General features: G+C 32.8%; 12 protein-coding genes across 16 annotated transcripts in view; 5 read left to right on the plus strand and 7 right to left on the minus strand.

Annotated features, from left to right (window-relative positions):
- The first annotated feature begins 5,858 nt into the window (after positions 1-5,858).
- Positions 5,859-7,431, plus strand: LOC130797229 (heavy metal-associated isoprenylated plant protein 39-like). Its single transcript, XM_057659745.1, has 3 exons — positions 5,859-5,943; positions 6,299-6,377; positions 7,085-7,431. Exons 1-3 carry the CDS (start codon positions 5,938-5,940, stop codon positions 7,315-7,317), a joined length of 318 nt encoding a protein of 105 aa, XP_057515728.1. The 5' UTR covers positions 5,859-5,937; the 3' UTR covers positions 7,318-7,431.
- Positions 7,432-20,330: 12,899 nt separating this feature from the next.
- Positions 20,331-25,676, plus strand: LOC130797232 (protein TRANSPORT INHIBITOR RESPONSE 1-like). The gene is made up of 3 exons (XM_057659747.1): positions 20,331-21,080; positions 23,983-24,472; positions 24,567-25,676. Exons 1-3 carry the CDS (start codon positions 20,554-20,556, stop codon positions 25,374-25,376), a joined length of 1,827 nt encoding a protein of 608 aa, XP_057515730.1. The 5' UTR covers positions 20,331-20,553; the 3' UTR covers positions 25,377-25,676.
- A 1,713-nt stretch (positions 25,677-27,389) lies between these two features.
- Positions 27,390-46,216, minus strand: LOC130797230 (protein HASTY 1). Its single transcript, XM_057659746.1, has 22 exons — positions 45,870-46,216; positions 39,641-39,742; positions 38,833-38,976; positions 38,665-38,745; positions 38,489-38,558; positions 38,199-38,269; positions 37,947-38,110; positions 37,786-37,857; positions 37,421-37,655; positions 35,926-35,988; positions 35,566-35,841; positions 35,104-35,217; positions 34,891-35,017; positions 34,633-34,802; positions 34,435-34,536; positions 33,476-33,579; positions 33,108-33,390; positions 32,126-32,370; positions 30,316-30,819; positions 29,526-29,820; positions 29,232-29,415; positions 27,390-28,057 (listed from the first exon to the last, which is right to left on the minus strand). The coding sequence occupies exons 1-22, from the start codon at positions 45,978-45,980 to the stop codon at positions 27,981-27,983; spliced, it is 3,594 nt and encodes a 1,197-aa protein (XP_057515729.1). The 5' UTR covers positions 45,981-46,216; the 3' UTR covers positions 27,390-27,980.
- A 1,934-nt stretch (positions 46,217-48,150) lies between these two features.
- On the minus strand, positions 48,151-55,761 carry LOC130797233 (probable serine/threonine-protein kinase At1g54610). Its single transcript, XM_057659748.1, has 8 exons — positions 55,266-55,761; positions 54,620-55,170; positions 54,199-54,483; positions 53,779-54,096; positions 52,495-52,722; positions 51,110-51,210; positions 49,914-50,025; positions 48,151-48,846 (listed from the first exon to the last, which is right to left on the minus strand). The coding sequence occupies exons 2-8, from the start codon at positions 55,052-55,054 to the stop codon at positions 48,532-48,534; spliced, it is 1,794 nt and encodes a 597-aa protein (XP_057515731.1). The 5' UTR covers positions 55,055-55,170; positions 55,266-55,761; the 3' UTR covers positions 48,151-48,531.
- A 930-nt stretch (positions 55,762-56,691) lies between these two features.
- On the minus strand, positions 56,692-61,048 carry LOC130797234 (probable nucleolar protein 5-2). The gene is made up of 8 exons (XM_057659749.1): positions 60,860-61,048; positions 60,728-60,769; positions 59,656-59,835; positions 59,411-59,575; positions 59,063-59,263; positions 58,086-58,583; positions 57,838-57,972; positions 56,692-57,378 (listed from the first exon to the last, which is right to left on the minus strand). Exons 1-8 carry the CDS (start codon positions 60,935-60,937, stop codon positions 56,986-56,988), a joined length of 1,692 nt encoding a protein of 563 aa, XP_057515732.1. The 5' UTR covers positions 60,938-61,048; the 3' UTR covers positions 56,692-56,985.
- A 1,799-nt stretch (positions 61,049-62,847) lies between these two features.
- Positions 62,848-71,376, minus strand: LOC130797235 (purple acid phosphatase 3-like). Its single transcript, XM_057659751.1, has 7 exons — positions 70,998-71,376; positions 66,192-66,348; positions 65,435-65,542; positions 64,853-64,977; positions 64,460-64,588; positions 64,134-64,201; positions 62,848-63,346 (listed from the first exon to the last, which is right to left on the minus strand). Exons 1-7 carry the CDS (start codon positions 71,193-71,195, stop codon positions 63,133-63,135), a joined length of 999 nt encoding a protein of 332 aa, XP_057515734.1. The 5' UTR covers positions 71,196-71,376; the 3' UTR covers positions 62,848-63,132.
- A 9,843-nt stretch (positions 71,377-81,219) lies between these two features.
- Positions 81,220-90,632, minus strand: LOC130797236 (phytyl ester synthase 1, chloroplastic). 2 transcript variants are annotated; one of them, XM_057659753.1, is made up of 14 exons: positions 90,247-90,632; positions 89,752-90,142; positions 89,541-89,592; positions 88,990-89,045; positions 88,309-88,467; positions 88,095-88,199; positions 86,114-86,220; positions 85,207-85,328; positions 84,807-84,915; positions 84,388-84,521; positions 83,726-84,089; positions 83,282-83,395; positions 82,306-82,391; positions 81,220-81,668 (listed from the first exon to the last, which is right to left on the minus strand). In XM_057659753.1, exons 2-14 carry the CDS (start codon positions 90,059-90,061, stop codon positions 81,368-81,370), a joined length of 2,019 nt encoding a protein of 672 aa, XP_057515736.1. In that variant the 5' UTR covers positions 90,062-90,142; positions 90,247-90,632; the 3' UTR covers positions 81,220-81,367. The 2 variants fall into 2 exon arrangements, with proteins under 2 accessions (XP_057515736.1, XP_057515735.1); XM_057659752.1 differs by having other exon boundaries at positions 89,752-90,632.
- Positions 90,633-93,145: 2,513 nt separating this feature from the next.
- On the minus strand, positions 93,146-111,139 carry LOC130797237 (uncharacterized). The gene is made up of 19 exons (XM_057659754.1): positions 110,875-111,139; positions 109,579-109,688; positions 106,253-106,411; positions 105,899-105,964; positions 105,705-105,794; positions 105,234-105,539; positions 104,408-104,505; positions 103,043-103,078; positions 100,442-100,562; positions 100,122-100,358; positions 99,490-99,585; positions 99,296-99,361; positions 99,043-99,081; positions 98,826-98,960; positions 97,952-98,313; positions 97,299-97,392; positions 94,834-95,010; positions 94,304-94,421; positions 93,146-93,622 (listed from the first exon to the last, which is right to left on the minus strand). The coding sequence occupies exons 2-18, from the start codon at positions 109,675-109,677 to the stop codon at positions 94,323-94,325; spliced, it is 2,280 nt and encodes a 759-aa protein (XP_057515737.1). The 5' UTR covers positions 109,678-109,688; positions 110,875-111,139; the 3' UTR covers positions 93,146-93,622; positions 94,304-94,322.
- A 2,422-nt stretch (positions 111,140-113,561) lies between these two features.
- Positions 113,562-117,894, plus strand: LOC130797238 (uncharacterized). Of its 2 annotated transcripts, none has more exons than XM_057659756.1 (5): positions 113,562-113,760; positions 115,910-116,340; positions 116,427-116,476; positions 116,563-116,719; positions 117,587-117,894. In XM_057659756.1, exons 2-5 carry the CDS (start codon positions 115,917-115,919, stop codon positions 117,601-117,603), a joined length of 648 nt encoding a protein of 215 aa, XP_057515739.1. In that variant the 5' UTR covers positions 113,562-113,760; positions 115,910-115,916; the 3' UTR covers positions 117,604-117,894. The 2 variants fall into 2 exon arrangements, with proteins under 2 accessions (XP_057515739.1, XP_057515738.1); XM_057659755.1 differs by having other exon boundaries at positions 113,563-113,760; positions 115,870-116,340.
- A 3,429-nt stretch (positions 117,895-121,323) lies between these two features.
- Positions 121,324-124,581, plus strand: LOC130797239 (cytoplasmic 60S subunit biogenesis factor REI1 homolog 1). The gene is made up of 6 exons (XM_057659757.1): positions 121,324-121,474; positions 121,642-121,783; positions 122,913-123,497; positions 123,595-123,764; positions 123,946-124,164; positions 124,238-124,581. Exons 2-6 carry the CDS (start codon positions 121,679-121,681, stop codon positions 124,395-124,397), a joined length of 1,239 nt encoding a protein of 412 aa, XP_057515740.1. The 5' UTR covers positions 121,324-121,474; positions 121,642-121,678; the 3' UTR covers positions 124,398-124,581.
- A 3,361-nt stretch (positions 124,582-127,942) lies between these two features.
- LOC130797240 (uroporphyrinogen-III synthase, chloroplastic) lies at positions 127,943-139,890 on the minus strand. Its single transcript, XM_057659758.1, has 10 exons — positions 139,559-139,890; positions 137,901-137,988; positions 136,773-136,839; positions 135,037-135,149; positions 133,793-133,888; positions 133,091-133,146; positions 132,539-132,624; positions 132,182-132,316; positions 130,228-131,478; positions 127,943-128,316 (listed from the first exon to the last, which is right to left on the minus strand). The coding sequence occupies exons 1-9, from the start codon at positions 139,763-139,765 to the stop codon at positions 131,412-131,414; spliced, it is 915 nt and encodes a 304-aa protein (XP_057515741.1). The 5' UTR covers positions 139,766-139,890; the 3' UTR covers positions 127,943-128,316; positions 130,228-131,411.
- Positions 139,891-141,770: 1,880 nt separating this feature from the next.
- The window catches only part of LOC130797242 (protein DETOXIFICATION 16-like), a 5,198-nt gene continuing 2,789 nt past the window's right edge, over positions 141,771-144,179 (plus strand). Inside the window, exons 1-2 of one of the 3 annotated variants that reach the window (XR_009038825.1) lie at positions 141,771-142,172; positions 143,172-143,716. Coding sequence is in view for 2 of the 3 variants with exons in the window: in XM_057659759.1 (XP_057515742.1) it covers positions 141,924-142,172; positions 143,172-143,716 (794 nt within the window). In the remaining variant the exon portion in view is untranslated. The remainder of the gene's footprint in view (positions 142,173-143,171; positions 143,717-144,179) is intronic. The other 2 variants (XM_057659759.1, XM_057659760.1) reach the window with 2 other exon arrangements.

Genomic DNA, 144,179 nt, shown 5'->3' on the forward strand with positions numbered 1-144,179 from the left:
AAAAATATACTAATTATATAAACTCGTTTCATGGTCATACGGTCTCATTGAAGACTAGTTAAAACCCAATTGTTTATCCTTTCCATCTTCAAATGCTTGTTAAGTGAGTAAATGTAAAACTGTCATTTTTCTTCACTCAATTTCATAAGGATTCTACTTCCATCTTTCCATCTTTGTATTAAATTCAACTCGTTTTCCTCATACTTTGTACATCTTTCCAAGTTTCCTAAACAAACGTTACATTGAAATTTTAAAACTCAATAGAAAATACTTTTTATTTTTTAGTATTTTTTTTATCATGTAAGCGCTTTGACTACCCTCTTCTCTTGACCATTCATTCCACGACGAGCATATATAATTGAGTGAAACCTTACATAAAAATAATTTCAATTTCAGTTATTTGAAGTTCCAGCTAAATCCTTCACATACCGAAACTTTTCACATCAATTATCCAAGTGATTTAAGATTCAGAAATGTTATTTAATTCGAAGTCGTATTCCATTATGAATCACCGTTCAAGAAACAAGGTGGTTATGATGATATTCGTTTTAATGATCGTTATTATCGTTAATTTATGTGGTTCTAAAAGTGAATCCAGATGTTATTTTATTCAAAAACTTGGAAATAAAATGGCAATAAACAATGAAAAAGATGTGGGTAAGGGTCATAAGCATCAAATATCTATATTTGGTTGGATACCTCCATCTTCTTCACCATCGATGCGACACAATTGTGTTCGTACCACCCATCGTAAAATCTTACCATGAGTTCGATCTGTAGGTGGTAAGTGAAAGAATAATAGATTAGGTTGTGTTTGGCTCCGAATAATTATAAACTAAGCATTTTGAAGTGAATTTGTTTTTGCTTTGATTTTGTCTTAGCTATTATATTCCCAATCAAACATAACCTTAATTCATGCACTCTTTTGTTTCAGTTTGTTGGTTTTACTTTTGATCAAAATTGTGAGAACTTTTTGATTAAAGTATAACTAATAAATTAAAACGGAGATTTTATTATGAATTTGAATCTACTATTAGGGTTAAAGAAAAAGTTGAATATATGTGACATTTGAACTTTATCTCTTCTATTTTCAATATATTTTGATGGATTTCCATAGAAAAATTTATTTATTTGTGAGCCTAAGTTTACGTTAAGATATAATTATTCATGAAAATTTTAAATTGGTCTGATGTTTGAAAATTTTTCCTTTTATCTCTGTTATAGGAATTCAATTCTCACCACTTACCGTCTATTGATGATTGTATGCCGAGGCTTATCTTAACCTCAAAGATTTTTGGATATATATTTGGTGTATAGGCCATAGAGACACAAAAATAAGGTGTAGATGATATTCAATTGAAAATCTTTTTAATACCATCTCAATCAGATTTGTTCATTTGGATTTAGGTTGATTTCAAGTATAATCATTTTGGTTATGCATTAAATGTAGTTTAGAATACGCTAAATCTTAATTGACTTTAAATCTGGTGATAGTGATGTTAGCTTCATGTCAAGTTCATGTCGAGTTCAAATATCAATAGGATTTATCTGATTAAATTAACACGATCAATTACTTTAAAAAGTTTAATGGTTATTGTGAATTAAAAATAAAAATATTACGGAGAAACTTCAAATTTGAAGAAAGATTATAAGTAGAAGAATTAAACAAATTGTTTGCTAAGAGAAGAAAAATAATATTAAATTAAAAATCCTATATTAATTCCATAAATAATTGCATGGAGCCAATAAACACTTTGCTCGATCATTTAGGATTGTGTAATAATTATGTTATATCAACTAAATAGGACAAGATCAATGAAAAGCTTTTAGCAAGGCATCACTATTGCATAAATTGACTAGGGAGGTGGAAACCCAAATGGGCTTGGTCCTGGGCCTGGAGGCCCAAAGGGTCCAGGAGGTCCACCAAAACAGTCCTGTATCAACCAACAGCAACACAAACAGCTCAAGCTGACAAAAACAATAAAATGAGTCAAATTTCAAATACTATTTCTATTAAAAATTCCTAATTAATAATAGTAATTTGTAAATCAATATAAAAATAAAAAATAAATATCAATAAAGTAAATAAAACAAAAGAAGATAAATTAAAATTCTAAAAACCCCACCCTATTAAATTCTTCCACATGAGGATAATTTACCAATATTTCAAATCACTGTTATTTACTAAGACTACCTTCTATTTTTATTCAATTTTAATCATTGTTCATAGGTTTGATTTGACACCATTTTCTAAAAAAAGGTAGAGACCACATAAGAGGAGTGATCAAGAAAAAAGGTAAAAGAAAAAAAAATAATATAATAAAAATTACATAAATACTTGGATCCCATGAACATATAAGTAAGAGAAAAAAATTACCAAATAAAAAACAAGATTTTTAATTTAATTATGTCAAAAGAGAAATGAGAATTTGATTAATAGGAGAGAGTACTACTTAATTAGCCAATTACATAAGTAAGTCAATAACAAAGTCTAATTTTTATGGAATTATATGGAATTTACATGAAATAGTTATCTCTTTTTGTAAAAAAAAAAAAAACAAAAATAATTTTGGAATTTATGTTATGTACGTATAATCTAAACTTTCAGTGAAAATTTCTCAAGAAAATCCAAGTTTCAGAATTTGTTTTAGTCAAAGTTTATCTTATTCAATGAAAATAAAAAATTTATTTAGATGTATTTTTCATTTGTAAAATAAAATAAATAACAATTTCATATATTATATAATTCAATAGCTTTGGGATATAGGATAAACCTAACACAAATTGTTGTATAAGACGGTTTTACTGTGAGATGCACCTCATACATGATTCAAATTATCTAACTATTAAATTATGTGAATATAAACACTTTATTTTGAGGTCATCTCAACATAAAATGTTTTCATACAATAATATCTATAAATTTAATATTTTTGTATATAATTTGAACTTGTGAATGTAAAGGGAACTAATATAGCTAGATTACAATTTTGTTTTTTTTAAAATTATTATCGTTCATTTCTTTTTAATAGCTACGTAAAAGATTTTTGAGAGTATTGTAGTATTGTGTTTTCTATGACGAACTTTAAACTTAGTTTTCATTCCATACACTTATACTAGTTGGTGACCTGAACATTAGATTAATTACTAACGTGGTGCCGGAAGTGCTCTTAAGTGTGCTACTACCTGTACAGACACGTCAGTAAAGGATGCAAAATGTGAAACCACGTCAAATAGGGTTCATATGTACAACAACGTCAACAAGTGATCTAATGTTCGTCACCAACAAGTAAAATTAAAGCTCATTGGGTGAAAACTAAATTTAAAGTTAGACATACGAAAGACAATATTTAAAGTTTGACTTGATAAATTATTTTTGATCAAAGTACAACCTATTAGAAGCAATTTTTCCCAAATAAAATTTCAGCAACATACGAAATAATATAAAAAATATGTATTTACCAAGAAGCCAATAGATTACAAAGACCACCAAACAAAGGAATCGGGCCAGGTCCTGGTATAGGAGGTCCCCATGGGCTTAGGCCCGGTGGTCCTCTTGGTTCCATATGATGAAACCGTTGATTTGTGAGTTAGTGATTTGATTCACTCAAATGCTTGAACTTGGAAGCTTAGATTTTGTACTTATAATTTGTATTTTGTATAAATTATGAAATTGGTATTATGCTACATTTATACCTCAATATATAATGTTGTAAGTAACGTTTTTAACCAAATAGTCTCCTCTATCCAACGTTCAAATCTATCTACTCTTCAAACATTTGCTTATGCACTTTAAAATGCATACCACGGTCTCACCAAGACATCTAAAAATTTAGAAAATTGACGTTAATAATTCAACTTTTGATTTATTTGTTGTGAATAATTTTACTTTTGGATTATTTTCTAATAATTTAACCTTTGTAATAAATTTGCCTACAACATACCATAATTCTAATAATAGGTAACAATAGGGTATGCTGTCAGCAAATTAAAACAAAAGGTTGAATTATTCATAACGAAAAAAAGATTAAATGTTAGATTATTAGAAAATAATCCAAAAGTGAGATTGTTAATAGCGGATGAACACTAGATTGAATTATTAATGTCAATTTTATTAAGGTGTAATATATAATGTAATATTCGTTTTGTTTTGTATCGTTGATATTTTAGCTATTTTATAAAAAAAAACCATAATAACTCATATCACATAGCAAAAATTATAAATTATACCTAAGTTTAATTCAAATTGATATCAATCTTATATATTAAAAAATATTTTTTAGCCGTAAAAAATTAGAGTGATGGGCAACAATCCGCTTTATCCTTTCTAATGTACGGCTTGCCTAGCTAATGGATAGTGATGTACACAAAGAATATTAGTTGTATATACTTTCAAACTTGGTGAAACAAAGCTATAACGACTTTGGAAAATTTTTAGTCCCAATTGTCTAACTTTCAACTTGTAGAGAGTTCAAAGGAAATTTAGCTTACTCTAATTTAAGATCAAATTCTAAATTTGGGATTAATTAAGAGTCTAAATTTCAAGCTAGATGAAAGCTTAGACGAAACTTCAACTTAAACAAAACTCGGCTTCAATTTTATTTGGTGGCTATTTGAGGGTTCGAATTTTAAGCAAGGTGAAATCTTAGATGAGTTTTTAACTTATTTTAGCCCAATTTTCAATTTTGAGGGTAATCAAAAGTTCGACTTTCAAGTTAAGTGAAAGCTCATATGACTTTTAACTTAACCTAATTGAAGCCCTAATTTCGAACTTTAAGGCTATTTTAGATTCGGTTCAGAAAATTCATAATTTTTTATTTAATTAATATATGAGGAATATAAATTCTTAATGCAAATTTGATTAATATCAATCTATATGTTAAAACATAGGCAAGTGAAATATTGATTGATTCGTCTTAATGCAAATTTAATTAATATCTACTTTTTATAATTTTTATTCAAGTACAATTTAAAATGTTTTAATTGAAATAATGCATTAGTAAGTGGGCAAATTAAAATAAGACATTGGATAGAATAGGAGGAATTATATATACCTAGTGAGGATAAGTATGTTGATACCCCTAACTTAAGGTTAACATCTCACTTTCAGTCAACCTCATTTTGTCTTGTGAAGATAAGTGTGTTAGATTGTTGATATACTTATTTTCTACACTATGTCTAGAACTAGAAAAAGAACTAGAATAACAATGTAATAATTATTGGTTTTTATTTTAAGTTTCACAATTAATCAAATTTAAATCAATTGTTACTAAATATATCTCACTAAAAGTATATTATGTTATAGTAGGTGAATATAATTTGATTTTTTTTCATCATTAATCATTATCGTGTGCAAATAAGCAATGATATTTTTAATTTATAGCATTGTCTAAGTTAATTATTAGAGTTCCAATCATCACATTGCACTGAATTTTGACCATCTTCTTCGGGACTCAATCGATCATAAGATCTTGCTTTGAACAATCAAATCATACAGAAATTTTATTTAATCAGCTAAACAAAGCCAATAAAATAATTCATAATATTTTTTTCCTCAATATATAGCATATGCCCTAATGTAAAGTCATGTACTAATTTTACCAATTCTTTCATTTTCTATATTACCCAACAACTCAAAAAATTGAATTTTTTAAAATAATTTTTTTTTTGGGTTTTAATACAATTCCATAAATGTGTGATTTGTGAATATGATAAAAGTGGAAACCTAATTACCTACCTAGCTCTTACATAGTCAAGAAAATAGAGGTGGAAAAGGTCATGAGTCATGACTTAAGATGAGGTTCGTTGACTTGAGTCAACGTGGTCGTCAATCGAAAGTCATGTTCCAAGTTTATTCGCTTATAAATCATCTCTATAATCCTCAATCTTTTCTAATTTCCACATACTACTCTTTTCGTCCCCATTCTACCACCTAAAATGCAGGTATTTCTCTTCTCTTTTCACTTCAAGCTAGAAATTTTAGGCACATGCAAAATTTACAATACACTTAATTTTATTGTACTTCTATTATATAATACATACAAACATTTGCTTACGTTATAAATGTTATAGAAACTAAAAACTTAAGTTGATGGTTGAGAACCTATAATATATTATATAGTCTAATACACCCCTCGCACTAAAGCCCTTTGGGCTAGAAATATAGATGCGACACAGACCCTCCTCATACATGGCGCTTTATCAGATTTTCTATAGCATGCTTAATATGGACTTTTACTATTTCATACAAAAATTCTTCATATGGTAAAAAAATTTCCCAATTTGTGTTTAATTACAGAAGATGGTGTTGGCAATGGATCTCCATGACGATAATAAATGCAAGAAAAAGGTCTTGAAGATAGCTAGTTCTGTTCCTGGTAATTCATCTTAATTACTTATACCTTATTTTTTAAGAAAAAGAATGCCTATTACTTGCAACTAGATTTGTGCAAGGAATTGGGTGTCCGGATCCAACCTTTAAATTAATATGCAGGCTTTAAACAAGTCGGCTTTAAACAAGTCCTTTTATTTACAAAATTAAACTGGGCTAAAAATGATTTTATACGGGCCTTAAACAAGCTTTGTAATTAATTTTTTTCTTGAATTATGATAAATTACTATAGATTTATAAATCTTAATAGTCTAATTATAATTGACAAATGTAAGTAATGAATTAAGTTATAAGGCATTTTACTCAATCTAACATGTTTATGCCTTATTTCAAAGAAAAGTTGGAAGAATAAAATTACAAAGGGATAGATGAGCCCGTTTTATCTTTATTTGAGTATGATTTGATCCTTATCCATCTCATTGGACAGGTCTACTTACAACTAGATATAATATGAGTTAGGATCCTCTCTATTCAAAAGAAACGACGAGTCTAACCCCTAACTTAATTACTCTAGTGGTTGAAATTGCATGATGAAGAAATATAAGGGAAAATTTGAGATTTTATTTTTTATTTCAAAATAATTGTCAATATCAACTCCACTATCATTTCTGACTTACATATTACATTAACACATTAAATATTAATTAATAGTTTTTAAAGCAAGTAATATCATTTGTGAATGTAATGTTGTAGGGATTGATTCAATGTCATTGGACATGAAAGAGAAGAAATTAACCCTAGTAGGGACGATGGACTTAATGCAAGTGGTGAAAAAATTAAGGAAGACGTTTCACGCAGTTATAGTTACGGTTGGACCGGCAAAAGAGGAGAAGCCCAAGCCCAAGGCTAAGGACCCTGAAATCCCTTATTATTATAATCCTTTTCCTTATCAGTTCTTACCAACACAATATCCCATCTATCTATAAATGTTACCCGGCTTAGTCTTAACTTTTTAGATTAGTTTTTGTATGACACAGCCTTATCGTAAGATATATTTTATACTTGGATTAAACAGCTCAACAATAAAAATTTTTAGCTTATGGGTTTTTTGCTTTAAGGTCGTCTCACCATAAGACGGTCTCATACAAGATGAATTGATATTAATTTTCGATTAATCATTAATGATACCAACTTAGGGTTGTTTTCTTAGAATAATATCAACTTTTATTAAATTATTATTTTATGTTTTTTTGTCTAGCTTAAAGAAAAGTTGGTATTATTCTTAAAAACATGCCCTAAATTAGTGTTATTCATTGTTAATATATCAAAAATTATAGTATTAAAAGGAAATCAGTAAAAATTTATATTATTTACTCAATTTTTCCTTAGACTTTTACCAATTATTAAGATATCAGAATTCATTTTGGTGATATAATTTGGAGATATGTGTTTGTAGTTTACTACTTTGGTACAAAATATATTGTATGCTTTAGTTTGTTGGTAATATTTGAAATATTTCATAAATGTAGAGAAATATTTTAAATATGATTTTTTATGAATAAAAAGAAGTTATAATATTTTTATAAGTGAACTTGTTAATTCATCTTATAAAAATTTTGATATATATTTATATAAAATTTTTATAAATTTTATTTGTAGATATACTGTTCGAACTATACTTAAATAATGTAAATAAATTAAATATAATCCATATTATTATTAAACAGGTCGAATAGCTAGCGTATAGGTAATGCCTTCATAGTGCTTCAATGCTTCTATAATATTTTTATTTCTATTTCAACTAGTATACTAGTTTAACTAGCACTTGTTTATTTATCTATCTAATATATTACGCAGGTTATTTTTATATGACACGTTTATATAATTAGTCTTTTTTTCTAAATAATAACTTATAAAATTGTAAGTAATCACTTTAATACATTAAATATGTGTTTTATTTAAAATTTTTTGTAAATTACGGGCTTGAATCTTGATTAGATTCAAGATTAATCTTCGATTATTCTTGGAGCTAGGTTTGCACATGACGTCCTAATGCTGATTAATCTGCTATTCTTATCGTCTATTGATGAGACGACGTCAAAACAAGAAGTCTATATACTAATAATTTGTGAATGAAGTATGAGGAGGTTTGCTCATTTTCCTTTTCTATTTTTTTATAGTCTTAAAGTAAGATTACTCGGAATCTTAAATTGATTAATTTTATCCTTAAAATGATCACTTACGACCCATTTGGTTAGTGGTATTAAATGGTGATAATGGAAATGATTTATAGTGTAAAATTTCATCAAAAATTCCATATCATTCCCATGGTAATGAAACTTTGATCACGAAAATAATTTTTTAGTTACAAATTTCCATTACCACCTAATAACACATTTTCCAATGATAATGCATTGGAATGAATTTTATGAAGAAAATAAGATAATTAGAGTTGAACAAGCATGGCCATCAAGATAGCAAAGAGATTTTTCAACTAAAATTACACTAGTTTTTTATTCTCATTACCACCGTTTATTAATACCTAACAAACAGGCCATTAAAGTTTTAAAGTGATTACTTTCAATCTTAAAATGATCATATACAATTTTAATATGACTAATTTTAACCTTAAATAAAATAATCACTTATATTTTTAAAGTGCTAACTTTTTATAGTCTTAAAGTGATCACCTATAACTTTAATTTGATCAATTTTATTTTAAAGTGATTATTTTGATGAATGAGGTGCTTGTATGTGTCGGTGTCTGAGCAAGTCTCATTATATCGGTCTCATATAAAACTTGTTAGAAAAACGGACCAGAATTGAAAAAAATGAGAAAGAAACAAAGCCCAAACATTCCATTAAAAATCGCTCCGTTGAGCCCATTCAGCAGCAGATCCCCCATAAGGCCATCCTCACTATGAAGCCCATGCTCTTGTTGTCTAGAAACACCGTTCAGCAAAGCGTAAAATAACAAATTGAGCTTTTTAAAAAAAGTTATATCAAAATAACTTAGGGCTGTTTGAATACAAATTCTTGTATGAGATAATTTTACCGTCTTACATCAAGTAACTCTAGACATATAAGGCAACTCCTCTAAGGTCAGTGAGTCTTGACCCCCTACCGTTATCGCCATTACCACCTATCTTTTTGACGATGTTTCCTAGTATGAAGTGTTGCCTTCACTTCTTCTAATTTCGGTGAGTCTTTAACAACAACAAAAGACTCCACGAAATTCTCAAAGCTAGACAATAGAGACATAAGTAATATCAACGCAACATCCTCATTATCAATTTTAACATTTAAATTACTCAAATTAAGTATAATAGAGTTGAGTTTTTCTAGATGTTCCCATAAGGGTGTACTCGACTGCATTCAGAGACTAAACAATCGCTGCTTCAGTATTAAGTTGTTGATAGGTTAAGGCTTGTTCGTTGTTACTAACATCGAATAAGAGGAGAACATGTTAAAGCTCCAAAAAAATTAACCATGAATTTGTTCAACGTTACCAATAACGAACAAAAGGAAGACAATGTCATAACGTTTGAAAGGACAAAATAAACAACAAATGTTTTTTTTTCGTTGTTATCAACAACGAACCAACAAGTGATTTATTTTTTGTCTTTTTTAATGTTATGATATGTATTTCTTTACAACAAACAAATTCTCAGTAAATTTCTTTTGACTTTTAATATATTCTCCTTTTATTCGCTATTACAACAGCAATCAAGCATTGATTTTAGATTCAGACACAAAAACACATAATTTGAGAATTAAACTTTCTCAAAGGTTATTTTGGAATTTTTTAATAAAAAAGTCATTTTTTTTTTCAAATTTTCTTAACAAAGCCATCTCAATAAAGTCCAAGTTCTCACACCTGACTCATTTGATAGGTCTACTCACAAAAAGATGTATTAATGACTTAGCCAACAAACCATTTTACAAATCATCTATTTATTTTTTTGTACCAATTATGAGGAAGTTAGTTTTTTTTTCCTTTGCATTTTTATGAATATGAAGTGGATACGATTTTTTATACTATTTGCCATTTATCGAGTGGTTAGGTCCATGGGGTACATAGTTCAGATTCGTTATTTTAGATTTTTTAAAAGAAAAAATAGTTCTCAAATGTTCTTTCTATTTGGAATATTTCATTTTAAGGAGAGAAAAATTTAATCAATGTTTTTGACACATATTTACAAGATAAAATATATCCATGTGAAATCTTGTTAGATTCGTCTTAATGTATACCTTTTAATTATATACTTTTTATAATTTTTTATTATAAGTATTTAGATATATTAAGATTTAAAATTTGCATTGAAAACTGTAAAAAAGTAAATAGAAAAAATAAAAAGAAACAGGAAGAAAGTAGTTGAATACGAGACTTTTAGAGTTGGATGATCCAAGTATGAAGTTTTATATTCTATTTTTCTTTGCTTGTTATCTTGCATTGTCAAATTTTGTGAATTTTGCCTACAAATAGTTTAGTGTATTACAGATTATGACAAAAGCAGTATTGATAAATTTATTGCAAAATATATTTGTTTAAAATAAATTTTGTAAAACAAATGTCATTTACATGTATAATATAAACAATGATATTAATGTTGAAAGATTTTAAATGTTATCGTAAAATTGAAAATAGTAAATAATATAAAAACAATTGAAATATCATGAACTCGTAAAAGTTATGTTTATATTTTAGTAAAAATAATAGGAAAAATTGATATTAATAATCTATACTTTCAATAATTTGCAAAGAATAATTCAAATTTTAGATTATTTTTAAGAAATTAACATTTGTTTTTAGTTTGCTGTCAGTATACTAATAGGGCATGTTGCTATCAAACTAAGGGCAAATGTTGAATTATTATAAAATAAAAGGGTTATGCTGATAGGCTGATAGCAAATTAATGGCAAATGTTGGATTATTAAAAAATAATCTAAATATGAGATTATTCACAATAAATAGATGAAAAATTAGATTATTAATATCAATTTTTTCTAAATAGTACTCTTAGTAATTTTAAAAAACTATGAATAAAACTTTTATATATATATATATATATATATATATATATATATATATATATATATATATATATATATATATATATATATATAATAAATAGTCTAGATTCAAAATAGTACTATACTATGGAGTATTTTCTTTAAAAAGGAAAGTAGTATACGGTAAACACAAATTATAGTATGAAACACACCGAAAAGATGCGCCTCATACATGAATAAATCGCTAATTTCATCTCATATATATTATGAGAATATAGACTTCTTATTTGAGGTCATATCATCGAAAAACAGTCTTTAACGAATTAAAATAGCTTTGATAGGCCGTGACAATTTGTCACATAATCACCCTGTGAGCCCACTTGTGTGGACACACCCACGGGGCACCCATGGGTTCAGGCCCGCAAACCCACAGGTCATAAATGTTAATTTGCATACAACACACGATGAGTTTCACTCTTTTCCAAAACCATAAAATATTAGTAGGATTACTGATCAAGGCATTAAATACTACATACAGGTCTATAACTACTTTTTTAGCGATGTTCACATGTAAAATAATTCTAATAAGCTCGAAGTAAAAAATACTCCACAAAATAGTGAATGCTCATCCATGGATCTGAAGTCACAAAATGACAGATAAATTTCAACTATTTCGGCCAAAAAAATAGAATTTACAAGAATACTAAAAAAAAAAAAAGAAAAAAAAACAGAAACAGCCAAAGTTAAAGAGGGCATGATGAAAAAGTGTTTGAAAATAGTAAGGAGACTTATCAACCTCGATGAATAATCGTTTTTCCCATGCCTCACCAAATACAATTCCATAAAAAAAAAAAGTTATATTTATAAGAAAAAAAGGAGAAATGTCAAATGTTTGAGTCACATTAAACGAGAAGTTTATTTTATGAGTAAGAATTAAATAAAAAACTCTATATTATGACTAAAAAAAGGGTGTTGCTAAACTTCGCCACCCTTTTTATTTTTTCGCCACCCCCTCCAAATGAAATTACGAATTTGCCCCTAATTTTTTAAAAATTACAATTTTGCCACTCATTTCAAATTTTTTATTTATAATAATAATAATAATAATAATAATAATAACAACAATAATAAAATTAAATAATAATAATTATTATTAAAAAAAAAAAATAATAATAATAATAATATTAATACTAATAATAATAATTTATAAATTAATGTGGTCTATTAGCTCAGTTGGTTAGAGCATTGTACTATTAACGTGAAGGTCACATGTTCGAGACCTGCACAAGCCATTATTTAATAATTATTAATTTTTTATCATATTTATAATATAAAATTAATAATTATTAATGGCTTGATCAGGTCTTGAACCTGTGACCTTCACGTTATTAGTACAACGCTCTAACCAACTGAGCTAATAGACCACATTAATCTATAAATTATTATTATTAGTATTAATATTATTATTATTATTATTATTATTATTATCCAAAAAGAAAAAAAAAAAAAAATTGAGTCGCCCAAAATTGGGCGACTGGACCATGGTTCAGTAGCCCAATTTTGGGCGACTCGACCATGGTTCAGTCGCCCAATTTTGGGCGACTCGACCATGGTTCAGTCGCCTAATTTTGGGCGACTCAACTTTTTTTTTTTTTTTTTTGAATAATAATTATTATTATTTAATTTTATTATTGTTGTTTTTATTATTATTATTATTATTATTATTATTATTACTACTGTTATTATTATTATTAATTTTATTTATTATTATTATTTAATTTTATTATTGTTGTTATTATTATTATTATTATAAATAAGAAATTTGTAAGGAGTGGCATTTTTGTAATTTTTTAAACTACAGGGGCAAATACGTAATTTTAGGGGGTGGCGAAAAAATAAAAAGGGGTGGCGAACTTTAAAGATTGGGTAAAAAAAAGTAAAGCAAAATTTATATCATGTATAAAAAATAAAACGATGACAAAGAATGATAGTATTAGTACTGTTTATGTGGATGAATTGGAATTTATGGAGGGCAAAATAAATGTGTAGATTAGATAAAATTTTAAGTAATATGAGCGGATAAAAATTAAAAAGAAATGTTAATAACAAAAAATAAAAATAAACTAAATTTAATAAGACTGACTAAAAAATGAATCTTATTCTATGTGATGAATACTTCATTCATTCTGAATTACTTATTAGTTGCTATATAACGATTATTAATACTATTATTCGTTCAGGCTTATATTTGATATTGCGGTTAATGTGTAAAAACATAGTCAAGTGAGATCTTGTTTAAATTGTATTATTACATACTTTTATGGTATTATTTTTTATAAATTTTAGTTATGCATAATTAAATATATAAATGATCAAAATATCATATTGTATAATACTCCCTCCTATTCTTCCTATTAGTCCCATTTACTTTTGAGTTATTATTCATTTATCACTCTTAATAGTATTTTATTCTCAATTTATAAGTTAAAACATAGTCAAGTGGGATCTTATTTGATTCATCTCAAAGTAAGGATTATTATTATCAAATTTTTATATTTTTTAATTAAGTATAATTAGAAATATTAAGTATTAAAATGTCGCTTTGGCAAATGTGAAAAAAGTAAATGAGATAATAGGTTGAATAAGAGAGAGTATTGCGTAAAAAAATCAAATATAATCTTTCCTCCGTTTCCTAATTTTCTTCTCGTTTAGAATATTCTACTTTGGAGAGTTTGATCAAGTCTTTTACGACATATATAGATGATAAAATATATCGATGTGAGATCTCGTTAGTTTCTTTTTAATGTATAATTTTTTATCATATATTATTTAAAATTATTTATAATATGTATTTAAAGATATTAAAGCTCAAAAATTACTTTAAAAACTAAAAAAAAAAAAAATGAAAAAAAAAAAAAACATAAGTATAATAAAATTGATGATGTATATCAAGTGATGTGTGATAGGAGTAGATGGAACATGGTAAAACAGTTCCCTTAAACGAAAGCACAACAGGAATAGGAAAACTGCTTAGTCTAAAGCAAATTCATAAGCTATGAAGGCTAGAAGTAGAGTTATTATGATTATCCATGATTATTGTAACATGATAAGAGTAGTGTATAAACCTCTGCTTTTTTCTTGGTCTCATCTCATGGAGTTAGTGCTAACATCATCAATGGATAGATAGATGGATGGATGAATGGGATTTTACTTTAATATTTACAATATTAATCTACATCTCAAATATTTTATCTTTTTTATAATATTTGTCGCACTTTTATTTTTCTATCTGTTTCATAATACATACTATATTTTTATATATATCATAAATAAGTTATAAATTGTTCTATTAATGCCTGCTCTATTCTCACTCAATACTTCACTAAGTCATACAATTTTGTTATTATTTAAGGATAACGGTTTTTTTAACATGCACCGAAAATAAAATTGATAATTATTTGAAATTTTAAAACATTCTCTAAAATATTATTACATTTACTTATTTTAGAAGATATCTTTTGTTAAATTTAAAACAATTACCAATTTTATTGTTTAAACTAATGCCTCTTGTACATAGGTTAGAAAAACCATAATCATAATAATGAAATATTACCATCATTCAATCATTTCCTTAATACTTGAGTCAAACTAAAATGATGCAAGTATTGTAAAACGTAGATAGTATTAAGGGTGTTCAAAACCAGGTACCAGGTCGACCCGGATCCGGAAATCCGGATACCCCTTTTTCGAGTACCTAAAAATATGACTCGGTTCCGACCTGGTTTAAACCGGGTATCTGTCGAAAACCGAATACTCGTTTTTGTGTATTTCCTAAATTTGTGTTTTTTTTTCTTATTTCTTTTAACATTTTTTTTTATATAAACTTCAAATTCTAACCATCAATTACTAACCAATCTAGAATTCTATATCTAAAATTGACATACAACAAATGAAAAAAACAGCTTGGTGTTTGGTGATCGAAACTTATAGACATATAATTGAATGAAAAAGTGATATATTTGATAAATAATTTTATAAATTTAATATTTAATTTTTTCTTAAAAAAAATCATGTATTCGATAAATTTAATCACGATAATATTAATATATACTTACATATTTTATGAAGTAATATTTTTATATATTTTATAATAATAAATTCGTGCATTGTATGTGTTTTTATACTAGTATAAGATAAAACTAAGTAACGTAATATCTTTACTAACTAGTTATTACTTTGGTGATCCTAATTAAATTCTAATTATCAAGGATAATTTTAGTAATTTACAATCTAATTGCCAATACCACATTAAGAATAAGTCAAATTCTTAAGCTGATCATCAAATGAGATATTTTATAAAACATGCTATCAATCTAATAATTACTGAAAACATTTATTTTAAAATACGCCGTTTGAAATATTATTTAAGGATAATAATAGAATATAATTTAACACATTACTTTGAATTTTAACACATTTAAATTTTTTAGGGTAAAATGATTATACTATATTAATTATATCAAATATATTAAGAATAAGCATTTAAAATTATTTAAAAAAAAAAAAATTCAGGTACCCGGTTTTACTAAAATTGATATCCGGATCCGACACGAATACCTGGTTTATAAACCGGGTACCCGGTCCGAAATACCCGATTTTGACAAATCGGGTTAATTATCTGGTTTTTTAAACCGGATACCTGATAATTCGGGTCGGGTTTTGCAAACCGGATTTTTTAAACACCCCTACATAATATGTGTAATTAAGTACTATTTAGTCTCTTTATTCTATGAATTTGTTACTTTTTTTATTATTTTTATCGTCTTTATTAATTTGCAATATTTATATTTGAAAATGATATTTACTTAATTCTTTAATTCTTATATCCACATATAACTTCAAACAAGAGTTTTAAAATTATAATTGTAGGGTAAATTCGGAGCCACAAAGAAAATATGTAATTTTTTTTTGGTGAAATTACTAAGATACTCTAGTATGTAATGTTTTATGTACTAAGCGTTCACCAAAACAATTGGATTCTCTTATTGAGTGGGTTTTATCATAGTCTCTATTTGATTTGCTTCAAAGATTCAATGAATGAGCATTTCTATTGTTGATTATTATTGTATAAGGATCCCATAATATATATCCATTGATTACACCCAAGTAGAAGATACAATCATAACTCAAGGCTCCAACCTATCTTTCATACAAGCATAGACCAAAAAATCAAATTAAACCCTTGCCCTAAGTAATCTATAAGCAATTGTGTTAGCTGTATTTTATTTATATTTTATCCCCATTATTTGGCTTTATTATATTGGAATTTTGCATAACTATTCTTGCTTTATTTGAGATTTTAGAATTGGTTGGATATTTTGGTGTTTTTGTGCATTTTAGATAATATTCGTCAAAACCGATCACAAACTAAGTACATTTGGCGCATACAATACTCACTGAACTCTGAAAGCTCAAGTAATCAAAGCCTTGATGACCCAAGTCAAGGAAATAAGGCCAAAAGGAGCTAAAGTAGACCATTTTAACCCCACTCGGCCAAAATTGGGTCCAGCCAAGCTTGCTCGAGCATAAAAAAAACTTGTTATAGAGATAGAAGTTGAGCAGGACCATCCTGAAGGCCACTCGACCCGGTCGAGCGATATTGGCTCTGGTTGAGCGAAAGTACTATTCACTTCCAGTAGCTTCAAAATGTCAACAGAAGCATTTTCAATGGGTCGAGCGGAACCTTTTTTGATCACTGCTCTGTTTTTAAAGATTTTAACCTACATACCTGATGCTCGCTCGACCAGGTCGAGCGGATTGGCTCGGATTGAGCGATTTGGGAGGTCAGAAATAATTACGCTTTTAAAAGCTGCTGATGGGATGCCCTACCTATTTCTTCTGCTTCTCATACTCTACTGCTCCACCACCCCTATTTGCCACCCATCTATGGCTTACCTATCTCCCACATAGGGTGGTGGAGAAATCATGAAGCCACCACCCACCACTTGTCATCCCTCCTATAAATAGAGAAGAAGAAGACTCAAGCAAATCATCCAATCCTTCTACTACTCATTTTTCTATACTTCAAGCTTTCTTTGGTATTTGTTACTTTTAAACTTCCTTATATACTTTCCATGATTCTAGTCTTGTATTCTTAATTGCATTTTTCTACTCAAACACTTATTAGATAGTTCAAGCTTTTGATTTATCATTGAAGATCATTTGATACATTAATGTAATTGAGATTAAGTTAATTCTATTGAAACATTTCATCAAGCATTTGAATTGCAATTGAAGCTTTATGGAGTTTATCATTGGTATTCATTAATTCTTCATTTGGTTGTGTTCCTTGGATTGAATTCCAAGCTATTAATTCATATTCTCTACACTTTATTGCTTTTGATTTTGTTGTTATTTATCATGAATTCAATGTCTTTAATTATGTTTAAGTTCAATATGAGTGAATAGTTCAATTTGGCTTAGGCTAGGTATTATCACCATGTATGTAGTCTAAATTGCTTTCTTTACCTTTGGCTTGGTTGTGTTGTTTATGGTTTTAGATGGATTTTGCTATTATTGTAGTGTCGTTGGATTGAGGGCGAGAGTTGATTTCTAATGATAGTCTATGATTGAAAATTTAATTATCTCCATGAGAATAGGTAGATGTTTTGATTGGAAATGATAAATGTGTGCTCCATGTCTTAAAATATGCTTAGCTCCATGAGAATAGGTAGTTGAGTATGTTTTAAAAAGCTTTTGTTGCTCGAGAGAGAACATTAGTATCCAAGATGCGTTCTTCTCCATAACCCATATCCATGACCTTAGGTTGAAGATTAGTAAACACTACTTTGGTGAGAAAGCCCAGCCTTTGCCTCTTCATCATCATATTACCTTTTAATGTGTTTGTATTGCCTTTGATCTTATGTTCTTGGTTAATTAGCATTTTTACTTGTTTTATACTTTGTTTTAGCTTTAGTCTTTATTTGCTTGTTTTAGTTAATTACACCAACAAACATCTATATATACGTTGTTGAACCAACTAATTGATTGAGAATCCCTTTATATACACCCCACTCCCTGTGGATTCGACCCGTACTTGCCGACGTACTACGCTACGCCGTGCACTTGCAGTATTACTATTGAAGGACGTAAAGTCCCGATCAAATTGTGACCACATTTCCTCCACTGTCTTCAATTCAAGAGTCTTGTTCATCTTATCAACTAATCCGTTTCCTCTAGTTATAATTATAATTATAAAAATGCGAAATCAAATGACTCTATGCTTCTTATAAAACTCGGTCAGTTCATTCTCTTTGAAATTTAATCTCTTTTTTCATTCACATACATTTGAAATTTGCTTTTGGTTGCTTTATGAGCCATTATCTTTTAACTCTGTGAATATATCAAAGATCTCATACTATAATTCGAATGAATTGCATCTATTGTTGAATATGACATTCAGGTGTTTATATGCCGAGTAAAAACACTGATTCATTTAACATAAAAAGTGGATAGAGGGAATTGTGTTTGTCCAAGAAAATAGAAAACTTGCCTAAGCACTTAGAAACGAGACACATTGAACCTTGTTGAACATATATGCTTGTGCAAGATGAAATATGCTTGATTGAGCAAGTTTTTGCTCGCCCAAGAATTCATATTGCTTTTTCGAGCGGACAAATCATAAGATTAGATGCCTTTAGTCACATTTACTTGTCCGATCCATTTTGCTGCTCACAGAGCAACAAATCCATTTTACTTTAATAATATATGTTAATTGCTTTAATATCTCTTCATCTTATAACCTTACAAATCAAAACTTAAGCTATATTAATTAAGCCTTCTATTTCTTGATTTAATACATTTCTTCCAATCCAAATTAAATGAATTTAGTAGGAACGGGGAAGTATGCATAATTCTCTTCCTTCAAGAAATCATCAATAGAATTTAACTAAATACACTCAAGAGCAACTTGACCTACAAAAAGTTACTAACATATCCAATTTACCACCAAACTCTTAATCATTAATTGATCCCTCCAAACCCCACAAAATCAAAGCTTACACTCCAAAGATTATTAACAACCACAATAACAACAAAATATTATACTCCATACACTAATAAAAGCAATATACCAAACCAAAGAAAAAGCTTAGTCATATTTCAACTAATAGGTAATCAGCTAGTCTCTCTCTTTTAGAAACGTACATTAAACCCAATTTATTAAAGATTAATGCCTATTTATCTTATTTTTAATGGCTACTTACATTATCTTTAATACTTACCTATCGTATCCTTAATGTCTACTTTCAATATCTTAAATGTCTACTTAGATCATTTTTAATGCCTACTTATAATATTTAGAAAAATATATAATGGGCCGATCCAATTAGAAATGATCTCTCATAAGAATTTGTGATAGGTAATTGCTTTGTTCTATTATACTTGTTTGAATTGATTTTTTCCGTAGTTTAATATGTTTTTTTAATAATAAAAAATTATAAAAGTTAATATAATGAATGTATGCTATTTGATAATTTAAACAAGATTTAATATGACTGTATTTTTTCTTATACGTTAACCGAAATATATAAAACACACTTCAATGATGAATAAATCCAATAAGGCAACAACCATAATATAACAAGCACTTAAAAACCGAACAAGTATATAAAAGTAATAACCAACATGAATAGAGGTGTTCAAAACAAATTCAATGACCCAACATTTTCCCAACCTTGTAATCAAATTCGATTTAACTGACTTTAAAAATGTATTTCCAATCATTTAAAAATCAAAACGAACAAGGCTTAATTTTGAACCGAAATAAAATCTCTAATCTAAAATCGATCTGATAATCCGAATGAACCCCAATACCTTAAATATAAGTCTATAATAAATTAATAATGTACTAGTAGTACGATATGTAAAATAACACACATTTATTACTACAATAAAACCATAACAATATCAAATTATTTTAGGCCATGTTTACCCTCTCTTCCAATAAATAGTGAAAAAAATACAATTGACCCACTTACTCTATCTTTCTCACTCCCTCGCCCTATCATCTTTCTCTCCTTATCTCTTTGCCTTCTTCTTCATCTCTCATCTCCTTTTGACTCATATTTTCTTTCTCTTTTAGATCCAATCTTTCTCTCTCTACCCGTTACTCAGATCTTAAACTCTTTTCTTCCTTAGATCAACTAACAATGGAGCAAGAATCTCCAGCACCCAAATCTCAGTTTAAAAAACCCACCTCAAATAACCAATCCTTTTCTTCTATCTCTACAAATTTCCCTGAAGAAGTACTTGAGCATGTACTATCCTTCATTGAGTCACATTCAGACCTTAACTCGGTCTCACTCGTTTGCAAATCATGGTATGAGATTGAAAGGTGGTGTCGTCGTGGGATCTTTATTGGGAATTGCTATGCTGTTAGCCCTCCGATTGTAATCAGACGCTTTAAAGATCTCCGATCTGTTACTATTAAAGGAAAACCTCATTTTGCTGATTTTAATCTTGTTCCTGAAGGTTGGGGGGCATATGCTTACCCATGGATTGAGGCATTTTGTGAAGCTTTTCCTGCCTTGGAAGAGCTTAGAATGAAAAGAATGGTGGTTACTGATGAAGGGCTTGAGTTGATTGGGAATAAATTGAGAAATTTTAAGGTTTTAGTTTTGTGTTCTTGTGAAGGTTTTACTACTGATGGGTTAGCTTTTATTGCTGCTAATTGCAGGTGATTTTTCATTTTAGATCTTTCTATTTTAGTCCACATTATGGGTTTTTTTATGGGGTTTTTTTTATGGGTTTGACTAATTTTTGTGAAGTAATTTGGAGTAAAAATTTGATTTTAACATCTGGGTTTTGGTTGATTTTATCTGGGTGCCTTGAATTTGGTAACTTTTGGATGCTGTAATCTTTTTTTAGGTGTCCTTGGAATGATATTTGGGTTATTATTAAAATTTTGGTTAAATGATTTGGAATATTGATTTTAACTTTTGGGTTTTGGTTAATTATTGTTTCTGGGTGTTCGAAAAATTTTGTGGTTTTTATGCTTTAATTAGGAATAATTTCACTTGAAGTGTTTAAAATTAATATAGTAGCTTTTTTCCCCTGTTTACCTTTTCCACTGAGAATTTGTTTTAAAAATTTGACTTTCTGCAGGATTGAAAATTCAAGATTTGACTTTGAGTTTTTGTAAAATTAGTTCCTGAATTTGTAAATTCCTTGAATATTATGGTTGATGAGTATTTCTAAGTTGAAATTAAGTTGTATTGATTGGAATTTTGATATTATGCTTGATTTTGTTGTGAAGAATGTCACTTCGTGAGAATATCTGCTTTCGATGTTGTTGGGTAGCTTAAGTTTTTGACTTGACTTTATTGAAATGGTGGTGTCCATAATTAAGTATGAACCAATAGATTATTTTTGGATCAAGACAATCATCATCATATCCCGTGTATATATGGCTTCTAGGAGCTATGATCGAGGTTTCGAGTGGGATAGAAGAGGATAGAGTTGTTTATTCGGGTCATCGGGTTAGGTGTTTTGGGTCGGTTTGAAATCGGGTTTTGTGTCCATATTGTATTTTAGATAATTGTAAATTGTTTTTGAAGTCGGGTCAAATCGGATTCTGTTATAAGGTCGGGAAAATTTTGGATAATCGAGTCTGTTTTGGGATAAAAGGTGATAGACCATGCCTTTGAGTCAAAAATGTTGCGACCAGTTATAAGAACTATGACCCAGATCTGAAGAGGGATAGAAGTGGATAGGAGATGATAGACCGTTGTAACATAATTGCTATTTAATTCGCTTTTTGAATTTGCGATTCGCTCAAAATGACCCTACCCTAAATTAGCCCAAAATTGACCATAATTTGCTTATTTCGATTCGGAATTCGCAAAAAGATGTGAATCATGTGACAGTGTGATAGACTATGCCCTTGATTCAAAAACGTTGCGACCAATCGATATTTTAGGATCAAGAGATTATGTAAAAAAAAGCTCAATTTTAGTCCATGGTTTTATCTGAAGATCTAATTTTGGGTAATCATATAAATTTACCTTCTGGGTTATGTTAAATATACCTTATTAAGTATTGACATACATAATTAGAGTATATACTTGGAATTTCACTGCTTTATCTCCTTTGGTGGGGTTTTCATACCTTCTATGATTAATTCTTGAAAAGGATCATGTGGTTCTGTTCTTCTACCACTGATATAAGGCTGATAAAAGAAAAAGGCACCTCATCTACTGGTATCATTGTCCATTGTGGTACCGTCGATAATGGCGTGAAGAAAGGTTTCAAATTTGGATGTCTTTGAGGTTTGGACCACTGTCTTCCTAAGAATAGTTGCTTTCTAATTTGGCCGAGGTGATTGCAATGTTTATGAGTGTGCTTTCACCGGCGTGTTCATTGGACCTGTCAAAACGGGTGGGTAGGGTGAGTTTCGTGTTAGGTCGATTCGAAGTCGAGTTGTCTCCGGTCCAAGTCGACCCTACGGGTCAATGATTATTAATTTTTTCCCAAAAATGTTTTTTTTGTAACCGAGGACTGATAAAGTGATTTTAAGGCTATAACAAAGAAATGTTGACTCAAAATACAAAAAATAAATATAAATATAGCGGATCCCGACCAAAAATGACGTTCAACTGAAAAGTTGACAAAAAGAAGAAAACAATTCAAAATGATCTGATTTTGGCTACGGTGTTTGGATCCTTTCGGTATTTTGGGTTGGGTCATTTTTCAGCTACAGATAAAAATTACTAGGTTATGACCCACTAATTTTCGTTCGAGATTCGGGTCAATTTTGATTTAGGTCAATGTCTAGTAGTGATTCCTTAATAATCCTTGTTAAGGAGAAGTCAGCTCCCAATTTGTTAATCTAACTTTTATCTATTCTTTTTGATAATTCCTCCATTTTTATGGGATCTTCCTATTGTTGATATGATAATTTGGTTGGTTCTTATGTCTAAATCAAATAAGAAATTTCATACTTGTATTAGAATATCTATTCATGAGTGGCCATGAAGATTTTGAATTAATATTTTAAAGCTTTGGATTTTTAAGTTGAGTCTACTTGGGAAGTCACTATCTGATATTGCCTTTACTTTGGCTTTTTTTCCCTTTGTTTTATGGACCACTGATTTATGGTTTGTTTTCAGTTTTGGATGGTTGCATATTGGACACTGCAGGTCCCTATGAGATACTACCTTATTTATTTATTTATTTATTTTTAAATATTTTGTGGATGTGCTTTTCTTGCTGATGCTTGCACAACATCTGCCATGAAATCGACACGATTCCTAGACTATGAATCTATCCTTTCTTCATACCTTATGACTAAATATCCTGTAATTTCGAACGGTTTCTTTTAATGATCTGATTAGAGGTGTCAAAAAGACCTGTTGATTCGAAATTTACCTGACCTTGTAACCAAACCCGATTTGACCAGACTCCAAAAATGATTTACAATTATGTAAAAAAACAATATGGACACAAAATCTGATTTCAAACCGACCCAAAAGAATGAACACCTCTTGATCTGATGTTTAAGCTAAAAGATGTTCACCTTTTTACATGATTGATGAATGAGATTCTCGAAAATATTTTTATGATTTGTCTAATTTTTATAGGAATTTGAGAACTCTCGACTTGTGTGAGAGCGAAGTTGAAGGCAGTGGGGAATGGATACGCTTTTTTCCCGATTCTTACACATCACTAGAATCTCTTAATGTTGCCTGTCTTACCACAGAGCCATGGTTTAATCATCTTGAGGGTTTAGTCAGCAGATGCACTAACCTTAAATCACTCCGGCTCAACCGTACAGTGTCTTTAGAGAGGTTTACGACTCTTCTCGAAAAGGCACCGCAGTTGGTTGATATCGGCACAGGCTCATTTTCGACTGAGACCAGCGCCGAAGCGTATGAGAAGCTCACAAAGGCGTTTGTGGGATGCAAAGGGCTCAAGGGTCTTTCTGGTCTCTATGACGTCGTCCCTAATTATCTTCCTGCCTTGTATCCTGTCTGCTCGGGGCTGACGTCTTTGAACCTGAGTTATGCTGCCATTCACTCCCCCGATCTCATCAAACTTCTTGGTCTCTGTCAGAATCTGCAGCGTCTTTGGGTATGTGTTAACCGCACTCGCATAATCGTATTGTTCGGTTATACCAACCATTATTTGAAAGATATTAAAATCTCGATTGTTATCTTCAATGCAGGTCCTTGATTACATAGAAGACAGTGGGCTTGAAGTGCTTGCGGAATCATGCAAGGATCTCAAGGAGCTACGGGTTTTCCCTTCCGAGCCTTATGCCGAGGAACCAAATGTTTGCTTAACTGAACAAGGTCTGGTATCCGTCGCTATGGGGTGTCCTAAATTGCAGTCCGTCCTCTACTTTTGCCGTCAAATGACCAACGAAGCATTATTCACCATAGCGAAAAATCGCCCCAATCTAACCCGCTTCCGTCTATGCATCATTGAGCCTCAGTGTCCCGATTACCTAACAAGAAAACCTCTTGACGAGGGTTTCGGGGCGATTGCCGAACATTGTAAGAACCTCTGTCGCCTTTCGTTATCAGGTCTCCTCACCGACTATGTTTTCAAGCTCATAGGGACCCATGCCAAAAAACTCGAGATGCTTTCCTTGGCATTTGCCGGAGATAGTGATTCAGGTTTGGACCATCTTTTATCAGGGTGCAAGAACCTGAGGAAGCTCGAGATAAGGGATTGCCCGTTTGGTGGTAAGGCACTCGTGGTAAACGCAGCCAAGTTGATGACAATGCGATCCCTTTGGATGTCTTCGTGTCAAGTGAGCTATGGCGAGTGTAAATTACTTGGCAAGAAGATGCCGAGGTTGAACGTAGAGGTCATGAATGAACGGGAGAACCCTGATTCAAGGTCCGATGACTGTTCGGTTGAGAAGCTTTACATCTACCGATCAGTTGTTGGACCAAGGTCAGATTCTCCCGACTTCGTTTGGACTATGAACGAAGAAAATCTGGCTTCGGACGTAAGTTTATCACATTAAGCAGTCCTTGATTGTCAATAAAAGGCGATCAAGGATTCGGAAGGCTAGGATGACCGGCTGTTTTAGTGCCGGTTGGACAGTGAAGGATTATTTAACGATGTATGTCTATTTTTTATGTATCATTATGATAATGTAGCCAGGATTGGTAGTTAGTAAAAGAAAGGACACCTTTTAAACATGTATGGACACTGTATTAGGGTTCCTGATGTTCACATTAATTTATTTCCTATGATAATAATTCAAATCTTCAATAACTAGTGCAAAATGCAAATTAATCCAATTCTTTTTGTATTTTTCTAATAACTGAGGAAAGTATTCTTTTTTTTATGTTGTTTCAAGAGTAATTTTTGAAGTACTTCACCAATGTTTATAAAGAATGGTTTCGTTTCATTGAATTTGCTATATTTTTTATTTTTGATGGTCTACTAAGTTTGCTGCTTCATCTTTGATGGTAATATTTAATACTTTTTTAATTCTCATGATAACATTTGTTCTTTTAAAACTAGGAAAATTTGTCTAGACTAATCCCACTTATTGTTCATCTGTTATGAATAATTCCTACTATTGATTATTTCTAAATAATCCAACTTTTGTATATTATTTGCTGACAGCACTCATTTTCACATTTTAACCGACTATTTTAGACACTTACCACCTAAAAGGAGTAAAGTTAGAACAACGAGAAAACAAAAGGGGGGAAGAAGTGAGTGTAACGGCTATTATATACCTACATTAGTCGGTTAAAATATAGAAATGGGTGCTGTCAGTAAATAATATACATAGGTTAGGTTATTTAGAAATAATCAATAGTAGAGATTATTCACAACAAATAGGCAAATAGGTTGAATTATTCTGGACAATTTTTCCTTAAAACTATTCACGTATAATTTAACTTTTTATCTTATTCACCTAAGACCTAACAATAAATTATTGAATTTTATATTCTTATTATAGTAAAATTAATTAAATGTATATAAAAAAGCCATGAATATACTTTTTTTTACCCACAAAAAATTTGCTCGCTTTTCTTTTTAATTAGTCTAACTATATTTATTTAATTTTTATTTTAGGTACGACCTACACTATTTCTTAAATTTTAATAAACTTATTTAACTTAACATTTTGTATTATTGTTAAATAATTTTTTAAAATTTATCGATCAAATACGTAGGAGGTAAATTTGGTGGGGGCAGAGAGAGTAATGAGTAGTACAAATGATATAGAGGAGGGGAGGATAGTAATCCTAAAATGGTGATAGAGTTAAAAAAAAAAAATTAAAAAAAAAATGATGGTTGACTGACACATGCAGGTTGTAAGTTGTAAGGTAGAGACTACGAGTGGCGAGTGGGTCTGTGTATTTGTATTAGAATCTTTTAAGGGAAACACTACGGACTTAGTGACAGCGACCTATGCATCTCCATTCTCGATGACTTCATCTCATTATTGTTACTATCAATTACAATTTCACTTTTTTTATTTTTTATTTTTTATTTTTTATTTTAGGATAATAAGAATTTCTTCCGCTAATGAGAGGAAGGAATTAATTTTTTACCTCTCTCACTTAAATTTAATTGACTTGAATTCAATTTATTTCATTAGATATTAATTATTACAATAAAATTCGATTTAATGTATTAGTCCCTTTATCCTCTTAATATACACCACTTTTCATTTTGGATTATGATAAATGTAATTATTTGCACTTTTTCACATGACTTGTACTCTTTTTATAATAGTTATTAATAATTTTGTGCTTATTTTAAAAAATTTATTATATTTTACTCATTTTGGTGCTAAATATGAGTGATTTATCATATAATTATATAAAAATCACCCTTGAAAACATGTATATCATATTAAATTATAGATTTTAATTATAAAATTTAAATTGTAGATTTTCAAATTCACAACTTCAACAATTACATTCTATTTGTGATACAATATCATATAATGAAGATTATATATTTATACAATTTGGGTAAATTATTGTAAAGTATAGACAATATATCAAAATGTAAAGTATATTTTCCTTCAATTCTCTTCCTTTCATTCCCTATTCAAATTAAGCAAATTTTATCGTCTATTTTCCTCTCGGTTGTTTCTCTCTATTTTCTCTCATCCAAACATTCTCATCCAAACACAGTATTGGCCTGTAAATATCCGATTTTGTGACCAATAAAAACTTTAATAGACGAAAAACAATTGATTTATACTATAATTAACCAAAATGATGTACCTTAACAACATCAACCAAAAATTTACTTATCCTGCACAAAACATGAAAAGCTCTGGACTCAAACTCAGAAATTTATATATGTGACGAGCATCGAGCGCCAACCGCCCAAGTTACAAAATACAACAATTTTATGGTGCGAGGAGAGTTAAAATGACCATTTCTGGTCAATAAGACGACCATATACGAAAAACGCGAGCAGCGTTACACATCACAAGAATTCACAATTGATCTGATCCTACAACGGTATTTTCCATTAGATTTCAACTTCGCTTAACGGAACCAATTTGTCTTCTCTATACTGTATCTGTAATTCCTAATTGAACTGGTGAAAGTCCTCTGTACAGGGATAACAAAACTATATCTACCTGTTAGATGATTGCTGCAAGTCCTATCGACTCCCCTTCATTTCTGGTATCTAAACCGGTACTGGGATTCCGAGACCTTGCTGAAAAGTATGTAACAAAAAATCCCGTCAGCAGAGAATGCATGATAATGTCACTAATAGCATTCGAGCACACAAAAAACGATGTACGTTCAACACATATCTTGTTGGCATGTTTTTCGAATCATTTTCCACAAAATTCGGCGAGTGCATGTTTGTTTATTGCCACCGTAAGCGACCCATGAACGCCGACCGGTGGATAGTCAGATAAATGGAAGATTGGTAATGGATGGACTAGTGCAACATAATTCGACAGCTAACTTACTTTTCGAATTCACGATTCGCTCAAAATTGTAGAAGAGTAACCCATAATTCGCTTTTTATGATAACGATTCGCAAGGAGATTAGTGAAAGCACGTGACACTGAGATGAACATAAGAACAAAAGGTGGGCCAGGGTGAAGCATTCCCCTATCAGGTTCGTTTACATCCCTATCTAGGTCAAGTTATTGAAATCGTCATGGGATCCTATTGGTAGTGGAGAAAGAAGAATGAATCCATACACCTTTCTTTATTACTTGCAAAAAACCATCATCTTGATTTGTAATTTTCCAATCTTTCAAAGTTTCTAAATATTCGATTCATTGTATCAACGACAAATAACTCCTCTCACGTTTGAATAGGTTTCAAAAATAATGTGGAGCAACTCAATGATCCTAACGTCATGTTTGCGTTCAAATTTCAATGCACATGACTAAGGGATGTTTCGTGAATTTTCACCTAGGGCAAGTATAACATTACGCCCCTTCCCTTCAATTCCTTACCTCTCCTTTTTCTATCCACGTGAAGGATATGTCATCCCTCCGCTCCCCTCCCCTTTTTCCCTTCCGTTTCCTTGCATCCAAACATCATAAATACAAATTAAAGAGAGGATCAGTTAAACATAATTCACTAATTAATTCGCCTTTTGAATACGCAATTCGCTCAAAATGGTTCAAAAATAGCTTAAAATTGACCATAATTCGCTTTTTCCGATTCACGATTTGCGAGGCGAGTAACAAATCATGTGACAATGGAGGGGATGAAAGCACAAAATTTGATCTAATCTTAAATTTTTCCGTAAGCAAAAATACAAGGTAAAGGAGGGCATAAGAAACATGAGAAATTAGATCGTTTTAAATTTTCTTTCCCTTGGGAGGGTGCAAGGTAAATGGACGGAATGGAAGGCACATAATTACCTGAGACATTTGTTATTATATTGACGCTCTTTTGAGCGATAAGTGCTTTCAATTTGTTTCCAGTTCCCGATAAAAGAAAACTTCTCATAAGCTGTTTTTGTTCCTTGGGACTTGCGGTCTTAGCCAAAGACTCCTCAAAAGCCGCTAAATGCTGTGCGGTAATGCAAGGAAGCTTTGACAAAATCTGAAGCATGAAAATAAATCCATTAAACGTAGAAGTATGTTGGTTGGAAAAAAGCATGTGTACGCAAATTAATTTCATGAATAAAGCATATGTATCAAGGCTCAACTCACCTGCCTAGGTGCAGGGTCTCTATCCGCAAGATAAATAAATATTTCACGACATAGATTAACCAAATCTGAGCCCACAAAAGCATTTGATTCGAGGGCCAAACCTTGGATAGCTGCATAGAACAAGTCTTTGGAGACAAATTCTCGAAGTTCGACATTATTTGTCAAAATAGCTAAAAGAACAATAACGCCGCAAAAGGAACAAACTTTTGTCATAGCCTCACTATCTATCCATTGAAAAGCCCCGAGACAAATCTGCAGCGCCGGAACAGCTAGGTGTTTATGCTTCAATAGAAAACTGCAGATTTAAACAGGTAAAGAAAAATGAAACAATGTCTGAAGCTGAAAGATTTGGACTGCGGAAATGGAAGAGAAAATTGTTTTTAGCTTTCCAATTTATAAATGCCCAAAAGTTCTTCCAAGAAGTATTTGTCAGGGAATCAATTCAACCAAAAGTTTAAGCTGATGATTGAGGGCCTTGAAGCCCCAGGATACGTTATATACTCTAACACGCCCCCTCACACTAGAGCCCTTTGGACTACATGTGTGGATGCAACACAAACCCTCCTCATACCTGGCGCTAAAATATTCCACTATGAATGAGGGATGGTTGAGATTCGAACTCGTGACCTCTTGTCATGCTGGCTACTGATACCATGTCAAGGAACCGACGCAACCAAAAGCTTATGCTGATGGTTGGGATATGTTATATACTCTAACAGTATTGATCCGAAAACAAGCTCAAAATAATTTCAAAATATTTTATATTTATTTGTAAAGAAAAGAAACATACCCAACGGCAGAAGTGGAGGCAAATACATCCAAGTCCTTCAAAGAAGAAGCATCGATGCGAGTAACGTGACCTGAGTGCTCCAAAATGGGCAAGCCAGTATTGAGCCCAGGGGAAGCCAATGCTGACAATAAACCACATACTTCACGAGTCAAATCACGAAGTAGCTTCTCCTCCATGACTTCTACTTTCAAATCTGATCCTCCAGCTATGTTGCAAACATCGGGAATCTTTGCGCTGCCTTCATTTAAAAGACTTGACCATGAGGAGTTCAGTGCTTGATAAGTACGAAGAAGCAATGGATGCAAAAGCTTCTCCAGCCATGTTCCCCATAAATTTGGAGGGCAAGACTTGACCAATGGGATTATCACCAAATGAATTAGCTGCCTCAAATGCCGGTATTCCATTGACAGCAGATTCTCCATCAGAGCCAGAGCCACTGAATCAATATCCAAGCATTGGAAAAAAGCATCCCCTATAGTTGTTGACAATCCCAGCACATCATACCTAAAACAACGGGGTTAAATGTTAGGATTAGTATAAAAGAAGATAAAGGTATGCAAGTGAAAAATGACAACTATAAACAAAATATAGAGTGGGTATATGGGTACGGTGTAGGGTGTACCCATCATGCTTGTGACATTTCGAAGACATAATATAGTTCATTGTCAAGAGATGCTTATACGGACTTCCTTTAAAAAAGAGATGGTGCATAGTAGCCCTACAATTATGATTAATGCCTAACAAGTTTCTACAGGGATATAAGGTTTTTGGGAAACAAAGCTATCCTATTTTTGGAGATAAAGCTAAAAACGCTATACAACAGTTGTATAGGTTATGGTTGCATACAAATAACGTTTTCCCAAGCACAACACTCACCTATCCCTATCCCTTCCCCGCCAACCCCACCCAATAAAGAAAAACAAAATACAACAATTTATTACCCTAATCTTATCAAGTGGCTTCCATCTGGGCTTCTTTACCACACCCATAAAAATACAATTGCTTATTACCCCAATGTCAATAAGTAGCTCCCACCGAGGCTCCCACTTAGGTGGGATTTCGAGGTTGGATGTACGCAAATTTATCCTTGTGAAAACTAAGTTGTATGCAACTTCACATAAATAAAAAATGCACATAATTTGATGGCCTGTTTCACTATAATCCATTGTAATCCAAAACCAAATAATTATAAATCTTTGACCCCATCATAAATCATAAATAAATAAATAAAAAGAAGCTCTTGGTCAAAGTCTAGCTTGATGATATTGGGTATAGCTATTGTGTGGTATCATGGGCGGTTCTTGGGGCATCCCAGGTAGCCGACTGCCTAGGGCCCCCCGAAATAAGAGGCCTCAAAAATTAAATGGTGCTATTCATGCCCGGTTTTGAGTAGCACTTTTAAGTGATTTGTTTGAAAATTTTTTCTATACTTGAAGTAATATAATTTTACAATATATTGTCTTAAATTATTTTTCTTGAAGTGGAATTTTTTTTATCTTTTAATATAAATGAAGGGCCCCATTTAAAAAAAAATCGCAAAAATAAATAGGGCCTCCAAAATCTTTGCTCCGCCCTTGTGTGGTATGGTCAACATTAAGTGGAATTAACTCATCCATTTCAGGAAGTGTGAAAATTTCCTCAAATACGGAAGAATGATCAGCTTTTCCAAAAAAACACGTAATGTAATGATAAAAAAAATAAAAGGAAATATTTGGACGACACTGAATTAACTGTTGAGGTAGTCAAAAACACAATTCTTGAAAGACGTAATGATAAAATAGAAGGAAATATTATATCAAGGCATACATACCCACTGTCTCTGATACCTCTTAACCAATTTCGTATGTCTTTTTCGTTTGGCTCTCCATAGGCTTCCCTGCTCATATCAGTCAACGATCCATCAGCAAAGCCCAGTGGACCTTTTGGCGCTTTTGTGTTCACTTCTCCAAGAAGACTTGTTCGCTCTACATCACTGATTATAAGTGCAGCTTTTACTTCCCCAGGCAAAGATTGGATCACGGTGGGAGACCAAAGTGAATGGATAGAACGGAGAAGCTGCAGCAAGACAACAAGTGAAAGTATTATCAAAAGACCAAATCTTTATAATCTTGAAAAAAAGATGTAAATGGGTCCCTGGGTTGGATCTAGGTCGGATTTGAGTCTCAAACGTGTGGGCCTAAACCCGGTTCCAGATGGACCCCAAATCTGACCCGAACCCATAGGATCAAAATTTAGATGGATCTAGACCCTTAAATTAGGGTCGGGTCGGGTCTGGACCTTTAGGGTCCAACACCCATGCCCATCCCTAATTGAGATTGACAAAATCTTTATAATCAAAATGCATATATAATACTCCTACTCAGAAGATAAGTATTATTTTCCTAAATAGAACACTAATCCAATTATGTCAATTTCCGCTTTTTACAATAATTGACAACTACTCGACTAGGCGGCTAATATATTCAAAAACGCAACAATCAATGCAGGAAACACCAAAATAGCATATTAGGGTGTTTGGTAAGTGCAAAAAAGCAGTAAGTGCATATGAGCTTTCAGTTAAGTTTTAGAAAACACTTTTATGTACTATGAAAAGAGTTAGTTAAATTTTTTAATGTGATAACTAGGTCAAATCAACTACTAAAATGACCTACCAATACAGCCTATCGGTCATTTACCAAACATCGCAATGATTTTATTAACGAGAAAGTAATCTTTAAAAGACGCCACCACTAAACCTGTAAAAATTTAGGTAACAGAGAGCTACTTAAACTCAATAAAGACGGGAATCATACTTTTAGAAGGGGTGGCAACATCCAAGATAAATGAGGAGCCATTGGTTGCACTGGTGCTTCATTTGTGATAGTCGGCAAATTATTCTTCCGGATTCTAGATCTCTTCAGTGCCCTCTCAAAGAAAGTCACGGTATGAAAAATGGACCACATTAGTGGTGTATTAGCACACAGGTTAACAAGACCTAATGGTTCAGACAGATACGAATTTTGCCAGTCCTGCTGGATCCACTGTCTACTCAGAGGTTCAAGCAACCAGGCTAAAACTTCTTGCTGCTGTTGAACACTGCAGCATAAAATAGTTTTCTCATCAATACATATAATCACACCGCAAAAGCAAAAAGTGAATGTGAATGAAGATGAGAAATCACCCGGCAGCAGAAGCCATAATAAGGAATGCTTCTCCAATGAGATTATGCTCTCCACGAAGTAAATGACCCTCGTTTTGTAGCTTTGCCATCATATCTGCTATCCCCTGTAAGGCAGCAATTCCTTAGTGACAGAAATCTTATATAAGCACATCTACGGGGCTATGGCCTATGTTACTTGGACTCGGCTACTAATGTCGGATACTTGTACGTGTTTAAGTGTCGAATACGTCTAAATATTCAATTTTCCGCCTAAAATGAAGTGTCTAAGTGCCATGCCAATTTCCGAGCATCAAGGATTGGACACGGGTACGTGAAGCAAAATGAGGAGTTTGATTAATAGCTACAGGGTAATTCATAATACTTATTAGGCTTCTATTGAAGAGAATCCCTAGGTCTATAGATGAAAACATTTAGCAGTTTTTGTGACACATTAAACCCCAACACACTCGAGAAAAGACTGGAAAGGAAATGGTTTAAGAAGCAAGTCACATTACAACGTAAACATCAATATGAAGAAAGAAACTACAAAATCCGATGAATTTCGAAGTTGCAAATGATGCAAGTACATGAGTATAACATTTATTTAAGGCAGAAAACTCATTCCCAAGCTAAAAAAACCCGAAATAAATCAAGTATTAGGGTCTTTTAAGAGATCCACTCATCAAAACCCAGCATGTTCAAGATGTAAGTTGAAACAGAATCAATTTTTATTGTAGACTAGCACAATTTGTCAAAGTTGTGGGTCCCCTAAAATCAAATAGTGCAGTAGGTTCTCTGGATTCTGGAGCTACTAAAACTGCTAGACAAGGGGATGGAGTGGAGGCGAAGGATCAGAATTCAGAATTTATAGTAAGTAAACTAACAATTTGTGGGAAAAACTTGCATATCCAGCACAGTTATCCTTTTCTTTCTCCTTTCACTAGTTCGTAAAAAGAGAAACAGGGTTCATTGGAAATCACCTTCATGTGAGGCAGTAGGCTTTTATCAGCAACTTTGGCAATCCTAATGAAAGAAGTGCAAATCTGCAGCCTGGCGTGTCGGGCACTGTTCGTTGAAGGATCCTGTCAGGTGAGCAATATTTAAAAATACACCCAATAAAATTTTACACATGTAATGATTCAAAGAAAATAGTCGGCAACGGAAGCTTAAGAAAATACCTTAACAATGACGGGAAGGGAGGTCAACAGCTCAAAAAGCTTATTGACAACCATGCCAACTGCATCCGGGAAGAATTTCAGGAAAGGACCAAATGAATATAGATAGTGGCCAAGGACTTCCACAAGCACGGGTTCGCTCCATTGTAAGGTAAGTAACTGCTGCAGGAGACCTTCCATTTAAAAGAATTGAGCGTATTAGAAAAATATGCAAGGTAAAAGCACACGAAATGTAAAAGATTTCAGAAGACGAAGTACAACCTTCAAAAATCCTACACAATGCAAGCTGAGTTTCTGAGCTACCCGTGAAAATTTCTTCTGAACCATCAAAAACTGCAACAACAATATTTTCAAGGGCAAGTTGCATGCTCTCTAGTATAGTTAAATCCTGAAATAAAAATGTCAGTTAAGGACACAATCTACAAGTGAAACAAAAAAAAGGTTTGAAGCTCCACATATAACACATAACGCTACCTGTGTTGGCACTGAAGATGATTCTAGGCTCTTAATGATCATAATTGTTCTTTCACACACCCGTGTAGCAGCAATAATAGGTTTGTGGTTTGAAATAAATCGAACAAGCTCCATCTATTTAAAGAAAAGATGTTAGAACAACCAAAATGCCAAAGCTTTACTCCCAGCAAAAAGTAACGTGTCATAGTCATAGTCATAATCAGCAACCCAGTATCCCGCACAAAAGGTAACGTGTCAACAGGGAAAATTCTTTGTACTGTCAATTTTCTAGCATACATACCATAAAGTAACAACGAAATGCAATTCAAAATTTCTTTGTACTGTCATCACATACTTCTATACCATTGACACATTTAATAGAAAAACCATATACTAGTAAACACTTGTACTTAACATGGTAATAGAACAGGAGTGTATCTCCGAAAAAACATAATTTTTAAACATGAAGCTACATATACACACCAGCTTAGAACGATATTGACTGAATTCTCCTTTGCCCTCAAAATCATCACTCCACAATTCCAAAGGCCCAAAAGAAAGTGCTGTCTCAGGAAGAATTTTTTCTTTTTTAAGGAGACGCGGAAAAGACGTTTCTAGAAATGCACCACAATAGTCATCATTTATCAGATTTAAAATCATCTTCTCATTATCAGTCTGTCCAGAGCCAGCAGAATTTTTCACAGCACCATCTCCAGTTGCATGAGCTTTTGGCTTTGATAGTAAATCTCTCATTAAAGCCTAGCATATCACATCCATGAGTTAGTGGTTATTGGTGAATGATAATCTAAATTGGAACTTAAATGAAGCCAAGTTCGAGCTCACCAGCCAGAAAGACAGTGACTGACAATGAAGAGCCAACTTAAAATGTTGGAAGTACCCCAGCATCTGCAAAGAATTAAAAAGGTCAAAATAGCTTATACTATTGACGACTGATGAGCCAAAATGACATAGAATTAAATCAAAATTTCCAGGGATTAGCCAGGAGAGTATTAAGTGATAAAACCCAACTTGTTTTCTGAAGAACCTTTTTAGTTGATTTGAATAAAATCATAAGAAAAACAGTGAAATTCCAAAGCACAGTTGAAAATCTACCCAAAACCTCGTTTCTTAAGATCATATGCTAGCTCTATTCTCCAAAGTCCAGATACATATATAATACAAAAAACCAAATAACCGAATGATATATCGAATCCAACCAGCTAGCTCCTACTGAATATCAAGCGACAGAAAAGGAACAAGATGCTAGCAAAAATCAGAATATTATTCGGAGAGGGGGGCTATACGCATCAAAATATCAAGCAAGATTCTTAAATCTTTAAAAGCAGGGTCAAAACTCCAAATAAAGAGCCCTACAGTCACTCCAAACAAATAGCAATACAAGGATTCAAAAATTAAGGAACTAGTTAAATAAAATTGAGCCCATCAAGATTAAGCTCACTGCCACTTTTCAACAAATTGATCCATAGATCTAAAAACTTTCAAAATATAGCAGTAATGAGTTTATGGCACTATAGATAGATAAGATGGTCTATTGCCACTCATGTCCTCCAAACCATCTTTGGTCTTACTCACCCTCCTTTTAAGCATGCCAACCTATCTTAAACAATTTTCTGTCATCTTTTCCTCAATATTAGCAACTCCTAAATCCTTTCTTATATTTTTGTTTCGAATTCTATCCCTCAAGGTATGTCCACTCATCCACGGTGGCATTTGCATTTCCGTTACTCCCATCTTTCTACTATGATCATTTTTAAAAGTCTAACATTCTGATCCGTATAGTAGCGTCGGTTGGTCGTTCGATAAAACTTGCCTTTAACTACTGAAAGAAAGCACTTCACAGAAAAAAAATTCAAAAGTGCAGTTCGAGGACATTTTTAGTATCATAAAACATACTTTCTCATATTTCACTGTTGGCTGAGAAAGTACATTTGCATCCCAAAGGATAACCATACTATACTCAGTAAAAAGCCAGTATATCTAAGATACTAGGTCAAGGAGTCAGAAAATATCTACAACACTGCAGTACTACAGGATCGGGCTAATCACAAGCGGCACCAAAAGTTGAAGGGGCCTAGGAAGATGAGCTTGGATCCATAGGATCCAAAAAAGCTTGGAACCAAATGCTTAAGATAGGGTCGAATATGGGTGCAGAAAAATGAGTCCAAAACCCATGTCAACCTCTAAATTTTCATGCATGACCTCAAACCACATTGAATTTTTCCTTCAATTAACATTTTAATAGCATACTAATTTTACTATATTATTTACATGCTTCAACAGCATCAGAAGGATAATATTCAAGGACAAAAAAATTCACCTGTTGAAGGTAATAAGAAAGGTTGCTCGTATTACTAGTGATGCACATCAGATTTGTGGAACCCAGAGAAACCATGCACTCGCATATCAACTCTGCAAACTCGAATTCACGGTCATCAGTGGAGCCACTATTCACACTTGATTTGTGAAGGAAGTCTCTAGAAGAATTCATCATGATCTCAAATATGTTGCCCATTGCAGAATCGAAATCCGGTGTTGCATCAGCAGGTCTTTTCCTGTGATTCAACAAGCTTATTAACACAGAACTGTTTGTACAACACCCCCATGGTAACATAGTCTGCGGTCTATGAGTCTATCCCTAAAATAAACTAGAAAAAATCCCAATACTCGCTAGTCACGGCATACCTTGCACAGACAAGTTTGAAGAACTCGCAAGCATGAAGACGAAAATCTGGAGAAGTAAGCAAGCAGCCACATCTGCAGTACACAGTTTGGGTGGAGAATGAGAATACGCCTCAATCTCGGCCCACATAACATCAGGAAGAACTATATATCAATCAATTTACCCATATATTATGCCATATTTGGCAAGATCAGGCAAAGGAGCCCACTCAGCATAAGCATTTATTGCATTCAAGGTTGCAGTTACAGTGGCTGCATGAAGTTTTGCAATGTCTAGATGCTGCTGGTTAGCCTCGTTTACTGCAGCCCCGAAGTGCCTCTCCAACAACTGCACAGGTCTTAAAAGATGAGGCAGGCATAACAATAGCGCAAACAATAAACTTTTAACCTAACATATCTGTTTTTAGTGAACTTACAGAGTACAACAAAGGCAAAATTTCGGGCAGAGATTCAGTCAGTCCACGTAACAGTTGCCTGCGCCTTTCGCCTGTTTTTCCCCGCAGAACAAACGAAAAAAGGTAAGGCACAAGCTAAATTTCATTGTGTAGATACTCCAATATGTGAGAAGACAAAGTGCCCCAAAAATGTTTCAGATTAAGCTACAATTATGTTCTTCCAGTAACATTCAAAAAGTAAAAATTTTCAACACGAGGAAGATGAAATGCAAGCAATTGAATGGGACACAACTGAGTTTCTTCATTATTACCTTCTAAATCTTCATTATGAACAGTAATATCTTCAGGAAGCCACCTCAACATCATTGAGACCAATTCTGCCTAAAATATACATTTAGAAACTAATTATTCAAGCGCACATTATAATCATTGTAAACAAATAAACCCAGAAAAAAATGGCAACAGAATTGCAAAACAGGACAATTACTTGAGAAGGGCCATTGTTAGAGAGGGCTACAACCGAAGGGAGCAGCTCCTGCCAAAGATTTGGGCCTTCTCTCCTTACTATCTGTAAACAGAAATTAGAAATAGGTTAGTTAATTTGAAAAAGGGGCAGACTTCACTGAACAGAAACAAAAAGAAGCCCGCGTAAAACCTCTGCGACAAGACAAGCTGTTTGACTTTTCAAAGCCCACTGCTCCCCTGGATCCGCAGCCTGAGACATCAAGTCAATAGCTATGCTCGCAAAATTTTGCCGTTCTATTGAATTTAATTCTTCCCAGCGCAGCCTCACCAGATGCTACAGATAAAGTGGGAGGAAAATCTTTTCAAGTTGGCATACATATTGAAAGTTGGAACCTTCTTCAAAAAAAAAAATTATATATCTAATGAAAGGTGAAAAATCCCTCACTGAATAAACAAATGTGGAAGCTGCTTAGCTACAGAATGAGTACCAAAATACATGTTTAGTTTTAAGCCATTAGATCAGTGTTACATATCTTTGTATCAACAGAATCAATGGATGCCACAACCTCTAATAGCTTTACTGAGAAGGTATGGAAAAAATCACATTATTCTCAGACATTTAGTATATATTTCTGATTATCAGCATGGTCAGGATGAAGGCTATGATATGAACAAAATGTAATCTGAGAAAAATGTTTGAAGTTCGAAGCTATATATCATCTTAGACTTGATTAGATAGAATAAGGTTGGATAAACAGTTGATCAATACAAATAATTATAACAAATGAATTCAAAATGAACAAACAAGTTTGAATTGAATGACAAACTTTTTGTTGTGTATTGATTGACGATCAATGTCATTATATTACTCATTTGAGGATTGTAAGAAATGTTTTAATGGATTCCAAACTATGTCAGCATTGTTGAAAAAACCGCAGTCCGCCAGATATAGTTGGAAAAAAGTAAATAACAAATAAGGGGGAAAATCAAATAATAACCTGAAGCATTTTGAATGCTTGAAGTCGTATTTCTGAAGCCCACTCCTTCTTAACCAACATGAAGGACGTACTAGCCAAAACACGCACATCCCCTGCTTTAAACTGCAAAAGTTGAACCATTTCATTACGAGTACAAAAACCAAGAAAAAGATCAAGGGAAAATAGCAAAAAGCACACACTAAAAGTGCTACAAAAAGAAAATCAGATTTATCCATGTGAAATGAGTAAAATGAGTATATGAAGAATGAAGATCCCAAACTAGAAGAAATTTAATCCAAGGAAACGAGGAAATGAGAAATAAAGTGGTTTAGAAATTTAATGAGAAGCATAGTGCAAAAAGAAGGCCACATTGTAAAGGTTTTCCGAAACCAATATTTCTCATATCGGAAAGGTGTAAAAAACCACATTTTGGGCCGTTTTTGTAGGAAAGTAAATATTTAGGAAATAATATTATTATGTGATTATTTTCTTTTATTTAGTTTCCTAGATTAGTTTTGTCATTCTTGTATAAATAGGGGCTATTGTCTTTTTCATTATTCAATACAAACCAAGTATTCAAAATCTAAAACCCTAATCTCTACTTTATCAATTTCTTCATGGTATTAGAGCCGATGGTGTTTTACAGCGACCTTTAACCAGACCCTCATTGGAGAATCAGAATTTTTTAAAAAAATTACTTCAAGAACCGAAACAAACATAAACCATGAGTTCCGCGGCAGAAAAGTTCGATCTCGAATTAGTTTTTCAGGCACACAGCCCCGTCACCAGCGTTGGGCAATTCACCCAGCTTCACAAATATTCCAACACCAAACCCAGATCTCAACATAAAAAGAGGCAAGAACCATCTTTTTTCTTCTTGCTCCGGTCCAGTTCATTAACTTTCCCACGAAAAGATAACAGTCCTCACCCTTACCCAAAAATATGGTCAGCTATGGGAGGGGTAATTGGGATTAAAAAATCAGAAAAACAATGGCCAAATTCAACCGGAAAAACATTTGGCTATGGAGGCAAATTGCTCTCAAAGGATTAGAAAACCACTGGTCAAATTTTATTTGATAATGAAGAAAGAATGAAGTTTGAAAGCGAGAGAAGAAATCATGGTAATAATGTTGGTATGTCAGCCGAAAAAGAAGGAAAAGTGGAAGGGGGTTGTGAGGTGTCATCCAAAAGAAAAAAAGGAGAAAGAAAAAAGGGTAAAATTGAAAAAGAAAAGTGAGAGGGTAGTTGTTGTGTGGTGTCCACCGTAGGAGAAAAAGAAAGGAAAAAGAGAAAAAAGGGAGGCAATCTCATTTTTTTCTCAATCAAATGAAAAAGTGAGACAAACTCATTTTCCTTGGATTTTCGATTGCGGGGCAACAGATACCATGACCTATGATCTTTCCGATATTATTTCTCCCACTCCTACAAACCAGACTCATATTCAAACGGCCAATGGAGAATATGTTGGTGTTACTCAGGCCGGGACTGTTGATATTTCTCCCTTGATTCACTTAAAAAACTGTCTTTTAATTCCCAGTCTATCCCATAAGTTGTTATCTGTTAGTCAATTGACTAAACAACTTAATTGTACTGTTTTATTGACTTCTGATAGTTGTATTGTGCAGGATGCTCAAACTGGGAAAATCATTAGACGTGGTACTGAACGAGGAGGTTTGTACTATATGGATGAGACGGCTCTACAAAGTCAAGCTATGCTTACTCGTGAGTCCCCTGCTCATCAACTCTAGACGTGGCATTATCGCTTAGGTCATCCTTCTCTACCTTACTTAAAATAATTATTCCCTTCCCTTAAAAACACTGTTATGTCCTTAGATTATGAATCTTGTGTCTTGGCGAAAAGCCATAAACACTCATCTTTGCCTAGTCTTTCTCGTTCACCTAATCTATTTTCTTCGATACATTCTGATGTGTGGGGACTTGCTCCTAATTCTGCAACTCATAATTTCTCTTATTATGTTTTATTTGTGGATGATTATACTCGTATGAGTTTGGTATATTTTTTGAAACACAAATTTGAAGTTTTTTCAGTTTTGTCGCCTTTTATAATATGCTTCATACTCAATTTCATGCTAAACCACAAATAATACGTTCTGATAATGGGGGTGAATACATTAACTCGGCCATAAAACAATTTCTTTGAGACCATGGAATGCTTCACCAAACTTCTTGCCCTGACACACCACAACAAAACGGGGTTGCTGAATGCAAAAAACAGACCTTACTTCAAATCACCCGAGCTCTTTTGATAGAGTCTCATGTCCCAATTCTTTTTGGCTTGAAGCAATTGCTACAGCTACTTATCTCACCAACCGTCTTCCTTCAAAACCACTACAATAAAAAACTCCCCTTGAAACCTTGGGATCTTTTGTCTCTCTTTCCTCTTCTCGTTCCTTACCACCTCGTATCTTTGGGTGTGTTTTTTATGTTCATCTTCCTAAACAAACTAGAACCAAACTTGAACTTCGGGCAATTAAGTGTGTTTTTCTTGGCTATGGGATAAATTAAAAGGGATATAGATGTTTTGACCCTCTACAAAATCGAATGTATACCACAATGGATTGTGATTTCTTTGAACAATCCTACTATTATACCCAGCCTAGTCCTCAGGGGGAGACAGTTAATGATGACCTAAGCTGGCTAATATACCCGGTGATGATTGATCAGGACCCAAAAGAGCAGGTAGGTGAGACTACCGATATTGTTTCTGAAGCCATAGTATCTCCTCTTCAGTTCATTCCAGTCCCTTCTGATGAGCATCCAACTGAACAAGAGGTAACACCCGAACCAATAATTGATACATCTAATGATGATGCACCTAGTGTTGATATTCCCAGCAGATATGAGTTACCTCCCAGAAGCACAAGAGGAGTCCCTCCTAAGAGATATGATCCGGAATTTGAGTCTCAACACTCTCGGTATCCCACTAACCGAGGAAATGATGGCAATTTATCTCAGACAACAATAGCCTTCAACATCTCCCTATATTATAATGTTCTTCCAAAAACGACTGAAGAAGCTCTCCGGGATCCGAAGTGGAAAAGGGCAATGGAAGAAGAAAGTTTTTCTCTTAACAAAAATGAAACATAGGAAAAGTGTGAGTTGCCAAGAGGAAAGAAGACAGTCGGATGCAGATGGGTATACAAAATCAAATATTTGATTGATGGTACTATTGAACAGTATAAAGCAAGACTGGTAGCACAAGGGTATACTCAGACCTATGGGGTGGAATATTCTGAAACTTTATCACCGGTGGCTAAAATCGACACAATCCCAGTCCTATTCTCAATAGCTGCAAACAAAGATTGGGCACTACACTAGTTTGATGTGAAAAACACTTTTCTACATAGAAAGAAGAGGTGTATATGAAAGCTCCCCCAGGTTTTTCTAGTGACTTTACTCCAGGAGAAGGGTATAAACTGAACAAAGCTTTGTATGGACTAAAACAATCTCCAAGGGCATGCTTTGGGAGATTCACTGCAGCTATGGCAAAGTTTGGTTATGAACAATGCAACTCTGACCATACTTTATTCCTTAAGAGACAGAATGATCGTATCACGTGCCTAATTATCTATGTGGATGATATGATCATTACCGATGATGATGAAGAGGAAATATGTGCCCTCAAGGAGCAGCTATCTCGAGAATTTGAAATGAAACACTTAGGACAACTGAAATATTTTCTTGGTATTGAAGTATTGAGATCAAGAGGAGGTATCTTCATTAGCCAACGGAAGTATATACCTGACTTGCTAGCTGAAACAAGAATGCTTGATTGTAAACCTGCAGAGACACCTATTATCGCCAATCATGGCCTTCAGATGATCAAAGGAGAAAAGTTGGCAGACAGAGGGTAGTATCAAAGAATGGTAGGGAAACACATCTATCTCTCTCACACATGACCAGATATTGCATATGCAGTTGGAGTAGTGAGCAGGTTTATGCATCAACCACAGATACAACATATGGCAGCAATCATGAGGATCCTACGGTACCTAAAGGGTACAAGTAGCAGAGGCATTTTATTCAGGAACAATGATCACTTAGACCTTCTAGCCTATACTGGTGCAGATTGGCCTGGTGATCGAGATGATAGGAGATTCACTTTTGGGTACTTTACATTGGTTGGGGGAAATCTTGTTACATGGAAAATTAAGAAACAAAAAGTCATTGCTTTGTCAAGTGCAGAAGCTGAGTTTCGTGGTATTGCAAAAGGAGTAACTGAAGTCATATGGTTAAAGAAGCTCCTAAGTGAACTAGGTTTCCCACAGAAGAAAGCGTGCAAATTGTTTTGTGATAATAAAGCAGCAATCAGTATCTCTGAAAACCCAGTTCAACATGATCGCAACAAGCATGTTGAGATTGACAGACATTTCATGAAGGAGAAACTTGAGAAGAAAATTATAAGCCTTCCCTTTGTAAGATCAAAAGATCAGCTGGCAGATATTCTTACGAAGGCTATTATTTCAGAAGCCTTTGACCAAACATTGTGCAAGTTAGGTATTGGTGACCCGAAGACCTAACTTGAGGGGGAGTGTAGGAAAGTAAATATTTAGGAAATAATATTATTATGTGATTATTTTCTTTTATTTAGTTTCCTGGACCAGTTTTGTCATTCTTGTATAAATAGGGGCTATTGTCTTTTTCATTATTCAAATACAAACAAAGTATTCAAAACCCAAAACCCTAATCTCTACTTTATTATTCCGCATTATTAATTTCTTCAGTTTTGAGTGATATCTCGTGTTTTTGGCTGATATTTAGTTATGATAATCGCATCACTCCTGTTACTACATCACCGTCGCATTTTTCACACTATGCTATGAAATGCCTGATGAAATTATATTACTCTGGACAACAAGTGCAGCTTGAAGTTTTATTAAACTTCAAAAGTTTTAAATCTGAAAAATTTACGTCTACTTCACAAGATCTTTATTGATTTCGTTCTTTAATATCAAAATCCTGCAATTTCACACAGCCATGAACAGATGCACATAGCTCTTCGTATTTTAAAGTCCAAACATTCGGGAAAGCTAACAAACACAAGTAATTGATACGTCCAATTGATCAAATTGATAGTCTAAATCACAGGTGCAAGATACACCTAATATCTCTTAGCTGTACATGCAATAAAACATTATATAAGTTTCAAATGTATACCTCCACACACCTTCTCATGCAAAATAAGTAAAAAACATAAACCTCTACACGGGGACAATGCGGGTAGTCAAGTAGACAATGTGGGTCCCACTAATATCTAATCTCAAGGGCAAGCTGGAGAAGGGAAATCTGCTAAGGTGATCAATTGATCATCAATACCGGGACAAAGTCCAGAATTCGGGACGTGGTCCACTTGAGCCACGGCTCTTCCTCAGAACACATCACTGATATCTTTGTCATACGATCAAAATACAAAAAATCCGAAAATCTAAATTGTATATTCTTTGTCATGAAAACTAGGAGCTAAGACAATAATTTGATTATGATGAAAATTTAAACAGGGTAATGACATATATAGCCCTAACAATATATTTAAGCATCAATTATATTGACTAAAATATCATTGTTGGAACTTTATCACCAAATCACGCATCGAACGGAGTGATTAATGTTAACATAATTCTTTTTTCACTCCTTAAAGTATTTCTTAGGGCTATGTTTATCATTTCCAAATTCCAATGTACTACTTTGTTGATGGTAAAGTTTCCAAAATTTGGACTTTGGGTTTCTCTATACTGTATTTTAGAAATACACAAATATAGAAATTAATACACATAACACATTTTTAACATAGTGAATCCATATTAACTCCAACTAAGCAAACAATCGAGTAAAAATGACTATAACCTCAGATTTCTCCAAACAGAATTTTCTTAACATTCATCCCAAAAAACAAACTCAAGAACAATAAAACAAATCAATTAATTACAAAAATTTCCAATTTCATTGCAAACCCATAAAATGCACAAGGGGGTTTCAATTAATTCAATCAAATAACCCCTTTTCATCATTTTCAGGCCCAAAAAATTACAACTTTCCCTATTAAATATCAAGAATAACAGTTAATGCACTAAATAATCATCTTTTAAACCATGATCAATTGTTCTAATTAAAAAACAAAACAAAAAATCAAGTAGAATCAACAACCACAAAGAAAAAGTGAAATTAATGCATAAAGAATCAAACTTGATTACACAAAAAGCAAAGAATAGAGGAAAAGATAGAAAAATACAGATTCTAAGAAGGAAAAAGCAGCCTGACGAGAATCAGGGGAAGAACTCCAATCAAGGGCAGCAGTTATGGCTCTAGCTACATTGTTTGCTATGTTACCACCTTCCTCCATTTTTGTTTATTGTTGGGTTTTTTTCTGATGGGTAATTTTTTTCACACCAAATAAAAAGAGGGTTGTAAGATTAATTCGATTAGGGTTTATATGGTGAATAATTAAAAAGGTTTATTGAAGAAGAATTTGCTTTCATCCAGAGTTCCTGCAAATATTGTTTAAATAAACTGTAGCAAAATAATGAAAAAGCAGAAATATGGAGAATTTGCTTTGGTATTTATAACATAACTTTATGAAGTATTAACGCAGAGAAAATGCTTGCTGACCAAGTGTCTTTAAAGTATAGTATACAAGTACTATTTTTATTTTTAAAATTTTTTATTTATAATTATTTTTAAGTGATCACTCAATTATGCCCCCCAAAATTTAGGGTTTTACTTTTAAAAGCAAAAATTTAATGTTTAACTACTAAGTATTAACAATGTTTCCCAAAAAGGTATTGAGTACAAATTTGGGTTCGCATTGCACAAGCTAATTTTATTAAAAATTTGAAGGGTAGAGAAAGACAGCTGATATATCCGTAAGATTGGCGAAAAGCTTTATAGTAGAGGATAAGAGAAGTTTGGATAAACCTATGAGAATATAGGAGGAACAAAAAATCGATCTGTGTGAGCTGCACCTCTCGGAGGACATGACGAGTGATAAAAGTAGTTAGAGACGTCGTATTCGTGTCTCAGACTTTTGATAGCCCCTTTCACTTACCTCTTTCTGTCCTACGTGCTTATTTACCTTTTTTTTTTCCTAACAGCCCTATCCTAATTTATCTTGTTGTGTGTGTTTTGCAAGTTATTTCTCCTACGATATCTTGATGCTACATACCCATCTCTCTTTTTATAGGGCTCTCAGTACCTGGGGATTTTCTTAATTGCGCGCATTTCACCTGCACTCTCGAGAGAGAGAGTACGGAGAATAATTTGTCTGTTATCTCTCCCCCATAACCTGACTTTGTGCAAGACATTAGGATGATGACCATGACAACTAAAGAAATAAGAGAAATAACCATTTTTATAGGTGATAATAATCGAACTCATATTACAAGAATAAGAATGAAAGCCCACAACCTCTATAGTAACCGAAAATCTCAGTAAATATAAACCATAGAAATACATAATTTAGATGTGCTCAATCCTAAAACTAATGGGTAGTAAATTTAGAGTATGTCTTAAAAATTAGACCTATTTTTCAAGCTTTTAAACTCGGTTAAAAACAATTCTACTTGAGACAAACAATATTCTGAAATCAATTAGTAGTACGTAGTAATCCACCAGATTATGCATTAATCATTTTCCCTTATTATGTAGGACCCCATTTTAATATGTCTTTAATACAATATTTTAAGTTTCTAAAATTGTGAAGTATTAGTTGGTACTTGCAATTCTGAATTTTTTTTCCATGAATCAAAATATTGTACTTACTATATTTATTGTAATTATATTTTTACTTTTAATTTATTAAATATTATCATTAACAGGTGTAAACATCTAGCGATATGTTGACTTTTTTAATTGCAAGCTTATAAAATTTCTTTTTATTTTGCAAACTGAGATATATTTTTGGGCATTGTAATCAATTTCATGATCTTCAAAAATATGGGAAAAACTAAGTGCATATTTCATACTTAGGTGAAATATTATTTTCTATTATAATATTTTATTAAGTTTAATAATCATAAAGTTATTTTAAATGAAAAATAATGAAATTCTCAATTTAAAGTGTCTAAAGATTAGATTTCGTTGTAAACTCGTAAATCTTAGAATAACGAGGAACCACTAAAAATGATTGATTATCAGATGTATCCAAAGAAACAGCAATTCCATCTTACAACATACATCATATCCAAGATCATGAACCTCTATAGTATGCATGATCCTCTCCAAAGGGTTTGAGAAAGAAGGTATATCAGGGTTTTTAATAATACATTCTATTGTATATCCATTGAATACAATATCACCTTTCGATTATTCTTAAGACTTATGATTTAACTTATTACATGTGTCTGCTGAAAATATATCAAACCTAAATACGAATCGACGTTTAATGGTTGAGAAGCTTTATTTAGAGAAGGGTGAAGTTTTACGATATTTTAATGGCTGAAATGACGTTAAATGGATGATATAGGAAATACTTAGGTCGGGTACGTTTTTCAATACTTGGAGATTAGCATATTAGTTCCTTGCAATATTATATGAGAATGTAAGTTCATTACAATTGGTAATAGGAGCCACACAAAGGATTCATTACTCGAAGAATAAAGATCTCTTATCATAAAAGAAGGTCAAAAATATACATGAGGGAACTTTCCCCATATTCCAACTACTAGTACACATAAATTTTCTTTTTTAGAACATTCATGAAAATTAAAAAAAGGTTCAAAAAAGAAATAAAAATTCAATTATAACTCTAAATACACTTCTTCACCAGCCCATGCTGATCATACATGTTTGCATCTAATATAAGCCAGGACATTGAAAACCGCAGAATGAGAGGAATCCGATCAGCGCGAGCTGCTTTAGTAACTACTACGGGCTGAATCGTTCTCACTATCCTATTTTTATTTTCCTCGAGCTCGAGAACTACTGATCTCTCTTCGGCCCGTTGATTTGGGTTCGTTGCCTTCAGCAACATATTTCTTCTTTCGCCTAGGACCGCCAGCAGAAGCGGGGTCTATCAATGGACCGGACCAATGCTGGCCTCCCCCTTTTGAGTAGATAAGTGACGTGGAACTGTAAGGAACATCAAACGGGATGTTTGCAGGATCAATGTGCTGCGAAGCACCCAAGGGGTAGCCAAGGCCTCCGTCCTGGTGCGGTGGAGGGAACTTCTCGCTCTTGCTTTTCGCATTTGCATGGGTAATAATACGCCGCCGCTATAGCAAGGCACAAACCCGAAAGAATAATCAAGAAAAACAGTAAGCCATTCAGTCCCAGGAAAACCAACAGACCACATGTATTATTGCATCAAAAACAATAATGATCTTTGGCAACAAACCTAAATAATTGCCCAGCCAGTACACTTTCAACAGGCAATAAGCATTAAAATGGAGAAAATAAAGTCAAACAATAAAATCTAAGTATTTAGATGTCGGAACTGGAAGTAAGGGATTAAGGGTGTTGTAAAGGAGAAAAAACAGTGTCAAGGGCGGGTAAATATTGCCATCTAGAATGAAGGATATGTCAATCATTTCTTCTCCTTTGCAACATCCTAACACCCATATTTCCACCTCCAAGTACTTTGGTCTTAGTTTGTTTTTATTTCCCCTTAAAAATGTAATCTTAATACAAGCATGCCCTATAAAGCGATAGATGAGCAGACAAATGTGACTATCTAAGTCAAGCTAAGGGCTTGTTTGGCAATTAAGCTTTTTCATTGGCTTTTGACTTTTGACCAGCTTTTTCTCTTACAAACAACCATCAACAAATAATTTTTACCAAACATTTCCTTAACAGCTTGCTTAAAGAGCAGGCTTATCAGCCAAATACTACTTTCAGATGGTAATTCAAATTTGGATCTGGTGCTCTTATAGGCCTACTGTCATGTAATGAACTTTCGGACAGAAAAATAGAACTTCACACATCCTTCTTTAAAGTTACTAATAAAAATGAATTAAATTTTCAAATTTACTTTCCTCTTCTCTCTTCTTCGAAATCCATGCTATCCTTTTCTTCTCTATATCTAATTTCATATTTTATCTATTCCAGCGTAGGGGGAATCCCTTACAGGCAAGAGGGAGAGGAGGAATTGTCTTCACGTACGTGGTGAGAATTGAACCCATCACAAGGATGGAAGGAAAACTTTCTATCACCAGACCAACACATGATTTTCCAGTTTTAATTCATAATACTCTTTAAAGAATTATTAAACTGTGGCAAAACAGAATTTGTTTACTACGGGATGGAGATAGTATGATACATATAGAGAAGTAACACAACATACATCGAGATTAGCCTGGAGTTCTGCATTAGCTTCGGGTGCAGGCATTGCCCGAGGACGGTCACGACGATGTTTCTTTGCTGCATCACCTTGTGCTTTGTTTCCAGCTCTTAGTCTGCATTTAGAAAGAACAGGATATGCAACACCAATTTATTTGCTTCTTCAAATAAAAAACAAAATCTTATTACGAAGAAATCTAGTCAGCACAGAATGTGAATGGAATTCGCTGGAGCAAAAGATTTAGAACCGACTACTGAATCATAGATTCATAACAGATGAGTTAATGGGTATATCCATAAACTGTAGGTGATAACAAAAATGGCAAGGAACATACTGTGCTTAGTACAGAAACAAAAGGATTTATCAAGAAGAAGTGCACAGGGCACAGGACACAGGACACAGGACACAGGACACAAAACAATTTGAAGGTCTGACTTGGTCCGATTTTACTGAAAAAAGTGGAATTAATTACTCATGTCGGAAGCACTTTGCAAGTAATAAGTGAAGTATTACTAATCACATCCATCACATAACAGGTGGAAATCCCAATTGCAATAATAAAAGTCAACTTAATATAAGAATGTATCAGAGTATCAGTAGTTATTTCCACTAACGGCCCGTTTGATAGGTGGTAATAAGCGGTGGTAATGGAAATGAAAACTAGTGTAATTTTAGTTGAAAAATCTCTTGGCTACCTTGATGACCATGTTTAACCAACTTCAATCATCTCATTTTCCTCATGAAGTTCATTCCAATGCATTACCATTGGGAGATGTGGTATCAGGTGGTAATGAAAATTTGTAAACAAAACATTTTTTTATCAAAGTTTCATCACCATGGGAACGACATGGAACTTCTGACAAAATTTTACACTATAAATCATTCCCATTACCACTATTTAGTACTACTAACCAAACGGGTCGTAAAAGGCTTCCACTAAGGGTGGGGTTTGGGGTTCGAATGTACGCAACCTTACCCTCGTTAGATAACAAAGAGGTTGTTTCCAATTGAACTTGCTATCAAACCTCATCTACAACTTCACATAAATAAAAATTGCAAAATAAATAAATAAATTTAGTCCATGCTTTCCAATTAGCAGGTGACAAGCAAAGATAAAATTGATTTCCAGGATACATATTCTCTAAAATCGCTAGGGCCAATCATGAGACAAAACATATAGAAGTACAATGAATACTGACCTTCGTGCCTCATCATCACGTCGTTTAGCATCCATCTCCTTGCTTGGTGGATATTTTGGAAGAGTTGAGGGATCACATGAAAGAGGTTCAGTATTGAAGAACTGTACAGATCAAGATAGGAGAAAATCTTCATCAATCCAAACAAAAAAATAAGATCATAGTCAGCAACGTCATTCCTTCCAGCAAGGGCTGTGCGTTTTCTTATTTAAAAAATGGTAATTCACTGTTTTAGTTCGCATCATCCGCGTGGCATGGAAAATTTCAATTGATTGAATGATAAAAAAAACTCATGTCAGCCATTAAGGAGTAAGGACACATGCAAATCAAATATCACACTAGGAGAGGGAATTTCGAGTATATTATGCTCTTTTTCACTTTAAGCCAGCTAGTGCAAGTGAAATGACAATGGAGGCCTGAAACAAAAAACTTTAAAAAATGGACTCTTATTATGTTGAAGTTTGAACTAAATTCCTCAACAAACAATTAAAGAGATAAGTTTACAAGAAAGAAAGAAAACCTAAAAGCGTAAAAAAAATCAGTACTAAAAGTAGCACCTAGAGAAGAAATATCCTTGAGGATGCTTAGATAACATTGATCAAGAGATGGGCATATATCCAAGACCCTACCCAAACCAACCAACCTACTTTAAGGGTATACGTTCGATAATTTGAGATCCTGAGGGTTTGGTTCCGATTTGAGTCCAAGGTAGTAAAAAAGGGTCCAGACTCAATGTATAAATTTTTCGAACCCTGATTCAATACCTAAAACTCAGTAAACTTTTACCGTCACTTGCTATATGATCTATCTTATAACTATTATTTATATTTATTCGTTCGTTTTAATAATATAGTACGTGTTAAGATGTTCAAAAGTCATACAAAATATTCCATTACCCCATTGTCATTAAGTAGTTTCCAGTTCCCACTTAAGGTAAGGTGGGGTTGGGGGGTGATGTACGCAACCTTACCCTTGTTAGGGATAACACTAACAAAGAAAGCTTGTTAGGGATAACACTAACAAAGATATTGTTTTTGATCGACTTTCGGTAACAAAGATGGGTACAAAAAAAGTCTATGTCCAAAGTTCATTAACAGAGTAAGAAACCAGTTATTTTCCATTACAAGGAAAACAAAAACAAACAGAAACAGCTTCTTAGAGACTCTAGTTTTGATGATAACAGCTAAATCAAAAATAAATAGCAAAATATGATAGTTGATTTCAAAAAGGCAGACAACAAAGGAAACAATACTCATTGTGAAATGGGAACAATATGATCACTCTACAGAAGGCATAAAATGATTCAACCAAAAAAGAATATATACAATAGTTCCAACATACAACTTCTGTCCAATTCAAGAAAAAAACTTAAGAGTCAACGAACTTACAGCGCTATTCAAAGCATCTGTGGCAGTTTTCCTTTCAGCTGGATCAATTGCAAGGAGGGTATCAATCAAAGACAAAGCAGAGGACGGGAAGTCTCTAAAGGTCTCTCTTATACATCTTTTGTATGGATCACGCGGCTTAAACATTGTTGCGTTTGGTAGCTTTGATTTCTTCCAGTATTCATCCGAAGGGGAACCACATAACTTATATATCTTATGTAATTGCTCAACCTATAAAAACGAAGATGATTATCTGATATGTCTAAGAGTAACAGTTGAGACTAGCCATTCTTACAACAGTTGGCGAAGGAAAAGGAACGATATGAGAATAAATGATATCAATGAAACAAATACTCTTAAGGTAGCTTTCTTTTTATAAAAGTTGAGACCTTTTCTACCCTCTCCTCTAATATAAATAATTTGCGAGCACAAAGCTATTAAATCTCGTGAAAAATAATTTTTTAACCAAAGCAACACTATAACAAGATTTGCTCAAGTCAAAATATAGGATTCCAAAATGAAAGGGATTATAATTAATAGATACATCACAACAAGGCTTTGCTTTGATCCCAATATATGGTTGTATGAATCAAAGTAAATCAACGTAAGAGACTATCAATAAAAAAGATTATATTTTGTTCGTTCCTATCTAATACTAATCTAGAAATAAGTTCATCGATTTCAATGATCGTCCACTTATTTCTCTTCCTCCAGTTATTCCTAGCTATTGACAATTTGACATAAGCTTTTGTAAAATCATCTTGTTACCAAGATCATTTTCGACCTGATTTTCGTCCAGATTGAATATGCCATAGGTGCGCCTTCTAAATTATAAAAATATAGATATATTACCAAAAAAGAGCATCATAGTACAAAAATTCCCCTCCCTAGAGCCCAACCCAAAAAAAATACTTAGGCAAAACAAACCAACACACATCCTTAGAACATCAAAGAGAATGAACTGACAATCAATCTTTCTCAACATGACAAGATGTATTAGCCACCCTAAGATACACGAGACTAAAAAGACAGAAATTACATCAACCTTAGCCTTAGTAACAAGAGAATTACACGTGCACAAAAAGCGGATTGGGAATGTAGTACAACTATAAAATATATATAAATGTAAACAAAGTAGGTTAGGAATTTAGCTTATGACATATGATAAAGTCCACAAAAATATTCAAACAAGGACATTAAATGATTCCCACAATCTTTTAAGTGCAAGTACTCACAAGAAAAGTAAGTTGAAGTTTCTTGTACGCAAATTAGGAAATCAAATTTTACCTCAGTGCGGCCTGGCATGATAGGCCTTCCTTTTAATAACTCAGCCAAAATGCAGCCAGCACTCCAAAGATCAATGCCGACACCATAATCAGTAGCCCCAAGAAGGAGCTCTGGGGCTCGATACCAGAGAGTGACAACACGACTGGTCATTGGATGCTTCTTGTTGGGATCAAAAAAAGTTGCCAATCCAAAATCAGCTATCTTAAGTATCCCTCCATTATCAAGAAGAAGATTTGATCCCTTAATATCACGGTGAAGGACACCGCGATTATGACAGTGCTCTAATCCAGATATCAGTTGGTGCATGTAACACTTCACCTGCAATATGATTACTGCATATTACTATACTACAAACTGTCATGAACAATCAAACTCGAGCAGTTTAACTACACGAATTTAACACATTGAATCATCACCAACCTGTGGCTCGGTAAACTTAATCTCTGTATTGGCAGCAAGTCCAGCTAAATCATGCTCCATGTACTCAAACACTAAATACAAACTACAAGACATCCTTGAAGTAACCAACCCCTCAAGTTTCACAACATTCGGATGGTCTAATCGCCGCAGAATCAAAATCTCTCTAGCCATGAACTTAACACTCTCAGGCTCCAAGTTATCAAACCGAACCTTCTTAAGTGCAACAATCTTCCCTGACAACGAATCTCTAGCTTTATATACATTACTATAAGTTCCTTGCCCAATCTATCAATTACCAAAAGAAATACGATGAGTACTACAAACACAGGAAACGTACAAAACAAAAAATCGAGCCATACTCTAAACGATATTTCACAATTACCATAGAACAAAAACAACAAAGTGAATAATAATTCCTCACCTTATCAATCTTTTCAAAAGTATCAGCTCGTCTTGGAACCCAGCCATTGATGGCTTCTCCGGCAACAGCAGAAAGCCAAGAAGGCCATCCAGCAGCCACCTGCTCACCATGTACATTCTTTGGAGGATTACTCAGCCTTGGGTTCGGCTTCGATCGCCTTCTCTCGCCCCTCGGTTTTTGACTCCTACCTTTCCCATCCCTCTCCTTCTTTTCTTCCTCAGTTTCTCCCCCTTTTTTTTCTTCCTCCTTTCCACCATTAGTCACCTCAACAGCACCATTTTCCCCATCTTTCCCATCATCCCAACCAGTAACAACATCTGAAACAGGCAAATCAACCTTCCTACCAGATTCTGTACCTAAATTATTTTTCTCTCTCCTCCCACCACTTCTCTCTCTACTTTCAGGAGCTAACTCTTTCCCAAAAACACAACCCATGTTTTATCTAACCTAAATACCCTCATATCTCACCATAATCCAAGGATCTAACACAATTAACCCCAAATTAATCACTACCCACAAACCCTAATCCCCAAAAATCTTCAAATTAACAACTGAAAACCACAACAATGTTGAATCATTAACTATGGAAACAAAAAATATCTAAATTTGGATTTATACACTAATCAAAAAGAATAAAAATACTTACTTTAGCAAAGATTGAGCAGTAAACAGACAGAAATTGACCATATTTGATGGGGATTTTGTTTGATTGATAAAAAAATGGGCCCCAAGTAGCAGTTGTCAAAGACTAATAAGGAACTGTTTGTTTATGGGTGTTCTTTTCCCTCAAAAATCCACCTTTCTCCAAACTGGGAAATCATAGAAATGGCCGGTGGATGATGTGGGAGTTGTTGTAGGATGAAATTCAGAATTCCTAATTCTTTTTTCTTAGCTTTTTTGGTGGTTCCAAGAGATGAACAAACAAGTCAAAATGTGAATTTTTGAAGTTTATCTCTCTTGAGACTAAAGAGTAATTGTTCTGGTGTGTTGTAAACACTAAAGAGTGTGTAGTAGTCCACAATTGAATGATCTGAGTCTCAGATTGTGGGGGCAGTGGGACTCCTTTTCTTTGCCTTTGCCTTTACCTTTGGATTGTTTGGTTTGGTTGGTTGGTCCTTTTTTACCAATCCCAAAATAGGAGTATTCTTCTTCTCCTTTGTGGACATTATTTGTACTAATTAATGATGAATTGGTGGGGGTTAGTATTAATACTAATTAAGAATGATGGGAAATTATGATTTGGTTTAGTAGTTGATGAAGGTATATTTTTATTTTATTCTCTAATTATAAATTAATAAATTAATAAAAAAACGTTCATTATTAGTAGTGACATGTGCAGGTTATGTGATATAGAAGTTGCTTTTAAAAACACATTAGAACATCTTAAAAATACGAGTTTTGAATCAAACACACTCAATAATTTTCCCTTTTCGATTTTTGATTAAAAGAACTTAACTAGAGATTTCTTCTATAATTCACAAAATTCATCTTCCGGTTCAAGTTATTCCTCTATTAAATCATTCCTTTCTCTTTCTAAAACCTTCAGTTTTTTAAATTTAACAAAATGAATGCATCATATACGAAATAAACCTTACGACAAATCTTACGAAGAAATAATAATGGGACATAAAATTTAGAAGTATAAGATATTCAATCAATCGATCTACAGAATATATACTTACGTTGTCAATTTCAATGACAAGTGTAAAACATACTTATTTTATTACCGCAAATAACTTAAGGTTAGAAAAACATATTCAACTAATCGACAAACATGACGCTAATGAAGGTGAAAATACAAATGATTCTTTATTAATATACATAAATAAATAAATAAAAACTATTGTTCAAATGTGACGTACAGAGCAAATTTTTCCTATTGTTAAAAGTAATACAATCATATCCAAAATTAAAATCAGAGAGAATTATCAAGACGAGCTAAAATAAAAATAGAACAAAAGTATTAGATCGGAAGAGTACTAGTTTAGTGTTGTTTTCCCAAGTGAGAACAAGATATCAATAAAAGATGAAAAACTATAACAGATTAGATGCTACTGATGTATGCCTGTATCTGATAACTGAATAGCAAGCTTCATTATGAACAATCCAATAACAGAAAACTATATGAATAAACTCAAAACATACTAATCTCCACCTTACAAATGCAAATTCTACGCGATTCCTGGTATTGTTCTTAAACAAACCATACTGGCGCATACACGAACAAGAATATAGCTAGACTAACACGAAAAACTAACTAACGAAACCTCAGCAACAAACCAATTGTACAAAAGGAAGAATATCATCCCATCGTTGAAGATGATCGCCAAAATTGTTAGATTTGCCCAAATTCATCGCAAAATATCTTATTCGTTGCTGCTCTTCTTCTTCTTTTTCTTCTTCTCGCTCACGGGTTCAGGTGAATCGTCAGCATGTTTTCTCTTCTTTTTCTTTTCATTCTCTCCTGCTTCGACATCGTCTTCATTCTCGGCCTGCTTCTTCTTCTTCTTCTTCTTTTCCTTTTTAGTCATCTCCTCACCGTTTTCGTCAACACCATTCTCGGCCTTTTGCTTCTTTTTCTTTTTCTCTTTCTTAGCCGACTTTTCATCTTCATTGCCGTTGGCAACATCATCCTCTACAGCAGAATCCTTCTTTTTGTCTTTCTTTGTCTTCTTTGTTTCCTCAGCCTCGTTTTCAATTGACATCATCAAATTACCATTCTTTTTACCAAGGATAGAATCCGCCGCAGGATTGTAAGTCTGAAAAAAACAAAATATGATCTTAAGTTTCACAAAAAGATCACGACAAACATAAGCAAACTACTATATCAAAGCCTAAATCCCAAAAGATTGGGTTGCCTCCATCACAAATATTCTAGTTACAAATCAATGGTTGTTCATAAAAAGAGCACGACAAATAGAAGCAAGGGTCATTTTTAGAGGTGTTCAAAACAAGCCCGAGAACCCGACTTTTTAACCAAACTCGAATTGACCCAACTTCAGAAAAAATTTAAAATTGTATAAAAACCAATGTAAACACAAAATCCGATTTTAAACCGATCCAAAACACTTGACCCGAAAGTGACCCGATGACTAGAATGAACACCTCTACGCATATTTTTAATATCTTACTGATTATATCAGGGAAGGGGAGGGGTTAGGCAGTGAGATTTGCCTCAGGAAAAGAGTTATAAAAAAAGTAACGACAATTCCAAATACCTTTGCAGGGGTAATAAGTGCTCCTGCACCCTTTTTATGATCTTTGTCATAGACTTCAATTTGTGGTTTTCCTTTGGTGGATCCTGCAGACCGTCCCAACTCTTTACCTTCAAGGTTTCTTAGACGCGCCTCAAGCTGGTATTAACATGGAAACAAGGATATGAGAAGATTAAATCTCGAGAGGAATAAGGTAATTAAATATGATGAACGAAAAGTGCGTGAGAGCATCTTGCTCAACAAGTGTTTACCTTGGCCCGATTTTCAAGACCCATAGTGTTATCGGGGGTATCTCCAAGAGCATCACAACGAATTGCTAGTGCAGTTTTAGCAGCAAGGGAACGAGATATTTTGCCCTTGTGTTTAGGGGCAGCCTGTCCAATCAAGGAAGCGTGATAAATAAGCCCGTACTTCGGGGTTGCGTGCTTTGTTTTCAAAGCTCTAAAAAGCGCCTTCTCGGCTCCAAGAATCTGAACTGTGCTCCCGGGCTGCTTTGCAAGGTTTATCAAGCTTCCACCATGGGCAATTAGACGGGCTCCAACAAGCTCGCCAACGAGAGCAGTCAAATTTGGAGCAATTGTGTTCATTCTGCTTTTCAGATAATCGTACAACTGAGCTCTGTATTCCGATAGAGACAAAACTTGGTCACAGAGTTCCTTGATATTAATTAAATCGAGATCGCTGACTTCAGTACCCATTGAAATAACCGAAGCTTCTTTAACCTCTGCCTCGACCTCTTCGGGCAAAATCTGCAACAAAAGGAACACCAGTTCGCTTATATGCTCCCATACCATCAAAACTAGAATCCAAGACATTTTGTTGGCACTGATTCGATGTACGGATTCTGGTTCACGATTCGTTGATTGATTTGTTGTTCCTTCAGTTGGGTTGTTTAATTCGATTTTCAGGTTTGTGATTTGTTTTTATTGGTTCGTAAGGATTGTTCTCTTAAACAATCAAATTAGTAGTTATAAAACAAGGAATAAGTATAATTTATAAAATATAAAAGTACTTCAACAAGATATATAATTCAATATTTAAATCTTAATATTAAATCCCTTGTATAAATCACATTGAAGAAACCTAAATTGTTCTATGAGGCGGTCTTAGTGTGAAATCAAAGATGTAAGATATAATAATATTGACACTAAAAGTCTAGGCAAAGGAACACAAACCAAAGATCATCAACATGATTAGGAAAAGTCTTAATGAGAGGGGGGTATCATACCTCAGAGAAATCCAAGGTAGCCGCATTGACACGGTTTCCCATCAACTTCACAGACTTAGCATAAAGTATATTGTCTTGTATAATCTTTGCAAGTTCAGGAAAATGCCAACCATACCATTCTCTGACCCTCATTGCATATGTATTAAGCTCTTTGTCAAGATCATCCAACAAGCCAATGGCTTGAACAATCATGGTATCTACCTGCATATACAATCGGCGAAAATTCACTTTTAGAATCATGAACTAGAAAACGAAAAACGGAGATTTAACGGTCCGTCAGAAAGCAAGTGAAAGGATGTGATACAAACGTGAATAAAATTAATGGTCCAAAGATGAAATTCAACCAACCTTATCAGCACTGAACTTTAACTTGTATCTCGACAAGCTGTGAGATAAACCCAAGCTCATTGGAGCCAGATCTTGAGCTCCAAGGCCAGAAATGAGTTCAGTCAGCTGACTTCTGACCCCTCTTAATAGCTCCATTACGGCATTATTATGAATGCAATCAATTTTCTGCAATGAACGACCAAAACCCAATTCATATATATAGCTGAAAGCATACCCACATAGAGCTAACAAAAATGAGCACCAACCAATTTCTCCTTTATTGCATTTCCAAGTTTAGAATCAGCAACAGCTAACGTATCACCCTGGCAGTGGGCTTTCAGGAACTTCCGTAGTCCTTTGCTCGGTTTGCTCTCTATCAATAAAGTAGTTGCTGAGAGAGCATCTGATGTATTCTCAAACTTGTTGAAAGCTTTCAGCGATACAATCTAAAACATTTCTAAAGGTTATGTCCACTGAATAATGAAATCAAATATATAAATTCTCTAAGAGACACAGAAAAAAACACAGCTATTAAATAGATTCATGGATATTATCATCCATATATAGACAAAGACAACACAATAAGCATATATTACATCTTTCCCGCATCATGACAACTATGATCCCGAAACAAAAGTGAGCTAAGAACAAAGAAACAGCTCTTGCATATTGCAAATGACATGAAAATCCAACCAAATATATTAAAAGCATACTAAGATAAAAATAGCAAAGGATATGTACATTTCCTGTTAAACTATATGATTTCTACATCCTATTTACATATCACATCTCTTGAGCGCAAGTCACACATGGGAAAACTAAAAAGGAGTTCATAAGCATGAAAGTGATCAAACTACAAATTAATATTACGCATTTTAGAAAGGTGGGCAAAAACCAATCCGTGCACGCACTCGACAAAAACAGACAATATCATATTAATGTGGATCATTCACAGTTGGGTTATTTTTCATCTCTTACATTCTTGTTTGCATATTTCCTGTATCACTTTCCTCATTTTAACCCAAGAATAACTTCAATTAGCAAAAAAAACATGAAAGTTTATCATAAAGAACCAAGTCTACTACTTGAACTCATATACCATTTTCCTATTATTAAAAACTTATCAAAAACTTCCAATAAGTTCTCATTCTTCATAGAAGTTCAATTTAACTCAAACATTACTATATTCTTCAACTGGGTTATCCATTATAAATCAGAAAAAGCTTTTTCTTCACAGTTCTAGCATCTTTACTTTCAAATCTACTTATTTATCTGGTTTCTTCATAAAGGAAAAAAACTTAATAAAATCACATAAAGGAAAAGAGTACAAGTAATAACCTTTCTAGCAGAATCAGCGGTAGCAAACTCCTTCCCTAAATCCTGAGAAACAAATTCATCTTAGAATTGCATTTAAATAGAAAATCATAGAAAAACGAAATACCCAGAATTAAAAAACATAAGAAAAAGCACCTCAATTTGAGAAAGCTTGGATTCATCTATGACTTTAAAAAGGGCAAAGCCTGCAGCAGTTTCATGCAGAACCAACATCTCTAAACCCTTCTAACAATTAACAAAAAAAATCAGTACTTGTTAGAAAGAGTTGCGGAAGAAAATGGAGGCCGCCCAGTATATAGAGAAGAAAGGGTATAGGGTTTTAGAGAGGTCAAGGAGGAACCAGGGTTTCTTTTTAATGAGCCGCCCCGTGTTTTATTGGGCCGGGTTAGGTTTGTTTGTGGGTCATTATATGGATTTGGCCCAATAAGAACTAACCAGGAATGAATAGTTAAAAGAAAAGATAAGATTTATAAATGGAAAATTTGCAAAGAAACATCTTATAAAACTAGTTTTTTGTAAAAAAACACCTTTTAAATTTTTTTTTTGTAAAAAAATACCTTTTAAGTGACTTTTTATTAAAAAAAAACACCTTAAATCATTTCCCGATGACTTTTGTCAACTTTCAGGCGTTGACTATGCCATTTGAGCTCAAAAGTCAACGCCTGAAAGTTGACAAATGGCATAGTCAACGCCTGAAAGTTGACAAAAGTCACCGGAAACTGATTTAAGGTGTTTTTTTAATAAAAAGTCTCTTATTTTTTTACCAAACTACACTATTTAACCCCCAATACCCACTACATCACATGCGTATACTATTCAAGGTGGTCCCCTCCACTTTCTTAATATTCGTACCCAACTCAAATGGGACAATTTCAAAGAATTGGAGGGAGTATCATTTACTTTAATTATTGTGCTTGTATAGATAAATTATTTTATACTCTCACTTTGAGATTTTATATATAATCCCACGTGTTTATTCGGGTCATCAGTTTCATTTTGACTTAAGTGTTTTGGGTTAATTTAAAATCGAATTTTGTGTCCATATTATTTTTTATGTAATTATAATAGAAGTCGGATATAATTACAAGATCAGATAAATTTTAGGTCATTTGATTTTTGTTAACACCTCCTACGTTCCAAGGAAATCCAAATGATATTCGAAACTTTGGGTTGTCTTAAGGAGTACTATATAAGTCAAACTTTTTGGGGGTAAACCTTGTAAGGTGATTCAAATGGTATTTGACTCATCTTTAGCTCTTTGGTATTTAGCTCGGATCGGTAAATAGGACTTTTTCGGTAGACCTCCCAAGTAGATCGAAACGGTATTCGACTCCTTTAGAGCTTTATGATATATGGTTCCTTGAAGTTCATTAGCCCAAAGAGAGCAATATATATGTCGGACTCCTTGGAATAGACCTTCCAAGGATATCCAAAGAAAATTTGTCTCTCGTGGGAGCTTTTTGGTATTCGACTCTCATAAACTTGCAGCCAAATAAATTTATTAAAAAAGAGTTGAATTGAAATTTCTTGACAAAAGATTTGTTTCAATGCTTAACTAAATGGCTGTGAAAGATCAAACCCAAACCATGAGATACACTCTTAACTTGGAGGACTGAATTCCGTAATTTTTTCATATTTTGCCGCTAATATGTCTCTTGTCGTCTTTTGTGCGTAGAGCTAATGTTTTGGGGTCAAATAACCTACAAATTATTGGCCTAGTTGCCTTAATAAAGGCCCAAAAATAGAATAATTTAGATGAAATAATTATGCCTGTTAAAGCCCATTTTAAGGCAAAAATCCAAACACTAGTTAATGATGTCAGCATGTCACGCCATTCTTTGGCACTGTATATACCCTTATATGTTATATCTTGAGGTAAGCTTTTTCAAGGCAATCACATTAGTCATTTCATATTCTCTTTTTAATTTTATTTTTTAATTACTGACTTAACCATTAAAAGGGTTTTACAGGAGACATCCAAAGCAAGTAACTTCATGTGCTCATTTTGCATGTCATAGGCCAAAACCCAAAACATACCAACCAAATGCAGTCCACTCAAGTGACATAATATACTAATCCTAACTTTGACATATTCTTTTTCCCTTAAACAAATTTAACTCAAATTTTTACTACTATAATTACAGCAGCAGCAGCAACAACAACAATAAAATAATAATAATGATAGTAATAGTAATACATACATAGTTTAGCACCCTCTTTTAGGCATCGTTTGGGGATACATCAATTATAAATAATTTTATTCATTTAAGTCTATATATATTTATAAATAACTTTATTCATTTAAGTCTATATATATGTACTTTGGTTCTCAATCTCAATTAGAGTAATGTTCAAATAGTAAGCATATATTAGTGCAAATTTGCATTCACATAAGCTCAAACAAATGACTAATATGTGTAGTAGCCTGGTTTGGTTTTGCTCCATTTGTGCAATATTTTCCCATAAATGTCATAAAATGCAACATCCAATTTAGATTTAGTGACTTGCAAAGACATAAAACCTTGACCATCATAGTATAACTTCAATTCTTCTTGAGCCCATTGCTTTATTTCACCCCTCCATGCTTTTGAGCCTCCTCCACTAGTTAGAAACTCAAGTGAACTGCATACAATAGGCCAGCCATATGTCATGTTAGAGGTTTAGAGCTACTCTTATGAAAAACTGTCTTTCAATGAGACGATCTTAAAATAAGAAGTTCATACACTAATAATTTACATTATGAGGCTATTTAACTCATATATGACGCGCGTCTCACATTGAAACCATCTCATGCAAGAATTTGTGTTATGTTAATACTCCCTCCAATTCAGCACTAATGTCCCAATTGCTTTTTTTGATATTATTCATCTCTTACTCTTAATTTGTATTTTATTATTAATCTATAAGTTAAAACATAGTCAAGTGGGATCTTGTTTGATTCGTCTCAATGCAAGGATTATTCTTATCAACTTTCTATAATTTTTAGTTATCTACAATTAAAGATATTTAGAATTAAATAAGTGCATTGGATAGAGTATATAAAGTAAATGAGACATTAATAGTGAATTGAAGAGAGTATAAATGTATAATAATAATCGAAAACACACCGGTTTTTAATTACCTTTTTATGTCATTTTAAAATTGTCATAATTTACTTTTTTTTCTGTCTTTTATACATTGTTAGTTGCTTACTTTTTATTCTCACTTCAATCATTAATTCTATCTACCTATATAATTAACTAGAGTAAGACACAAAATTACCCTGACTTCCCCCTTGCGTACAACTTTTTCGTGTTATATCAATATCTATTCAAATAATATTATATTATTTATATTATTTTTTTTAACAGCTACACCTAAACATACCAACGAACTTCATAAAATTCCTTAAAAAACAAAAACTTAATACCTGTCTGGGCTAATAATGCGTTCCAAGCAGTGATCGTGACCATTGATGTAGAAATCAACGTTATTTGCCTGTCAAATCGAATAATTATTTAAATAAATTAGTTAAATAAATTAAATACTTGTTGTCTTATAGTTATTGACATTATATATCATTTAAACTTATATATTGTAACTAATATATAAAAAAATAGTCAACTAAAATCTTATTTAAATCGTATATTCTCATACTTTTATAATATTAATTTTTTATAATTTAATTATAGATAATATAATGTATAAATAATTATAATAACGCTTAAATACGTAAGCAAGAGTTAAAGATTTTACCTTGAGTATGGGGAGAAGTTGAGACACAAGTTCATCAGTGTTACCATGATGTCCAGCACTCATTATAGGATGATGTCCAATTACAAACTTCCACCTGGCCTTTGACTTCTTCAACGCCTCATTCACATCCTGCAGAGTGCAGACCCATTTTTATACTAAGGAAACTTAAATATGTTGAAAAAATTTAAGTATAAATAATTAAATTAAAATTCATTTATAATCCTAGACCATCAAACTTAATAGGTTCAGATCTGGATCTAAAATTTCCAAACACTAAGGATTTAGGTTCGAGTATAAATTTCGGTATACTTTATAATAAATATCAATAATAAATTTAAAGTCAAAAATTAAAAGCCAGACCCGAGATTTCATAAATTTTGAAAAAGAATTTACCTTCAAAATATTAGAAAGATATCTTTGTCGAGGTAATACACCTCTCCAATCATAGGTATGATCTGTTTCAACAAAGTATTTATCTTGAAATGGAGTAGTATCCACAAAAAACAAGTCCAGAAAATCTGTTCAAACATAAACAAATTAGTTATTAATTAATTTAATATTAATAAAAATATTTTCAAAGGAAATTTCATGTAATAATATCGAGTTTTTAGCTTATTTACGTGATAAATTTTTTTAATCCTTGTGGTGATCCTAAACTTTTAATTTTTCCAATTGGTAGACAGAAGACTAAGGTTTTTGTTAAATTTACGTTATTACTATATATCATAACAATTTTTTTCATAAAAACAAATGCTCCGAGCACCCTTAACCGACACTTTTTTGAAAATTTTTTCGAAATGAGTAATTTAAATTAACAAAGAGCTGAACATTTTGTCTATCATATGGAAAAGTTGAAAGTTTAGAGTCACTACACGGATTAAAGGAAAATTCATTCACTACGTAAAAAAGTCGAAAACTTAAGAATTATCACGTGAAATTCAATACTTTTAATGAACAATTTATAAAAAGAATTACCAGCATTGACAATAAAAGATCTTAAGCAAATCCATCGGCTGTCTTTTGTCCTCAAGACAGGGCTCAATTGCGCAAGAACATCTCCCCTATAGTCATGGTTCCCAAGCACTAATATGCCATGAAAGACAATATGTTAACCTATGAATCATAATTATTAATTCTGATTAATTAATTATGTTGAAAAATAATTTACATGTGATCTCATATTTAAAAACAGAGAGAACTTGATTAATAATACATAAATTTAATAGACTACTTTATTTAAGTTAATTTTCCAACAAGTTCATCCTTTAATTATGACTTGAAAGCACTCGTACATAATTTTGAAAAGAAGCCATTAAAAATTAAATAAGATTCAAAATCTCTATATTCAATAATTAATTTGAATTTTAATAAATAACAAATGAAAAAACAATTACTTATTTTATTATTTACCAAGTATATTACTAATATAAAAATATATATAGTCAAAACGTTAAAAGAACCTAAACAAATGTTCACTCAAAGTACATTTAAACTTTTTCCCATATCAAATACGAATCAATATATTAATTTAATTTCATTTTATTTGATTTGGAGCATATTATTTCAAATTTAATCAAGTTTTGATCTTAGAAAGTATTAATGGCATAGGGCCTCAAATATAAGTTGATGTTAATTTATATGATTTTTAATTTTGTCTATTTATGTTTTTTAGAGGATAAAATTATGAAAAAATATAAAATAAATAAAAATTGAAAGAAAGGAAAGAACGAACCAGTGTACCAAGGCTTTTGTAAGCTAGGGGCTTTATAGATATTGGTAAATGATTGTTGAAAAGCAGGATCATTAACTCCAGTTAGTCCATTATCATAGAAATTGTCTCCTGTTGATATTATAAATTCCACTTCCAATTTCTCTCCCACTTTCCCCATCTATCATCAATCAAATTAATAGCTAATATTAATCATAATTACAATAATTAATCACTAATTTGGTGGGCCAGGGTATGTTTATCTCAATTTTTTTTTTCTCATTTACTTTTTACATAGTTTTTTACGGTATATATTGAGTCTTATTATTTCTAAATACGTATCATAAAAAATTACAAAAAAACAATAAAAAGTATATATTAAAATGAATTTAACGAAATATCACATAGATATATTTTATAATCTATATATGTCTTAAAAATCTTAATTAAAATTTTCTCTCTAAAATTAAATATTCTCAACAGAAGAATATTAGAAAACAAAAGGGAGTAATTAATAATGTGTATGATTATGTGTTAAATTAAAATCTTAAATGGTTCGAATAAAATCCAAGAGACTGCAGTACTTTCTATTATTGCTTGCTCGAGCATAAGATAGAGTTGGACTAAAGATGCCCATCATTTTAACTTATGTCAACTTTGTTTAAGGTTTTTTTAATTATCACAATAAGAGTATGTTGCTACAATCAGCGTAGTAGCTATTAATTTCAATTGATATTATTTTGTATATACTTCAAATATAATAGTATAATTAAGTAAGATAATACTCCCTCCGTTTTTTTTTATCTTTCACTTTGTGTTTTTTAAACATATTAAGGAAGATAATCTTTGAGTTGTAGTGGGTATTATTTTAATTAAATAGTAATGTGAAGTTATGATTGTATTGGAAGTATGAGGTTATAGTGGGTATTATTTTAAATAAATAGCAGTGTGAAGTAATGATTGTATTGAAAGTATGAGAGAGAAAATAATTATAAATAAAAGAAAATGGGTACATTAAAAGAAAAGGGGGTTTTAAGGGGTAAAAGTGAGATAAAAACTTTCTAAAAATAAAAAGTATTCTAAAGTGGAAGAATTTTTTAAACTACCCGTTATAGTAATGTGGAAGATCAAAAGGGATGAAGAGAGTATTTAATTCGTTTTAAGATATTGTTTAATTATAATATTAACTTTTTTGAATAATAATTAAAGATGTTAAGATAAAAAGTTTAGATAGCCCCGAAAAAAAAAAGGAAAGTGCAAATAAATTTGTATTCACATTTATTTCATTTCATATCATAAATATCTTTGAAAAAAACAAACTGTACTAGGTTGAAGCTAACTATCCAAGTGGCTTAAGTAATTGTATTATTGTTTTGTTCTGTTTTGAGATTTCTGACTACTTTTTTTTATCTAATTTAAAACCGATTCAAAATTTGAGAATATTCCCATTGATTCTTTTTAATTGTCTCATTTTTTTATTTAGACAATTTATTTTATTTGTCTTATTTTTATTTTAGAACATAATTTTTGAACCAAATTGTCCTTATACTATTTATGTAATTATCAAAACACTCTTTTTTTTTTTTTACAAAACTACACTATTTAACTCCTAATAGCCACTACATCACATGAGTATACTATTTAAAGTAGTCCCCTCCACTTTCTTAATATTCGTGCCCAACCCAAATGAGACAATTGAAAATAATTGGAGGGAATATTATTTTTAGGTTGATTATTTTTATCGATTAAAACTATTTTTTACTAATTGAAACTGATATTTAGTAATTGAAACTAATTGTAATTGAATTTTAATTATAAATTATAACTGAGTTATACTGATTAGAATTCATTTTCACTATTTTAGTTGGTTTTTACTGATTGTAACTGATTAAAACTGTTTTTTACTTATTAAAATTTATTTATACTGATTACTTATTATTTAAAGGTTATATAACTAATAACTTTTCTTATGGTCTCAAACTCTCAACCATTAGCTTAAGTTTTTTGTTGAGTTAGTTCTTTCACATTGTATCAAAAGTCAGCATGACAGGAGGTCACAGATTTGAATCTCAACCACATCTCACTAAAAAGTGAAATATTCAACATTAGGTACGAGAAGAATCTGTGTTACATCCACACTTTAAACACTCTCATGTGAGGGGCATGTTAGAGCATATAACAAATTCTGAAGTCAAAGTTTAAGGTGTTGGCGTGTTGCTGTCGACGATAAGAGGTGACTCGTGTGAGTGCCGGCTTGCCGGGGATTTTAAATTAAATCACTTTACTTAGATCATAAGCCTATCATCATTATCATTCGTCCCAATTGCTCCTACTCATAGAAAACTAAGAACAGGGTTTGGGAAGGGAAAAATGGCGGAAACTGAAACACATAAAGGAGAGTGCGGCCAAAGGAGTCCCCCGGCTCGAGAAAGATAAAGAGACGTAGATACACGTGTAGGATAACTAAAAGGCGTATAAATAAAATGAATAACCCCCTACAAAAGAAAACACATAACATAAAGAAAGGAAACTAGAAAAGCAAGAGGTTAAAGACACAAAAGGGACACTAAGAGGATATCAGTAACCTAAGGCGTGGATAAGGCGTCTTCAACTATTCCTATCCCTAGTCAGGTCCGCAGAGAGGTGAAACTCATACAAGTCAACTCTTATTTGCTCGTCCCAAGTTCTCCTGAGTCTTCCTCGACTCTTCTTACTCTCTACTATAATGTTTTCTACCCTCCTCACAGGGGCGTCGAAAGTCTTTTTTTACACATATCCAAACCACCTCAATCATAAGCCTAATGTGGTATGCAATTACTTAGTTAATTACCCAAATAATATTTTCGAAAATATTTGTAAATAAAACCCAATTAATATTATCATAATTTACTGAAACAAATTTGACTTTCATTTTACTTAACACTAATCTTGATTTATTTTCCGAAATTTAATTTTATTGCAATTTAATCTTAACAGACATTTTTACATTACTTTCAGTTTTAATGTTTTACTATATAATTAGTAAAGATTTAACCAGTCGATTGATTCTATTACCCCTATGCCATTAAGTGTCTCTATTTTTAGGTGAAGTTTAAAAGGGTTAAATATATGCAATCTTATCTTATTATTGTGTAATTGATAACCAAATAATTTTTTTAATTACATGATAGGCTAATAAAAGAGATGAGTTAGATGAGAATCGAACTTCCGACCTTATATAAAAAGATAATATGTGCTCTTTAATTGAAACATAATTCGATAGTTGTAAAAAACATTCTTAATTACTCTCATATGATATACACAAAAATATCACACTATGAAGTTTGGTAGTAGGACAACGCCCTAAATAAGCCAAGTATTTGTTGTTGCCCATTCGCATTAAGCTTCAAGTAATAGGAAAGGCAGGGCATCAAGGAATCTACCCTTAACGTTTATTCTTATTCCAACGCCACCTAACCAAATCCTTTTAGATTTCAAATATTTTTTAATCCAAGTCAAATAAAATAAAAAATATTATATTTTATAAAATTAACGCAGTTCAACTTATTTTGAGTCATTTTATTTTAGTATAAAAATTAAAAGATTTGAATATAATAGTCAGTATAATAGTAAAATATTTAAAAATAAGAAAAAATATAAAAAGTAAAATAATAGGGTTATATCTCTAAATAAAAGTTGAGAAAATATACTAAGACAAAATAAAATTAAAAATAAGGCAAATTAAATATACTGCTTGATCGATTTCTTGTGAGCAAATTTTAAGAAAAAGAAGGAGTATGTGCTTATAATTTTAGTTACTTTAATTATGTTTTAATTAGAAGAAAAAATATTATAAGTTTGTAAATAAACAAAAGAATTAGGGTTTAATTCTAGTAATTAAAACGTAGCAAAATAATCTAAAACAAGAATTTTATTAAATGTATAATGACGTAACAAGAATTTTAATAATTAAATCGTATTATGTAATCTTATTGCTTTTGGTACGAACATGATGGTTGTATCACACCATTTCCCTTTAGTTATTCCTCCTCAAAAAGTTAATTTCTACCTTTTTAATAAAAATCTATCGTACTCTTCTATTTAAATAAAAAACTTAAAATCAATAAAAAAACTAAATAAATGTATATTTATATACCAAGAAAATTAGAAAAGCATATGCATCATAATCAGAAATAAAAATAATAGTAGTATAAATTCAAATGGAGTAGACTAAAAGAACAACAAAGTTAATAATTTGGGACGGAGTAGATAATATAGAAAATTTATAAATTATATACTATAAACCCACAATTAATTTTGAATTAGGTCGAGAGATTTTTCTTATGATTTCCTTTTCTTTCTTTTTGAGTTTAAGTTTAATTTCAATATTAAATTTAGAAAGCTCAATTTTTAATCTAAAATAAAAAAATTACTATAAATATTTTTTAATTGATTTTTAATTTTTTAACTCATTTTCATTCTAATTAAAACAACTATATCCAACAACTAATTTTTACCAAAAAAATTCATAATAGTTAGTTCACGTAAACAATTAGGTTCATAAATAATGAATCAACTAATACTTATAACTGGTCAAATCACCCATTTTCATTAGTATTCGACTAACAATTTACCAAACAACTTATTATCGTAGATATATTCTTATTTCATCTCATCCGTACATTTTTAAATTACATGATAGACTTAAAAGAAGAGTGTTAGTGAAAATCGAACACATAATCAAATTAATAAACAAAAGTATTTGCTCCAACTTAAACACGTAAGGTTTTTTAATGTGTTGTTTTACTAAAAAAAATATTTTAAAAAAGGAGAAAGTATATGATAACATACCTGAGTAGCAACAAGAGATTGATTGAAGCCACCATGTCTTCCCCAATCACCAACAACCAAGAAGCTAAGAGACTTATCATGTTTTGTTTTTTGTTTAATTTTAGTAAGCTTAGCATTAATTAAATGACAATTAAGCACTAAGAAAAATCCAAGTAAAATGAGCATGGAGTTCATGATCTTGTGAGTAGCCATAGCCATGGCTACAAAGGAAGGATATTATGAAGAAATAAATGTAATGAAAAAACTTAAGCCTTGTTTTTCATGAAAAGTAAGTGGGGATTTTTGCTTTTATAGAGAGTTACTCCATGATAGCTTTCTTCTCATTTATTCTTTGTAACAAGACAAATGGGGGAGTTTCATTGGGGCCTTGGTTAATCTACGTGGTATAAAGGATTATAAGGAAAAGTAAGTCACTTTTTGGGGGGTTTTATTCTATTTTACACTCAAGGGAAACTAATTCCATCCACTCAATCTCAAAATTGTAAGCTGATGTTTAAAGGGTTGGAAATATTTTATATACTCTAACATGTTTCAAATTCTATCTCTTATATGAGAGTTTTTTAGATTAGAATTGTGGATGCAAAATATTCCCTCATCATATATAGTGAAAAATATTCCACTTGAATTATGTTAGAGTATATAACATATCTTGGGGGTTCAAACCATTTGTTTAGGTTTTCGGTTGAGTTGGTCCTTTAACATTGTATCAGAATTCAACGTGACAAATAGAGATGGGCATGGGTCGGATTTGGGTGGATCTGGGTCGATCCGGATTTGGGTGGATCTGGGTTGATTCGGATCCGGGTCCAAGTCCAATAAAAATATTAGGGTCTGCATCTAGGTCTTGAACAATTTTATTTTTTTTTTCCTAATTTTTTTTAAAAGTATATTATGAAGTGCAATTTTCAACCATTCGCATAAAATTATTTAAAGATTTCGACTAATGAGGAACTTCTAACACTTTTTACTAATTGAGAAAAATATATATGAAGTTTTTCAACATTTAAGTTCTTATAACGAAATATTTATCAAGTCTTTAATTCTTAAAGTATAGATACAATGACCACATTTTAAATTACATGAACCTACAATGTTCAAAATCACGCAATGTTCAAAAATATAACAAAATTTCAAATCAAACAATTAAAATACACATGATAGCTAATATATAATTTTTGTAAAAAAGATGTAAATGGGTCCATGGGTCGAATCTGGGTCGGATTTGGGTTTCAAACGTGTAGACCCGGACCCGGACCCGAACCCTAAGGTCATGGACCCAGATCCAACCCGGATCCATAGGGTCTAAAAACAGGTAGACTCAGACCCTTAAAATTAGGGTCGAGACGGGTCTAGACCCTTAGGGTAGGTCCAAGACCCGTGCCCATCCCTAGTGACAAGAGGTCACGAGTTCGAGTTTCAACCACCTCTTATTTAAAGTGAAATTTTTAGCACCTAGCTATAATGAGGGTCTATGTGTCATCCACACTTATAGCCCAAAAGGCTCTTGTGTGAGGAGATGTGTTAAAGTACATAACATATTCTGAGGCCTTAACCATTAGTTTAAGTTTTTGGCTGAGTTGCTTTCTTGACAAAATGAGAAATAGGTGAGATTTGAATCGACATCCATTAATTTTTAGTATTATATTAACGAATCATCTCAATAAAAAACTTAAGTCAATGGCCGAAAGCATTAAAATATCTTATATAATTATACTCTAACAATTAGTTCACGTTATCTTCGTGTAAGAATAAAATTAATTTAGTAAAATAAATATAGAGTATAAGAAAGACCTCTACTATCCGACTAAATTTCGGAATCTATTAAGTCGAGTCTAATTCTAATTAATTTAATTCAATCGCAAATGTATATACTCTCAAATCTCAAATTTTGCCAATTACTATAAAATTAAGCGCTAAACTTTTGACGAAAATTAGCCCCTTATTTATTTCTATTGTGAAATTAAATTAAATTTTTATTTGCAACATAATTTCTCCAAATATGCTGATGTAAACTTCAAAATGACATTCTTTTAGCTACATAAAACTATATTTTTTTCTTCTGTAATTTTCATTACATTTTATTTAGTGCAAGTACATGTTTATTATAATATAGTCAACATGTTGTAACCATCAAAGGCTTAACTATCACAATAATTTTACGCAATTCTTATCAACATGTTGTAACCATCAAAGGCTTAACTATCACAATAATTTTGAGCAATTCTTATTTTTCGCCATTCTTTTCAATATATCATCACCCTCTTAATAAAATTACGAATTTGCTTCTAGACTTAAAAAAATTACGAAATTGCCACTGTACTTAAAACCTCTATAAAACACTTCAAATTTACTCAATAACACTCTTATCACTTCCAAAAACTCAAAATTTTCACATAAAATTAGTCGGAGCTAAAGCTTTGAAATCGAAGTCATTAACAAAAACTAGAGGTAATTTCTAAACAAATTCATTCGAAATTTTTTTTTTTAAAAAAAAAAATATTTTCAGTCGCACAACAAGTACGACTCAACCTAGGTACAGTCGCACTTTTTGTGCGACTGGTATGAACAATTTTTTTTTTGAATTTCGAATGAATTTGTTTTGTTTAATTAATTTATTTTTTTAGTTATTTTTATTTAATAAATGCTGTAATGCATTATATTATGATAATGTTATTGTAAGAAGTAGTTTTTAATTTAAAATTGAGAAAAAGCAAAAAAAAAAAAAATTCCAACACAAAATGTGCGACTGTACCTAGGTACAGTCACACTTTTTGTGCGACTGGATTTTTTTTTTTTTTTTTAAAAAAATTCGAATGAAAAATTTTTTATTTTTTATTTTTTTTGAATTTCGAATGAATTTATTTTGTTTAATCAATTTATTAAATTTTAGTTGTTTAAATATTTATGAATATAATAACTGTTGATTTGTTTGTAATTGTGAATTATTTTAGTTGTTAATAATTTATATGATTATAAGTGTTTATATTAAATTAATATTTTAAGTGTAATTAAAATGAATATAATTAATTTAATTTTTTATGCTTTTAATTTTTTATTAATAGTAATTAAAATATGAAAATTATAGTAAATGACTGGAAATCAAGGAAAAGGAAAATAGTTTTTTAGCGGGTTATTGAGCGGCAATAGCTCTAGGCCGACTTTACTGAGAGGGGATCCTCATGAGAGGGGATCCTCATGAGGGGGGGTTACGGGATCTGCAAGGCGAGCAAGGCAAGAACAGGCGGCCAGACATAGTCAGACCCAACGTTCAACTGGAAATTTTTTTTTTAAATAAAAATTTCGAATCGATTAATTACTTACCGAATCGTTATCATGCTCGTTTTGGTATGCCATTGTTGTTCGATGTAAAGTTGTAGCTTGTTTAAGTTAAGGTAGTGTTTTTAGAGAGATAGTACCGTGTTTGAATTTGTATATACTACAAGAACGCCTCTGAAAATTCAATATATATATAGTTCCGATAATATTGTTATTAAGTGATAATAGCGTTATTAAGTGCCATTTACATTTGTTTAACATGTTTTAATTGTAGTGGCAATTTCGTAATTTTTAAAAGTCTAGGGGCAAACTCGTAATTTCATTAGGGGTGGCGATAAAATGAAAAAGGTGACGATAAATAATAACACCCTAATTTTAAATTATCATTGTGACTCATACACAATGTGATAAATGCTATATTTGGAAATCAAGATTTTATTTAGATTTGAATTAATTCTTTTAATGTTTTTTCAAACCTTGTCCTTTTCAAAATATTTATTTTATAAATCATAATTAAAAAATACAATTTAAAATGAAATATTTATCAGCTCGTCTTGTATGAAATCGTCTCACCATGAGACGGGTCCATATATTAGCCCATTTCTTTAATTGATAATTTTAAGATCGTAAATGATCGTTTTAAGGTTATAAGTAATCACTCTAAAACTATAAAAAATGATTATTTTAAAATTATAAGTAATCACTTTAACGTTATGAGAGATTACTTTGAGATAGAATGTGTATATAGGGCCAGTCCAATAGAGATGGTCTCACCGTGAGACCGTCTCATTTAAGAATTAATGAATATATTCCTAAACACAACCTTCAAAATTTGTTCCGGATTTGATAATAATTTTTTTAAAAAACATTTAAATTATAAAATTTCGCAATAGAAAAAAAGGTATGAGGCAAATTTGTTTCAATCAAATGTGAAGGGGTTTAATTTCACAATAGACAAAACTTAAGAGGCTAATTAACCACGTTTGCGATTTTCGAAAGTTTACTTTAACCTTCTTAAATTTCAATAAAATTTATCAATTATTTTCACACTCACGCCCTTTATTTATTTTCCCACTTACCTTTTTTTTTTTATAGTCTCAAATTGAATTTTAAGCTTAGTATCTCAAAAAATATATCATAAAAATAATAAAAAATATATAATTAAAAAATTATTCATCCAGATAAATCTAACAAAATATCACGTGAATATATTATATTTTTTATATATTGCTCAAAAAATTATTTTAAATTTATCCTTTTTAAAGGGAAATGTTTTAAAGTGCAAAAATAAATAGAATAGAGGGAGTACAATAACCATTCAACTCAAAATAATTAGACCCTTTTTAATTACAGGAGGACTAAGGGGAGAAGTTAGGTGAGAAACGTACACATGATCTTATTTGAAAAAGTGATATTTAAATTATTTACTTTTCAACTAAGACAAAACTCAATTCTAAAATAATTACGCCTTATTAATTCACCTTTACTTTGCGATTAAACACATTTGTCCGGGGCCCACGAGTGGGGCCAGCTCTATGTTCGTTGTGCTATTTTACTCCATATTATCGATTGTGTCGTTCTTTAGACATGTTATGTCTGGGCAGCCCGCGTAGCAGCAAACTGATTTACATCCATTATTAACTATACAAGGTAGAAGTAATAATCCACTCTCTTAGATCCATGAACTAATTCTACCTTATCTTGATTAGTTGATTAAATAAAAAAAAAAAAAATCACAAAAGCAGAAGTGGTGGGTTGGCAATTGTTGTCGATAATTGAGTAATATGAGACATGCAACACTAGAAGAACATGATGAAATAAAAGCTAACTTGTCTACAAGTGCTTTTACTTTGCTGTTTGCCCATTACTTATTATCAGATAATTTTTGGATAATATGAGTTCTATTTTTATATATTCGCTATGCACATGTTTGGAAAAGAGGTTTTTTGTATTTTTTTCTCTCTATCTGTAAACGTAGCTAACACATTGTTACTAAATTACGTTAAATTTCTGTATGACATTTATTATATTCTGTTTATTTTTTTACGTCTATCATAATATAACTGTACACGTTATTATTGTAAATGTAATATAAACTCTCTTTTGGTTTAGGATATTCCAATAATGGAAATACCAATAATCCCTAATGGAATGGATATTCCAATAATGGAAATAGCAAATATACCAACTTTTGATTTTGTGGATTGTGGTGTTTTGGACTAGCTAGCTCCTAATCTTATCTCAACAAACTGGGAACTGGGAAGCCACAAGAAAAAAAAAAAAAAAAAAAAAAAACCCAACATTATTGCACTTACTTTATTGTTGATGTTTTCAACTCATCAACTATATGGGCAACTTCCGGAAATTTTCTCAAAGACAAATTTCCAAATGGGTGTTATTTGTCATATACTTATTGCATATAGGAATTAGATATAGATACTGATTGGTAGAAATAGGATCATATGAGGCCACCTCCTTATATGAGAATCCTATTTTATGTGAGGACATATTACAACCGTTGGATCAACTACATTTAGAGGTCATAATACAACCCGGTATAACAAATAAAACAAAACAAATTGGTTTTTCTCTCTTATTTCCTACGGATTTTTCTCTCTCCTCCTTCTTCTTTTTCGCTCATTTTCTCTCGCTGCTCAATGACTCCTTCTTTTTCGCTCATTTTTCTCTCTTCTTCTCTGCTGCTCTCTGATTTTTCATCACAAGTTCGTCAATCTTCATCAATTTTTCTTTAATGTGAGTCTATTGTTTATACATTTGCTATTTTTTCAATTAATTTTAGGTTAGTTTATTTTCGTTTTGATGTTCGTTTAATTTCCTTTTTCACTCATTTTTCTCCTTCTTCTCTGCTGCTCTCTGATTTTTCATCACAAGTTCTTCAATCTTCATCAATTTTTCGTTAATGTGAGTCTATTGTTTATACATTTGCTGTTTTTTCAATTAATTTTAGGTTAGTTTTATTTTTGTTTTAATGTTCGTTTAATTTCCTTTTTCGCTCATTTTTCTCCTTCTTCTCTGCTGCTCTATGGTTTTTCATCACAAGTTCTTCAATCTTCATCAATTTTTCGTTAATGTGAGTCTATTGTTTATACATTTGCTGTTTTCAATTAATTTTAGGTTACATTCATTGTTTTATTTTTCGTTTGATGTTCGTTAATGTGAGTTTATTGTTTACATTCATTGCTCTCTGAGTCTATTGTTAATGTTTCATTTGCTGATTTTTAGTGCTTATCACTATTCACTAGTTGTTATAGTACCTTTCCATCATGTTCCTACTGTCGATTTCATCATATTCCATCAGATTATGAAATCAGAATTGTCATCAACTACTAAAATAATTCAATCAATTAGCATAGCTGTTTGCTTATTTCACAAATTAGCATTGAGTTATAAGCTCATTTGACAAATGAGCAATCAATTAATTTTAGGTTATATTCATTGTTTTTTATCCATTTTGATGTTCGTTTAATTTTTTCTGATTTTAGGTTACATTTGCTGATTTTTAGTGCTTATCACTATTCACTAGTTGTTACACTACCTTTCCATCATATTCCATCATGTTCCTACTGTCGATTTTGTTTGAGAATGTAGCCAAAGTCATGACTAATTAACAAAGATTTAGTCATGATTAGTAATTGATTATAAACAAAATGATAGATTCAGAGGAGTTTCCCTGCTTTAGAGTAGCCAAAGTCGCAGATTTTGAGAGGCGATTTTGAACTACCATCTAAGATAGTGTTTTCCAGAACAAATTTGTTTTGTCAAATTCTGAACTGCCTTAAGATCTCTATGACAAATTTGTTGCATTTAGGGAAAAAAAAACATTATTAGCCTTGTTTATGTGTATAAAAAGCTTAAGTCATTTGAAATTAAGCTTTAATTACATAACAAAAATCTAATATCAGAGAATAAATATAATGAAATGTACTCCATAATTACTCATTTTCTCCTGTTTGTTTTGTCAATTTATGGTCTTGCAGTTAATGAATTTTAGCTCATTTAAGTCTACTGATTTTGTTTTGGATAACAAGTGGTTATAGAGGATTTTTCCACTGCGCTTGAGGATAGATCTGGGGTTGGAATGAGGTGGGAGGAATGTAAGATGGGTATGAAGCATGTGAGAGTAGGTTTACTGATTAAATGTAGTATCTTGGCTGGTTAAAGCAAAAATTTTGCTTGTCACTTAAAGAGCATCTATGTTTGATTGCTCATTTGACAAATGAGCATCTATGTTTTTGCTCATTTGACAAATGAGTATCTATGTTTTTGCTCATTTATATAAAATTACCAACTATTTATTTATTTATTTTTAATTGTTTTGTATGAGCAGGGAGTCTATTGAAAAGGAGCCTACTGCCGATGTTGGTTCATCAGGTGTTATTGCCGATGTTGTTTCGGCAAGGCCTGCTACTAATGTTGGTTCAACAGCGCCTACTGGTGATGTTGGTTCAGCAGGGCCTGCTGTTGATGTTGGTTTATCAAAGGCATTAGTTGGTACTAAGGTTAAAGGCAAGTAGGTTGAAAAAGGATTAAAAGAAAAACGAAGATTAAGCTGGAGGAGACGAAATCCAGCAACGAAGGGGAAGATTTGAAGTCTCATGTTTATGGGACATTACATTGTCAGATGTCCCCTTCATCCATAGTTCAAGTTATTGAAAAATGTTCAGAAAATTAGTTGAAAGCTATTACAACAATAGGATTCGGGTCTATTGAGTTCTTGAAGGTGATCCAACTGCCTTTGCAGTTGGTTTTATGGTTGGTTCATCACTTTGATGCTAACACATGCTCTTTAAACATTCCAGATTCTGAACCTTTTGTATCACTGAAGAGCATGTGCAGCAAGTACTTGCACTGCTAATGGGTGGCATAGAAATTGACAAAAATAATTTTTCCAGAGATAAGAGCAATTAACAATAGAAGTGTTACTTTTATGATGTTCTAATAGGACAAATGTGATAAATGTTCTTAGTTGATCAAATGTTTTTATGATGTTGTTAGGATTTTCTAAGTATAACTTTTGCTATGTCAATGTAATGGATACCATTTTCTATCTTATTAACTAAGTTGTTGGTCATTTGTTAAATTGCTAATTAACTTTTTGCTCATTTGACAAATAAGCAATTAACTATTTGCTCATTTGACAAATGAGCAACTAACTCTTAACTGACAAAAAAAAATTAAATGTCATCAGCTACTGAAATCAGATTATGAAATCAGAATTGTCATCAGCTACTGAAATCAATTAGCATAATTGTTTGCTTATTTCACAAATTAGCATTAAGTTATAAGCTCATTTGGAAAATGAGCAAATAATTGATTGCTCATTTGTCAAATGAACTTATAACTCAATGCTAATTTGTGAAATAAGCAAACAATTATAAATGGAAATAAGTTCATTTCACTCTTATTTTGTACTTTTTTTGATAATTAATCTCATGTATTTCAATTTTCAGCTTTAAGTTGGTTATTATCAAAAACAGTTGATTGAACTGTTTTGATAAGGCCCGAGTCTGTGATCATAGCTTTTATGGTGGGATTTATTGGGTACGATGATGATAATTATGAGTTGATTTAAACTGTTGTATGGGTGGTACCCTTTGAGATTTGTTTCAGATCATTACCCATTTGTCCATCATAGGGATTGTTGATAGCATTAGCAGCCCATTTGGTTGTCAAAATTAAATAATGTGATTGTGTGAATATTAATGGAAAGTTAGTGTAATTTTGGGGAGAAAATCTCTTCACGAGTTTAACGGCAATGCTTGTTCAACTTTAATCATCTCATATTTTTCACAATATTCATTCAAATGCGTTACCGTTTGGAAATATGATATTTGAATCAATAATAACATTTCATTACCACAATGCCATTAAGTGGCTTACACCTATGGTGTGGTTTGTGGGGTCAAATGTACGCAACCTCACATTTGTTAGTGATAACACTAACAAATATGTTATTTGTGGCTCTAACCCTTGGCAACGAATTTATGTGCAACTTCACCTAAATAAAAAGTGCACGTAAGTTAGTATGTCATCATTTTAAATTTGCCGCCATATTTAGTTAGGTGGTGGATGATGATTGACTTGGCTTGATGGTCTACTCTCAAGCTTGTTTGAAACTATAATCTTGGGAAGGTTGATACTTTATCAAAGTTTTATCGTATTGATTTCTTGGAACGCCCCTAGTATTCCTAGTTGGACGTGAGTGAACATGGATAGGGTTTGTTGGAAGGTTCAAAACCCGTGGGAAATATTGTTTCATCAAAGGATCACGCCGTCCCTGAATATTCTTAGTTGGAGATGGGTGATCATGGACGAGGCTTGATGACCAAGTCCATGGCTTATTGGAATGTCCGTAATCCTTCAGAGGCTGAGGTTTCATCGGAGATTTACCCGAGGTTGCTTTGAACTACCTCGGTGTTCCTAGAAACTGATGTGAGATCATGTACAAGCCGCGGTGACTTATTCCATAGCTAGTTCAAAGGTCCATGATCCTTCGAAGGCTAAGGTTTCATCAAAGAATACCCCTTTGGATGCTCAGAACTCTCCCGATGTTTCTAGTCGGTTGTGGGTGATCATCAATAGGAAATGATGACATATGCCATTGTTTGTCGTAACTCCATGATCTTCGACTTCAGAGGTGAAGTATCAGAATCATAGACGGATCCATAGTCGGAGAGCTATAGTTATGACGATCCCAATTCGGGAAGGTAAACCAAAGAGGTAGCCCATGGAACTCATCACGAACTTGTGTGAAGAACTCCCGAACCATACAAGGGCAACCATCATTTTACTCGTATGCAGTGGCAAACCCGTGACTCAATTCTGGTAGCATACGTATGACATTAAATAGTCAGACAATTCTGGCATGTATTAGTCATTGGTAACATAAGATCCGAGTTAACGAGTGATGCTATGAATTCCTACGATAAACAAACCGATTTACCAAAAATAAAAACGATAAAGATTCACAAAAAATAAGGCCTATTTATATATATATCATATAAAAATATCAAATTTTGACATATAATTGTATAATACAAAAAACTATATGTACCTTATAGTTCTCTATTTGTTCATGGGGTAAAAGAAGGCACATCTTGTGCAGGGGAAGAAAGTAACCTATAAATGCTTCGGTCGATAATACTTCGGTAAGGATCTTCTTCTCGTTTCTTAAGTAAATAATCTATACTTGATGCTACTTCTGATTTTATCCGCATATACAACTCTTCTGCACTCTCTCTATCTTTCAGCAGCTCTTCTTTCCCGAGAGTGTCGATTGGCTTACCGAAGAGATAGTAAAAACGTCCTGGTATCTTTGGAAGAAGTCCGGGAATGAAGAGGTTTTCGTTCCCAACTTCTCCATCATCAATTGTCCTATCGTCAACAACAGAATTGCAAGTTACTATGTTGTCACAATTGCCTTTTTTTCGTAACGTATAGTAAAAACATAGACGAGTGAATTAAGTTTGTTTCTCATGATCGAAGAATAATAGGTAACTTTCCGCTATAACATTTTATTACCCCAACGCTATTATGTGGCTCTCACTTAAGCGGGATGTAGGAGGTCGGATGTACGCAACCTTACCCTGGTTATTTTCCGATTGACCCTTGGTAGCAAGGGTCTGTACAGACAACTGAGAAAGTTTTGTGCATTTCTCATATCACTAAAAAATAGGAACTGATTTTTAGTCTTCAAAACGTCACATAAGGAAGCTTGAAGATCATAAATCACTAGGTTTTGACAAAAGATGACATGACGAAGAAGGGACAGGAAATTTTTGATATGTATCTCTACATAAAAAGTTAAGAAAAGTTTAGTTTCATAAAGTTGATAACAGTCCAAATAAATTTACAAACATTTCTGAAGGGTATGGGTATGGTCTGTCCGCTAAGTCTTCCCCCTGAACCCTATCTTTATGTAGTATGTTAGGTTCATGACCACGACCATGACCACGACCATTTCTAAAGGTCAAAAGATAAACCATACAATCATAAAAATGGAGATACATACCTCACTCGTATCGTATCATTAGCACTTTGTCGAACAAGCTCATTCACCACGGGGATTCTCATTAAGTCATTATAGTCAAGAGCCAACTGCCAATAGAAAAATCAACCACTTAGTAAACGATCGAAGTTCATAATTCCTAATGATCCACCACCCAAAATCCCTTTCTTATTTGTTTAACATACATACCCTAACCTCTAACCCCATCTGGGTGGGAGCGACTTAGTGGCACCGGAGAATATTACAAAGACACATTTAGCCTTTACCCATGATTTAGCAATGAGGTGGATTCCTAGAATCTTTGACCTTGCTGGTTGGTATGCAATCTTATTTTTATGTGTTTCTCTCTTGTTCTCTCCCTTCTTTCTATCCCATGTTCCTAGGTGAACTATTGGTCTAATAGTTACCACCGTTTCAACTTTCAAAATATACTACCTTTAGATTTTTTAGTTGCTACACTTACTGTTCATCAATTGATCTGGTTTTGCATATACTTTTTTATGTACAATGTAAAATATAGTCAAGTGAAATCTTGTTTGAGTCATCTTAATACATATTTTTATAATACTAACTTTTTAGAATTTTTAATCATGCGTAATTAAAGACATTAAGGATACAAGTTGTGTATTGATTAGCATGACAAAACAGAAGTGTAGCAACTAAAAAAACTAGAAGTATAAAGCACAAAGGTAGGATCTTTTGGTTCTACGATTATGTTCTAAAAATTCGATCCTACTCCACATTGATCCTAAGTAGGATCTCAATCAACTCAACATCACAAAACACACAACCCTCCAAGAAAGAAAATATTTATCCTCGTGGGATGTCAACCCGTCACAATTCTCATTTTTCATTCGACAATACGACAAGTAGATATACAAAAAACCTTAAGCATTTAGATTCCTAGTCTTCTTATGTTGTTATTGTGAATCCATAAATCAACAAAAATCAGTATTGAGGAGCCAACAAAACAAGTTACCTCTGCTATATCATCTTCTCCAACCACTCCAAAAGGTACAATGGTGGCCTTAAATTTAGCAGCCATCTGAACAAATTCTGGTCGGTCTGGCCAAAATAACTTGTATTCTTCTCCCTGCGAGAGAATAATAGGTCACTAAATCATGTATTTCTTTTGAGAGTGTCTTAAACAAGTAGAAAAAAATTATGACGTTTCAATGAAATATGGTCTACTAGTATATGTACACCACAAATAATGTTGGTGTTTTGATTCAAAAGACTTTCGAAGTTCATGTGTATTTCTAAGATCAAGTAGATTATTTTTCTTCGGTCTCCAATATCTTTTATTACTCTCTCCATCCCACAAGTTTTGCTACATTGTGCTACTTTGGTCTGTCTCATGAAATTTGCTACATATTTATTATTTAGGTAATACAAAATATACAAATCCTATGAAAATACTAACCTTGTAGTGTAGCGCCTCGCGCGCTCCACCAGGATAAAGAAGTATGTGTGACTTTGTTTTTAGCAATTTGAAGAAGTTGCTTGGAGTAACCGGGACAGCACCGAATACTCTCGTGTAATCAAAATACGATAGTTCACTGTTTGAAGAGCTTGGAGTGAATAATGCAGGATGTGCTAAACCTCGAACCATGATTTTCCTCTCCCGTAAAAATCCTTCAACAAGTCCTTGGAGCTCAAAACCCATCAACATATGATAGCCAACTAATAAGACAGGACCCTCGCTAGGAACCCCGCTGAGACCTTGCACTATCCTTCCATCATCTAAGGTTGAGAACATCACCGGACTTGTACAATATTGAAGCCATCTGAAACTCAAATGATATGTCAGCAATTCGTTAGTACAAAAGATACTTTTCCGCTAGCAGATTGTTTTTATCTAGGAGTTAGCATCTGTGTGTGCGCTTGTTTGAGAAGAGTTTTAGTTAGAGTCTTTATCTAGGAGTTAGCTGCATAAGTGTGAACTATGAAACTTCCTAAACCTTAATGGTTGAATCTGGATTGTTCTTTAACTTTGAAACTTCGTAAACCTATCATGTCATGTAATGAAAAGTTTAAAGTAAGAAAAGATGAGTATATAACGGAGTACATGACTAAGACCATTACCCACTATATTGATCAAATCCAAATTTGTACTCCGAAAGACTTGGAGGCATAAAGTCGGTAACATAATCCAGCCTTCTTGAACGACGATATTTTCTGGTGGCTTTGATGACTGTGAGTAGATTGATGCCATCTTCCTGGTTAGCGCAGCACATTGTCAGCATCAACCAAAATCATGGCCGTGTTAAGTATGATGATCAGCAATTACTAACATTCAACAACACAACATACCATTACCCCAATGCCATTAAGTGGCTCCCACCTAGGGTGGGGTTTGGGAGGGTCAGCTGTACGCAACCTTACCCTTGTTAATGATAAAACTAACAAAAAGGTTGTTTTTGATTGACCCTTGTTAGCAAACATTTTCAGAAATGGCTAGTCCAACCATCAAAACCTAGCTAGGGAACATAGAGAAACCTTACCAGTAAAAGTGTATGCCCATTCTCTTTGAAGGTTCGGACTTCACAATTTTTGAGCACGCTGGATAGCCGTTTCGCTTCATCTTCACTGGGAAGCATGTTATCCTTCAAACTGAAAAAATGCACATACAATTATTACATAATCTCTAATTATCAAAAATCAAGTCACTTGGGTTACCACGTTTACAGCTAATATTCACTTGCACATAATTAGGAGCGAAAAACTAGAGCGAAAAGTGTTCAAAAATCACTTGCACATACAATTATTACATAATCTCTAATTGTCAAAAATCAAGTCCAATACATTGGAGTGGTTCTTCTATCAATTGAAGCATTATGAAACGGATTTGAAGAGAAGATTTCAAGACGGAAAGGAAATAGGACATAACTAGGAGCAACAAACCTAGCAAGCACAAGTACTTCAGCTTTGACAGCATGCAGGCGAGAATTTGCATAGGCAGCAGCTGATTTCAGCAACTTAAGCTTCCAAATAAGTGTTTCTTTAGGAATGAGATCCGAGATAACCTGAAACATATATAAGATATAGTGGTCAGATTCAACCATGTAAAAAATCTCAAATACAGTTATGGTGCTGGTAACAGTTAGAAAGCACTTTCACGATCGATGCAGATGGTTCATAGTTGTCGCGGTGTACTAGATGTGAATTCCTAACTATATGAGATGCAGTGTTAAATACTTAAATATAGCTAGACATGGCAAGCTAAGATTTCCTTCCGGGATAAAGGAGCCAGGAGGAGAATCTACGACTACAAGCATGTAACAGAAGGCCGTAAAGCTGTGTGTTAGGGAGGCCTAACAGGAGCGGAAGGGTAGCCTACGGTGCCCAAGAAAGGTTGAAATCGTGGCTTGAGGGTGCACTAAAGAACTTGACTAATATGCTAAGCATGAAATAATGCAAACAATTACACAAAAATTTTAGGCGGTTCACCAAATAATAGGCTACATCCAACATCCTAGACTAGTGTGTTTCATTATGTGTTTAAAGGATGGAGGAGCTTGAAAGCTCATACGGATAATCATCAAGAAATTACATCTTGGAGCGTTGGAGTGTAAGGGACTAAGTATGGAGTAGAGAGAAAACATAATAGGTAAGAGAGGGTATGTGGGCTAATCTTACATTATTCTAAATGTGAAGTCATGTGATGAAATCTTTACCAACAAACAAAGCATGCCCAAGCTTTAGCTAATCTTGTCATGTAATTTTCCATGACCGAAGAACACCAAACTCAAGTTACACCATTCACTGTGCACTATAGCAAAATAAAGAGACTTTGAGCAAAATATCTTACAGAAAGACGCGGTAACAAATCAGTGAGATTTTCAGACAGTTGTCGAAGCATTGGACCAGGAGGAAGCTTTTTGTTCACATTGACCATAGCCATTTTTACTGGTTCACCTGGAATGAATGCACGTATATTCAACCAACTATTGAGAAAAAGACGGTGCAAGTGAAGATAGTTTTCAGATAGCACCCACTTCATATTGAAGCTGCAAGTTAACCCCATAACTCTAGAGACCCGAATAAAGAGATATAAGAAAACAACCACAGCAAACAGGAAAAAGAACAAATTTGTATGTATAGACTTCATAGAAACATCATGCGGACCCAAAAAACTTTTTGGGTAGGGCCTAATAACCAAAATAGATCTACTAACATAAATTTCTTATTTTTAACACAGCAAACAGGAAAAAAAGTAATGTCAGGAAGCAAGTAATAACCTATTAAACTTTCTACACTGCGAACACTAAGAGCAAGTGACAGAGCGTAGACAACCATATGTTGAGGAAAGCACAACTCTTTGGTGCATATTCATGCCACCAAAAAATAAAAATTTATCGTTTTGAACTCGAAGATCAAAATTACAATGACATCAAATCCTTAATCCCGACAAATTGTTGTCTATTTATTCTTATCTACTATCATATGCTCATGCAAATCTCAACTCTTCATGTTATCATTCACTCTTATCATCCATGTTCTCTCTATTATCTCTGTCTTCGAAGCTCCTCAAAGTTTCAACCTTCATGGTGCATTTTTTCATCTTCTTTTCCCATCATCAAACCGGCTTAGTTATTGTTCTTGATAAAATTTATATCTTGACTAATATAAAACTCAAAATTAATAACATGAAACTCATACTCAATAGCTTACTTGCTTCCACACAATCCACCATGTAACACATTACACATATAGCTCTAAACTGAATCCATACATTCAAGCTCATATGAATAAGTTATTTTTTCCGATTTTCTCAAGTAAAACAGTAAAAGCCTTAGGTGATTAGGTCTAACGTGATTGTAACAAAATCCTTGCACATCAAGTAATGACTATCCACTTTTCTTCCAACTAAACCCCAAAATCAGTTTAAAAACTAGTTGGCCTTGAATTGTATCAGTCACGTTGTATAGGTTCTTAAATCTACCGATCCAACATGCCTATTGTAAAGGTGTAAAAAAACCACATTTTAGGATGATTCAAGGAATATCTCATGGTTTCAGGCTTTTAGCCAATATCTGACAATATGACAATGCATCACCCTCGTTATCGTATCACTGTATCTGTTATCACAATCACAACGTTAATGTATTTTTGCACTAAGATGCCAATATTAGAAAATTCTTCCCTTGTGTCCTTAGTGATGTACAATTTTCAAAGTTATTTTCCCTCACCAACATACTAACTTTTGTATTTTTCTTAACACATATGTAGACTAGAAACTTTAGCTTTTTCAAGAGAAATGTTACGTTTTATAGAGGTTATTTGAAGAGGTTAGAATCATTGGACGAGCTCTTTTACTCTTTAGTGACATTTACAAATAAAAATAAGTTCAAGAGGCATCAGAAGCATAAAATTTTGTTAGTTTCTTATATTGTTGCTTGCTGGTCCTTTGTCTAAAGAGGAACTTCTTTTTTATGGTCGAGAATCTTCCTTACTGGTTAAATTGAAGCCAGTAGTGCATATATGTACTCTTTGGGCTCATATGAACAAGGACCACTTTTTTACTTTTAACTAGTTACTATGAACAAAAAACCTTTGTTATCATGAAAACGACGAAGGAAATGGCAAGTATCATACTTTACATCTTAGCAGACATCCTTAGGAATATTTATGTGTATGAAGACAAATGAAATAAATGATTTACGCACGTGAAGACCTCCTAAATCTAAGGAACTTATGGCACAACATGAGGCATCCCTGACATATATAGCTCAAAAATCACTTTCAAAAATTTAGAACACAAATGATGGATCCAACATAATGGTACGTACCCATAACAAAACTAAGAAGATATGGAATTGCATTGTGGAGATCATCCGGCAATGCCTCCAAGATAGGAAACAATGGTTTAAGCTGGCTCCGATCCAGTGATGTTGCTATCAAGTACCACAGATTGTCAACACATCAAGCTTTATCAATAAAAACCATCCAATGGAAGCATGAAGAGATAAACCAGTAAATATTCATACATCTCTGCTGACTGACCAGGATTAGCAAGTATCAAAACCAAGTCAACCGTTGGATTACGAGCAGCAACAGCGAGAGCTAGACTTCCTCCAAACGAATCTCCAACCAGATAAATGGGTTTATGTGGAGATGCTGCATGCTCCTTCCTAACTACTCGTTCAACAAACTCCACCAGCCCTTCAACACAAATGAAGAAAAACTTGAGCACTAAACTTTGGGACCTTAGATGAATAAGAGTCATTACAAAGTCTATACAATGTTTCAATAAACGGCTTCATAAAGTAGGCACTTTGCACAAGAAATAATACTTATGAACCTTAAAGAATCGACAAAAGGATCACTCACATGCAACAGGACTGATTTTTCTACGTCCATATTAATTATAATTGTAGGTTGAATTATGTTCAAGCATGATAAAAATGGAAAGCCAAGTAGACATGGTTAAAGGAATGACAATTGCCAGAACAATAGGACAAGCACACCAAAAAACAGAAAAACGAGTAAAGGTCTGCTGTTGACTGCTTATACAAGGGCTCAACAGTGATCTAAGAAGACATTAAAAAAGCTTTGAAATATGCGGAAGTAAGATTCCTTTATATAATTATATAACTAAGCTGGAAAAACACCATAACAGTAGAAAAGTTTTGATCTTTTCTGATTTTTAGTAAGGAGACAAAATAACTGAGAAAATAAATGTACCTTCAAAAGGTGTCCTGTCATAAACAGGAATATGCAAGCACCGAACCTCAAATACCCTACAGCGAAAAAGATTATCAGATATGGGGTGATAATACCTGAACTCAAGCACCCTAAAGCAGTAAAGACAGAAAATCATGCCCCAAAGTTCACTAATTCAGTCTCAAACACAGTCTTCATCAGAATTTCTACACAACGAAGACAGACATTTTATAAGAATGTTAACATAGTTCAATAATAGAAGTATATGTCAGAGCCTCAGAGGGTAGCACAAAAGGAAGAAAATGTCATAAATGTAATGGGATTACACCACCAGAGTCCACGAAACAGAAGATCGAGTTACTTCAAGTCCAGAACCAATTTAAGGATAAAAATAAGAGAGAATTCTATGATTTTCTCTTCAAAGTAAAGGCAACAAGGATAACAAAGTTTCTACATCAAAGTGAACTAAGAATTGCAAGTCCATATTCACATTTTCTACACCATATTACATCTTCCTCTATCTTTCAATAGTGCAAAATATCAATGTAATTGGGGAAGAACACCAGACTTACTTCCCTAGTGCCCGGTGGTGCATGATGAGACCCAACCCAACACCATCCATACCTGTATACAACATTCAAGAAAATGCAAAAATGAGCTGAAGTTGAAAGGAATCATCCATTATGTACATCTATACATACATATATATATATATGAATCCATAGTGTATCAAACAACAATTTGATGGCTAATTATCCCTTTAAAATGTAAAAAACATATTACCAGGCAAAAACAAAAGCAAAGGAGAACCCTTTAACGGGCGCCCACATTCAACAGGGGAAAACCATCTAGGGGGTCCACCATCTGGTTTGATCATGTCCTTGGAAATATCAAGATAATCCTTCATACTTACAGACCCAAACCCATCATCATATAGAACTTCTAATTGCTCAGAATTAGTCTCATTGTCTCTTTTTTTCATTCCATCGATGCTTCCTACAAACCCATTTCCTCCAACAATTGAAGACCCAAGTTTGTCACTTTCCTTGATATCAGGAGAAACATTCACAGTAACACAATCTGAATCCAACATCCCACCACCTAAATTACACAAAATTCTACCTCCATAACCAGGTCTATTATAACCTATACTTTTTGGGAAACTAGGAGATACCTGAAATGCAAGAATTGAGGCCATGATCATTCAATTCTAAAAAACAATCAAGAAAACTAAAATTCTCGTCAAAAAAATACAGTAAGAGTAGCAGAATTCCCTACAACGCTCAATTGAATGTGTGTACACTTCAAAAAGTATAATCCTAGAATATTATCAAGAATGCAACATTTTGAGAAGATGGTATTAAAATCAACTACACAACTTATGGTGGGCTCCACTGTATCAGAAAACCCAAAAATAAGGAATTGTGCAGAAAAGGAAAAATTGGGTTTGGGTCTCTTTTACATTGTGTGTGACAGAACAAAAGTGGAAAAATGGGTATAATTTCTGAGAGTGAAAAGGGTGTGGTATTGAAGATAAAAGACATGGCAGCAGGATGGCCTGATTCTCCTTGCTTCATCAAGTGATTTGTAGCTTTCCTTGTTAAGGTGATCTTTAACTTCAGCCACTTACTTTTTTTGTGAATTAAACTACCGTTTAGATTTAGCCAACAAACACTTTCATATATGTAATTGGGTTTATATTTGAATCGATATTTTGAAAAATTTTAATTTCAATTAACGGTCTGTTTCGTTAATGGTACTAATTGCTGGTATGAAAAAGATTTGTAGTGTAAATTTTTATGATATGTATAGTGTTATTATCATGGTAATGAAAAATTGATCATGAAAAAATTTTTTGTTCACAATTTTCCATTACCACTTAATTCCACATGTTTAAATAGTAATGCATTGGAATGAATTTTGTGAAAAAAATAATATTGTTGAAGGAGAATAAGTATCGTTAATAAATTTGTCAAGAAATATTCTTAACAAAATTACATTAGCATTTTATTACTATTACCACTATTTAATACCAATCACCAAACGGGTCGAGTCGTAAAAATATTTCACTTAAGCAGAATTTGATGAGGTCTATGTCAATGAAGTTGTTTTTGATTAACTTTGCTAATATGTAATGTTATAAATTAATATACACATCATTTAATTGGGTTGAAAATGTTTAAATTAATTTAATATATTTGTTAAATTGGTAGAAACGCTCATTTTTTTTTATTAAATCTCCATAAACAAGTTATACATTCAATTTATATAGCCCACTTGTAGTTGATTATTATATAGATTTAAATTTCAAAAGAATGTAACATCTATTTATTATAATAATGATGTATTACAAATATGTGTTACAAGATAAATCCACACTATTAGTAATTCTTTGTATATGGCTTTGAACTCTTGTTGAATCACCAAGGAGACGATGAAGATATGATTGCGACAATCAAAGAAGTCGATCGGAAACTTGATATGAGTAGAAGGTCTTCATGCACTTTTCTATTGTGATATTTCTTACACAAAGGTGCTTGATGATAAAATGAAATTCACAATGAGATACAATCTACACAACAAAATCTTAGCACAAGGAAATTGCAATAGTAAATACAAGTGTTGTGGTGAATTAAGAACTTTGATGATATTGAGGGTTAATTACTCTCTCAATATTATCTGGAAGAACAAGAATGAGAGTATTACTCTTTTCATAGAGCTATGCATCAAACAATACCTCCTTTTGAAACAAAAGTGTTTCACCAAGCAAAGCTTACGAACCAAAGTAATATTTCACCAAGCAAAGCTTACGAACCAAAGTAATATTTCACCAAGCAAAGCTTACGAACCAAAGTAATGTTTCACCAAGCAAAGCTTACGAACCAAAGTAATGTTTCACCAAGCAAAGCTTATGAATCAAAGTAACGATTCATCAAACAAAATATGATTCATCAAATACTTGAGGCATTTAATTAGACTTATAATATATTTATTTTAGTCCCACTACTATACTAAGTATGTAGTATATACAAATCTAGGTTTATGTACTCTAGATGTTCAACACTATTCACCTTAAAAATAACTACATTTTGATTTTTCTAAACGTTATTATAATTATGACCTATTTTTAGATATTTTTGTATTTCTTGTTCAATTTCAACATTGATAAATATTTTTTTTGAATATTTCATTTATAAATTGATGAAAATCGGTTATGTTCCTATTACAAATCTAAGCTATAATCAAACTCGGCTAATTAACAAATGAAATGGAGTCAACCCTATTAATCTATAACATCTCCTACTTTATTTATGTCAACTAAGCAAGTAATCCATAATTTGAAATGATCTCTTAGGGAGTATTGTTAACAGTGATGATCAAGAGTACAATAATTAAGATTTAACATTTTTAGTTTCAAAAAAATGACACACTTAGCAATGCTTAAATGCTTATTAATATATACCACTATTAAGTAAAATGACATATAACAGAAAAGGGTGTTAGCCTAATTTTGACATCATTGATGACCTTTTATATGAAAATTTACTTGTTAAATTGATAATTATACTTATAATGATATCGTCAAACTTGTGTATGACATTAGTTGTTTTCCATTTTGCTACATTTTCTATGGCACTTCTTGTTATTCTAAACTAATTTCTATTCAACATATTAGTTACTACCTTTTGTTTTTTTAATAGCTATACTTTTTTTTAAAAAATACCTTTTAGAAATACATAAAAAAAACAACTACCAAAAAAAAAAGTATTTAAAATTCAATTTAAAAAAGGGGTGGACGGACCGAAAAGCCAAGGTGGATGGCTAGAATATAGGTCAAGACCCTCTTAACTTTAAAATTTTCCATGTTAGACGAGTATTTGCTCCTTTGACAACTACGGTCCAGCTTTTCGACTTAAGATACAAGTATGAAGATGACTTTCGACTCCTCTGCCTAACATCATGACTTCACCAATCATTCGATTCCTTTGAATCTCCTGGTAAACATTCATCCGAAACAAAATTGCCTGTCGACACACTACGCACCAGGCTAACAGCTGAACAACGTCAGCATACTCGAGGAGAAAAGTTTGGCACCACATTTGGGTTGTCCTTCCATGTAAATCCAGACTTAAAACAAACTTCTATAAGAAATGTACACGAAAGACTGACAAAAAGCTTAAGAAATAGAGTAAATATATACCAAATAAACTGTGCAGACAAATGAACTTCGATTTATTTCCAACACATATTTCCTTAATAAAATTTCCTATAACTGAGACCCCCTTAAGTTACAAATCTACAAGGCTTTCGACACCATCTTCCTGATTCCACTCCTATAGAAATTCACAGTTCTCTACAAGACACAGAATTTCTTCGATTTTGCAAGCAGTCTCCACGAAAACAGGTTGTAGTCAGAAGCTCGTACTGCAAATATATGAGCTTCGGATTTTGCAATGCTTCTGACAATGAAAATGCCAATCAAGAGCTTCTCAAGAAAATACGGAGAATGATGCTAAATTCAGCAATCAAATTTCTTCTCCAATTTACAATGAAGCGATCGACATATCCCAATTAATATAAGCAACCCAAGGGATGTCAACTATGACCTATTAGCTAGCTCCACTGCAATCCGTTTCATTTGAAAGCTCTAATCCTGCATGCAATATGCACCAGAATACTATGGTCAGGCAGTAGTTAAGCATTTACTACTCAGTAATTAAGACATGAAAGTCTTGTCATAAGAAGCAAATCTATACTAATCTTTCCATTTTGCATTGTTTGTCCAAGTAGACTTCTTGTAAAGATTCAGTACAGTGAAAGCAACACAGTAGACGTGACCAACAAGCAAAAGAGAACCAAATGAACAGGCAATATGTGTAGCATATTAAAAGAAATCATTGATGATAAAAAACAATCAAATTTCAAACACCAAATCAGAAAGGGCAATCAGTGTGAAAGCGGCAGAAGTTTCTTTATGGAATTGATAACTGATAATTTGGGACTGAAAAAAGCAGAAGAGAGTCTCTGTGGAGGATAAAACAATGCCAAAGCCTTCAATACCAACTATATGGGTCAGCTACAAGAACCAATATAAATCAAGAGGATGACAAGGAAAATAAGTGTTGCCTATGATCACTCACTTTCCTTTCTATAGTAACAGAAGTGACATGTAAAGCATATTTAAGTAATATCATCACCATCAACCAAAGGATGCAATCACCTAAATTAAATCTAAAAGTGGCAGTAGCAATAGACCTAAGAAGCTCAACTACCACACTCAACATTTTAATGGTAGATAAGCTAAAGGAGAAAAGAACTTCAGCATAATACTCACCTTATGGCTTAAAGTAGAGTCACCTTCCCTGCACCACACGATAATGAAGTACAAGATCTTCAGGTTTTTTCCATACATAAGCTCGTACTGTTGCCAAGCTCATATCGGGAGATAATACCTGGAAAAAGAGGGGTCATTAAAATGAATCAGTTATACGCAACATAATTTACCATAACAATGGGTATCACTTGTGAAAGAAATATTGGGTATCCTCAACTTGTATGAACAAAAAGTGTGACTTCCATATTTGACACACAAACGGTGAACTAACAACAGGAGGCTGAATATTTCCTAACCCGACAACTTTCACTAAAAACCACTGTCATGCATCAAAATTTAAATGGTTGTAAATTTACTTTTCAAATCAATTCTAAGGTCCAGAGTCCGGACACATCACTTCAAATGAAAGTATGCACGGATGCACCCACAGATTCTTCCTCACATCAAATTGCAAGTTTATTAGATCAACAGGTACCGGAAAAACCTACAACAAAAAGTGTGGAACTACTATTTGCTTGAAAATAACTTGCCTGATTATTACACAAAATCTCAATCGCAGGCTTTAGCCGCTGCCAGGGTCTACGGAGAGATCCATCTGCTCCAGTCTGCAAGGGCCCACCAGCTAACCCTGGAGCAAACGTACCATCACCAGACGCGCCATCCGATGATTTGTCAAGGACCATCTTTTCAACAACATAGTTGACAACCTACGAGAGAAAAAATATGCAATAGGTTAAACCTTTTGGAAATCATGAACAGCATCTCCAAAAAAATCTCTGTACACCTTGAACATAAATGGAACAAAAAATCTGCAAGGAACAAATAATAGATCACTGTTCGTGGACACATGAAAAGTAATATGTAAACATAACTCTTGTTTACTGAAGGGAAAAGAAAAGAATCATATAACTATAAGACATCTAGTTCACATGATGTCCAACAATGCGGCAAATGTCAGATAAACACTTTGTAGTATGATTTAGTGTTCAAATTGATGATAATCCTCATCTTTTGAATTCTCTACAAACAAATGCAATATGTATTTATTTTCCATTCAGTAGATAAAGCTTAAAATGTGGATCTCCAAAAACATCACTCCTTGATGCAAGCATAGCTCATTAGTTTCAAGATAGAAAAGGAGGAAATTATTTTTTAATGTATTATTTTGATACAATGGCACACTTTGACAGCAAACTAGCATCCAAAAGCGAGAGAAGAAAGCAAACATGAAAGAAGATCTGTCATATGGCTAGAAATGATTAGGTGATTCACTAGTTAAAAAAAGTGAATTTAAGAGCCGTATTAGGTTTTAAAATCTAGGCTTTGGTTTCTCCCCTCTCTCTTCTCTCCTCTTCTCTCGAACTCCAATCATCTTTGTCAATATTGGGACTACTAAAAGGTTGATGGTAAGCCCCCTAATTCTTTATTCTAGCACTTTATTGTTTAGATTGTTATTTGATCTTATTGTTATGTATTTGCTTGTGAATTCTGATGTAAATGTCGTATGACTCTTTATCAATGCATTAATTCTAATTTTAGAAAAAAAAAGAGATTTTGGTTCACAACATAACAGAGGAATCGACAAGAATGTTATGTTGTTTCTGATTGACACACTTCACCCTACTAATGTCATTGCCAAGTGTTTTGGCACCTTTTGGGCATCCTGCAAAAAAAAGTTCCTTCTCTTTGGTCCAACTTATTGTATAACTTTTGGCTTCCTTATATTTTGCGAAATTCTCATCACTTTGACTTTTTCCTAGAATTAAATAACATCTTTCATTTCTATTGCAACTCTCACTTCTTCATCCCACCATATTGTATTCTTACTCACTACCATATCACTCTTTACTTCTCTTAGAATGTCCTCAGTCGCACAAGTGATAAAATTCTAAATATTTGCGGGGGTTATAATTGCATCCTCCTCTTTTGTTTGATCAGCTTCTTCAACAACTCCAGCAACAAAAATTTTTGCATTTCCTATTTTATGTTCCACCATATGATTCTTCCTTGTCCGTTAATTTTTCTCTTGTGTGGGTTTCAATGCATACGAACATAGAGGACTAGAAATGTGTGTTGGGTGACTACAGGAATGACTCATCATTTATCCTAGTTGAAGTCATAGGTAGTATTCGCTCCACTTCGCAAAATGGTTTCACGCTTTCTATACCACACATGAGGATCATATGCTTGTGCACAATCCAAAAATTCTCCTTTTTCATTTCCCATGCCATATCCAAGGCCTCGACGGGCACTGTCAAAGTCATTTTGTGACTAGCTAACATGACTATTCACATCACCAACAATATAGTTCTACAATTGTCCTAATGTTGGGATTTTAGCACCGCATCATTCAAACTCGAGGTGCATATATGCTAATGACATTCGATATTTCTCTTCCATACACAAGGTTTAGCCTTATAATTCTATCACTAATTTTACACCTCTATCACATCATTGTCTATCCACTGATCCACCATAATACCAACTCTCTCTTCCTATCTTGTTCTAAATACCACAATTTGCATTTTTTTTTTCCTACTTCCTTTGGAACGTCATTATTTCACCAACCCCCTTTGTCTCCTTCCAACGAAAAATAAAGATACAGGTTCCTAAACAAAACTAGGCAGAAGTTGATTTCTTTATAAAGGATTTACGGCGGCTACTAAGTCAGCTATTTTATATTTCAAAGCCAAAATTTTCAAAACCTGGGAAAAAGTTTGCACAGCACCTATATACTTTTACTCAGCCATGAGTTCAAGAACATCATCAGATCTGGTCTACAAATTCACGCAACGTTGGTATCAAAACTTGAAAAATAATAATATTTACAAACGAAAAGGTGCTGTTGTAAGTAGAATTCAAATTTAACTCGAACATTTTAATACTAAATTCTAACACTTAGCATTCAATAATATGAGATTTATCATTTATTGCACAAATTGTCTTATAATAATGATCGAATATAGGCTTAACAAGAACACAGTAAAACACTGACCTTATGTATTCTTAATATACGAGGAGCACTCAGCTTCCCCTGGGTTAAGATTTGGATTGTGGAACCTTCACATGGATGCAAGTAAAAGCTACACCTACATAATAGAAGACCCAAACGCATGAGCATCTATCACAAGCTTTTATTGAACAAAAGTCACACGAACAGACTACTTGACGATGCAAGAAAGCTACAATAAATGACAACAGTAAGTGCCCAAAGCAGTCTTCTTTTAGGCATATTACTTTGGCTCCAAATGGGGATATCGCTTCAGGATGCATGAATGCAAATGAAGCCTCGTTCCTCAGTCAACTTAACCTAGCCCACAGGGGCAATAATGTGCATTTCAAGTGTAGCATTTATCTTTTTACACCTGGTTCAATTATTCCCTTCATACAGCTTCCAAACTTCATTTTTCAAAACTTCCGTCTTACATCTCTATCAAGGAAAAAAAAAAAAAAGAAACTAGACTAGACAGGCTATTCAAAATTCCTATATTTTGTTATCCAATCCATTCCAATAGAAATCATGAATATCAGAGAAAGCCAAGAAAAGAGAATACAATGCATGTCAGGTGACTCAAGTTGAAATGAGAATTTAGCTCTTATTTGGCTAATCCACCAAAATGTATAAGCAACAATATAGCAAAATATTACTTGGTATTCTCTCTAGGAGGTAGACGATTGTTTAAAACGCAATCCATAACCCAAAAAGGGAGATCCTTTTCATCTTCCGTGCCATCCAAATCAGTTATCTTTTTCCTCCATGCTCCCCCTTGAGAACCCTCAGTAATGATAGACGGAGGATAAACAGCAGAAAATTCAAATGGAGGATATATCATTGAATCATTTTCTGCATTTCCATCAACTTCAATTCGTGAGTGGGTCATGCTTCTGGAGGAGATTTCTTTCACTGATTGAGCTTCACCATTCGCTGTTGATTGAGATCCTGATCTCTGTTTTCTTTTCGCTAACCAATGAGCCAATAAGCCCTTCAGTGTTTCTCGAGCTAGATTGACCTGCAAAATGACAATGCATTTCTCAGCATAAATATTTCCTCAGCTATTTTGTTAGTATGTGCAAGTGTTTTCGAGTACATGCTACAATATCTTTCATCCCAGTCATATTTAAATCATAAATTCCAATTCACTTTGTGAAGGCCACGACTATTTATGTATTTCTGACCTCTTGAAGTTCCCACTTGAATGTATTTTACTTCATAGTATAAACGACAAATCGAAAGATAATGTTCAAAGTAAAACATATATTATTTGAAATTGTCATGTTTTCCGATTTATGCCACAATGCTCAACTACATTACAACAATCCAAAAGCCAAACACAGATATATGAACACAATCTAAAGTGATTTCTCCATAATACCAAAACTAAGAGACATCCTCTACCTTTATTGCAAATTAAAGGAAAACTTCTCTTTTAGTCGTGATAAATTATAGCAAGTGTAGTCTGTCAACAATAATCTGGGATGCGCATACAATTATCAGATTATGGAATTGAAGGTGTGACAATACCTTATCATCCTCAGGTTTTCCAGCGATGTTAAGATCAGCAGAATACATCTCAGCTGAAAAGCACTGTGGTGTATCCAAATGAATAGACAAACTACCTAGCCTGGTATCCACAGTGAACCATGTAGGAATGCTCACCTATAGAACCAAAAAAACTTCATATATATGAAGAAGTAAAACACAAGTATAATAGGATCCAGTAATACATTCTAATACTCACCATCTCAAATAGCTCCTTCTTTTTGTCCTCATATGATACCTGAAACAATAATCAATCGAACAAAAGTATGATTACAGGAAAATAAAATGCACATTTTCCAAAAATACTTCTTTTCATCACTCCAACAGGTAGCAGTAAGAATTCTGATAATTAAAAGGTTAGTTGAGGACACACCAAGGAAGCCTATGAAGAAATGTGCAAAGCTATTGTATTATTATGATTAGCGGCAAAGTGAATAACAAATTAATATCACCTCGCCATAATCTTCAATCACAGCACCCCTTGTGATTTCCCATAGTTTCACAGAACCAGCTGTATCCTGCCATTAGGAAAGTCAACAATTAAGTCATTAACCTGCTATAAAACTCTGATAAGGAAATCATTCAAAAGAAATAGAGAGTGTTAATAAGTAATGTCCCCTTCCAGACATGAGGTAAGATAATCTACCTTGGTAAGAACACGCCTTCGATTATTCAATATCTCATGCTGCACAATCGCTGGAATTCCAGGTACTTTGAGTGTTGACTCCCGGTATACTGGAATCTGAAAGATGTATAAGCAGTGAGCTGAGTATAGAGACCATTTTCTAAAGCTAGAGGCTCAAAAAAGGTTAGAAATATAAACAAAGTTCTCATATCTCATATATGTAAAAAGAAAGGTAAAATGTAGAATGTAACGCTTAAAATGGATATAAGTATCTGCCTATTTAGTTAAATGATTGATAAACGACCAATCCTGCATCTCGACCATTCAATAATTCAAAATTTTCAGAACTTAGAAGGGGAGAAACTAAAAAGTTTTTATTGGATTTCTATAATCCCGCAAAAACTTCATAAACTTCTATACAAACTCAACAAAATGAATTGCTTTTATGTCAGCCTAGTGAGAACTCTATTCTTGAAATCTTTGATATACTAATTCAATCAAGACCAATTTCTTTAATTTTTACATAAAAAACCATTCTTAACATGCCAAGCACCTAATGCAAATTATTGTTGCCAGAGGCAAAATAACAGTATCAAAATGCTCTCAAAACAATATGAATAATTCAGAAATGATGAGAAGCATGAAGACCATACAGGAGTGGATCCTTCAAGGGAAGCTCTTGCCCTTGAAAATGATAGGTTCCCAGCCAAGAAGGAACCTCCTCTTTGGTACATTTTCTGAGGATTGTGTCCTTCTGCAGGCCACCTATTAACCGAAGAATCTGTACTTGCAACCCATATGCTTTCATCATCCAGTGCCAACTGCAAAATTGGGTAATCTTCTGCACAAAGCAAAATGCTCTCTCTAGTGTTCAAGTCCGTCATGTATAACTGAAACAAGAAAAACGAATTTCAAAACAAGAACAGTATGGTACGACAATGCTTTTCCAATACTAGGTTTAACAAATACTCACAGATTGGTCTCTTCCACCGCTGTAGACATGAGTAAATGAATTTGTGATGGCAAGAGCCCAGACAGAATCTGTATGAACAGCATATGAATGCACACAGCGCTGCTGACCTAGATCCCATAGTCTACAGGTCAACATGGACAATAATCAGATGATATAACAGTAGAACACTGATACTTAGGAAGAACTTGAAAAATGTGAATCACACCTTTTTTAACAGCTAATGGCGTACACATAATTAAAGTTCACACGGATTAAAATTGAGTGGATGCCATATAAAAACTAAAAACCACGGATGATGAAGGAAACTGCTGTGAAGCATGTATTCATGATAATCCTATCAAAAAAGGGTATTGTTATGCAAATTGTTTCTCAAGACACTTACCCCATATTTTGGGTGACGGCACAACGCGAAATCCGAATTGGGCACTCTTATATAGTCCAAACAAAGTAATTTTTGACTGTATTTTTGTGTGGCCATTTCCAAGGCATGACATCGACTCCAAGAAAAGTTGAGTAACATATGTTATGTTAGCCCTCTAATAAATAACATGATAATTAGGCACAGTCTCTAATGAGACCTTACGGAAGCTCAGACACAAGAGATGGTGGAAGAGAAGCTGACATGGTCATGCACAACAATTTTCGGTTCTCATCAATTTATAAAATTGTCCACAGAGCATTTGCCATCTTGCCTACAGCTAAGTGATGGTTTACTTGTTTCAATACTAGAGGTTGTAGTGTCCTAGATGATGATGAGATCTAGAACGTCGCCTAGTTCTACTAGAGGTTGGTTGTAAATCCCTATATAGGAATATTAGGTTGCTCGTACTTATTCTCACTTTGGGAAAGAGTATGCTAAGATAATGAGTAGAGGTTCTTAGTAATTGGGTGGATGTGAGTTCACAAGATGCAAATGCCAATCTGTGATGGATATCGATGAGAAATCTCATCAAAAGCGAGTTTGAAAGTTCTTTTCTACTGACAGATTGTTCAAGGCAATTGTAGAAGTACTAAGATATAGGTTCGGGTTAGGTCACCAGATATATCTGCTTTGCCGAGTCAACAGCTTCTCGTGTTATATAATTTTCTTCGTCAAGTTATAGAAATTTACCTTTTGGAGGAGGTTGCTTGCTATCTGAGTTTGTACTGGGAGCATAGAATTTACCCATTAGGTGACGGGCGTGCTTAATTGGCTAGGCTTTGTGGGGTTTGGAAAGGAAAAGGGAAAAAACTTAATGTGACGCAAATTGATATGGTAATTGTGTGGTGTGTAGGGTGTCAGTTTCTTTGTCTTGTAAATGCTCCAGGACAATACGTATTTAGTAGCATCAATTTGAGCTCAAGCAACCAGTGGTTCAAAAGAGTTATTCGACTGTGACGATTCAAGGTTCTGGTTTGATATGTAATTTTTTTTCCTTATAAAGGTACCTTGACTTTTAATCCTTTATAAATATTTATTTCAGCCTTTTAATATAAGAAATATACGTGGTTTAAATGGTGATGAGTTGATTATTATCTTGTAAGGAAAGTTCTACATCCCAAACCAGCGTCCATGCTGATGCTAATCCAAAACCCCATGTATCACCTTTTCTTAAGAATTTTGAATTTTCCCTTATCACTTTAAAAGTTTGCTAATGACCCCTGTTCCTCTTTTTTTGGGGGGTTCTGTAATTAGAAATCTAAAATAACACCAAAAACAAGTCTCTTCCTTGTTTCTTTAAATACACCTCATACCACTAACAAGTTTCCCTTTGGTCTATTGCAGTTGCAAAAATATCCCACATGCAGTAAAAGGTTGCCTCTTTTTATACCATCAGGGCATCACGCTTTAATATAACTAAAATCCCTATGAATATAAAACCATGTTTAATAAACAATTAAAAAAAAAAGACAACTAGAACTAAATGGTAATCTATTTGTCCAACTAAAGTGCTCCTACTGTACAGATTGGCTAAACTTCATCCATTCATATTATTGCAGCCCTTCTCTAAAATGCGCGATTTCATTAAGATTATAGTGCAACTAAAAATGAATTGAGAAAGTATCACATATTTTTGCCTTTTTCACTCTTTTTCTTGGAACCCCTAGAAGAACCAGTATACGAGAAAGGACAAATTATGAGCTCACATAACAAGACTTGACACTCTATTGTACCAACTTGCCAAGTGTTCTTTCCGGTTTTTTAGTAAATCAGAATGGCTGAACATACATAAACTACATCATTTTGATACACACATGAACAAAATTAATATAGAGCCTCAGCAGATTGATCTAGCTATAATCTCAGAAAATTATCAAAATAAAATTCTTACTCCAACTATTGGATGATTTATCACATCATACACTAAAGAAAATTGTGCTTTTAGAAACAAATAATCCTAGAAAACAAGAGATCCTTGAATGACACTGTGGCAGAAGTCCTTTGACCCAGCTCGATTAGATTTAAAAAAATAATGTTCCTTGGACTACTAGAAAAGAAAATAAGATATTAAAGAGTTGGTCTTAGCATTTAATCAGCAGAAAATTTAATAGGAATGAGAATAACACATGCACAACAGAACACACAAGGAAAGTTGAAAGTCACAGATCACATAAGCATACCTGATCATAGAATCAGAAGAGCCAGACAAACAAAACCTACATAAAGAAAGAACTGTGTCACTATATGCTTCACAATAGTAAAGAGAATGATCAAAACAAACAATGATAAAATGAATGTCACGAGTATATAAGCATATACAAAAATCTTGAACGCGTTTCATAAATAGAAAGTGTAAATGACGTGACAACTAACAAACATCTGACTGACTACAGTTTTATTTTATTTTTAGTGTGAACTACACCTAAAATTAAGCAACCAAATTTATGAAGGAATTTGTCCGGCTCTTTAAGTAAGATATAAGAATTTCTAAGTTGAATCAATTCCACAATAAACGTCAGCTATAACCTCCATGAAAATCAAGAGTGTCCCAAGAACCTTCATCCAGCGTGTATTACCAATAGATAGGTCTACACCATACTTCCAAAATCAATTTGATAGGTGGTGCAAGAGAGAGACTGCAAGAGAAACTGGAAAGAGAATAAAATAGGAAAGGAAAAAATGACGAGTGTAATGGAGACCAAGTGATTCAAGATCAAGTTTTCCAATCTTGTTGCATGTCACAAACACTAAAATTATAGAAAACACAAGTAAGCTTCTAAATCACCGATACCAAACAAGCAAATAGCAACGAAGACTCTTTCCAAAGGACCAGTAAAAACAACCTCCTGAAAACAAATAGCCAAGCAGTGCTACAGAGAAGAGTGAGCGAAACTGAAAACGAAATAACCTCAATGGAAATTGAAGTAATGAATGGTGTCACCCAGGGCTAAAGACCTTCCAGTGGATTATAATATTAGGATCTTTGCTAATCTCCTGACTTACAATTAAAACTAAGGCTTCGAAACACACCAGGGACCAGCAATTCGCAAGCTTAAAAGATCCGCAAAACAAACAAAAGATCCATAAAGTAAAACTCCTTCAAGATTCTTTAATTGAACACAAAAGCCTCATAAAAAACACTACTGAATGTAACTTCTACTCTTACAAACTGTAAACCAGACTAATTAGCAAAGGTTGTGTATAATAACATCATCAAATGCTAATCTACTTGCAAAAACCTTACTTGTCAACTAAAAGAAAAAGATTTTTTCATTTTTAGGGATAATGTTATGGAAATATTTGACAGACACCAAAAGTGTCACAAAGTGAATCAATCATTTTCAGGCTAACAGCCCAGAGGTAAACATATTCAAAGAAAAATATATACTTTGTAAAAAGACAGACATTGCAGGATATACTCATAGACAAAATATCCATTCATAGTTGTTAAAATATCAAAATTATATGATGATATGGTTTGAATATGACCACACGATCCAAATTATAATTCAGCAACCATCTAAGTAAAATCTCAGTACACAAACCTTCCAGTAGAATCCAAGAGCAATGCTCTAACGTTATCTGTGTGACCCCTCAACTTCATGGTCTTCGAACCCGATCTCGGGTCCCAAACACGCACAACCTGCGTTAAAACATGAATTGTTGGAAGGGAACTAAATTGACAACTAAAAAACACAGTAGAACAGTAAATATTAATATATTCAGAGAACAGTATTTTTATACAGTCAAAGTTTCCAGTATGACTACAAGCCAATAGTCAAACAAGAGTAATAGACAATATAACAGCTTTTTCACTATTTAAAATCATTTTATGTTCATAGGCTTCAGCGTTATTAACTTCTACACCATAGATCGTTCATTTATCCTAGTTACATGTACTTAAAAATCAGCATTAATTGTCATTCTCATGCTTCATGCAGAGCTGTGTAATTGACTGGTTGCAAAGTTTCAGTGATCAAAGAAGAATTTGAGCAAAAACTAACGTTATGGACAGATGTGGTTACAAGACAAACTTAACAGTGCTTTTGTAAAAACATGTAACGCAAAAGAAAATATATTAGAAAAGGAGAATGATTGCTAAAATGTAAGAGAATTTCGAGTTTTCCCGAATTCCCAATGAGAAAAAACACATTGTAATTTTTTTCCAAGCAAAATAGAATACTTCCTCTCCCCTTGCGTATATACTACTACTCTTCCTTTTCATTTCTCACATACAAAGCATAATAACAGAAATTATAATTTATTCCTAGAATATTTCTTGCTAGATGAATCTTCTCGGTTATCTTTGCTACACTCATACATCATCCATTACAAGGTAAACAGTGATACTAACATAAGCATCAGCCATACCTTCTCAGTTCCACCAGAAACAAGAATAGTCCCACTATCATTCATTGCTAATGCATACACTGATTCCTTATGGCCTTTGGCAGCAATAGGAACATAACCATGATTTGGAGTAGAATTCAAAGAGATGTTATTACTGGAATTGATTGTGCGCAAACTGGTAATAGGCAGATTACTCCCACCACCACTAATTCCATTGGAAGCCTCTTCTTCAATACTGTCATTTGACTTAGAAACTGGAGCAAGTGCAGCTTCGATATCCCAAACAAACACCTCCCCACCGAGGCCACCAGAGGCAACAGTATTTATCTAAAAAGCACACACACTATAGAATTAGGAAATGACTGGAAAGATTTTGGAAATCTAGATACTATTTAGGTTGTACATTATTAAGTAATAAGTAATAAAGTAAATAGTATAAAAATAATCAGCAGTTTTTGTATTTCTAGTATGCAAAATAAATGAGGATATTACATTTTTTTCTGCTGCAGCAAGACAGGTAACATAGTCTGAGTGCTGACGCAGAGTCCTCGTGCATGCACCATTAGACAAGCTATTCCATGTCTGAAGCACAGGTCAAATACAAAGGCATTCAGCCTAGCTAAAATACAAAACACAAGCACAATTTAAAATTAGGAAAAATGACAACATTGTAAAGCATGCCCAACCTTAAGAGTAGTGTCCGAAGAGCAAGACACAAGTGTATGATCACCAACAAGGACAGCATCATTTACCTGTGCATATAACACAGTTAAATATTGGTCAAAATATAGCATACAAGAAATAAACTAAAAGAACCTCCGCTCAAATGAGAATCAAAATAGTTCTTCCTAATTCTTTGCTTTGCTGTCCCTTAATAAGTTCCATTTCAAAATTAATTTCACAGCTATAGTTTGGAACACCAGAATGGGGAGAAAGATGGACATATATATAAAAAAAAAAGTAATCAGGTGCACAGAATCAACATTAGGTCGAACATTAGAAACCTATTATACATAGCAAACAAGGTCAGAAGAAGATACCCAATCCACGTGAGATTCAAAAGTAGTAGAGCAAGTAGCTGCTTTGTCGTCAACAGCCCATCTCTTCAACGTTCCGTCACGGCTACCAGTAAACAAGAACTCACTACTACCAGATTCATTGGACTTCAACCTGGCCAAGCAATTTATGCCGGCAGAATGCTAAAAGGCAACAAGTGAGCAACCAAATTTAGATACACAAGAAAATTTTTAAAATGTGATGTATGAAAAGTGGAAGGACACGAAAAGAACAAGTCTTGAAAGATTTCTTTAAAAGAAAGGTCAAATATATCAATATGGGAAAATGTCAAAGTAGTAAGACAACTTTCATCAAAGGTAAATGGGATATACGAAGTGATAGAACAAAAGTTCATAAAAATCAAGCTAACAGAAAAACATTGATTCATGTTCCTCTCGAAAGAAGGATAAGAGTCTGAAAGTGCCCTGAGGCATGAAGACATCCAAAAATTAAATATTAGAAAATAACCCATTCATGTGAAGGCATGAAATAGACACACGATCTGTAGAGCTCTGACACTCCATTTTCCAACAAAATCACAAACAAAATACCAAAAGAAAGAGGCAAACTGCAACCACAACTAACTCATATACATTCGTATCACCTCAAACTCACATGATGGAATTGTAAGTGACAAAAGACAATAGGTGGTCTAGCTTACCAAATATGTACAAAAGTATACCATAAAAGAAAAAAATTCACCAAAGATTAGTCACCAAGTCAAAACAAAAAAACGAAACTCACATCAAATTTCACCACCAGCAAAATATATTTTACACACATGAGAACACAGCACAATATTACAGCTATCAAGTCTCAAAGTGCAATATGCTAAGAGTACATAGCTTCTCTAAACTAGAAGTTGTATCAATGCTTTCTCCGGCTTTTGAAACTTATCAAAATAGAACTAAGAGGCAGCTGCAAAATAGAGTTCTTAGCTATAGGCCACAGAAAATGACAAGTGATGTAACTGGAAGGTGGCAGTCGCCAATTAGCATCTTCCATACTAAAATATTTCAGGACAATAGGCAAAAGAATACCCAAGTGAATTAGTGCTACTAATGAAATTTCCTTCTAAAAAAAGGTTTCCAAATGCATGGTAATTCATCTGAGGTATTATAAGAGGATATTGAAGGGTGTTGTTCCCTTGTCCAAAACTCTTCTCAAAACCACATGATCCCCATTTCCAGCCACATTCTTGACCAAGGAGAAAAAAAGAGCAATGCCCCCCAAAGTTAGCTGGACCAAGTTTCTAATTGAAATCGATTAAAAGGATAATCTGCATAATCGAAAATAAACTTAAATAGACTGATATATTTATCCAGTAGTCAAATTATTCATTTAAAAAATTTTAAATTGTGATACAAATTCTTTAATTTTATTTGTAAGGAATGAAATGAAGAAATATATTCAATAATTAGTTTAAAACTTCATAACAACAAAGAACTTCACTTTTCAAAATTTTAATTACGGAATTTTACAAACATATATGACTGTGTGTGTAGGTGAAAAGATAGTGAAAGATCATGAATAAGTAAAATCAAGTATAATTGAGACTAAAATTATTAGATTGGAGTGCGATGATCCTACCACTCAAAATTATATTCCTATTAGGATCGCAAAAGTCTACCAACATTACAATTCTACATAAGATTCAAATTGCTCGCATAGATCCTAAAATTGTGGGATCATACATTGAAATTTTGATTTTGATAACAATGATGCCACCTTTGATGTTTAACCTCCAAGAGCTAGCATTAAGAGCGCAATTTTGTGCATGTACAATCCATATGTAATCCATCACATTGACACCCATTTGTCCTCTACATCACCTTCTGTTGGGATCAAGTCTATTTACCAACAAGGCGACACTTATTGTAACACAAGGTGACCTTTCCTTCGACAACCATATACCCTCCATACCTTTTTACCTCAATGATATGGAATAGCTAAACATGTTTGACCACTAAGAAAATTTTCCAACACAAAGCTACCACAATCTACACCTTTTTCTTCTTTGACGTTGCAAATACATTCAAGTTACAAGCTAATGTTCCAAATAGGAAACCATATTCTCTTTAGAGCACTCCTTGATAGAGAGATGGAACATAAAATTGATTGTCCAACCACAATATTCACCAACACAAGGCAACAACAAAAAACTGATCTTATTCCCTTAATTGGACTTGCAAATACGCTCCAACTAAAACTAACAAGCTAATCTTTTAAAGAGGCTATATCAAAGAGCTTCTACAGTTAAAACTGCATACCACACTAACCCAATAACTATAGTGAAAGTTAACAAAGTCTTTTTTATTTGTGTGTTTCTTTTCGTAATTCATTTAAAAATTTAGAAAAATGAAAAGAAAAAGAATTCACATCTTGTTACACATGACCTTGTTGGAAGAAAAAGTTAGTTCGACTTGTGCATAGTTTGGAATTTTGAGATGAAAGACGAAGAGAATCAAACACCAAGATGAAAAATGACATTTACAAGGTAACTAAATCTACAAAACCCAAGTGGCAAAATTAAAATTTTCTAACATGAATTCTTCCCATAGAACCTATCAAGACGTAAGCAATAGATGGTAAAATTCCCCGAGGAAGGCAACCTATAGTCAATTTCTAACTTGTATAATAGTATTCTAAGAAAAAAGCAAGAAATCTTCTAAATAAGAAGAGAAATTAGTCAACACAATACTGCAACCAGCTCAAAACACAAAATATTGAGCTATACATAGATACTTTCAAGTTCAATTATATAAAAGTTCATTTACATTTGTTTATAAACTATTTCATGATCGATTCAAATGTAAACACACTTGGAAAAAAGTTAAATGCTTTTAAAAGGATTTGAGGTCCTAGTGCAAACATGTAAGGATGCACCTTTGTTTTAGAAAGAGCAAGATGCACAAAGACATGAAAACTAAAACTCATCCCTTTATGACTTTAATTCATTAACAAAATATACACCCATATGAGACTCGGCATTCGTCACTTTGGAGATCATTACATTGGAAATGCACCGAAAGTGCACTCAAGTTGAATAAGGTTTATTGTTGTCGTCGTCTAAGAAGAGCGTCTAAATCTAAATGCACAATAAGAAATCAAGTCTCTTCTAAATGTATATTTTGTAAATAATGTCCATACTAAATAATGTCAAAATTAAAGTATCACCAAAAGAGGGTGCCATAGAGTATCATTTTTCATGGTTAACGCACAAGAAATCCAGCCTATGAAGGCACCAATTAGGAAATTCAATGATGATGTGATAATGATTTAAACACAACTAAAGATGCCAGAGACATACCTTTGTGTCATCAGAAGCATTAAGAACATATGTCAATCTTTTCTCCTTCCTAGGGCGACTCGAACCAGAGGTATTCCCTGCACTGCCTACTCGATGCATTACAAGGATCCCTGAGCAGTATTTTATGGTTATTGGTTAATAAAATATACATGACACATCATGTAAAAAATAAACATTTTTCCACTTCTAAACGGTGGATGATCTTATAGAGAATGCATGTCATTAATAGACTTCATTGAAATAGAAATCTCAAATCAAGATGTACACTTACCCGTCCCCCCATTTAAGCTACATCATTTTCTTCATATTTCAATCAGTTGATATATGTTCTGGTGAGGGGAAATGGCCAATTCTATGGTGGCACAACACTCAACCACTAATGTCCCATCAAGGACGTACACTTTGACAAACTATGCAGATTTCCTTCATTTCTATTCATAGCATTAGAACACAGCCTTCTTTAGTTCAGTTAGAACCAAAAGTAGGTCAAATATTTACAGGAATGACAACAAAGTCTCTCAATCAAGGCTGTCAGCGAAAAATAAATCACAAACTGAAAATTCCATGATGTTGAACAAACAAAATCGATTCAACGCCCAAATTCAAGCCAGATACTAGGCCTTAGCAGAACAAGGCAACATTCATGTTTGAGCTGAGTCTTTCTTTAAAACCTCCAAGAAAACAGCTTAATCCGAAACCCCAAACGATGCTTAAGTTCTAAACCATTCAAGACCAAACAACAGGGTCAAAGAGAAACGATAACTCATCCCTAAAATTATAAATAAAAAAAATAAAAAAAAATCGATTTCTTTCCTATGTAAAAAAGACATTTTTTAGAATAACTTCTAGTAGCAGCATAAAACTAATATATGCAATAAAAAAAACCAGATACATAAAATTCCGCAGTGTAACCACATTCAACCCAAAAAAAAAGTCAAAACTAAATGAACAATTTTGTGGCAGAAGTAAACTCAAACTATAAAGTAATCATCCTACAAAAAATTATACTTCGAAACACCAAATTTCAAATCTTACTCAGATTATCAGCCTATATTCAACAAAAATTTAAATGAGACTATACAAAAAAATAAAATGATCGCGAAAAATTAAATTCCAAGTTCCAACCCCTCGTTCTCCACCAAAGTTCAATTTGAATAACACCAGTAACTAACTAAACGAACTCCAATAAAATTACAAAATAAAATTGAGTTTGAAAATGACGAATCAAAAGCTGAACAAAATAAATCAGACACAATATCTGAGTTTTCAGATTTCAATAAGAAATAAAGGAAAGACCTGAAGTAGATCAGCAGAGCAGGGAATCTAAAAGAGGGAGAAGACGATGGTTGACGGAGAAAAAGCGGCGGCCAAGATGGCAACAGAGAAAAGTAACGACGGGGGACGGCAGAGAGTGGGGAAAGACTTAATTTTTATTCTCAAAAAAGAATGAGGGAGGAGATGAGAATTGACAAACGATTCAGGATTGGGGACACAAAGACCATGTCCGTCACCGTAATTCCTTTTTTTTTCTTTTTAGGGTTTATTTATTCAACAGCAATTTTATCGTAAATATTCCCGTATGGCCGTATGAGACGGTGTCAATAGGGAAATATGTATTATATTTGGCTTAAATAGTTAAATAATAGAAATTTTTAATTGATGAACATCTTGTTTTGATGTCGTCTCATGGTGAGATGGTCTCACATAAGACTGGTTGTTTTTTTGCCATCAAATCGGCTTATGGTTTGAGTTTTTGAGTTGGATTAAAATCAGATTTTGTGTATATATTAACTTTTTCATCATTGTAGATATAATTTTTTAAGTTGGGCCAAAGTTGTGTTTCTTATACAAGTTCGAATATAAACCCTTGATCCTAAAAAATTGAGGTCGATTACATAAACCAGTATATATTAATTTTAATAGTCATTCACAGTGAATTTTTTTTTATACGAAGGACTTTTTGTGAGACTGATATAAAATTTGATACTTAGAGTATTCTTTATTTTCTAACTTTTTATTTTTATTCTTATTAGGTTAAGGCTGGTAAACCCCTAACAAATAAACAAAAGGAAAATTAATGTTTTCTATAAGTTATGAATATTAAATCCTTATTACAAGATGGAAAGAAAAATCATTTAATTACTAATTCAACACATGAATATTGAGGACATAAGATTGATATAGGTGATATTTGAAATATTAGGAGTTAAAAGTCTCACCTTCTATCTTGCAATATACTTTTGATACTATAATGTTTTTGAATTAGTTTTTTACTGAGATGATTCATCACCAGAAAAATCTGTGTAATTAGTTTATTTATTTAACTGATCACTCACTTTAAAGTTATAAAGTGATCACTTTAAAGTAATAAAAAATGTTCACTTTTAAAATTATAAGTGATAACTCTAAATTTACAAGTGATTACTTCTAAATTATAATTAATAACTTTGAGATCGTGAGTGAGCTCTTTAAGTTACAAGTGATTATTTTAAAATTATAGTGTATATTAAATCATCGTAAAACTGTATGTTTTTTATATTTGTAGCTATCCTAAAAAATAAAGCTTCCTTAATCACGCACGGTTTCCCAAATAACACGCATTTTCATTCATCTTCGAATTGCACCCTGTTTTGCTATCTTTGTTCGAAATTCATCTCTACTCAAATTGAAGATTTGATGTTAGAATTTGATTATTTTACACCTCAAAATCAATTTGATCAAAATACAAATGATATAACAAGTGTATAATTTTTCTCAATTCAAAATGACTAAAAATCAAAACATAACTATTAATACTAATTAATAAATATTCAATTTGGGTAATATGTATATTTTGTCATTTACAAATATACACTTTATTAAACTTTATGTAATTTAGGAGTAATTATATCATACTTCCTTTATAAATTAAGAATTTTTGAAATGTGTAAACTGAATTGCAAAGTTATATTAATAGTGTCATAATTAAGATTTTCTATCACATATAATGTTAACAGTGTTATATTAAAATCTTTAATTTAAAATTAAAAAAGTCATGAAAATATAATATCAAAAAATGTATAATTTATCTTTTTTTTTCGTGTTTGAGAAAAAGAAGAATTGCACTTGTGATTTTATTTTTCTTTATACTCTCATATGTGTTGAATTTTGCTTTAATTTTTTAAAATTGCCCTAATCCTTTGTTACTCAATCAAGAATTTTGACTCATTTTAGTTGAAATTTTTATGTGCACTTAAGATGATGGAAATTATGTTATAAGTTATAATTTCACATATATAATTCTATAAATAGTGCAACATAGTTATTAGTTTTCATAATTTTAAAGAAAAATCTTGCCCAACAAGGCAATTATTTTTTATTCATAATGAATAGTCTAAATGTAATAATATTTCATCTCTGTATTAGGGGGTAATGAAGTTATTCTTTTTATTTGATAATATATGAAAACCTTGTCTATTATTTTTAAAAGTATATAATATATAATTTTGTATAAATTACTATATTTGATATCAATCAGATGTGTGATTATATATTTAAAGTTACGTTATTGTTTTCCAATTAGTAAAAAGTTGGTTGTAATTTGTAAGAAGTGTAGTATTATTTTAATACTGACTTGCTATTTTTATATTGAAATAATGTAATCTGTTGCCTCCTATAAGCTAATGATATTTGACATATCTCTTGTGCAGATGTCATGTCGATTTTTATATTTTTTAATAAAATTTATGATTAATGATTGTTAATATCAAAGGCAAAATAAAAATTGACTAGTTTCTTAAAAACTCTATAATTTCAAAAATTATAATGCTCCTGTAACAACATTATAAACACTTAACATATACTAAATCAGTTAAAATTAAGACTGCTAACTTTTTAAAATCTACTGCAATCGAATATATTAAACATAAAAATTAGAAAAGGAAATAGTCTCTTGTAATTTTGGGTAAAATTAGAAAGGAAATAGTCCCTTGTAATTTCGGACACTTAAACACTAAACCAAATAGACCTTCTTCAGCAACTTCCTTCATCAAATATTCTGCATTCATGGTTAGACGGTTACTCATTACTGTCCAAGAACAAGAAATACGTTGTCTTGTCGTGGTTAAAGAATTGGATCGTTGGTTGCATCGCCATTCTTCATTCAACATTTGTGGTTCTTCTCATCTCCTCGTAGTTGTACTGGTACCTTTTCTTTTTATTTTCCCGGTTTTCCTATCTTTCTTAAACAATTTCACTGCTCAAGTTATGATGATTATCGATTTTTTCTTGAAATTTCTCTAGAGTAGTATAAATTAGGGTTTACTAAAGCTGATGATGCCCTTTTTCGGTTGATTTCAACCGCGGTTCGCAAAGTTATCCTATCCTATTTTTCTATGAGATATTGGAATTGTTAGTTTTCAATTTTCATCTGAATTCTAAACCCTTAATTTTGAGTTTGTAGTTTTTGGATGTTCGTTCAAAGTGAAACCCTATTTCGATGATTCTGTTATTTTGAACCTAGTAGTATATTGTTTTTGTGATGTTTGATTTTACTTTGATTTTCACTAGCGGAAAATTTTCTTCTCTTGGCCTCCTAAACACCTCAAGCAGGGTAAAATCAAAATAAAACTTTGAGAAGCTCTCCCTCCGGCAACCCTAAACCCAATTTTTTGCACTTACATCAAAATCTGAAGAATAAAACAAATGATTGCTCCTTCAATCACAAAATTAAGGTACACCTAGGAAGAAAGCATCTTAATTGATGTTGTTTTAGGATTTTGCAGTTATGGATTTGACTTAATTTTTTGTTGTAACTGCAAATTGCAGAGTTTGATAAAGTGTTGGGATTCAGGGTTTTTATGGTGCAGACTGATACGTAGATATTGTCATTCTTGTGTTTCTTCTAGCATGGCTTCCTGGAGATTTATTCCTTTTATTAATGATGTTTTATTATATTAAAAAAGTCCTAGATTTTATGCCAATTTGGTTAATTGGATGCGTACCTGCTACACTTGTGATTTGATTATTGCCATCAAATTTTGACATTTTACCTCCTAATTTCATTGTCATCATACTAAAAATGATGATGTTAGCCAAATATTTTCTAATATTATAGAAATACTATTTTATCTTCCCAAATTATGTAACTAGCATTCAATTTGCAGTAATGGTCACTGAACTTTAGATACTATGATATTGTCATGGTCCTTGACCTACCATCAAAGGTAATTGATATCATTCTACGAGACTTTATTAATCACCAAAGTTCAAGTTACATACAGTGTCAGGTGGAATAATTTTGTTGAAGGCAGCATATTTGTTAAGAGTGATCTTGGATATTTGTTTGATATTATTGTTAATGATTTGTAATAAATTTCTATAGATTTGAGTTCTCGTGGACCAGTTTTGTGAACCTCTATTGTAGCCTTGAGTTTGATTTAAAAGCAATTTCAGAGTGTTTTTGCGTATGACGACTTAATTCTGAAAAGTCAATTTTTTCAAATGGGAGTAAGTAGAGGTGAATTTAAAAAGGAAGATGAAAGTATGAGTGAGATGAATAAAGAGAAAGATAAATGACTTTATTTTGGGGAAAGAGAAATATTTTCCGTCCATCCCACTAGGGTAAATATTTACCCTCAGAATGAAGGAACTAATTCTTCTATTTCTTCTTCTTCATCACTTTAGAACTTTTAGGCAACAATATGTTTTTAAGTTTCTATTCCATTAACCTTGTTTTCTTAGTTTGACTAATAATTCCCATAAATATTTATTCTCAATACAAGTATTTTATCTATATCTGCCTTGGAGATAATTGATTATTTTCAGATTTGGTGACACTAATGATGTTATACTAGCGCTATAATTGTGTTAAGATTTCTATGTTCCATCCCCCTCTGAAAAATGGAATTGGTGTTAGTGCAACCTAGAACTAGTTTGTTCATTTGAATTTCTTGTCATACTTATGGTGTAATTTAAATGGTTCGTGTGATTTAGAAACCTGAGGGAGAGGAGTAATATCAGTTCTTTATTTCAGTCTTCTTAGGAATGAACTAGATGAGATTCCAAAAATTGGTATAACAATGGAATATATATGCCATTATATTATGTAAGTGTGTAGTTTTTTCCTAGAATTTGATAAATTTGCTACATTTGGATATCTGTTGTATATTTTCATACTGCTGTCTTCCGTTGTATGCCTTGTGCTTCTTTTGTTGACTAGAGTACCAAAAGGTGTGAGCTTATTAAGAAATTATTGTAAGTTGTTTTCAATGTGTTTTCTTATTGTGTTAGACTCGTTAAACTTGTTTGCAGTCTGAAACATAAGTGAACTTAATCGATTGTCAATTATTAGAGCATCAATGGCATCTTTTGAACCAACCATTAGCCTGGATGAATATGCATTTATTCCTCGGGAGAAGATGCAGCAGCCTAAAATGGGCAGGAAAGCTATTACTGATATGACTAAGTCTAAGAAGCAGCTTGCAAAGGACAATTCATCAGTAAAGAACCTCAATACTCTAAAGGCACCGGAAAAGGTGGTGCAACCTAAAATTCGCAGGAAACCTCTTGGTGATTTAACAAACTCGAAGCAGCCATGTGTACTTGAAAATTCATCCAAGAAAAACTGTATTAAGAACGTTTATGCTTTCAAGAAAGAGCAACTTTACAGTTTTGCTTCAGGGGAAGGTTTTCTGCATAACCACAACGAGTGCATGAAGGCAAATCCTCAATTATTGAATATGAGCATGGATTATTTTCTGGAAACTGTTGCGCTCAAAAGAGGTAACATCCCAATTGAAAGTTCTTGCTGATACTCACATTCTATTGATGGTTTTAGATTCTTAAATTTTATGAATATCCGATTTCAGATTCTTCAGCTCTTCAGCTCCCTCAACTGTACAAGTCCTCAACTTTGGAGGTTGGTACTCCTAGCTCCCAACAACTGTGCAACTTGGATTATATAATTTGACTATTCCTGATAGTGTATATGTATTACTAATTCAGCTCGACACCTCTATGACGATTGAAGAGGTGGAGTTTCTAAACATTTCGGCTCCTCCAAGTCCTCAAACACCAAGGTTTGCTGGTTCTCCTAGTCGGGATTTGGATTGTAAGAATTTGGAGCTTTCACCTTTGAGGCTTAAAGATACACCTGTCAGGGGTTAGTTCCTCCGTACTTTTCCCTGATTGCACCTAATATACTGAATGTTTTGTTTACTAGAGGAAGATTGATACTTGCTTGTGTTATCTCTCCTCTTTTGTATCAATCCAATATTGAATTTGATGTATTAGTAATAGTTTTATAGATCTTTGTTCAGCAATCTGATGCTGAATTTGGGAGTATTATTAGTATGTTCTACGATTCTTTGTCCTGCAACTTGTGGTGTAACTCGGTCATGGTCATTGTCATCAACTTAGGGTGTAATTAATTAGGTGAATCACTGAAAACCAAATTGAACCAAATCAAATTAGTAATTTGGTTTGATTATTTTTTTCTAATTTGGTTTGATTTGTATGTTAAAACATAATTAGTTTGGTTTTCAGTGTTGACGTTTAACAAAGCAAACAAAACCAAATCTCATCCAAATAATGAAAAATGGACTTTCCAAAACTAAATAGTCCTGTAATGCAAATGGCCTGTAAAAAACCCTACTTTAAAACCCTGCTCACGCGTTATGCTTCCCTCTCATAAGAAAACTTTTAACTCCCTACTTCAGTCATGCCTCCTTTTCTTCAGTCCCTAGTTTATCTTTTCATGTGATTTGTTCTTTCTTTTTCCTCCTTAATTTCAAAATAGAGTATTCTTTAGTTCTTTTACTATGATCAGTGTAACATAATTCGCAAGCTAATTCGCTTTTTGAATTCGTGATTCGCCCAACTTTGCCCAAGAATAGCCTAAGACGACCATAATTCGCTTTTTTTACGATTTGTGATTCATGAAGAGATCATTGAATCAATTTGCTGTTCATTTTTTGGTTTGGAATCAATTCAAACTTATAATTGATTTTGGATTTTTGTTTAATTGCAGTAAAAATCTCCATTTGAGGCTTTATTATCGATTGGATTGAAGGTTGGATCATTGACATTGTTCGGAGTAATGAAGCAGAGTGACTCATTGCTAGACGGGGCAATGAAAACTTCAACTGTTAGATGAAAGTAGAATAAGTGAATAAATCCGAATGTAGAAATGAGAGAAGTAAAAACTAACTAAATATTAGTCCTGAAATCTTCAATCTTGATGTTATAACTTAGTACTTTGATAGTTTGATTAATTGATTTTGTAAATATGAATATGTTGTCTTTAGCTTTAGAATATCATAGTGTGATAAGAGTGAAGTGTTTAAGCTTAGTATTGTACATTAATTGATTTATTTCGCAAAAGATGAATGATGCAAAGCTATCAAATTATTATACTTGATACAAAAATACAATAAATATTAAATAAAAGCATCCCTAATAATTTGAAATTCAACAATAAAAATGAAGAAATTTAACCCCCTACCAATTCTAAACAAAATAACATGAATTTGAAAGCTATAAAGATTATATGTGATTAGGTTTGAAGAAAATGACAAAAATAAACAATAAAATACAGGTTATGTAGAAAAAGCTTAGAAAAACCATAGAAGTTGAAAATCTTAGAGCTTTAATAATAGTGATTTATTTAGAGGTTATGTGACCAAGCTAGAGTAAATATACTCTTAATGATGATCTATTTTAAGGTGGGTTGGTGAAAAGGTTGGCAAAAAAGATCATTGACAATCCGTTCATTCGAATAGTCACCTTTTTTTTTTCAAATAGTGTAGCACATGTCAGCATTAAATTGGCTTAAAGAAATCAACAATCAACAAGTTCTTGATGCACTGTTGGGCTTTTCCAGGTGCCCGTCTGCAATTGGTTGAAAGAATAATCGTTTATTAATTTAAACGACTATTTTGTTGATTAAATAAATTTCAAAGAATATATATATATACCAACTGTCATATTTTTTCAGATTTATAAAATGAGACTAATTTTAATATGTTTTGACTCAATGTCATATTTTCTTATTTTCTTTTATATTTTCCTGCCAATATTTTGTCAAAAAAACCCAACAAATCATCCAAAAAATTCCAAAAAAAACAGATTCAAATATCTAGTTTATGGAAGATATATCTCTAATTTTGATATCTATTGAACTCCGTTAAGGGATGAAACAGTTACAATGAGACTATTTATATTGAATTCACCAAATGTACATTTATAGTTTTAAAGTGATGTTATGACTTTAAATTGATTTCTTACAATCTTAAAACGACCAATTATAACCTAAAACTAGAATGTTAAAACGATTTTGTAACCTTAAAGTCATCACTTACAATCCTAAAGTGATCTATTAGAGAAATGAAAAACATTCTCATACAAGACTTAATGTTTTAGTTTTTTTTTCTTTTTTTAAATTAGCGTTTTAAAGTATTGGGCGACTCTGAGTGAAGAAGAATTTGTATATTTATAACTTACTTTAGTTAGTTATTATATATATTTTTCATTTCAAAATATTTATAACGTTTGACTTTTTATGCAATCCAATATACTAATTCATTCTTCAATAATTTTATGATATATAATATAATACTTATATTGAAACCTATCAAATAAAATTCAAATTGACTATGTATTTTTATTAAATAAATAAAAACTAATACACAAAAACTCGGACGAGACGGTCTCATTATGAGACCGTCAATTTGGTCGGCCTAATTCGTGCGTGTAACAACATTTTAATTTTCTGGACATTTATTAATTTTGACCTTAAAGGTATTAATTTTTAAAATTGATACCCTTAAGGTCAAAATTAATACCTTTAAGATCAAAATTAAAAAATACACAAAAAATAAAAAAAATTCCGAAATTGTTACACACGCGAATTAGGCCAACCAAAATTAACGGTCTCATTATAAAGTTGTCTCGTCCAAGACCAGCTGAAACTAATAAGGGTGATACAGAGGAAATATAATATACACTATTATTCTCAAACTATTTTTATCCTAAAATATTTTCTTTTATAAACCCTAAAATCACTTCAGCGGTTCAACCGTTTAATTCATCCTGCTCTGCCTTTGTTCGCTCTGAAGAACTCAAACAATCCTGTGTGTGTAAAAGATTAGTCATGAGTAATTATGATAAAAAGATCGTCTGGGAAGGTTAGATTAATACTAATCTGGGAAGAATTATTTAGATTAGATAGCATCTGGCAACATCCATCTGGGAAGATTAAGATGACATTGTACATATGTAATAATATTAGTGCATGGGAAGCTCACGTGCGGCTAGAGGGCACATGTCCATTATAAAGGGGCATTATGAGATAGTGGAACACATCTTCAAAGGAGAAGCAAAGAATGCTACAGAAAATAAAGGAAAATCCAATAGAGTAATGAAAGGATTGACACGTCCAAGATAAAGACAGTGGCACGTAGAGAATTTTAGGGATTAGTAAACTATCAAAAGAATGTTTTACATCCACAATAATGGGTTATAAATACAGATCAAGGAGCGCATAAATGAGGTAACTAAACTTTTTCTATTAAGAGAGAAACACAAAGAATTCAAAAGAATTTATTGCTAAGAAGTTATTATAACTGAATTTTAAGGACCACTTTGAGTTTCAGAAGGATATTAATACTATTGTGATAAATCTAAAGCGATTATAATTGTCTTGACTGATACTCAGAACAACAACTGTTAAGAATTAAATACAAAAGACCACACGTCTAAATAAGTCCTAAGTAGTAATCCACCTTGCAGCCACAGTGCTCTTTGAAGGACCTATTAGGCAAACTTGTCTTATACTGATGCTGACTTGGGCGTCAGAGTGGGTCATCGGAAAAATATTCCGGGCCCTGCTAACCCCTTGCTTTTTTTGTAGGAATACTCGTCTTCTCAAATAATCTTACTGCATAGCTTGGCAAGATAGCAAACATATGCTTCCACAATACTTAATCTATAATTAATCACAAATTAGAAGATTAAGTTTGTAATTAATTGTCCTATAAAATAATACTGGAACAAATCCCTCCCTCAAACATTATCACACTCTTCCACCTTTTGAATACAGGTATTTTAATTTCTCTCGATTTGTTTATTTTCTGATATTTTTTTAATCAAAAACGAGGTATTCTGATTTAAATTAATTGTCTTTTGAATTCTTAAATTTCTTGTTCTCTTGATTTTGATATAATTTGATATTTTCAACTATGATTTCAAAACCTTGCATATTTCACAATTTAAAGTTTTTTATATTTTCTTTTGATTTTTTATATATGAATTTGTTCTCAAAATATTGAATATTTTCCTGTTTACTAATTTATAATGTTTCGCAACTTTCGCTTGAGTTTTCGATCTATGATTGTTGATTTACTTTCCTGAATTGGTATGAGATTTTTTCGATTTATTTTTTTCCTAGACTTTATGGTATGTGATTATTGTTTTTTTATCGGTCTATCATGACGGCTTAAATATCAGAAACTGATTAAATATATATAATGATCTAATTATTTAATATTTTAATAACTTTTAAAGATTTTATAATTATATTTAATTAATTTTTTTAAAATTAATTTTTAATTAATTTCTTTTATATACGAATTTAAATATTAACGTATATATATAGTTACGATTTCTAAAATAGAGAAGTTCGAATAAAAATAATTATTTTATTAAAATTTATGAGCATATTGAGATCCTTTGCAAAAAGATGGATATAAATAAGTAAATAAATAAATAAATAGGGAAATAAAATAAAAAGGAGGAGTTAGGGTTATAAGTGGTTACTCATTACCATATTTATCTTCTCTCTCACATCCCTCTCTTCTCGGTTCAGCAGCAGCCCCAGCACCACCAGGCCACGCATCCACCGTAGTCACCAGCAGCCACGGTAGCGCCTCCCTACCAGCAGCCGTTTATATATTTTCATTTTCACTATTTTTTTCTTTAGAGTGCAATTATATTTTTGCCGCTTAAGATTCATATTAAAAGCATCGTTCTTTTTATTTTGTGTATAATTATATCCCATCTCCGTTTGACATCTTTTGATTTATATAGGCGGCCATCATTAACCATAAAGGAAAGTTTTTAAGAGATGCCTGGGCTTACCTGCAACGCTTGTAACAAAGAATTTTTGGATGATTCTGAGCAAAAGCTTCATTATAAATCAGAATGGCACCGGTACAATCTAAAACGCAAGGTAACTTTTTTTTAATAGCTTTGTCTTTTTTTATATGATCTCTTTTTGATTTAGGTTTCTGATGGGGTTTTCTAGGTTTTTAGATTCTTGTTTGATTGGGTATATGTATTTTTTTTGTAATATGATATTGTCAATCAATCAAAAATTAGGGTAATTGGTATTGTTGTTTTCATTGGCTTGATAATTGTTCTATTACTTGCCATACGAAAGCGGGCATTTTATGTTGCCGGTATGTAGATTTGTATTAATAATACTTCTATATGTTTTAACTGTTAACCCTCTACACTAATCGGTAAAGACTTGAGCTTTTTGTTGTGGTTGTCTTCAAATTTTCATGTGCTGCTTGTTTGAGCTTTTACAGTTTAGATAGGTGACATGATTTGGTATACTCCTTGCAAATTGCGGCTCGTAAAGAGAGAACTATGGGTGGATTTGGTCTATATTTGGACCATTTTGAGCAAATCACAAACTCAAAAGAAATTTAGTTTGCCAATTACATTACACTGGACTTGAGATTTCTGTGGTCGTATTTTTTGACTTAAAAAGCTCATAATTTTATGAGCTTGGCTAACAAAAAATAATATCATGTATTATTTTGTACCCAGTAAGCACTCAACTTTTTGCCAAAGGAGGTTGTTGCACTTTTTCATTGGCCATGCACCTAATTGTTTTTTCGCAGGTGGGGATAGTAGTTTGTGTAGTTCAATTTTTTCAGGGTTATTTAGGTCAAGGGTTCTTGGCCGAGACTTGGACTTTGGGATCAGTTTATATTGTTTTTATGTCTTTGGGCTGTAGTATAGGGCGGGGTCCAATTACCTTCATCAAGAGTTAGGAACTGTATTTTCGTATGTGTTGTACAAGGCTTTTAGAAGCTTGTATTGAGAATGTGGTTGTGTACCTACTTTGGTTTGGAGTTTCTTTTTTTCTCTTTTGCATTGAGACGTTGGTCTTCGGCGGAGTTTTTAGGTGCTTATCTTTGGGATCATGCTTGATTTGCTACTTTGCTTTAGACTGTCTGCAAAAAGATGGTGAAATTCAAAATTTGTTTTTCTGTTAAGGATGGAATTTATGGGTTGTCTTTAATGATGCAACATTTCTGATTCTGGTGTTTATGATTTTTTTGTTGCAGATTGCTGGGGTTCCTGGAGTAACAGAAGCCCTATTTTTGGCAAGGCAATCTGCACTTGCTGAGCAGAAGAAAAAGTTAGATGAGGCTCCCATGCTTTACAGTTGTGGACTATGTGGGAAGGGTTACAGAAGCTCTAAGGCTCATGCTCAACATCTAAAATCGAAGACACACATCTTGCGATCTACTCAGGGAGAAAATCTTCAAAATGAAGACAATGCCATAATAAGGCCACTGACACGCCGCACTCCTGTAAGACCTCCTCATAGGAAAGTTGTAGACAGCGAGGAGAGTGATGAGAGTGAATGGGAGGAGGCAGACCCTGAGGAAGAGATGATTGGTGAGGCTGCTGATTCGCTTGCATCCTTGAATATGACTGGAGATACTGCTGCTATGGCTGATGATGATGATGAAGATGATGATGATGATTTTGAAGAATTGGATCCAACCTGCTGTATCATGTGTGACGCGGAGAACGGTAGCTTAGAGAGCTGTATGGTTCATATGCACAAAAAGCATGGTTTTTTTATCCCTGACATCGAGTATTTGAAAGATCCAAAGGGCCTCCTTACATATCTCGGTATTAAGGTAATAAGCAGCAACAAATTGTAATTTCTTCTCTTGCATACCCCTCACCCTGGTATCATATCCTCTCTTTTCGTGATTATCTCCTTGTTTCTTCTAGGTGAAAAGGGATTTCTTATGTTTGTATTGCAACGAGAGGTGTCACCCATTTAGCAGCTTGGAGGCAGTTAGGAAGCACATGGAAGCAAAAAGTCACTGTAAAGTTCGATATGGTGATGGAAATGATGATGAAGAGGTGGAATTAGAAGAATTTTATGATTATAGCAGCAGGTTTGTTCATGGTCAAACTTAAATCACTTGATTTTTGTGTTTTTGAGGTCTAGAAATGGAAGCAGTGACTATGGCTATGGGGTTGGATGCTTCCATACATCTCAACTATATGTATTCATTGGTTTAGTTTATTATCCTTTTGTATTTTTGGTTAATAATCCGACTTCATTTCTTTTGGTAGTTACATGTATGAAGATGGAAAACAACTTGTTGCCATCAACGATGGGGATATCTCTGTCGAACTGGGTCATGGCGGTTCTGAGCTCATTATCAAAAATAAGACTAACAGAGGTGTATCCGCCAAGACACTTGGATCGCGAGAGTTTTTGCGCTACTACAAGCAAAAACCACGACCTGCACCCGATAGTGATAAGGCAATTTCCATTGCCTTAGCCTCAAGGTTTGCTCTCGAAGACCTCAATCAATTGTAGTAATTAATAAGTCGTTCTATCCTAATTATTCTCGTTTATTAGGTACAAGAGCATGGGTCTAGCGACGGTGCATTCAAAGGAGCATACAATCAGAATGAAGGTGATGAAAGAAATTAGCAGATCTGGAGTGGAAGTCATGCGGAGCAAGATTGGTATGAAGAGCAATGTTATTAGGAATCTTCCTAAGAATGTTCCATACTAGATTTTTATATTATTATTATATATTTATATATATATATATATATATATTGTGGATTATTTGTTTTCATAATTAAGAGTAGCTTCGTACTTTTTATGTGAGTTTCCCTTAAGTTTTTTAATCATGTATTATGCATGAAGAAGGTTGGAAAATATTACTACAGTAATGGGCAAGTAGTATTGATATTTGATATGGCTTGATAAATTAAATGTTATTATTCCTTTTTGTTTTGGTTAAATTGAACGGTTAAATTCAATGGCTTGCTGCATGATTGGTGGTTCCTTTGTCAAAAAATACTTTAATAGTGTCTCTTTATATAATATATATTATGTATAGTTATAAAATTATCAATAAGACTTGTATTATTATTAATAAAATAAAATATTAATTATATACTCCCTTCATTGCTTAGAGAAGTGCTTATAAGGAATGTTTGTGGAAATTTCAAAGTGGATATATTATTTTATTGAATGATAAATTTGATAAAGGAAAAGTAAGGACTAAAACATAAAAAAATATAAAACTAAAGTTAGTGAAAAAATATAGGAATTATAACTATTAAATAAATATTTTTATAAAATTAGTGGGAAATATTTGTGGATTATAAACAATTAAAAATATTTTAAAATGGGAGTCAGCTTCAGCCTTACTCGGCTCTAGCCGTTGCAGAAACTGCTGCTATTCTTTCTCGAGTCGAGAGAGTTTTTGGTCGCGCTCTTCTTTATGGGTATGAGTTGTCGCTGTCCTTCCCTCTCTAGACCCTAACCATAGTTTTCTATGGGCGGGATACACTGGATATGATGATGATGATTATAACAATGTTAAAATGAAATTAGTGAAAGATTTGTGAAATACTGGAGTCTATAAAAATTATTAAAATAAAGATGAACAAGGTTAATTTTGTTCGAAATTTTGTAATATGATATACACAAATTCTTGTGAGAGACCATCTTTAAATGGACCGACCTATTATATATTTTTTAAAATACTGTAAGTATTAAAAATTATTTAAGTAGACATTTAAGATATGAAAGTAGGTGTTAAGGATACAGTAAATAAACATTAAGGATAATTTGAATAGGCATTAAGAATGTGAATAAGTAGTCATTAATCTTTAATGAGCTGGATTTAAAATACGTTTCTCAAAAAGACAGTCTCTCAAGTGACAAGCAGTATGATATATGCACTAAGAGAGTACTTCTACAAAATTGTAAGGTGTATAATATATTCACTTTGGCTTAATAATGCATGAGAAGAACAAAGTATAATATTAAAAATACTCTTGTTTTCAATAAATTGCCGCATTTTCTATTTAAATTTTTTACAATATTTTTATTTTAGGTAGTTATTATCACTTTCTCAAATTTTTATCTACAAAATCTTTTTTGGTTTTTTATTTTTTCACTTTTTATTTATATAAATGTAAATAAATATAAAATCTAGTTAGATTATAAGTTGAGTCTATGACGAATTTAAAACGTCTTTGAATAGACCTATATATTTTACAAATCTAGACCTAGACTCAAACTCAAAATGTTAGACTTAAACTCAAATCTAAATCTAGACTTAAACTCAAAAAGTCAGACTTAAACTCAAATCTGGACCTAGACTCAAACTCCAAATAATGACAACTAGGATCCAATTTCGATTCAGATAAACTAATTTAAATTTTCATCTTTATTCTATAACCGACAAAGGATAATTTGGTTGGATCCAAATAAGCTGAATTTCTGAAAATTGACCAATTACAACCTCACAATCACATCTAGTAAAGTTAGAAAGTTCCAAATGTTTGAAGTGGTGTGAATTAGATCATTATATTTTCATGGATTAAACAGCATAATACTCGAGTATAATTATGTGCATACACATGTTGAGGAGACTTGGTTATTAAGACGACTAAGTTCAAGTATTTAGGATCAGTTATTCAGAGTAGACCTGATCAAACACTGGGTCGGATTCGGGCCGGGCCAGGTGGGAAAAACAGCCCGTTGATGTGGGTCGAGCCGAAGTGTGGGCCTAAAAGTTCCTGCCCAAACCCGTAATATGCGGGCATTTTCGCGGGCTTGCGGGCCTATGTTATATATTATTTATACATTATAATATTTTGTTTATTTTATTATACAACTCTAATATATTAGCTCAAACATTTTAAATTCTTTGAAACGGAATTGTATTTGTCTTCTTTAAAATTAATTAAGATGTTATTTTCCAATATTTCAGTACATGTACTAACGGTTTTTATTATTTCATATAGAAGCATGTAGTTTAACATTACTACATAAAAAGTATATTGTTTTCATATAGAAATATGACAGCAAATCAGATTAATAATCTAAAGAATATTCTGGAAAAAAGAAACAAACTGAAAAGAAAAACTAAGTACATTAATTATTTGAAATTATTACGCCAATCGTTAAGCAATCTAACAGAGACAATTTTTTCATAATATAAATAGCACCAAAGAAAATTAATGAGAATAAAATTTAATTATGTCAAGCAATTATTTCAATTGGGACGGACCTAGAACAATATTAAATGATATCAATAATGTTAATGCAAGTGCCAAAACCCATGACTTTTCGGACCGGGCCGGGCCGACCAGCGGGCCAAACGCCAATCCCAAACCCGTCTCAAAAAAATTCGGGCCACTTATTTTCTGCCCAAACCCTCACTTTTTCGGGCCGGGTTGGGCCGAGCCGACCATGATCAGGTCTAATCCAGAGTAATGGGGAGATTGATGGAGATGTAACACATCGTATAAGAGCAGGTTGGCTAAAATAGCGAGCGGCCACCAGAGTATTATGTGCTAAGAAGTTTCCGACTAGACTGAAAGGTAAATTCTACAAAGTTGCCATTAGGCCAGCTTTGTTGTATGGGTCAGAGTGTTGGCCCGTAAAGAAGATCCACGAACAAAAGATGGAAGTAGCAGAGATGCGAATGCTGAGGTGAATGTGTGGTAAAACAATGATGGATAAGATAAAAAATCAGGAGTTTAGAGAGAAGCTAGGGGTTGCCCCACTATCTGTTATGATGTGCAAAAATAGACTAAGATGGTTTGAACATGTGCAAAGAAAACCAATCGAGGCTCCCATCAGAAGGATAGAAACCATTATAGTGGAGGTAAAAGGAGTTGAGGAAGACCTAAGAAAACGTGGGTCGAGCAAATTAAGGACAACTTGAGTGAACTGCGTCTCTCCGAGGACCTGACTAGGGATAGAAATAGTTAGAGACCCAAATTCACATTCTAGACTAGTAAAAGTTTCTTTAGTTGTCTTTCTTGCCCTGATGCCTAAATAGTTTCGTACCAGTCCTTTTGTACTTTTTTTACCTATCGGATCTGTTATTTTATGTAACACCCCTGAATTTCCAACCCCATAAATGAAACCAAAATCATAAAGGACTAGAGAAAATTCGGGTGTTACATTAAAAAGAAAAGAAAAGAAATATACGTATACATTAAAGATTAGCTTTAAAAAGGTGAGTGGAAATTTCGGCAACAGTTCCGCTAAAAATCGAGGGCGTGACGGAATATAAGCACAATAAAATAACTAAACTTATCCAAGGCATCATCACCTTTTAAATCTCGTATCACGACGGAATGATTCATCGTCGACTCCTCAATTCATCATGATAAGCATGGATCGTGGTTCCAGTGTTGACGCTCGAGTTTTAAAACGAAATAAAACACTTTAAAAACATATAAAACCATAAACTACGTAGCGGAATTATGAAAATACAACAGAGGACACAATACCTCATACCAAAAACATATACGATCTAAAGTTTATAAAAGACATAAAAGAGCTACGAAGTCAAAAGACCAATGCATAACTCGTGTTATGTTTCGCACTCATCACTCTCCCCCAATGCAATGCAGAAGAAGCTCCAATACCTATTACACCTATCTAGGATGTTCCTACTGCTCAACATCAGACCATAAGCCAAATGTATCATAGTAGAAGCATCATAGAAAGTGATAATCAATCAAACATAAACACAAACACATACACGTCAGTAACTAACACTAAATATAATAAGGTCAACAGATTAGCTAACATTATATTATACAACGGTATAAAGATGATTTCGTAAAACACAAAGCATAACTAGTAACTATTTATCATCCATCTATATTTCTTGATCTCAATTCTTCTTTTCCAACACGAACCATGTGTTTATGGGTGGAATTTATATCTTGACATTCCTCTTCTCAAAATCATAACATCTCTATAAGACACGTATGATATCTACTTAACTAAGGGAGTTAACAAACTACCTGACGCCTCATGATAAAGCATGGCTTAACGACGCTTGTCTACCTTAAAGTAAGTGTGATCATAATATATCCTTGGGATTCTTAACTCCCATGAGATAACTCAACTTAGACATAATCTTCTTATAAGGGAAAACCCTTGGGGTTCGCAAGACCCACGACTATCTCAACTATAAACCTTTCTATTAATGAATAAACTTCTTTTAACGAGAACCTTGGGGATTGTAAGACCCACCAGTAACTCAAATATACTCTTGCTATTAATGAGGACTGGCTGGACTATGGGGTTTGCAAGACCCACGAATAACTCAAATATACTCTTGCTATCAATGAGAACCATGGAATTTGCAAGACCCACCGGTAACTCACATATACTTTTGCCATCAATGAAAACCATGGGGCTTACAAGGTCCACCGGTAACTCAAATATACTCTTGCCATCAATGAGGACCATGGGGCTTGTAAGGCCCATCGGTAACTCAAATATACTCTAGCTATCAATGAGAACCATGGGGCTTGCAAGGCCCACCAGTAACTCAAACATACTTTGACTTTCAATGAGAACTATGGGGCTTGCAAGACCCACCGGTAACTCAAAAATAAACTCAAACTCATATATAAAGGAATCATTCTGACTCCAAATCAACATAATGTAATTCTATCAATAAGGGAATTGTGCTCAACTTCTAACAGTACTTTAGTTCTATGCGTCTATACCATCCTAAGTTCAAGAGACAAGCAATCAATAGCTATTCATGTATAAGACTTACTCTAGTACTTCATATTCATGATACAATGCATAAAGTCGCAAATATTGATAATACTTTGAGACAATAACATATAAAAGTTAGTTACCACGTGTACGTACCTGTAAGCGTCACTGCACGACAAAAATCACAATAATCACCCAACTAAAGTTCTACCTTCCTCTTATGAATTGGGAAACTATACAAGTTTGGAGTAGAACTAATAAGCCTATTTGTCTCCACTTACGAGTATCTAAACGCTAGAACAAGCTATCATTCACCCATTCAAAGTAAATTCCACTTATTCTAATGCATACTACATCACCATGTGATGTCCTAAACTACTAATATTTGTATAACCTTAATACTAGCAACTTGTAATGATTTTGATGTTAGTGATAACCTCATGTTGTGATATAATTTTACTATAACATACAAGATGACTCATAACGCAAAGAAGAATGAAGAGAGACATTTTCTCCAATAATTTGCAACGATAATAGCAACAATAATTTCTTTTTATTTCGACAATCACAATAAAAATTATAATACCTAACAAAACCCCCACATTCAACACAAATAAAGGTTGTTCATGTGGTAAACATCACCAAAATAGCACGCAACTACCATTTTTATTCATACTTCAAACCCTAATTAATAATTATATTCAAATCATCAATCAAACTCCAACCCATAATAAGATTTACTAGAAATAAAACAAAATCAACACCAAGCTCATAAACTTGATAACAATTTCAATTAAAAAAAAGAACTAGAACAAAATTAATTTGGGAGAAGGAAGATGGCTTACAAAGGTGAAACTAGGAAAGAGGGTGAAGAGTTAAATGAAGGTGGTGGTAGTGGTGGCACAGGGCCCAAAACCGGTTGGAAGGAAGGCCAAAACCGGCTGTCCCTGTTGCTGTTTGCTGGCGGCTGCAGGGAGTCACCACCTGCTGTTGGTGGCTACTGTCGGCTGCGGGGGAGGAGGTGTAGCTAGCGGTGCAGGCTGCTCGTGGGGGGCTCGACCGTGGCTGCTAAAGTGAAGGAGGGGAGGCTTCACAGGGAGAAGAGGAAGAAAGAGGGTAGAAGGAAGGGGTGCCGTGGGTTTTTTTGAGTGTGAGGAAGGGGTATCTCTCTTAAAATCCTAACCATCCTTTTTTATTTTATTTATTTGCCTATTTATTTATTTATTTACTTAGATTTATTTTTTTACAAAACCCAATTACCAAACTCACTTTTTTGTGCTTACATATTTTAATAAAATAATAATTTTAATTTGAACCTTTTTATTTTAGAAATCATAATTTTTTAATATAAATATATGTTAATATTTAAATTCGTATATGAAAGAAATTTATTATAACTAATTCAAAAATAATTTAATATAATTATAAAATCCCCAAAAGTTATTAAAATATTAAATAATTATGTCATTAAAATCTTAGAGTGTTGCATTTTATCCCAACCCTTATTTTGGCTATTGTGGTTCTTCTGCAGGTAGTTTTTGATCTTCAGCAATAGTGTTAATCACATTCCTCTCTAGTCTCTATGCAGGATTCTCACCTTCTAGGGTTAAAATTGACCGCTTTCCTCTAGTACTCTCTCTCAAGGGAGTACGGGTTTAGATTGCCTGTTACCTTCCCTCACCCAGACCCCGTTTTCGAGCGGAATATTTGATTGATGATGATGACGACATGTTAAAGGAGCACACAACCATGGTGAAATTACATAAAGATGTTTTTGAGCGAATTAAGAAGAAGATTATTCTTTTACAAGTGAATCTCTTGAATCGGCCTAAGCTATAGGTATAGAATCCTTGATGAGGTCCGAGTTTAGACCACCCTCTCGGGCTAGCTGGTAGCTGGATACAGCCATACGCAGACTAAAAACATGATGCACCAATGCCATTGTAGAAGCTTTGTCATTTAGATCAGCAGGCTATAACCGACAAGTGGCAAACCCCTGAGACCAGCAGAGGGTATAGAATATCTGGTTTCAACCATTCAAGATGTTTTGCGCCTGATCCTGTGATTTTAGGGCATCTAGAATACTGTCAACCCATCTGCACATAGACAGTTAACGGATGATATATCAAGAGTGCCAAACAATCATATAATCAACATGCAGGAATTTATCTAGAAATACATCAACTCTCCTTGAACGGATTTGTTTCTCGCCTGGGGCTACTAATATATTTTTTTAATCATATTGCACATTTATTATCGTCAATTCTCGATGAAAAGACTAAGATTTATAGGTCTTTGATTTCTAATTATAATAGACTATAGTGAAATAATTTATTAAATCATGTGCGCTTCTTATTTGATGTATGCAATCAAGGGTCGATCAAAAACAACCTACTGCTAATGTTGTGTACATCGAACCTCTAAACCTCGCCTAGATGAGAGCAAAGTCTCCAAGCACTAGGGTAATGAGTGATATTGTATTATACACTTATCCACCAAGGGAGATGCTAATTCAAAGAAAACAAGAATATATGTAATGTTTCCTAAAACATGCCCTCGAACTAATGATTTACTAATTACTGGTGAATGAACCAAGTAGACAAACAAAGGCAATGGCTTCTACAGTTCAAGTTGGAAGAAATCAAAACTTATTGATATTTGGTACCCATAAATGATTTGATATGCATATTTAGGTACTTATTCACAATAAAGGTCTTCAGAGTGCCAATTATACCAAGTGTCAGGCAGACTTGACATATAGAAGCAGAAACGTATATTGGATAAAATGTGAAGGATTACCCTTCAAGTCCAGGGTTCAGGGGATAGTAGACATTTTGCAGGCCTAAACTTTTCGCAGCCAAACCAGTAGTTTCACCAATACAAGCAACTGCATTATTCCACTGCTCCGCAGAAGGTATAACTTTCATCCAAGCTCTACAAAGATTTCAGACACAAAACTTAGAATAGACATCAAAATACTTCTGGTAAATCAAGATAAGATCAGAACGAAAACTTCAATCAGATAATTTCTACCAGACAATTCCAACTTGGGGTCATACAAGAAACCTAATTTAGGTTGACACATGAGATGAACAGTTCCGATAAGGTAAAATACGATTCACACTTGAGATATCTTCATATAGGAGAAAACATTACCGAATAGCAGAAGGGGAAGCAACTGCAATAACAGGAGTAGTAAGAGCTTTTTCCAAGAGCAGAGGATCAACATGTTGAACAGCCACCTAAAAGGGAAGGTCAGAAAATCAACTTAACAGAGGCTAATATTATTTAAACTTACACCTACAAGTCTCCAACCAAAGATCTTTGGGGGTTGAAAAGAATAAGAAATACAGTCGCACCCCTAGCTGCAAGTCTCATTGACATACTTCTATAAGATATAGTTCATAGATCACACAGGAAACAGTACAAAAGAGAGAACAAGATAGTATATATACTTCCTCTGTTTTTTTACTAGTTACACTTCTCAAAACACCATTCCAATGCACATTTTTTTATTGCTAATACTTCTAGTTATATGTAAACAAAAATTATAAAACGCTAAATTATTGAAACTAAATATTGAGATGAGTCGAATAAATCCCACTTGACTATATTTTTGTTAACTATAATCCATAAAGGTCAAAGCAAAACTTGTGAATAGTATAAAAGTCAAGGTCTAACAAGTAAAAGTTAAGAGGAATAGCATACCGTTGTATATGTATTTAATCTGGTCACATCAAATCCCCGTCTTGAAAGGCCCTCCTCTGGAATATAACATAATTATTTATGCACATATACAAAAAGATGAACACTAACTAGAACTGAAGTAGTCAGAGAAAAGATACTAAATGAACAAATAAGCAGAAGGATAGAACAGCATTAGAAAAGGAAAGGGAGAAGCTAAACATATTAGCGATTGTCCCACAAAGACTAAAGAGACTTACATTCTTTAATAAAGAGAAGATGGATACACCATAACATTACTTAACATATGTACTCGAATCAAAATTTTAAGTTGTGCGTCAAGCTTTTCGAGTTTGGTTCTACAAGCTAAATTTTCATGACAGATTGTCATATTAGCCTACTTACTAGATGGACTGGATGAGTAAAAACAGAAAAAGAAAGGCTTATTGAAGTGGTGATGAAGCCATGAAGGGGATAAAAATGATTTAATGTGAGGAAATTGAGTGGAGGTGAGTGTTTGAAAGGAGAAAGAAAGTAGGTAATCAGAGTTTCATAAAGAAGGAATGAGAGATTTAAGATGAAGCGAAAAAGGAAGGTATAGGAGTATAGATCCTACATTTCGATTGTTGTGAGCCTAGGAAAGCAATGCCAAAGTGAAAGCGCTAATTCATATTTGATCATTCAATCATGAAAGTTAAAATGAGAATTGAGATGATTTAAACTCACCAATCTCGCTGCTAGCCTTCACGGATGCAGGGTATAGGACCCTACATTTTCCATCTCCGTGCTTTGGAAGTTCAGATGCCAGAACCTTACCAGTTGCTGAAATTAAGAGTCAAATATTACCATTGCTAGCTCAGTTGACAGCATGACAATGCATCACATGCTCACAACAATTCATATCTCAAGTGAACTAAAATGGACAAAAAAGTTTCTAGGAATTCAAGACTCACAAGTATCCACCCTTGCAACGCAGAGAAAAACAAGACTAAAGTGCGACAGAAATGTCAAAAAGAATATCTTAGCTGAGCATATAAAATCTTAACCACAACATAACTCAAATTGGACCTTATTTCCAACTCCAAAAAGCAGTTACACTACAGATTTATAGGTGCAAAGGTTGACCACAGCATACTGGTATCCTTATATTTTCTATTGTAAAATGATACAAGATCTTAGACTTGCTTTCAGAGCGTCATCAAATTCATAAAGCAAAACATAATATCATTAAGGAACCAGATGACCATAATAAAGGACAAAAGTGTACCATACAATCTATATATTGATTCTAGTGAAATATAGCACCAAATGATACATGTGGACCACAACAAGAGGAACCCCAGCCAACGCTTCAAGTATAACAATTGAAAATCTAAACAGAAGATATCAACAAATAATCATTTCTGTAGCCAAAAATGCTCATAACATGTCTATTGCCATTCTGTACTTTGATCGGTATTAGTGAAGTCCCACAACTAGTGATGACAGTAAGAAAAAAAAACTAGCCGACAAGAGGAAGCTGTAACTGAGATGTAGTCATGTAGCAATGAAATCATGAAACCGAGCAGCTGCATTTCAGTTACCAACATCAACAATATACACACTTCAGTTTGTTTCGACGGGACTGTGTTAACATTGTGGGAAATTGGTTGACTTGAAAATATAAATAACTAACAAAATAGAAAAAGGCCATTTAGTAGGCTAGGCATTATAAAAAAAGCCTTAATAATATGAGGAGCAAGTTACAAGAATTTTTTTTTTAATCATCCTAGATCTACAAGCTAATAAAATTGAAATTTAAACACATATTCATGGAACGTGAATAATTTCCACTTACAGTCTGATACAACTTCAACCTGCATTACATAATTAGTGATGCAGAGTTAACTATTATTATGCAAAAGATATACATTGCGAAATAGCTATCTACATCAAGTACACAATCATAAAATTCATTTACGCAAGCTTACCTTTTGATGGGGAAAATGCCACTTGAAGGCAATTTGATGACTGCACCAACTTAAACACACTTGCTGTACCTGTACCGACTACTCCAACTTTAACAAAGGGTGATCCAGCTGCCCTATATAAAAAGCAAGCAAAAAATCAGTGATACTAAAGCAAAATGAATTGTAAGGGAAAACTTGCATGAATTCATATACACACAAATAAAATGAAGCTTCAGATTTCGGAAGGAAAGAATTCTAACATAAAAGAAGACAAATTATTCAGTCATGCAACACTCAAACCAACACCTTATGACTAAAAATACTGGAGAAATGATCGTAAAAGAGAAAACTAAAAATAAGAATCTAGATCAGTATCCTTGAAGTTTTCAAGTAAGCTTCAGAAGAGAGAGAAGAATTAAAGGCAAGATCAAGAAGTTATAGAGGCAATCAGACTATTTTACTTCTCTCGACTGGTAAAATAAGCACAGATTCTCCATTACAAGATAAAAGCTCAAGTTTGCATTACAATTCTCACATAACTCCTTACACCATTTCTCTATTTATAAAGATTCCCTGCAATTAACTCAACCCTAATTGCCTAGCTCTCTCTTTTCCTGCGCTTCTATACTATTTCATAAATGGCACAATAACTCACATTTGGATGTTATGTGCTAGTATCTGTCGGATACAAATTTCCTTATCTGATATTAGCAATTATACTTAATGTCATGTTCAATTTGCCCAATTGGGCTCATTCAAGCTAGACATTAAAATAAGAAACCTCAATAATAGCTTGAAACATGATTACCAAAACCATAATTCCTAGAATTCCAAAATGAAGTTCAAAATTGAAAATTGCACCTTAGGGATATTATGATAAATTATGGAACTTCGTGATGATGATTTGGATATTTTAAAAGATGTGACAAATATGGTATATTCTTAATGAATACAATTTTCTTTCATAGCTGAAAAGTAAAATACATGTAATTTACATTCAAAAGAGGGATAATACTTTATGCACTGCTTTGGGTTTAAAGCCCAATTTAAAAAACCCTCCCAATTTTTATAAAGAATAGAACAGAAAAGGATAAGCATATATTGAAAGAGAAGAAAATGCACATGAAAGAGGTTAGAGGAATCAAAAGCCCCTAAAGCCTCGTATATCGTTGAGAGCAAGGAAAGATAAAAGGAAAGAAAAGCAAAAACACAGTAATTGCCCGTGAAGATTATGTTCAACTGATAGGTCTAGGGTTTATTTTATTGTAAGGATTAAAATCAAACTCCGATTAAGGTCAACTGACCTAGATAAGAGTTCATAGAGGGCTATACATTTTGGTAACCTTGGTTTGAACTTTCCAAATGCCAAACAAGCTAAGCTTCAAACGGTCTAAAGCTTGGTCAAGCTTGAACAATCAAATATTTACCATGCTTTGCTCAAATATGCTAACAATATGCCCTTGATTGGTTCACAGTTGTGCGTATTTCTCTTAGCCTTAACTTCTAATAAAGTGTAAAGAGTTGCACGAGGGTCCCTATGTAACACCACTTCAGTTATAAGCAACAGGGATAACTATGAGTTGTGGAAAAAAGGGACTACAAGATATAAACAGCAAAAGTGGGAAGTAAGCATTTCAACTGATATAGAAGAGAAAGAGAGAAACATCAAGAATCTGAAAAAATTATTAAATACTAAAAAGGACATATGGAAGAAACCAGGACTGAACAGACGAAGCACTGCAAGTTGTGATATTTACCTCCATGCTTCAAGAAAAACCAACCCTGCCTCAGGAGACGTAATTACTATCCAATCAAATTTAGTTTCTGCAGCAGTCAAGAAACAGAACAACAGTAAATATAGCAACAAGGTTTTAAGTTTATAAAATTCGTAGTAAATTTTTTTTTAAACAACATATTCCTAACTTTGAGTTTTTTAAAGTCCCCAACCCTTACCACTAACCATTGTTGTCGAGTTTTATCTTTGAATCTTCCCATTTATTAGATTCTATAAACTACACCATCTACGCCGATTAATTTCAGAGGTGAGAAACCAATTTTGACCAAATTCATGGCCTTGGACCAAATCTAGATTTAGAAAAACAGAAATCAATAGGAAAAACATGAGGAAGAAACGATTGTATAGGAGAATCATACTTGCTCAAAATTCTACTCAAAACTAAGGAAATTAATTTGAAAATGGATTTAACTTGTGTTGATTTCGTAAATTTAAAGAACTTAAGAACTGCAATGCCCTTGAAGGGTACTTTGATGATTTTTTGGTTTTAGGGTTATGCTAATGTGAAGGTTAGTATGTGAAAGCCATAGCCAAGTACTTTGATAGAAGAGAGAAATAAAAACTTTACAGAATGCTTGATTAACAGAAACTTTCATTAAGTGAATAAAATAGATACAACAATGCATTAAGAAGTTCTCCAAGCATTTTTTACAATTGCTCAGATTTGAAAATTGTTCTGGAAGGATCTAAACTACCCAACACTCTCCGTTCCTGGATTCATGAGAAATATAACATAAAATTTTAAATTTTTTTCTTTTTTTAAGAAACTTACATATTTTTAACAACTTTCTAATTGTTTTTGCTATAATTTTATAAATACAAAACCTAGTTGCTACCACGTGCAAAAATAAAAAAAGTGCCACCACTGGCGTTTCAACAAGCCTTGTTACTACCATGTAGACTTTCCCAAGATAATATTACATATACATTAAATAGACTGCAACATTAATTGATTATTAATCTCGTTGATCAATCTAAGCCCTAAGGAAATGATATGGTCATAAAAGGTGAACATAACTTAAAGGTTTGAGTGCATGTAAGGAAACTACGTACAGTTTACGAGAAAGAGGCGCCAAACTTAGAGTAATACCACGTAAAGTTGAGTGAAGTTTGTCCAAGTCAGGTCCTTGTGAGTGCTCAATAAGAGGAAATTCCAAGCAATTAATGCCATGTTTTGCCTGCAATGAAAACCCTACATGTCAATAGTTGTGGAAAATAGTCGTATGCCATTCAGAATAGACATTTCAATAGCATGTTTACTGATAAATAAGAAACGTTAAACTCTTAAGTCTTAAGTTATTTGAAGATATGCAGGAATCTCAAACAAACCGATGCCTTTAAGATTCTGATACTTCCATAACACTACAACTATACAAGAATATATATAGCTTAAAAAAATGAACCAAGAGATCCCAATTATAAATATATGATAGACTCATTCTGTTGGTTTAGAACACTATCACAAACACCAATTCTTGATTAGCTTCTGCTTTGTCAGGGCCTTTAAGACTATTGGCATAGGCACCCTAAAATCATAACCATTAACTGCTAACCACACGCAAAAGACTTTTTAACTTCTCTGATAAAAATAAGGGCAAAAGCAAGAAAAGGGTTATGTATGAGAAGGTTTATTCACAAGCTCTCCTTCTTGAAAAGAAAGCTTACCGAGTTTCTATTTTAAATTCCAAGGAGACAAAGAGCAAATAGGCAGGTTTTGCTATTGTTCACAAATGTGCTACATGTTTCACTATGAAAAAAAGTCCAAAGAGTTGCATTTAAATAGTAAATACAGAATCTACAACTTTGATAATATTTTTTCGCATCATTCATACTTGTTACTCCCTTCGCCCCTTTGAATTTGTCATGCTTCATTAAAAAAACTCTCGCTTGCATTTGCGCAATGCAGAAATTCATAGGGATAGAGGACTACAAACTTTTATTATGTAGATGAAATGATCCTCCTAGGGCTTTCTGACAAACTACGATGAGTAATATAAAAAAGTGAGAAAACGAGCAACAGGCAACATTGTGGGAATTCAGCGGCATGACTTCAATATAAAAATACAAGACTGATAGAAGCTCCCAGACTTATTTTCAGGTCTAATAGATTCAAATTCTGTTCAGCTTGGAGTAATAAGTAAACTTCCATTCCAATAGGTGTCACCCATAACTTTCACTCCCCCATCTTCTCTATACGGCACTGCCTCTGTTCCTTCTTGAATTTGCATTTTCCTTTGTAATTCACCCCTTTATATTTGCAACATTTTCTTTAATCTCATCCACACATTTCTATTCTCTTCTAGTATCATCTAGACAATTCAAACTTTTTCTCAGTCTCCCAACCATTACACTACAATCTTTGTGGCAACTCTTTGGTTGCAACTTCCAAGGAACAGAGGGAGTAATAATTTCTTAAGTTCAGTTCTTTTCAGGCTAATAAGTCCAGCATTGTTGTAAAGTAGTCCATATTAAACGGAAATGAGATGAATGTAACTCAATATTCAATTTAGGGCAACCTACCTAAAAAACCCACAAAATTTTCCCAAACTCTTGACTATACTTTCAAAAGTACTTATTCTGGCAGTAATTTAACAAAATTCCAAATCAATCACATTCCAAACCCATAATTTGAGCCGACAACAATAAACTAAAACTGATTAACATAAAGGAAAGAGTTCAGCTCATGCTATCAATAAATGGAATAAAAAGAAAATGGGACAGAAATTGAATCAAACTAAGCAAGTTTACCAAAGCATTGATGAGTTTGTTGTTCTTGCCTCGTTCTCTAGTAACGACAACTTGGGGATTTGAATGCAATGATGGAGAAGGAGCTGACGAAGCTCGGATTGAGTAGAAAGGAAGATAAATTTGAGTACGAAGCTTTAAAGTAGTGAAAGATGGGGAAGATAGTGGAGTAGTGATGAATGTTTGAAAACTAAGGGAAGCCATTTTCATGGGGAAAATGAAAATGACCAACAGATTGGGGAAATCAAACAATCCCTAGGAATAATGAGAGAAGAAATCTACCCCTCTTCCCTATACTGAATTATGCGCCACTTTTTTCAACGCCCTAAAAAAATAAGATTTAATATTCAACGATCATACGAATTCAATTTAACCTGAATTAAAAGTGAATTTATGGTTATGTAAAATTAATATCAAGATAATTAATTTTGAAGTAATTTAAAACACGTAACACAAAAAGAATATTAATAAGATCTTTAAAAAAACATAAAGATAGGACTTTAAATAAGAATATTATAGCTTTAAAAGATAATTACCTATATAACTTTTTCTAATATAAATTTGTGATATTACTAATACATATGAAATGGGATTAATTTCATAAAACTTTGTAATTGTGTATACTAATAGAGTATATAATACTCTCTGAGTCTCTGCATTTCTTTTTAATTGTTTCATTTGCTTTTGGGTTATCATTTTAATTTGTATTTTATTTTTAATTATAATCTATGTTTTAATTTGTAATTATATACAAGTATCACTATATTAAATGAGACATTTAAAATGAAGATGTGGAAATATATTATTTCATTTGTTAGTTTAATTTTGTTTTTAATATATTGGTTATATAAATTCAAGTTGAACTTGAATATTTAGGGTGAGATATAAAAATTGCATACATTCGGTCATTCACGCTTCAACCTTCTTGTTGTCATGAAATGAAATAATTAAAATAAAATAATTGCAACGATCACAAAAAATCATGCTAAAAAATCATAAAAAAAATCTCTATAAAATTATTTAGAAAATATCTTGAAATGCATGTACATGATAAAGATTTATCCATTAAAAGATGTTTGTTATCTGATATGCTTATGTATTTTGTTGCTTAGCTTGCATGAAGTTGACAAGAGTCATAAGACTCAAATTCATTTGCATATAATATATTAAAATAATGTGAAAGTGATATTAATAACTAGAGATTAAATTATGTTTATAATAATTAGCTTTATGTCTCTCACTTTTTATTAAACTACTATATAGATTTATAATTATAATTACTCCATTTTATAAAGGGATATTTTATATAATGATAACGTAATTTTAAAAAACGCTACTGGTAGTAAATCTTAAAAAGATTTTCACAGTGTAATATTATACAGTTGTACTTAAAGTTACTGTAATATTATTACTTAAAATCATATGTTTGTGTGATTAATAAAATAAAGCATGAAGCATGCATGTTATATATTTAATTTCTCTAATAGACTTGAAATTAAGATATATCTTCATTAACAAGCACTCCACACATATTCATCAAAAAATTCATTAAAAAATCCTTATTTAAATTGACAAAATCCATCATATCTTGGAAAAATCATAGATTTACTGGCAAAACAACAAATAAATAATAAATACAATATACAAAATGTCCAAATCTCACCAAATACTAAATACAATATGCAAAATGTCCAAATCTCACCAAATACTAAATACAATATGCAAAATGTCCAAATCTCTCCAATTCAACACCTTTGGTTCTCGATTTTTGTTTTCAGTTTTCAGTTTTCAGTTTCAATTTTATAAATACCCAAAACTAAGAATTTTAAAAAATAGTTTAATATTTTAGTTGTCAGTTTTTAAAATTATTATTCTCAATAAATTTGACTAATTTTTTACATTGAAAAAAATTAATATTAATAATCTAATCTTTTACTCAACTGCGGTAATTCATCTCACTATTAGATTATTTTTTAATAATTCAACCTTTGCTTTTAGTTTGCTAGCAGCATGATCTTTTATTTTACAATAATTCAATCTTTGCCCCTACTTTGCCACTAGCATACTCTATTAGTATGTTGACTGCAAATTAAAAATAAAAATCAAATTATTAAAAAATAATTCACAAGTAAAATTATTTATAATAATTGAATGAAAGGTTTAATTATTAATATTAATTTTTTCCATAAAAAAACAAAAATCACGGTAATGCCGAACATGCCCTTAAATGTAAAACCATCCAATAATATCTTTGATGATTAGAAAGTAGACTCCACAATTGATAATCCAATACTTAATCTATCAGTAATTAACCTCTAATAAGCAAATTTCTGGTGTTGGATTTGAGCAGCAAAATTAAAGTGTAGAAATGGATGATGATTATGTTCTAGAAACTCCTCTTGTGAATGATGAAGAAATGAATGTTTTGAACAGAAAAATGATAATGAGGGAAATAAAGAAGCAGTTGAAGTTAGCTGGGCCTTTAATGGCAGTAAACTTTATGTTGTTTTCATTACAAGTAGTTTCTGTTATGTTTGTTGGTCATCTTGGTCAGCTTCCTCTCTCTGGTGCTTCTGTTGCCACTTCCTTTGCATCTGTCACTGGTTTGAGCTTGCTGGTATGTAGTATCAACTCCTTTAGAAATCGACTCGACCAAAAGCTTAAGCCGATGGTTGAGGCCCCACAATATGTTATTTTCTCTTACATGACAGTTAGAAGAGCGGATGCATCATTGGCCCTGCTCTTACTTGATGCTGAATATTCCACGTTAAATGAGGAGTGGTTAGGATTTAAACTCGTGACCTATTCTCATGCTAACTTCTGATACTATATTAAGAACCAACTCAACCAAAAGCCTAAGCTGATGGTTGAGGCCCCACAATATGTTATTTACTCTTGCACGCCAACTAGAAGTATGGATGCATCATTGGCTCTCCTACTTGATGCTGAAAATTCCACGTTAAATGAGGGGTTGACATTCGAACCCGTGATCTCATGTCACGTTGTATTCTGATACTATGTTAAGAAACCAACTCAACGAAAAACTTAAGTTAATAGTTGAGGCTCCATATATGTTATATACTCTAACACGTCCCCTCACACTCAAACACAATGGGCTAAAAGTGTGGATGCATCATTGGCCTTCTTCCTACCCGATGTTGGATATTCCACATTAAATGAGAGATGATTGAGATTCAAATTTGTGATCACATGTCCATTGACTTTTGATACCATATTAAGAAACCAACTCAACTAAAAGCTTAAGCTAATGTTTGAGGCCTCACGATGTTATATTTCGCATTAGGTATGAGAAGAGTCTATGCTGCATCCACACTTCTAGCCCAAAGGGCTCTCGTGTGAGGGGGCGTATTAGAGTATATAATATATCTCCATTTTCACTACAATTTTCTGCCTAACTCTAACTCTCCAACAAAACTGTTGGATAATTTATCCCACATCGATTAATCAAATAATAGTGTGCACACTTTATATGTCATTGAGCCCTTTCTCTCACAACTATATTCACAACCATATAGTTTCGGGATGATATCTCCTTAGCTGATAAAGTGTGTACCTCGTATTTCCTCGATTATATACTGACATTACAATTTGATAGAAAGGAATGGGAAATGCACTAGACACATTTTGTGGACAATCCTATGGAGCAAAGCAATACTACATGCTAGGAATCCACAAGCAAAGAGCAATGCTAGTTCTCATCATCATGAGCATCCCCCTTTCATTTATATGGGCAAATACAGGCCAAATCCTTACATTTTTAGGCCAAGATCCTGAAATCTCAGCCGAAGCAGGAACTTATGCATGTTACATGATCCCTACTATATTTGCATATGGTCTTCTTCAATGTCACATTGGATTTCTTCAAGCACAAAATAATGTATTACCCATGATGATTACTACAGGATTTACCACTCTTTTGCATGTAATTATATGCTGGTTTATGGTGTTTAAGTCTGGATTAGGCAACAAAGGTGCAGCATTATCAAATGCTATATCATATTGGATTAATGTTTTGTTGTTAGCTATTTATGTGAGGGTTTCTCCTGCTTGTAAAGAGACTTGGACTGGTTTTTCTAAAGAGGCTTTTAATGGCACTGCTGAGTTTCTTAGACTTGCTATACCTTCTGCTCTTATGTTGTGGTAAGTGTTAATCCACATTCTCTTTTTCAATTTTATCTTAATTAATTGTACTGTAAATTCAAGTTTTTGGTTGAGTTGGTTTCTTGACATGATTTGAGAAGTCTAGATCATAGATTCAAGTCTCATTTACCCTTTTTTCAAGTGCAGTTATTAGCAGCATGTGTAGACTTGTGTGCATTCTCACTTCTAGTTGAAAAACTAATTCTTGTGTGAGGGGGCGTGATAGAGTGTACTTATGCTTTGGCTCCTTGACATGGTTTGAGAAGCCCTGATCATGGAATCAAGTCTTATTCACCTCTCCTTTCAAGTGGAATTATTAGCAGCATGTATAGACTTGTGTTGCATTCCCACTTCTAGTCGAAAAAGAAATTATCGAGCGATTAAGGGCTGGGCGTGATAGAGTGAATTTAAGTCTTGATTGCTTGACATGGTTTAAGAAGCCATGATCATGGATTCAAGTCTC

The sequence above is a fragment of the Amaranthus tricolor genome, chromosome 12 (genome assembly GCF_026212465.1).
Source record: "Amaranthus tricolor cultivar Red isolate AtriRed21 chromosome 12, ASM2621246v1, whole genome shotgun sequence".
In the NCBI taxonomy this organism is placed as follows: Eukaryota; Viridiplantae; Streptophyta; class Magnoliopsida; order Caryophyllales; family Amaranthaceae; genus Amaranthus; species Amaranthus tricolor.

Excerpts from the sequence above, each read along its gene's own strand:
- LOC130797239 (XM_057659757.1), top strand. The coding sequence starts at position 121,679 with ATGCCTGGGCTTACCTGCAACGCTTGTAACAAAGAATTTTTGGATGAT. Across the intron at positions 121,784-122,912 it reads GGTACAATCTAAAACGCAAG|ATTGCTGGGGTTCCTGGAGT; the intron begins GTAACTTTTTTT and ends TTTTTGTTGCAG. Across the intron at positions 124,165-124,237 it reads TCCATTGCCTTAGCCTCAAG|GTACAAGAGCATGGGTCTAG; the intron begins GTTTGCTCTCGA and ends CTCGTTTATTAG.
- LOC130797238 (XM_057659756.1), top strand. The coding sequence starts at position 115,917 with ATGGCATCTTTTGAACCAACCATTAGCCTGGATGAATATGCATTTATT. Across the intron at positions 116,341-116,426 it reads AACTGTTGCGCTCAAAAGAG|ATTCTTCAGCTCTTCAGCTC; the intron begins GTAACATCCCAA and ends ATCCGATTTCAG. Across the intron at positions 116,477-116,562 it reads ACAAGTCCTCAACTTTGGAG|CTCGACACCTCTATGACGAT; the intron begins GTTGGTACTCCT and ends TTACTAATTCAG.
- LOC130797234 (XM_057659749.1), bottom strand. The coding sequence starts at position 60,937 with ATGTTGGTTCTGCATGAAACTGCTGCAGGCTTTGCCCTTTTTAAAGTC. Across the intron at positions 59,836-60,727 it reads CCGCTGATTCTGCTAGAAAG|ATTGTATCGCTGAAAGCTTT; the intron begins GTTATTACTTGT and ends GAAATGTTTTAG. Across the intron at positions 59,576-59,655 it reads ATGCAATAAAGGAGAAATTG|AAAATTGATTGCATTCATAA; the intron begins GTTGGTGCTCAT and ends CGTTCATTGCAG.
- LOC130797235 (XM_057659751.1), bottom strand. The coding sequence starts at position 71,195 with ATGGCTATGGCTACTCACAAGATCATGAACTCCATGCTCATTTTACTT. Across the intron at positions 66,349-70,997 it reads AATCTCTTGTTGCTACTCAG|ATGGGGAAAGTGGGAGAGAA; the intron begins GTATGTTATCAT and ends GATTGATGATAG. Across the intron at positions 65,543-66,191 it reads ACAAAAGCCTTGGTACACTG|TGCTTGGGAACCATGACTAT; the intron begins GTTCGTTCTTTC and ends ATGGCATATTAG.
- LOC130797236 (XM_057659752.1), bottom strand. The coding sequence starts at position 90,172 with ATGATCATGGCCTCAATTCTTGCATTTCAGGTATCTCCTAGTTTCCCA. Across the intron at positions 89,593-89,751 it reads TTTGCTTTTGTTTTTGCCTG|GTATGGATGGTGTTGGGTTG; the intron begins GTAATATGTTTT and ends TGTTGTATACAG. Across the intron at positions 84,090-84,387 it reads GGATTTGATCAATATAGTGG|ATGGCTTCAATATTGTACAA; the intron begins GTAATGGTCTTA and ends TTTGAGTTTCAG.
- LOC130797233 (XM_057659748.1), bottom strand. The coding sequence starts at position 55,054 with ATGGGTTGTGTTTTTGGGAAAGAGTTAGCTCCTGAAAGTAGAGAGAGA. Across the intron at positions 54,097-54,198 it reads TTAAGTTTACCGAGCCACAG|GTGAAGTGTTACATGCACCA; the intron begins GTTGGTGATGAT and ends ATCATATTGCAG. Across the intron at positions 48,847-49,913 it reads AACTCCAGGCTAATCTCGAT|CGGCGGCGTATTATTACCCA; the intron begins GTATGTTGTGTT and ends GCCTTGCTATAG.
- LOC130797229 (XM_057659745.1), top strand. Across the intron at positions 6,378-7,084 it reads GATAGCTAGTTCTGTTCCTG|GGATTGATTCAATGTCATTG; the intron begins GTAATTCATCTT and ends GTAATGTTGTAG.
- LOC130797232 (XM_057659747.1), top strand. The coding sequence starts at position 20,554 with ATGGAGCAAGAATCTCCAGCACCCAAATCTCAGTTTAAAAAACCCACC. Across the intron at positions 21,081-23,982 it reads TTTATTGCTGCTAATTGCAG|GAATTTGAGAACTCTCGACT; the intron begins GTGATTTTTCAT and ends TAATTTTTATAG. Across the intron at positions 24,473-24,566 it reads AGAATCTGCAGCGTCTTTGG|GTCCTTGATTACATAGAAGA; the intron begins GTATGTGTTAAC and ends TCTTCAATGCAG.
- LOC130797237 (XM_057659754.1), bottom strand. The coding sequence starts at position 109,677 with ATGCATCGAGTAGGCAGTGCAGGGAATACCTCTGGTTCGAGTCGCCCT. Across the intron at positions 98,961-99,042 it reads AGAAGGAGCTATTTGAGATG|GTGAGCATTCCTACATGGTT; the intron begins GTGAGTATTAGA and ends TTGGTTCTATAG. Across the intron at positions 97,393-97,951 it reads CCTCCTAGAGAGAATACCAA|GTGTAGCTTTTACTTGCATC; the intron begins GTAATATTTTGC and ends TCTATTATGTAG.
- LOC130797240 (XM_057659758.1), bottom strand. The coding sequence starts at position 139,765 with ATGAAAATGGCTTCCCTTAGTTTTCAAACATTCATCACTACTCCACTA. Across the intron at positions 133,889-135,036 it reads GGCATTTTCCCCATCAAAAG|CAACTGGTAAGGTTCTGGCA; the intron begins GTAAGCTTGCGT and ends TCTTAATTTCAG. Across the intron at positions 132,317-132,538 it reads GCTTCCCCTTCTGCTATTCG|AGCTTGGATGAAAGTTATAC; the intron begins GTAATGTTTTCT and ends AAATCTTTGTAG.
- LOC130797230 (XM_057659746.1), bottom strand. The coding sequence starts at position 45,980 with ATGGAGGAAGGTGGTAACATAGCAAACAATGTAGCTAGAGCCATAACT. Across the intron at positions 39,743-45,869 it reads CTTTTTCCTTCTTAGAATCT|TTTAAAGCAGGGGATGTGCG; the intron begins GTATTTTTCTAT and ends CAACTTTTGCAG. Across the intron at positions 35,218-35,565 it reads GTCAATATCGTTCTAAGCTG|ATGGAGCTTGTTCGATTTAT; the intron begins GTGTGTATATGT and ends TTCTTTAAATAG.